Here is a 118995-nt window from a genome sequence, read left to right as displayed (position 1 = left end):
ATGACCAGAACAAGGTTGCCAAAACGCGAATGCAATACAATCAAACTCCATCTGGGCCTTTCTGGCTTCAAACTGAAGAGCTAGATGAGGGTTCTTGTTTTCCACATAGCCTCCATTAATCTGGAGTAAAAAGACCATCCACGAATGAATAACTAAGTGACAAAAAGCCTTGAACCTCTTCTCAAAAGTTAAATCAAGGCTGCAATTAAATTTTCATCTTAACATGTAGGCCTCTATGTTGGCAGTATTGAACTGCAGTATTGAACTGACCATGTTACCTTTTTGGGAAGACGAGTTTAAACAACTTCTCACACTCACAGCTGACCATGCTAGCTATATTTCATTTAAATTGTCAGCTTTTTCTTTGATTTTATATGATTCAATATGGGCACTATCGAGTATCTTGGGGGGACGGGGACGTTCCATTTGATATTCAAACAATAAAAGTAGTTTGAATCGCTACCTTTATTTAGAAAAAAAAATTTAAGCAATCAACCGGAAATGAGATTCCTTATTCAGGCTCGGTTCATCCAGCTCGCTTGCCGTCTCATGAAAAAGGAAAATGAAAGCGGAGATGGAATTCACCGATTACAAACATTGAAAATAAGTTAACATACACACCGACACCACAAATGTAACAGCATCGCAGCTATTTCCTGACGACTCGCCATGAATTAGAAGCTGTAGACTACGTTATGATCTCATTCTCCATGCTTTCAATTGCATGCCATGTTGAACGAGCCACCTCCCTGTCGCAAGCAACGCCGGGGTCTGTTAAGCTAGGCTTCATCTCATCACCGTACTGCAGTACGTTGCAGTGACCGAGAGGAGAACCACGTTTCGGCTGCAGAATTTGAGTGCCATCGCGGAGCGGATAGCATCTGTTCACACAATAAATCGCTTTCTATTTACTATGGAATGTATACTATAATTGCCATGGTGATGGTTACTGACATTGATAGGCTAGCTAAACTATCTGACTCAGTATCAGTGCTTGTCTAGTGTATCGCAACTTCATTCCAAAGGTAAGGAGAAAAGTTTTGAACTCTAGTTAAGCACACTTGGTTAGATTTAGTTCAAAGTATATAATCTATTTTGTATATTGTGGTTATTGGTTTGTAGTTTATAATACGGTTCTGATAAGTTTGTTCTACCTTTAAGGAAAGGTTACAAATTCTGTTTTATCTAGCCTATGACTAGAGTTGTGGGTGAACATTTTAATCTTGGATGAGAAACTAAAGGATCACTTAGACTACTTAGAATAACCTCACAGTTATATCTAGTAGACAATCCCCTTCTTTTAAGGGACAAGTGAACCCAAAACATGGCTGGAAATATCCTTCCACAACCTAACAGAACCCCTCAGGGTCAAGCATCTAGGCCCAGGTGAGGAATGCCTCATCTGACTTTATCATGTTTTTTCCCCCCATAGGCTATCCCTGTAACATTGCCTATGGGTTTTAGACCAATCTCTATATGAGAGAGGAAGAGTTGCTCTTCTGTTTTTCCTTACCATACTAAGCATTACGGTCATAAACCGATTTCACTGATGTCACTCTAGTCACTGTTCCTATTGAAACGCTAGCCAGTTGAGCAGTGAGAATTGTCTGCCCTCCATTTGTGCTCCTTTCCCCCCCCCCCCCTTTAATTTGAAACCAGTCTGTCACCCATCTGATAAACGACAACATACCCTAGTCTTAAAAAAGAAAAAGATTTGTCACTTATGTCCAAGCTAAACTTCTCCAAAAGTTTGGAAATTATTTTGGTCGATTATTCCTCCCTTTCAATAATACCAATTGGTATTGTATTTTATATCGTTGGAAAGCCTGATTAGTCACCTTTACAACAAGGTACAACTTGTAAGGATCGTGCATTTGTTAAATGAGCAACACAGCTAACCGTGTGGGGAGCGGCCTAAAAAAAAAGTGCCAAAATCCCCTGCAATATTCTTCTGTTGGTATTCACTCTCGTTTTGAGCTTCAAGTGGGATCAACTTGGGCGTGCTGTATGTGCCAGAGTGACCAACGCAAACATGTTGGCTGACTTGCAACAAATCCTGGTTGAGGAATGGGATGTCATCCCACAGCAGTGTGTGACCAGGCTGGTGACCAGCATGAGGAGGTGCCAAGCTGTTGTGGCTGTGTATGGATCTTCCACACGCTTCTGAGGTCCCTGACAGTGTAAAATGAATAAAGTGTAAAAATGGCCAATATTTGTTGTTTTTTCCTTATTACTGTGGGAGAGTGCAATCATCCAATCAAGCAACTCAAAACGAGAGTGAATACCAACGGAAGAATACTGCAGGGGATTTTGACAAAAACCTTTGGGCTACCCACTCGGTTAGCTGTGTTGCTCAATGCACAATCCTTACAAGTTGTACCTCGTTGTAAAGGTGACTAATCATGCTTTCCAATTAAATAAAAATACAATACCAATTGGTATTATTGAATGGGAGGAATAATCGACCAAAATAACGTTTCCAAACTTTTTTGGAACTATATTGCAAACGGTCACAAGACCCCAGATCACTCCAAAACAACCAATTACATCTGCCTTTTTGTTCCCTCACTCAGTTTCCAGTTAGACGTAAAGTATTATTTAAGTATAATGTTTGTAGTACAACATTTATTTTCCCCTTCTTTCTCCTATCTTTCAGGAACCAAGAGAATGGATCGAGCAGGCAGTATTCAACTGGACATCCCTGATTTCAGCAATTCGGTTTTATCCCATCTCAACCAGTTGCGTATGCAGGGACGCCTATGTGATATTGTGGTTAACGTGCAAGGCCAGAACTTCCGAGCTCACAAAGTTGTTCTGGCTGCCAGTTCACCTTACTTCAGAGACCACATGTCACTCAGTCAGATGAGCACTGTCTCCCTGTCAGTCATCCGCAACCCTAGTGTGTTCGAACAGTTACTCTCCTTCTGCTACACTGGGAGGCTGTGCCTACAGCTTGCAGACATTATCAGCTACCTGACAGCTGCCAGCTTTCTCCAGATGCAGCACATCATTGACCACTGTACACAGATCCTGGAAGGCATACACCTGAAGATCAGCCTCTCAGATGTAGAAGAAGAGCTTGGTGTTGAAGCGGTGGCACAGTGCCACAAGGGTTCAAATAAGACCCTGTTGTCTGTGAAAGGAGGAGGAGGACTCGATGGGGGTATGTCAGGGGACTCCATCTCCTTGAGACCAAACCACACCAACCCTAGGGTCCTTGGCCAGCGCAGTGGTAGCTCTGAAGTCGGAATCGATATATGTGAGATTGGGAGCCCAGCAGGAGAGTCGATGAGCCCCCAGATGGTAGAGCATAGTGGGCTGGGTCCTGAGGGGCTGGCAGTAACCAGCAGGCTGGGAAAGGAGCCTATACTACGCATTAACCGGGCAGGACAGTGGTACGTGGAAACAGGGATAGAGTCAGAGAGGGTGGGCAGTGGAGAGGAGGGGGAGGGAATGCATGTCCGGGTGGGAGTGGTGGATGGGCGGAGGATAAAGACAGAAAGGATGGAGGAGTGGATTGGGTCTGAACCACAGGAAGAAGGCAGTGGGGCAGAGGAGGGACCAGCTCTAATTGATACTTCAAGATGCAGTTCTATGGTACAAGAGGGGTTTGTTTCCGGAGCCATAGCTGCCAAGAGCTCTCTGCCTTCAAGTAGCTTCAGTGAGACGGAAAGGTTGGTGACAATATTAAAGCAGCAGGCACTACATGCACAATCCAGACTGAGTCTGACTTACTTCTTTGTTTGAAAAAGTTAAAGTAACCCAGGTTTGGCATAATAAATTATTTGTACTGTCTTAGACCGTGTTCACACTAGATTTATTTTTTTATTTTTTTACGCTGCCTTCAGCGCCTTTTTGAGCACTCAAAAAGTCAGTGCGAGAATTCTGTAACCTGAATGGGAATCATACATTATAGCGATACATTACTATCCATTATTTTCCATAGGTTACTTATTGATAGCTAGCTACTATGGTGAATGAAATGCAATTACTTGTTTAGCTTTGGCGTTTGAGGAGCCATAGCTTAGTAACTAAAGTAGAAGGTTACTAGGGAAGGTACACGCATACCTACTCTCCTCGTCCTGATTGATCAGCTGTCAGAAAGGCACTTCACATCGCCCAGTGCTTTTCTGAAAAGTTGAGAAAATTGAACTCAAAAAGGTGTCGGGCGCTGCGCTTTTTTAGAAATTTTTAAGAGGCGGCCGCTTTTTAAAAAGACACCCGCTTTTTTATTTTTCCCATAGGTTTGCATGTAAAAAAGTGCTGAAGGCAGCGCTTAAAAAAAAATAAAGTAGTCAAGTGTGAACACGGCCTTAAATGATGATTGAACAGATATGCAGTATTTGTGTTTAAGATGGGTACAATTTAACTAAATGTAATCTGATCTACCCTTGTTGGACAAGAGGAATTTCTATGCCGTTTTTGTCAAACCAGTATAAAATGAGTGTAGATAAAACAATGACTATGTAAATTACATGCACAAAATATTCTGTTTCTTTTGCCCTTATTCCAAAAACAGATAATATTCCTCCTCATTTGTTAACATGGCTAATAAAAAATAATGTTCATGTTTACATGCAGCCTTGCATACTCCGATTAACACCTTGGTTTGTGTACAACGCACAGAGTTTGAAGTGTGTTGCAAACTACTGTAAACCCCACAGTTGAGAACACACTGTATACCGTATTTTTCGGAATAAAACCCCGGCTTGTACTTCAGTTTTCTTGTGGTTGTACAGCTTATATTTCGAAGCGGCGTATAGCCCAGTTTTAGAACAAAAAAAGTGGCTTCCCCAGATCTCTACAGACCATGCAGCTAATTGAATGCTCTACACTGGAACAGGGGCTTATTCAAACAGGAATCGAAAGAGGAATTATTTACTGTTACACTATCAGGGCTTGGAAATACAGGGATTTGCTAAAGTAGGCAAATGGCTAGTAGAGCATAACATTTCACAATAATTTCAGTAAATCAAACGGCTGCAAGACCCAGTGAAATTTTATATACAGCTAGCAAACCAACGTTAGCTAGCATTGCTAATGACATTAGTTTTTTAAAAATTCCTGATTTAGCAGGAGCTTTTCCCAAAAAGTTGCAATTAAAGTTGCAGTATTTTATAGGTGTTTTTTGCGATGAAATTGCGGGAGCAAGTGATAGTTGCGATAAAAAGTTGCGAATTTCCCTCATTGTAATTTTAATTGAGTTATTGGTTTAAAAAATAAGTATTTAACAAACACTCATTTAAGAATAAAACTAGGCTGACCAGACGTCCTCTTTTACCCGGACATGTCCTCTTTTCGAGACCTAAAAAATGCATCCGGCAGGGATTCCAAAATTGTCCTGGATTTTGCCTCGTCGGATATTTGTGTGTCTCTGGGTCTTTCACAAACTATTATGCCCATACAAGTTTTGTAAAGGGTATTTCCCTTACGGTCCACCTTCTTGCAGGAGCACTGACTGTAGAGAGAACTGTCATTTTAATCAGATAGTGCGGCATGCAATACACAACCAGCACTACCCCCCCCCCCCAAAGTGTCCTCTTTTTCACAAACTCAAATCTGGTCACCCTAATAAAACCATTGAGAAATGGTCCCCTAAGTAATCTTTGCAACATGCCAATTTTCATCATATCCAATTTGTAATCCTTATTCAACCAGGATTTACATTCTCATTGAATGGACAAATCTCCGAGCCTGGCTGCCAGCCCAATTTAGCCCTCCCACAAAAAAATTTGGTCGGGAAGTTGGGTCTGGGGTCTCGAGTTTTGGGAAAAAGCATGTCTGAACAGGAGCTGTTCGGACCAATCAAATTGTCAGGGCGGGCTTTATAGGATGATGGACCGATGATCAACAGTAACATAATCAACCACGTCACCAAAGAGCGCTTGGGTTGAATTTGTTTTCAACAATCTGACTGCAATACCGCTCTCGGCCTCTACGCAACTTCGGCGCTCTCACGCTTGCCAGGCATAGACAGTCGAAGAAAGCACACGCAGCGATTGACTGGTTGGGCAACCCTGGATACAGGACTGTTAATGGGATTTAACCCCTACTGGAGAGAGTTGTGGGAGACAACGATGATTGGTCAAAGTTGCGTGAAAATTGCGGTGACTGGTTAAAATTGCAACGTCGCGCTGATTTAGCAGGGAATCGAAGAATTTGTGTGAATTGGTGCGATCGCAACAAATTCTTGAAGGGTCTGTATAGCCTACTTGTGCATTGCTTGGTATCATTGTTCCCATATCAAGTGCGGCATATATTTCAGTGCGGGTTAAAATCCGATTTACTAATACATAGCTCCCATTCTGGTGGGGTGCGGGTTATAGAAAATAAGTCTTGTTTTCCGAAAAATACGGTACATGTCCAAATAATGCTCATAAAACCCAAATAATATTGGCATATCACACATCTTAGTCAGAAAATGCTACATTCGGAAAATTACTTAATTCTAATGTCCAAACTGAATATGTTGTGTATGACCGTATCAAATTCGAAATATTGTCACATACGGAATAATACTGGAATATTAGTGTGCATGTAAACATACTCAATGTAGTACTTTAAGGATATCGTTCCCTACCAGGTTTAGCCCTACTGGTAGTGTGGTGGTCATGGCAGACAGACAGAGAGCCAAGAGTGAGTCTCCCAGCCGAGTGGACGACCAACACCACTCCACCTTACAGGTAGCCACCATCCTCTTTTTGAAATACTTTCAGGTGTTTGGAATTTACTTTAATGTGAAGTTAATGATTTGGTACATTATTGATATATGTATCTACTGCCTGTGTGGCAGAGGCAGTAGGCCTATGTCACAGTGCCTACATAACCTTTTCATAATTTCATCACCTAAATTCCCAATGTCATGTAGCTATCATTTTCCAAAAGATTTTTGGCCACATTATGCGCTATGTTGTGCTGATGACTGGTTTGAAATATCATTATATAATGGCAAACCAGAGACCTCATTAGAAAACCATTTATTTTCTTTCTTCACGGAATATCAGCAATTAACTCTGGAACAATGTGTAATACTTTTTTGGCTGAATGACAGTAAGTCATCATGTATCTGAAGTAGCGAATCTGCATCATACACCTATGATTGGTGTTTGCTGTAGGTATGGATCACGTAAGTGCTTGTTTCTGCTGACATTTCCGATTGAACTCGAAGGAAATCAGCGATCCCTAGCAACCACAAATCTTGGTAGCAGTAAGGAGCTAAAGTATTAGTATTCCATAGCTAAGTTCTCCCCGTGTAATAAAAGAGTTCACTGAATTCTTAATTCACATAGTGTTTGTATCTTCTTGGAGGAGGAGCAGCTAATGAGATACCATGAGTTGGGTGCTGCTGATGGGCAGACATATGGAAGTAACGCTTTTAATACATGTTTGGCCAAGGTAGGGATGTCAATGATTAATCGGTTAATTGCCGTCAAGATTTTAACAGATAAAAACTATATTAACCAACAATGTTTGCTGTCTGCTTTGTTGGTCTAGAAATGGCAGTAAATGCAGTGTTTCCCACATAATTAGATTCTATTTGTGGTGGTAAGCAGGGGCGGAGCAAAACGTTGTAAACATTAGAGGCTTAGCCAAAACTAGGTCCCAGTATCATTTTGATGTGACTGTAGATAGGGACTGTAATGTGAGCCTGCAGAGAAAAGCTTTTAGCATTAATTTGAGTGCAAAATATACATGTTTTGCTTTATGTATTACCTTGGACTCCTGTTGTTATATTTGCTGAATGTATTTAACCATACATTGTATTATATTTAACTTAAATGTATCAGTTTTGGACAAATTTGTGCAGAGAAGTATAATACTAAGGCCCAATCCCAATGTCCCCCTTAAACCCTAAGCCCTGAACCCTCTCAGACTTACTTGACGTCAACAGTGAGTGATTGAATGCAAGAGACTGCAAGGGCTCAAAATGCAATCAATTGGAATGAGACAGCACTTTGCTGCATTATCGGCAAAATAGTGATGTTGTTGGATCAAATCTGATGAAAGCATATTTGGAACTGATTATCAAAGGACAACCTACAGACAATCCAGTGAGCTTTGTGTTAAAACTTACATGTTAACTTTTATTTTTAACTATGTTTACATCATGGTTGGTTGCTCCTTCCATGCATGCTTGTTTGCTTACCCTTCTTCTTGTTTAATGAGGCAGGTTTTTCCTGGATTTTTTTCTTGCTTCCGGGCTTTCCCTGATAATCCTTGTTTCATTTCACAACTCTGTGATTTGTGTATGCATAAATGCATTCTAACAAAAAGGGCGCATAAACGGCTCAAAATGGCCCTTGTGCACTTGACAATTTGACTGTGGGACAGCCCTAACTCCTCACAGACTTGGTGAGAACACGCCTCAAAATCTGTGAGTCTATGAGGGTGGACGCTGGGATTGGGCCTAACCATTCATACACTCCGGATTGATACTCCGGCTGAGGGAAAAAGCTGTTCGTCCTGCACATTGATTCAGAGCGTGCACGGAGAGAGGGGGCTATTCACAGAGGGGTCTGAAAGAAAGAGGGAGAACGTGAGCGGGGCAAGAAGGGGCTGAGAAAATCAATGCGCTGCGCACAACTCAGTGAAATATTTTGTTTTGCCATATGTTAAACAGTAAAAACAAACAACAACAAAAACACTATTTGTGGTGGCCAATATCTTACTGTGGCGGAGCACCACATTTTTGCAGGGGTTCAGCCCACTAGCCGCTAAGTTTTTATGAAAGTCAATGCACATTCAGAATCAGAAAGGGTTTTAACCACCATAAAATGTATAAAATATATATAAAATAAATATGAAGTATAAAATAGCTATAATGTACAATATAAAAAAATAATAAAAATCAGATACGGTGCTTACTGCAAAATGACATGGGTGCAATAATGGCTATTGTTTAAAGTCTGTGGTTTTAAGTCTGTGTGAACCCATGTCCGTGTTGAAGAGGCCAGTGGCAGATGGAAAGAAACTGTTCTTGTGGTGTGAGGTTTTGGTCCTGATGGACCACAGCCTTTTTCCGGAGGGGAGTGGCTGAAACAGAGAGTGTTCAGGGTGGGAGGAGTCGGCACAATCTTCCTCGTTCGCTTCAGGGTCCTCGAGGTGTGCAGGTCCACAAGGGTAGGCAGATTGCAGCCAATCACCTTGTCAGCAGTGAGGATGATATGCTGCAGTCTGCTCTTGTCCTTGGCAGTGGCATCAGCATACTAGATGGTGATGGAGGAGTGATGGCTGTTTAGAAGTGCACCATCATTGTCTTGACTGGGGAGTCGCACAGGGTGATGGGGGTGAGTGGGGCTGTATTCTTTCTGAAGTCCACAACCATCTCCACTGTCTTAAGAGCATTGAGCTGTAGGTTGTTCTGGCTACACCGGGTTGTCAGCTTCCCACCTGTAGTCCGACTCATCTCTACCAGAGATGAGCCCAATGAGGGTGGTGTCGTCCGCAAACTTCAGGAGTTTGACAGACGGATGACTGGAGGTGCAGCTGTTGGTGTACAGGGAGAAAAAGCAGAGGAGAAAGGACACAGCCCTCAGGAGATCTGGTGCTGATGGACCGGGAGTCAGAGACTTGTGTTCCCAGCTTAATGCACTGCTTCCTGTCAGACAGGAAGTCTGTGATCCACCTGCTGGTGGACACAGGCATGTTCAGCTGGGAGAGCCTGTCCTGAAGCAGGGCAGGGATGATGGTGTTGAAGGCAGAGCTGAAGTCCACAAACAGGATCCTGGCATAGGATGCTTGGGAGTCCAGGTGCTGTAGGGTGAAGTGGAGGGCCATGTTAACTGCGTCGTCCACAGACCTATTGGCTCTGTAGGCAAACTGCAGGGGGTCCAGTAGAGGGTCTGTGATGGATTTGACGTGTGCCAGCTCCAGGCGCTTGAAAGACTTAATAACTACAGAGGTCAGGGTCTGTAGTCATTATGTCCTATTGGCCCTGGATTTTTGGGCACAGGGATGATGGTGGAAGACGTGAGACAGGCTGGCACATGGTGTGTTTTCAGGGAGGTGTTGAAGATGGTGGTGAACACCGGACAGCTGGTCAGTGCAGTGCTTGAGGGTGGCAGAGGAGACAGAATCCTGGCCCAGCTGCTTTGCGAGTGTTCTGCCTCTTGAAAAGTTTGTTAACTTCACCCTCCTGAATGGAGAGTCTTATCGTGTTGATAGGGCAGGGGGGAGGGAAGGGATAGTTCAGGACAGTCCAATTGTCTCTCAAATCTACAGTAGAACTTTAGGCCAGGTGAGAGTGGGGGGCTCTGGGCTTGAAGTTGGTAATCTGCTTGAGCCCTCTCCAGACAGAAGCAGAGTTGTTAGCAGAGAATTTGTGTTTTAGGCCGAATCCCAATACTCCCCCTTCCCCTTAGTTTTGCGCGTTCTCGTGAGTGCTAGTGGTGTCCCAATACTCTTTTGGAGCTTGGGTAGGGCTAAGACGAAGGGGTATACACCCCTTAAAACCAAGTAAGATCAGGAGCTTACTTGAAACCTAGGGCTATGTGAATACTGCGCGAGCGGCGGCCAGATCACCCATGAACCGTGAACATATCCCAGTCAGTACAGTCCAAGCACGCCCGCAGATCCTCCATAGCATCGCTAGTCCACTGTTTCGATGTCCTCACAGCACTTACAGCGCTTTAGCTTCTGCCTGTATGCAGGAATCAGGTCCCAGTGCTGCTCGGGGACCACATGGTAGGCTTCACTGATTGTAGAGTAGCAGTGATCCAAAGTGTTCCCTTCTCTGATTGGGCATTTAATGAATTGTCTATATTTGGGGAGTTCTGGGTGAGATTGCCTTTGTTAAAGTCGCCTAGTACAATAACCAAGGAAACCGGATTAGCATGCTCCACACTCAATATCTGGCTGGCGAGCACACGTTTTGCCTCATTGACGCTAGCCTGCGGAGGCATGTAGACCTGAATGAATGACGCAAACTCATGTGGCGAGTAAAAAGGTTGACAGTTAATAACAAAGGATTCCAAATCAGGAGAACAGTGCTGCAGAATCACTGTCACATCTTCCACATCGTCACACCAGCCACTGTTAGTGTAAAAACAAATACCACCGCCTTTCGATTTGCCGGAAGAGTCTCGATCCGCTCTCAGCAACCTGCCAGATGTAGCGGGATCAGATCACCCAGCCATGTCTCTGTAAAGCACAAAACAGAAGATCAATTAAAGTTTTTCCACACCATTTCGTCAAGTTTGTTGCTCAGCGAATGCACACTGGAAAGAAATATCCCCGGTAACGCTGTGCGAGCCCCGTGCCGACAAAGTCGCACAAGTGCACCGGCTCGTTTACCTCTCCTGCGTCGCTTCGCTGCTAAGACAAAGCCGAGGGCGGCTTTGACTATAATGCCCACTAAGTCTGGGGCTTGAAGCAGAAAAATAGGAAATAAATCCATAGGAGTTGTTGTCCTGATGTTTAGAAGAAAGTCTCTTGTTAGAGAACTCTTGGCAGAACAATGAATTAACAGACAAAACAAAAAGGAGCGCACCGAACGGCCGAGGCTGCCATCATTGGTGCCATCTTGGAATCGACGAATCAGTTCAATATTGTGTATTTAAATATTAAATTGTGTATTTTATCATGTAATTTTACGGTGATATTAATATAAACTCCTCCAAAAAAGTTTGGAAAAGTTATTTCGGTCGATTATTCCTCCCCTTAATAATACCAATTGGTATTGTATTTTATATTTTTGGAAAGCCTGATTAGTCACCTTTACAATGAGGTACAACTTTTAAGGATTGTGCATTTGTGGAATGAGCAACACAGCTAACCGTGTGGGTAGCGGCCCCAAAAAATGTGCCAAAATCCCCATGCAATATTCTTCTGTTGGTATTCACTCTCGTTTTGAGCTTCAAGTGGGATCAGCTTGGGTGTGCTGTATGTGCCAGAGTGACCAACGCAAACATGTTGGCTGACTTGCGACAAATCCTGGTTGAGGAATGGGATGCCATCCCACAGCAGTGTGTGACCAGGCTGGTGACCAGCATGAGGAGGTGCCAAGCTGTTGTGGCTGTGTATGGATCTTCCACACGCTTCTGAGGTCCCTGACAGTGTAAAATGAAAAAAGTGTACAAATGGCCAATATGTGTTGTTTTTTCCTAATTACTGTGGGAGAGTAGCCTGACGTTGTCATACTCATATTTCTATTCAGAATATGAGTCTGAGAACTCTCCGTTGGGCTGTGAGTATGGGGCCTGTTTCAACCGAACTCGTAAAACAAATGCCTCTTCGCTCAATTGGATAGACCTACAACCAATCAGAGCAACGTAATATGTTTTTTGTTGAAAACAAATTAAACTTAAGCACTCTTGAGTGACGTGGTTGATTACGCTACTGTTGATCATCTGTCCATCATCGTATAAAGCCCGGCCTGACAATTTCATTGGTCCGAACAGCTCCTGTTCAGACATAGTTTTCCCCCAACCGAGGTTCCCCAGACCCAACTTCCCGACCCCAAAACGTTTTTTGTGGGTGGGGCTAAGTTGGGCTGGCAGCCAGGCTAGTGGGAGAGTGCAATTATCCAGTCCACCAAGCAACTCAAAACGAGAGTGAATACCAACAGACGAATATTGCAGGGGATTTTGGCACATTTCTTTGGCCGCTACCCACACGGATAGCTGTGTTGCTCATTCCCCAAATGCGCAATTGTTAGCTACACTGGGTTGTAAAGGTGACTAATCAGGCTTTCCAACGATATAAAATACAGTACAAATTGGTATTATTGAAGGGGAGGAATAATCGACCAAAATAACGTTTCCAAACTTTGAGGAGTTTATATTTTTACCGGTGTACTGTCTACTTATCTGAACTACAGCTAACAACATTATCTGGGACAAGTGGATTATTTTGTAGGGCAAATGGAAGAGAAAAGTACTTGCCCCACTGGACACGCTTAAACTCAAACAAAATAAAATGCCATATTACTTGCACTGGCCAGCTTGCAAATACTAAGGATAGCCTACCGAAGTTGAGTTAGCCAATGTCATTAGCAATGCTAGTTAATGTTTGCCAGCTGTGTATAACATTTTTCACTGGGTCTTGCAGCTGTTTGATTGACTAAAATTATTATGAAATGTTATGTTCTACTAGCCATTTGTCTACTTTAGCATGTCACAGTATTTCTAAGCCCCAATAGTGTAACTGAGAAGACGCAGTAAATAATTCTTCTTTCAAGTGATAAGCCCCCGTTCAAGTGTTGAGCATTAAGTTAGCTGCACGGTCTGTAGAGATATTGGGACGAAGCTGCAATACAGTAGATAACAGAAAGTGTTTCATTCTGCAGAAATTCTGTAAAAATGTAATGTAACAAATAACATTTTTTAGAACACCTCAATTGTTGTAATTTGTATAATATTACAGCTCATCTTCGTTGGTCAAAGGCACAATCTTTACCAGGACATAATTTTTGTGCATGGAAAAGTGAAACGTAAATGTAGGCTACTTGTCCAAAGTGCCTCAAAAAGTTAATGTCAGGCCCTGAATGATCACTGTCACTAGATATAAACAAAACGTTGACTTTTACTCTGTGCTATTCACTGACAGTAAAAAAAATATGTGTAGGCAACTGCTGTTCTTAAACAAGCTCAAAGGTCGTTGCTGCGTTGCTAAATGATAGCAACTCACGAGGACATTTCACCAACTCTCCACTTATTCTCCTCGGACCATCCATTTAATTGGCCATGACGGCCATCAGGTCTCGGCAATTACTCATTTGCACTCTCGTCTACTTGGTTCAAAATTATACGGCTGCGGGCCATCATACACATGCGTGTTTTTGCCACCTCTTCTTCATCCCAGTCAGTCGCCATAGTTCTAGTACTAGGCTGAGGCTACTCTCCTCCATGACTCCCCAACGTGACGTCATCGCCGAATTGCGCTAATATACTAATGCTAACACCAAAAACTATTGGTTTTTAACACCATTTGGAGATGCCATTTGGAGATATTTTAAACGATAAACATATCTTGAGTGCTTCATGTACCCATTAATCAACAGTAGTCTTTAACCTGCCATATGGCCTTTAAACAAATGGATTAAATGGAAAAAAGAAAATCCTCATAATTATACACACAATTACCCATTATGATAACATGAAAACGTTTTTTTTTTTATGTTTGCAAATCTTTAAAAAAAGAAAAAAACGATCATGTACCAAAGTATTTACAACCTTTGCCACAACACTCAAAATTTAGCTCAGGTGCATCCTGTGACATCCTTGACATGTTTCTACAACTTGATTGGAGTCCACCTGTGGTCAATTCAGTTGATTGGACATGATTTGGAAAGGCACACACCTGTAGGGCTGCAACAAACAATTATTTTGATAATTGATTAATCGAACAATTATTAGATCGATTAGTCGACTAATCATCAATTTTTTTCATTGATTAATCAGAAAACTTTGAACGATTATTCAGCTTTCGCAATTTGTTAAAACATTGATTCTAACTAATAAATAAAACCAAGAAATCACTTCAGCTTTTGAAAAAAAAATTGTATTGCACTTTGAGCCAACTGAACAGGCTATTACATCTCTTTTTGTCCAATTGTGTCCAACCTGAATCAAAAATGCTCTCTAAGCATTTTTTCAGTTGTATTACAGACAAAAAAAGTAGGAATGTAAACAAATCTCTTGTAAGACAACAGGGTTCTGTTCAATGAAATACAGTGACTAACAGTATAATTTCTGGACTGGCTTTTTGTTTGTCTCATTACAATGGTCGTATACACTGACCCGTCTAATTGCTGTCTGTGGACATGTTGCTATGGTGTTAGTATCCGTGAAATACTGCGTAATTCGTTATCAACTGGTGTAGCTAACTAGGCATCCAGCTTGAGCACACTCACCTCCTGCCGTTTCCATCTCCTCTCGTGCGGGGATGCTTTCGTTTTAAATGTTCATGCATGAACGTTGTGCTACCATGGAAAACAAGTTACGCCTTGCACACATTAAATATTACAGTATTTTTAGTTGGATCTTTGGTGAAACTTTCCCACACAAGACTTTTTCAGGCCCGTTTAAGCCATAGAGTTAATATAACTAGAGTAAGGTACTTTTGTCTTCTAAGATGGCGTCCCCATTCATTTCTATGAAAAGTGGCGCAGTGAGGCTAGCGAGAGCGCGAGACTGAACGCGGCCATCTTTCCACTTCCGTGTCTTCCGGTCTAGCTTTAAACAGTGGCTCTTTTTTTCCCTAGCCCAAGACCTCGTGCACGCTTGTAACTAGCTGTACACGTCATACTTCGCGACAACCAGTCGCGAGCATAGATTTATATGGTTACGAGCGTGTGAGCTAAGGCATAGCAGTGGCAGAATCTATGGGCAGAAAGTCCGATAAGAATCAGAGACATGATGCAAACTTAACGGAAATGTATACTGTCACTGTATAGTATTCCTTCCACTTCCTTCCGCATTTTCTTTCCCTCTCCTCCCCCTGACCTTCCCTGCTTGCTTCCCTGCTTGGCTTCACGGAGAAATGCTCTGAAGTTTCAGTAATTTGGATAGTTTTCGATGATATTATTCAAAATTAAGTGAATTGACTACAACCACAAAAAGGAACAACCTTAGGGACTGAGTCATGGCCTGCTCTCGGCGCTTAACCAAAGAGGCCTAGCGCTGCCTCTACCTTCATCGGAGATGGGACTGGCGCCAAGGATAAAAAGCCAAAAAAGCGAGGCAGAAACTCTTCCCGCATCACCTTTCCTCCTGTCCCACTCAGAAACAGATTTGAACCACTGGGAACTTTCTCTCCCTTGTGTGTGGAATCCAAGGCGAAGAGGCACAGGAGTGCTAGCCACGCAGCTAACCAACATGAAGGGGCCCGGATTGCCGACACACCATGATGGTAGCTACTACACACATGCAAATCCAACATATCATCGTCTGCTACGACCGGGAGTCCCCCATTTTACTCCAAGCCCCTCTTGGGGCGCTGTTCGACCCCCTATCAAGTCTAATCAGACAACAATATCACAGGATTATAAAGATCCAAGGTATGCTAAGACTATCCACAGCCCATCAGCTGTTAGAGGAGCTAACGCTGCTAGCACTATAGAATCTATTGCTAGCACTGACACAGTGGCTAACCTTGGTCTAGCACAAGGACCTATCATTGCTAACCCAAATAAGATAAGAACTGGCTCCACAGCTACAAATAAGGCAAACGTTAGAAATGCAAACACAACACCACATATGGCCACTATCTTGATTGGAGATGCCATGACAGCACATGTTAAACTGGCAAAGACAGAAAATATTTGTCTTAGCAACACATCTGTCGAGGAACTGTCGTCAGAGGTACGAACAATCCTCAACAATAAACCAAACAACCCTAAGATTATCATCCATACTGGCTCATTTGATATCCTACACAAGAAAACTGGCACTGAGATACTTAAAAAACATTTCACCCAGCTACTGAACACAATCAACAGATATCAAGATGTATTCATCAGTGGACCAATTGCATGCTTTCGAAGAAGAAAAGAAGCCTTCAGTCGACAATCTTTCAACACATGGTTGGCATCTGTCTGTCTGGCACACAAACTGAGATTTATCAATAATTTCAATGTGTTCTGGAACTGTGCAGACCGTTTTCAAGCTGACGGACTCCACCCAAACCGTAGAGGATCTCAACTACTAACAGCAAACATCAGTCACGTGCTCCTGACCACAAATCAAGTTGCTCCCCCTATCCCTGTTGTGTCTAAGCTAGCTGACACATTCCAAACAACCTCCCATGGAACAGAACAGAACATTCAAACAGCCTCCTGCAAGGACATGGGCCTACCACAGATCTGCACCCCCCGGATGAATTCCCTTGTGATGGAACAGCTCAGTGACATAGACTTTCCCAATGAAAAGCTACGCTAGGACAGCCACCATGCTATTTCATTAGACATACCGGTCATCATCACAAACAGAAAATGGCATGGTAAAATGCATGGTTACAAACCTTAAACTAGTGTTAGAAGTCACAGAACTATCCATATTCTTCAAACAGATTTATCAACCCCTGTTTTATCTGTTAATACCCCACAGATGAAACTGGCCCTTCTAAATGTTAGATCACTAAATAACAAAACATTTCTAGTTAATGATCTGGTCAAAGAAAACAAATTAGACTGCATCTGTTTAACAAAAACCTGGCTAAACAACGACACGGCAACAGCAACTTTGATAGAAGCGTGTCCGCCAGATTACAGCTTCCACCAAGTTTCTAGGAAATCCAAAAAAGGTTGAGGAGTCGCAGCTATCTTCTCCTCTGAACTATTGTTCAAAATCACTGAGCTTATAGCATATGAATATCTTGCTATAGAGCTCAAAACCGAATCAATACTTTTTGTCATTATATATCGGCCACCCAAGCACTCGCCAATATTGATACAAGAATTCTCTGAACTATTATCACTATGTGTCACTAGATATGACAAAGTAGTTTTTGAGACTTAAATATCCAAGTAAATAAAAAAGCCGACCCAAGAACTATTGAGCTCTTAAATATCCTAGACAGTCTCAATCTAACTCAACACATAACAGACCCAACACACCGGCACGGAAACACACTAGATCTAGTGATAACAACTGGACTAAATATCAATAATATCTCAATAACTGATCTACCCCTCTCAGACCATCATTGTATACTTTTTAATGTGGAAATTATCCCAACAAAAACCACAAAATAATTCTTAGTCCAAAGAAGATATTTAGACGATACAGCTATGATGAAATTTTCTGAACAATTTGCTCTACATGAACCAACTAATCATGATTGCTCTCTGAATGAAATGGTAGAGAACCTCAATGATGCACAAAAAATAATTAAACTGCTTTCAAAACAAAAAATAGATAGTTAATAATAATTATAGTTAATAAACAATCAAATATACAATTATAATAGTAAAAACGAAATAGATAAACAATATTTGACTTATTTCTCCTCTTTCCATAAAATGTGCTTGCGGCAATGGCGGCCATTTTGGATGGAAAGAAAAAGGAAGTTACCAAAGTCCCACCCCATTAAATGACATATGGAAAGCCCAGGATGTCCTCTTTCGAGTACAACAGGGATTGATAGAGTAGCTCTAAAGAATAAAGTTAGATGCATGTGAACAAAATGTCCAGTATAGAGCACAAAAGTTAATGGGCGGGGTCTCAGGAGGATATGTTTGGAAACTGCACGAGGCAGCTCGGATCCAAGACGGATTCGAGAGACCGCAGATAGAGTGTGGCTAGTCTGGTTTGTTATATGTTTTAGATCTATTACTTTTATCACTTGTATTATTGTTTTTGTTGATTTTATGTAAAGCACCTTGAGCTGCAATTCCTGTATGAAATGTGCCATATAAATAAAGTCTTACTTACTTACTTGTTTTTTAGAAATAGGCTATAGGGCTAAATATAGGGCTATTCTAGATGGAACTCATCACATATGTTGCTTTTTTTCTTTGTGATATGAGTATGATTTCCAGCGCATTGTATCGGATGAAATAAACTGGTAACATGAACAGCTCCGTCATTGTTCTCGCCAGGCAAAGAAAGCTTAGTTATTTTGGTAACCGAAATCTTCCATAATGTAGACTTACTGTTACAAACCCCCCCAGATGTAAACTGCCTAGGGCGGGGAGAGGATGCAACTCTGTAACCCCAATAAGTATCTGGGAAGTTAGACCGGGTAACAGGGAACACTGGACACAGGGATAACAGATATTTAGAAGTTTATTGGCTGGTACATAACCCCAAAAAGGGTACAAAGGGACGGAGAGAAGCAAAACCACCCTGTCTGCCTATCCACAAGCTAACTAAACAAAAGTACAAGGGGTGGCACCCGCTCCTTACCTAATGTTTCTCCAACAGGTAACTACCTACGTGAGGGGAGATTTAAACCCATGGGTAGCTTGCCTGTCCCCTTGTTCCCTGCCAGGGGAGCCAAAGAAAAAAAAAGCTACACCGAGTGTAGACTGAAACAAAACTAATACTGTTGTACAAACAAAACAAGGGAGAACAAACATGAACCAAAGTCAAAAACAGCACACCGTCAAGACACCAAACAGAACACTGACACAGGGTCTAGTAGCTCTCCCCTCCTCTCCCAGTCAAACCGCGCAGCTTCTTAAGCAGTCTCCCGATTGGCTGCGTGGAGGCCGACAGGTCAGGAGCGGGGCACGGGACTGGCCAATCAGAACGCGCCTATGAGGAGGAGGTAGCGGGGAGGGGACAAAAAGAAACAACGAACAGAACCACAGAACACATAACAGTACACAATAACGGGTCGTAACACTTACCATACCTCACTGTCAACTTTATATTCAAACGAAATGCCACAAAATTCACACTGCCTTCAATTTATCATCAGTGTAGAAATGTGGCCAGTGTTTTATATGTTCTTCCTACAAAACCAAACGCCTATTAATGGATAACGTGATCTAACAAGACTTGGTAATAATGTAATAAATAAAAGCTTGACAACTGTGTCTAAAATATACTTTATTGAACATTTGCCTTTGAAAGGGGCTTATTCACAGAACCATATAGGCTACAAGACGTTTCCATCAGATGTAAGTGGGGGTGATACATAGTCACTGAGGACCTTCATTGTCCCACAAAAGCAGTCTGGCTTGATGACACGATCAAAAAAAGAATAATGGGTGTGTTTAACAAAAGCTTCTGTAGGCAAGACTAATATTATTTAAATATATATATAATTTCCGATTGTGGTTAACAGTAAAAGTATGAATCTTCGTCTTTGCTCCAGATAGACATGTCAACAATATGCTCGCGCTTAACAAAATATATTTGCCATCATGTCATGAAAATTTTTACAAAATATCAAATCTGTTTTAAAATAATGGGAATAAACTATATTAACATCATTTCATGTATGTGTGACAACCATTTGCTACAACAAGGCAGGCAACTCAAGCCATTTCTCCCTGTGCTCATTCAATATAAGTCTATGGCTCATTCAGCTCAATGTAAATCGGCTATCGGCCAATGTGAACTTTTGTGCTTGAGACCCGTTAGTATCCGCGAGCACATTTGCAGGCAACTTTTACTGACATAGGCAAATAAATGGGGTGCTAGTTTAGACATTAAGGATTGGTTTCAAACTTCAAAAAAATCTGGAAAAATTATTCTATGAAAAGGCTAGTAGTATGAGCCAGGTTTGAGAATCGAACAAAAATTATTGGGGGAGATAGTTTTGTAAATGTTGACTGGAGTTAATAGAATAAAAACGACCGGAAGAGTCGGAAACCTAACCGTAAATGCAATACCACCTATCCACCGGGGCCGTTGCTTCAAAAACCCTAAAATGTATACCGCTGTTTTCTTCTATTGGATAGCATACGGGAGGGCTGCATTAGTCTAGCGCTACGGTGCCACACTGGTCAAATCACGTTATTGCTGGCACATAAAAGAGGTCGTAGGAGATCAAATGATTTGTCGACAACATAAATATTTGTCGTCAATTTTTTATTGTCAACGTTGTCGATAACGTCGACTAATCGTTGCAGCCCTACACACCTGTCTATATAAGGTCCCACAGTTGACAGTGCATGAGCACACACCAAGCCATGAAGTCCAAGAATTGTCTGTACACCTCCAAGATAGGCACAGATCGAGGCACAGATCTGGGGAAGGGTACAGAAAATGTATTCAGCATTGAAGGTCCCAATGAGCACAGTTGCCTCCATCTGCTAATGGAAAAGGTTTGGAACCACCAGGACTCTTCCTAAAGTTGGCCAACCTGGCCAAACTGAGCAATCGGGGGAGAAGGGCCTTAGTCAGAGAGGTGACCAAGAACTCGATGGTCTCTCTGACAGAGCTCCAGCCTTGCTCTATGAAGAGAGAAGAAACTTTCAGAAAGACAACCATCTCTGCAGCAATCCACCAATCAGGCCTGTATGATAGTGACCAGACGGAAGCCACTCCTCAGTAAAATGCAGATGACAGCCCACCTGGAGTTTGCCAAAAGGCACCCAAAGGACTCTCAGACCATGAGAAACAAAATGATCTGGTCTGACGAAACAAAGATTTAACTCTTCTGTGCTGTATTGATTTGTATTGATTGGCCTGAATGCCAAGCGTCGTGTCCGGAGGAAACTAGGCACCGCTCATCACCTGGCCAATACCATCCTACAGTGATGCATGGTGGTAGCAGTATCATGCTGTGGGGATGTTTTTCAGCGGCAGGAACTGGGAGACGAGTCAGGATTGAGGGAAAGATGAATGCAGCAATGTACAGAGACATCCTTCATGAAAACCTGCTCCAGAGTGCATTGCGAAGGTTTATCTTCCAACAGGACAATGACCCTAAGCACACAACCAAGATAACAATGGAGGGGCTTCAGGAAAAAACTGTGAATGTCCTTGAGTGGCCCAGCTAGAGCCTGGACTTGAACACTATCTCTGGAGAGATCAGAAAATGGCTGTGCACCAACGCCCCCCATCCAACCTGATGGAGCGTGAGAGGTCCTGCAAAAAAGAATTAAGGCTCAGAAAGACTTGAGGCTGTAATTGCTGCCAAGGGTACTTCAACAAATAATTCAGCAAAGGCTGTGAATAGTTATGTATGTTATATTTTATTTCTTAATTTTTGATTATCTATAAAAAATATTAATTAATTCTTTTTTCACTTTGTTGTATAATTAGTGTTTAGAATTGAATATATACATAATCTTTTGATGATATTATGTACTTTAAATTATTAAATATTCAAAGTCTCATGTTATTTAATTGTAACTCGTTTAACTGCATGCTCTTATGGTTCTTCCCTTTGGCACTTATTTGGTTTTCACAATGTATGCCTCATGTTTTGGCTGCTTGCAATGTTTGGGGCTACCTCGTTGTTATGATAAGTGACCTATGCTCTTTTGTAAAGCTCTCTCTTGGAAGTCACTTTGGATAAAAGCGTCTGGTAAATGCATAAATGTAAAGTCTTGGCAATTTTACGTTGGAGTACATTATTCTGAAATTGTTCCACAATTTGTAGATGCAGTTTTTTGGAGATAGGTGAACCTCTGCCCATCTTTAAACATCTGAGAGACTCACCCTCTCTAAGATACTTTTTTTATTCATGTTAACAGTGTTGTTCCTGGGTCAAAATGGGTCTTCATGGGTGCTCCAAAAAAAACGTGTCACCTTATTAGCAGACATTTATGTTTGTTTTTTTTGACCATTTCATAAATAATGGAGGCTATGCTTGAGGAAATCATTTTGCTTCCACTTTAGATTACAATAGATAGGCTAATAGATTGACAATAGTCCAAGCCCCATGGTGCTATCATGTATGGTTTAGTGCTGTCACGTTATTAACGGCGTTAACGCAAACCCATTTTAATGGCGTCAATTTTCTTTATTGCGAGATTAACGTTCTTTTTGGCCTAGCAAACTTTGTAGTTTTTTTCACATGCTGTTGCAACAACTACTGACGTTAGAAAAACTACAACACCACACCGGATCTCTAGATATCATTTGAAATGATAATTTGACATTAATGCGATGAATTGCGATTAAATATTTGAATCGTTTAACAGCACTAGTATGGTTAAAAAATTATCAAGGTTTACCTCTTTACATATATATATGCAAACTAATTAAATGTATATCAATAGAATCTAGAACTAACCAGTGGTCAGAAATGGAACACACAAATTATGAAATTCACGTTTTTCGAAGCAAGCTATTGTTCGCGCACATCACAGTTGCATCTTGATCAGACAAGAAGACACTATCTTTCTATCAACGTGATTATTATTGATCAAAACAGAACGAGGGTTCTGTTCTATTAAACATATTCGCGGACATGCACTGCACGAGTGATTAATTGCGATGACGGCTCTAATAGAAGTTATAGTGAGCACATAGAACTTTATATATATTTTCTAATCAATGTATTTATTCCCAGGTGTTTTGCAATTCCTTTTTATTTTCTTTGTGCCTATACTATATATTATAATTCCAGGTTAAGAATACCAATGGAGGCTGCGTTGGAAATCGTTAATCAAACTTTAGTCAGCATTTTGAGTGGAAATATAATTTGCATTTGTACAGGTGTATTCGTGCAGGTCTGGCTGGCCCTTGCAGCGGAACGACAGTTTACTGGCCGCTCTGTCCATTCGCGTGCCTCACAGTTGCGTATTGATCAGACAAGAAGACACGCTTATCAAATCGATTACCATTGATCAAAACAGAACGAGGGTTCGGCTGTAGCCTACTTGAAACATACTATTGAGAACATATTCGCTGACATGCATTGCACGCGTGATGAACACAGCTTTTTCTTTTTAATTGCAGACTTTTTTTTGTGGCCTTAGGCGCTCGGGATTTGTCATAGGCGCTCAGGAAAACGGCTTAGGCGCGCACCAAAATATTCTCTATGCAGTAAAAACCCTGGTTAATTACCTGTTTGCAATAAACCTAGTTAGCTGCAAAATGTTCCTCCAGCCTTTTTCCCCGTAACACTTACTTTTTACAGACTATTATTGCCCCTGTCCCAAAATTTTGAGAGGTGTTTGAAAATCATAAATTTGTTTTATTGTACACAGTGTCCAAACCTTTTTGGATTTGGGGTTTTACATCTGGACCGTTACATCTGAATCGTACATTTTTTGACCATTTCAAGCATTGTAGGGCTTTCATTCTCAAAACAATGATTGACAAGTTTCAAGAGACGGTTGTTTCTTTTTGTTAGCAATTTTTTTTCGAAAATTGACCTTAAGACCAAACGTCAATTGCATACTTTGGTAACTCAGACACAGACAATGTTAAGTTTAATTTAACACTTGAAAAGTCAAGAGTGTTTTACCTATTAGTAGGGATGTTGTTATTGACATATAATGGTCACTAGATGGTACTTCTTGCACAGAGCAAAAACATGGTCGGAAAATGAATGTGCTTTTGGCAAAACATGTAATGTTCCTCATTTATTGTCAGGACATTTGAAGTATTGCTAAAATGAGAGCCGTGTGTAATTTGGATTTCTCCGGTAGGAGGAAACCTATTGTTTTTGATGGTATTCTTCTTATTATTTATCTTCTCTTTTTGCCCCAACATCTTAAAAGGTTTCTGGTCAGAAATGTTCTAATTTGGCACATTGATAATACAGGCCAGTTTGTACCCCCACACCAAATATGGGCCACATTTTACTTTAGGGGGTGCCACAGGCCACGCCCACAAGTAACATTTTCAAAGGGATGGCATTGACACCCCATTGCTCCAATTATTCTGAAACTTGGTGTAAATGCCTTATTTCTCATTAGGAACAAAAAAGCCTCAAGGACCCATAAGGTCTGCCATGATAGCTTTAGCTAAACAGTGAAATCTTGGGAAAACCTACAAAAATCTTCTCATAAACCATAGGTCCAATTGACTTAAGTCAGGGTTTTTCATGTGTATGATACATGTTTTCCTATAGGGTGATCAGGAATAAAGTATGAAATACAAAATGACTGCATAAAGTTTATTTATGTAAATGTACACCACATTACCTCAATATATATGTGTCATTAATGCAAATGGTTTTGACTGATGATTTTACAAACCTAACAGACTTCAAGAGGACATTAATCTGAAGTACCGTGCACATTTTCACTTTGATCTGTCAAAAGATGACTGAATTACAGCTGCTTACAGCTTGTCCCAACGCTAATATTCTGCCCTTTCAATTCATGAATCTCAACAGTTGATGTGTAGCAGAGAGAATAGAGAGCCTGACTTGCAACCACATGCTCTTGAGATCCAATCTCCATTCAGCCAGTTGTTGCCAAGCATTAATTAATTTTGCTCTCTTGTTTTCCAACTCTTGACCTTCTACAATGTACATTTTATAATATTTTGCCATTTTGAGGGGGAACCCGCATCGCTCCTTTGCAGCTATATTTCAGAAATGCTATTTTCAGCTATTTTATTGAGTTGGCATAATGTTAGGCAGGAATTGGAATAGGGGGACTTTGATTGTGAAGGAGGTAGTAATGTGTGTAGAGAGTGGAAACAAAGTGGCCGGCCGGCTCAGGGAGTCACGGAGCCCTGGAGTTTGTCCGTGTCTCTTATTATTTTAAATTACACTATTGTGAATCCAATGATCCTAACCTGACAGCCCATGCTGGCATGTCCTTTTATTAGGCCTACCTTATCATATTCATGAATGGTTTAGACTACCATTTGCAAAATAGTTGCAAATTATCAAAGGCATATAATATGATTCAATTCGCTCATGTGTAAATGTGCAAAATACATTTATTTGTTATGTTTATCCGCTTTGCAAAACATATTAGCATTTTATGATTACAATTGTTGTTCCCGCTGTGTCATGACATAAGAATTGCTTAGGCGCGCACCCAAATTTTCTCTATGCAGGAAAAACCCTGGTTAATTACCTGTTTGCAATTAACCTAGTTAGCTGCAAAATGTGCCTCCAGCTTTTTTTTCCCCATAACACTTACTTTTTCCAGACTATTATTGCCCCTGTCCCAACATTATGGGGATTGATATAATGCTTAGTGATTTTCAAGGACCAAATTTGCAATTTAGCGTGGTTTCTCAAGGATGAGATGTTGGAGTGATGGCTGCTGGATAAGGGCCTGTCTTGATTTGATAAAAAAAAATACTGTTCATCAGTTTATGTTCTGACAATACTTTGCGATGACTCAAAGCTGGGTTAGGCAAGTTTTGCAAAGCTAGCTGTTTTAGCTTCTGTTTGACATGATTCAAACCAAAATATCCCACCTCCTCCCTTCAAAGCAACTCCCACAAAACTACAGTAACGCGCACTCTGTGCATTGGGCTGAGTGCACGCTGGTAGGTAGGTAGACATATAGGAAGCCCGTCCTGCTCCAATGGATTGTCTAGTACCAAATTAGCTATTTAGCATGAGTATTCAAGGATAAGGTGTTGGAGTGATGGCTGCTGGAAATGGGCTTGTCTTTCCTTAAGAGAAATATCTGTATATGATTCATGATGACTGTAAAAATAGACAGAATAACAGCTCTGAAAAGTTAAGCCAAGAGTCAGATGGCTGAGCAGTTAGGGAATCGGGCTATGAATCAGAAGGTTGCCGGTTTGATTCCTGGCAGTGCCAAATGTAGTTGTGTCCTTGGGCAAGGCACTTAACCCTACTTGCCTCGGGGGAATGTCCCTGCACTTACTGTAGGTCGCTCTGGATAAGAGCGTCTGATAAATGCCTAAATGTAATGTAAAACATCTTGATCGCTCCCTGGTGGCTGGCTGCAGTATAGGTCATAAGTCTCGCCCCCTCCATGTTTTCTGATGGGACATGAGCCAAACAAAAAAAGTGCACATCTTTTTTTCTTTTTTTTTTCAAAGATGGTTTCTGTCATTTTAGGTAGTTCTTATCACGCTGATCTCTGATCAAGGGCACATTTTTCTGATCAGTTTGTTTTTAATTTGTTATTTGACTATATAAAAAGGGGCTGGTAGGTGCGCAGACTCTGGCTCCAAAGGACATCACCAGCGCAAGATTGCAACACCCATGTCCAGGATATTTTGGCTTCATTTTTTTACAGTGGAAGGAAGCGGAGATGTGTTGTTTATTCTTTTTACAGTATGTTCCAAACCTTTGCCCCCCAATGTACAGAAAACAGTGCACAAATAGGTTGCACATTAAAACATTTTGGGACTATAAACTCTTATAATTAACTATTTTCTCACAATTATCTAACAGAAATCTGGGTGGCATGTTTATTACAACATTGCCTGTGTCGGTGCTGCAGTCAGTGATTTAAGATTTTGTTTCATTGATTTGGTGTTAAACCTTTCAATTATAGATATTACTACACATCCGCATGGATTATCAGTAAACGCATTCATTCATGAACATAAAATTCACTGATCTATACATCAGATAAAGTGTTCTTTATTATTCTCTGAATTACCAATTGACATTCTGTCCATTAAGTAAGTCTTCATTTGATTGCCTTGCAAAGCAATAGCAACCAAATCCCTATAGTACAGGGCTAAACCTCAGGCTGTTAAACAAATGGATGGAGCATGAGTTGTTTGTGAACCTCCCCCCTTATAATACAATTATAATAGTTGGTTATAATAAGTGATTTGCTGAATAAAAAACTGATTGACAACTGGTTCATTTGCCGTATTGATGAGAAGGGGGAACATTCAACCACAAAGTTTTTGCATAAAGTGCCTGTGTTATTTTTTGGGTCGAATCATTTTTCACGAACAGCTCATACAAACATTGTCGCACATGGCACTGCACTCCTTAGGTTCTGAGGAATACACATGCCTTCATACAGTGCCCAGTTGTTGAGATAATCAAACCAAGACACACAGAGATTCCTGGAATTATATTTATTGTTTTACTTTGTCAAACACAAAAACTAACTTTTGTGTTGCAAAATAGAACTGGTGCGAATGCAGATTGATATAGCAAAATTCCAGTAAAACATAGTTTTATTTAGTTAAGACAAACTTAATATAACTAGTAGGGGTGCAACAATTCAACAAGCCCACGATATGGTTTGTATTGCAGTTTATGGGTCATGGTTTCAGTTTCGATTCGGTTTGTTTAGCACAGTGGTTCTCAACCCTGTCCTCAGGGACCCCCTGTCCTGCATGTTTTAGATGTTTCCCTGCTCCAACACACCTGATTCCAATAAAAGGGTCGTTATCCAGCTCTGCAGAAGCCTGGTAACGAATATGCATTTGAATCAGGTGTGTTGGAACAGGAAAACTAGGAAATCTAAAACAAGCAGGACAGGGGGTCCCTGAGGACAGGGGGTCCCTGAGGAAAGGGTTGAGAACCACTAGCACGTTGGGGGGAGAAAAAAAACATTACCTTTTCAGTGTTTTTTTCGCTGCATGAATAACATGTCTTACATCCAGAGATTTGATAACATATGAAATCAACATTATTTCTCAAGCAAATGTTACTCAGGATATTTAACCCTTGTGTTATCTTCAGGTCATTGTGACCCATATTGCAACGCATACAAAAACAAAGTGAAGCATTTTCTTTTACCAGTTGGGCTGTCTCAGACCCCCCACATTGCGACGGTTAAAAGAAAATAATTTTTATTTGTTTTTGTATTGGGTAAAATTGAGTAAACACAACGATGGTTCATTATGAACCTTTGGGTCATGTGACCCGAAGGCAGCACAAGGGTTAAAGCTAACATGTCATCTCCATTCTCCACACATTCTTATCTTGCCTACCTTCGTATGATTTGCCTCTCTCCAGTTCCTTCCAGATCCAAAAAATCGTGGCTTACATGTAAAAACCGGGCCGTGGTTTGTGTGTTTAACAATTAGCTTTTTTTGCGGTTCGGGTTTTGCACCCCTAATAACTAGGGCTATATAAAACATTGTGTCAAAAGTTTAAGCTGAAGCCTAGCAGCCTTTGTGGGTTCACTGTATTTTTGTTTGTTTAGATACTTAGTTTTCTGCTTCCCCTAATGTAGTTGACATGTAATTGCTTCCTTCGAGATTTCACAGCAAAAGTCTTCACCTTAACATATATCTGTTTTTTCTTTGCCTCTTTGCCAGGGGGAGGACCAGGCAGTATTTGACATGGGCGGATATGAGGAATACTTGCGAGAGCAGGTCGGGGACCGCTGGTTCCGCTACAACCCACGGCTCACCTGCATTTACTGTTGTAAGTCGTTCAACCAAAAGGGCAGTCTGGACCGTCACATGCGCCTACACATGGGCATTACTCCATTTGTCTGTCGCATTTGTGGGAAGAAGTACACACGCAAGGATCAACTTGAGTACCATATCCGCAAGCACACAGGCAACAAGCCTTTTCATTGCCACGTCTGTGGCAAGAGCTTCCCCTTTCAGGCCATCCTCAACCAGCACTTCCGTAAGAACCATCCTGGCTGTGCCCCTCAGGAGGTAGCCCACAGTGCCTCCCCAGAGACCACCACAGTGTCTGTCACCTCCAGAGGGGTTCACAATGAGGAGGGTTCACCCTGCCAAGGGCAGCCTGAGGAAGGCAGCAATGAAGGTAACTCCTTTGGAGAAGGAATGCAAGTATCGGTTTCCACTACAGGGCCTGATTGACAGAGAGAAAAAATAGACAACAGGGTTAGAGGGATACAGAGGGTAAGATTTTGAATTATTCAAACCGAAGACAACTGTAAAGTTTTTATTAAAGAAGCTTGGACAGAAAAGGTTGAAAATGTAAGTGATAGGTTACAAATCTGTATGGAATTACATTTTTTGAATCCTTTCAATGATACAACATACAGACGTTTCGAGCAATGCAGCAGTAGTTTGCATTGTTATAATAATATAGAAAACTTTGCATTACATAGTGCATAAATTATATTTACGCTTTAAACCGCATCTACCTTCACAAAACAGATAAAGCTAACATAAGAAGAAATGCCACATACTCCAACAACCTCATATACCACTGAACACAGTGATATTTATTGTCTATTTTGCCTTGTCTATTTTTCTGTGTTACAGTTTTATACTTTTTACTATGAATATTCATAAGATAATGGGGTTTAGTTGCCGGAATTTTGACAAATTCAATTAACTTTGCCAAAATACTTGAACTGTTTCTAAAAATAAATTATTTTTGCCTTGAGACAATCTTGAGTGATTTAGGAATGTGATCGATTATCTGACTGTCTTTCACATACTTGCCAATACTTATTGTGCAACAAACGCTTAAAAGCAACAGAAAAAAGCATTCACTTTGAAAAAAGACAACAAAAAACTTCAAATTCTTCTTAACCTCTTTCGCCCTGACATATTTAAAATAAACATATCTCCACAGCAATGTATCTGTTAAAGATTGTGACATTAGGATGACAATGTGGGCATTACTATGCTTGAGTTACAGATGGAATGGTTGATAATCCTTTGTTTTTTTGTTTTTTACCCCAAAGAAGGTATTTCTAAATGTGCTAGATGATAAAAGTCATAGAAAGTTCTGAATTTCTTTAAATGTTGTCCATCAAGACATTTCTTGGGAGATACATGGTTGTTTATTCAGGCTTTGAAAAATATTTTTACATAACTTTCAGGTAAAAGAGGTTAAGTAAAGACTATAGCAATGAAAAGTTAATATATTGGAAAGAAATATAATGACTTGTCCCTGTGGAAATGTGTAAAATTCAAATGAAGCCATATGCCTTTCAATGCATATTGAAATTCCAGAACGCATGGAAACTTGATTATCTTCAACCTCAGATAAGCTACAATACATCTGTTACCTCGTCACTACGCAATACAGCTCTCCTCCAAACAGATTGGATGATGCACTCAAATTGTTTCTCCCACTTGTATGTGCTGGTTAACTGTTAACTAGTTTTATGAAATTTTTGCTAGTTGGGTCTTCAAAATATTTCTAACTTGTGTATATATAAGGGGGGGAAACTAGACAAACCTGAGGAGAAGGGACAAATAAGGCCTTGTGGGTTTAACATTGCCCCAAGACAGCAGGAGCCCAACAGAGCAATGGATTTCTTATCACCACCAAGAAAGACTGAAGCCTGCTGTATGGTCTCTTCTGGAAAATTAATCCACAAACCAAGGAAGCTTCCTTGAAACCAAAGGAATTGAGTGGAGAAGATTAACTAGCTATGTCTATCACTTGCAAAGGGGAGGACTAAAACATATTTTTACGAAGTATGTAAAGCGATACAGACATTTAAGTTAAAGAAAACCTAATTTACTTTTTTGGAGATTTTTTTTCAAGGGCAGTAGCACATTAGTTGCTATTCTCATTTTTAGACAGAGCTGTGAATCATTTGTGGGTGACTGAGTGAAACAGGTTTTTTGTAACCAAATGGTGAAAAAAAGCTATTGATATGTTCACTGTATGATTTTGTTTATTTATTATCATTTTTATACTGTTACTCGACAGATTTTTACAGTATCCCTCAGTCTGTTCTATTCAGGCAAAACAGGTGCACATGACACCTGTTTATATCAGGTATATTTTGTTTACTCTTTTAAGTTAACACTCCTTTGTATTAAGACAACAAAAGTACTGAGTTTTACCTAGAATCTTGTACTCAAAATACCACATCATCAAGCTTGATTAACCATCAACATCTTGTAAACAGGCCTGTATTAACATTTCTTTATGATGTACCGTATTTTTCGGAAAACAAGCCGCATTTTCTATAACCCGCACCTCACCAGAATGGGAGCTTTATGTTTGTAAATCGGATTTGAACCCGTACTGAAATATATACCGCACTTGATACGGGAACAATGATAGAAAGCAATGCACGAGTAGGCTATAGGTGATCTTACAGCATGCCATAACACGCTTCAGTTGTGGAAAGTATGTCCATGTGTGGCATATAAGTTTAGCTAGCTTGCAAATCCTGAGGATAGCCTACCGAAGTTGAATTAGCCAATTTCGTTAGCGATGCTAGCTAAGGCCATGTTCACAATTGACTTGCTTTTTTTTTTTTTAAGCGCAACCTTCAGCGCCTTTTGAGCGCTTTCAGTGCGAGAATTCTGTAACCTGAACGGGACTCATACATTCTAGCAATACATTATTATCCGTTATTTTCGGCTGGTTACTTATTGATAGCTAGCTACTATGGCAAATGAAATGCAATTACTTGCTTTAGCTTTGGCTTTTGAGGAGCCATAGCCTGGTAACTAAGGTAGAAGGTTACTACGGAAGGTAAACGCGTACCTACTCTCCTCGTCCTGATTGGTCAGCTGTCAGAAAGGTGCTTAATGTCACCCAGGGCTTTTCTGAAAAGTTGAGACAATTGAAATCAAAAAGGAGTCCGGCCTTTAAAATGCGTCCGCCTTTTTCCTTTTCCCATAGGGTTGCACGTAAAAAAGGCGCTGAAGGCAGCACTTTTTTCTGAAAAAAATAAGTCAAGTGTGAACACGGCCTAACGTTGGTTTCCTAGCCGTAAATAACATTTCACTTGGTCTTGCAGCTGTTTGATTTACTGAAATTATTATGAAAAGTTAGGTTCGACTAGCCATTTGCCTACTTTAAGTCAAGCAAGTCACTGTATTTTCAAGCCCTGATACTGTAACTGAGACAACACAGTAAATAATTCCTCTTTCAATAACCCTACGTTCCAGTGTTGAGCATTCAATTAGCTGCACGGTCTGTAGAGATCTTGGGACAAAGGCACTTTTTTGTTCTAAAATCGGGCTATAAGTCGTACAACCACAAAACTGTAAAATTGGGGGACAAACCGCGATTTTATTTCCGAAAAATACGGTAAATAGAAATGCCATAGCTTTTCTCATCTTAAAATAATTTGTGGCAAGCTTGATAAACGTATCAGCATGGTGACATTCTTTACAATCTTAGTCTTAGCATTTAAGGCAATATTGAGACGTGCACATACCCAAAGTTTAGTCGGAAGGGTTACAACCCATTCAAAGTATGGTTCATTCTTATTTTTCATTGTCTTTACAAAAAACACTACTTGGAGGGCCTGTAAGCAATCCTGTCTACAGAAGAAAAATTCAGTCCAGTAGTAAGGGACAGAGACATCATTCAATTTAGGGTAGGGCTGCTAACCCCAGCAAGTTTTTGTTGTTAAAGTAGGTCAAAGCTATGTATACAGAACAATGTATCCAAACATCCCAACTCTGCACGAGAAAGTACATGATCTGATTAATGTGAAGTGTACAGATAATGAGTTTCCAAGCAATTACAGCTTAAAAAGTCTCACCATACATTCCACATTCGCTGCATTCCTCCTTGCTATTTAGCTAGGTTCAGCCATGTGCATCAAATAAATAATAAATATTTTGGTCAATATTTGTTTTTCAGGGCCTTTTTTTATTTTCTCAGAACACTGCAATTACTTACAAGTATAGATTTACTGAGCCCCCCACATGGCAATGCATTTTTATTTGGCGTTGACAATGCCAAATATGACTTATACTAGAATGTACATGCAAATCATGCCAAAAATCACTTTGATGATGATTTAAAATGAGGAACATTTCACTTTTCTTGGGCTTTTATATATTTGTCTGTTGTGTCATCAGATATTCATAACTTATTTTCCATGTCACGTCTGAAATAATTGTTAATATGCAATTACTCTAATGCATATTTAATAATATTGTTGTAAGCCACAAAATAAACAACCTAGATACAGCACTTTGAAAAGGTATTGAGCCCTCACTGTTTTATACAAATAATTCCCACTACCTTGAACTTTATGAATGCCACACTTTAGTATACTCGCAATTATTATTATTTTTAAACATAAAAAATCCTCTTGATCAGTCCAACCACATCTCGCAGCTATTGCAGTTAATACATCTGTTTCACAATGTGAATGCATATTTTTCACAATTTGATGGATCAATATTTGTCCATTCCTGCCAGGTTCCCATGCCAGATTAGGGAATGGTGGTGGAGTCAGTTTTAATGTCTTGCAACAGATGTTCAAAAGGGTTAAGGTATGGACTGTGACTGGGCTGCCTGTGGACATATATTTTCTTCATTTTCATCTTATCTTTCATCTTTCATCTTAAGCAACTCCAGTGTTGCTCTGGCTGTGTGAGACAAACTTCTTCTCCACTTTCTTACCATTAATCCAAGATTGCCAAATCCAGATTTCAGATTGCTTTTGAAAATAATCCAGAGAGCATGATTCCATGAATACCATACTTTAGTATGAATTGTATTACCTGGCTGATGGGCAGTGTTAGATTTATGCTACAACATTTCAATCCAAAAAGTCCTACTTTAGTCTCATCAGACCTCAATACTTTTTACCACATCTTTGAAATATCTTCCAGAAGACATTTTATGGACAATCTTTTTTAGCCAAGCCTTGCTTGCCATAAAGGCACTTTTGGTGCAGATACTTGTAGATTGTTGAGCCATGAACGTCATTTTGAATCACAGCAAGGTTGTAGTTATGTTTTTCCACATACTGAATGATAGACTACACTGAGCTCTAATATATGTTCGGTGTCTATAAGATGGTGTTGTTGATCTATGTTTCTGTATAACTTATCATTCTTTTGTAGATGTTTTGTTTAGTGGAAAATGTCTGTCGTACCTCACAAAAAGTATGTATCCTCTTTATTAATGAAACAATACGTGGTCAAATATTGCACTTAATGAGCGAAGCCGAGTTCAGGCATGGCACTAGGGCAGTGCGCCTCATTACGCTCATTAACTACACCTATGTTAGCCTGCTTCAAGCCCATTGGCCCACGTCCAATAAGGCGGTATTATTAAGCAGCACGGATATTCCTACACTCACCCCCGGTTGTTGTATTACTATGCTGCTACAACCCTCCAGCATCTCTCCCATGTTGGCCAGGTTTCCCAGATTCGTTAAGAAGCTCTTAACGCTATAAGCTTCTTAAGAGCGTTCTAAGAACGCTCTAGAACGCTCCCAAGAAGCTCTTAGCGTTAAGAGCTTCTTAACGAATCTGGGAAAACCGGCTGTTGTCTGTATGTTACTATCAAGGGGGACTATTTCTCTATTTGCTTCCTGCCTCATATTCTATGTATGTTGCTCGCTAATGCTAGAAGCAGGCAGTGCTTCCCCTGGATACATCCAATCCACTAAAGTCAAACCTATGTCCAGGTCTATGTTTAACAATAAATGGTCAAATGAATGTCTTGACTGAACTACTTAACAGTCTGGAAAAAACTTTTATATACTTAAAATGTACAGACAATAACATTTGACAATAGTTTTGGGGGCTGAATACCTTTTCAAGCAATAAAGCCAAAAATATTATCTGTGACTATATTTTCATTAACAGGGATATGTGAAACACTGTTATAGACCTTGGCCGGGTTTCCCAGATTTGTTAAGAAGCTCTTTACGTTGTTAGACTGCTCCCAAGAAGCTCTTAGCGTTAAGAGCTTCTTAACGAATCTGGGAAATGCGTCCCTTAACATTTCTTATACATATTATACATATTCTTAAACTATTATTCCTTTTCCAGAAGAAACCTCCATAGACCTCTTGAGATGTGGGGTAAATGTGTAACCTTAGACATTAGGACATTAGATGCAGCTGCATGCTGTGTTTGCGAGCATGATCCACAACAATAACTTGCATAAGAAAATTTAGGCAGGGGCATCGTTACACCCGTTTTACTGGGGCACATGTCCCAGTATAAATCTGCTGTGCCCCAGTAAAATCAAAAGTTTGAGTTTTAACGATTTACTTTATTAGTCAGTGCATTAATTAAGATTGATAATCCCGGAAAAAATAAACGCAGTATCCCAATCAACGTTTGTAAAAGTGAAACCGAAAACACAAACCGAGGCACACAGAATTCCTTGTCAGCGCGCTCTTCTGAACTTGCCAAATAGCCACTAGCCTGACGTTGTCATACTCATAATTCTAGTCAGAATATGAGTCTGAGAACTCTCCGTTGCGCTTTGGCTACAGTGCTTACAAGCCTGGAAAACAAATGCCTCTTCACTCAATTGGAAAGACCTACAACCAATCAGGCAACGTAATATGTTGTTTGTTCAAAACGAATTCAACTTAAACGCTCTTTTGTGACGTGGGTGATTACGTTACTGTTGATCATCTGTCCATCATCATATAAAGCCCGCCCTGGCAATTTCATTGGTACGCCTCGATTCTGGTTTTCTGTAGTTGTTCCCCAATACGAGACCCTCCAGACCCAACTTCCCGACCAAATTTTTTTGTGGGCGGGGAGAAGTTGGGCTGGCAGCCAGGCTAAATAGCCACTGCAGCACGCACACAGAAGTCCAGGTGTCGGACTCGGCACACAAGTCAGAATTAAGGTAGGCTAAGAAAACATTAAAAAACTGAAGATAGTTTTAAATTATACGTCTACTGATTATAGAGTAGAGTTTTATGTCTAATAACGCCTGATGTGGGTTGTGTTTCTTGAGAGGTATTGCTTAACACCGAGCAGAGGTCATTTGCATTTACTGATAATCCATATGGATGTGAAGTAATATATCCAATTGAAAGGTTTTAATAATCTATTAAGTTAACACCGAATCTTTTAACTGACATCTTAATCACGACTGCATCACGGGAACAGGCACTGTTGTAATATAAATGCCAACCAGATTTCTATTAGATACAGAAAAGTTCATAGTCACAATTCTTTTTATGTGCAACCTATTGTTAAATCAAATAGAAATCACTTTTTTCGCATCTTGATAGCAACCAAACCTAAAGTTTTGTCCGAAATATGAAATCAATCTGACATCTGTGGACGTCACAAGACTGTAATGAACAAAACATATCATTAAGACCATTCCGAGACTAATGATTGGACGGGCTACTTATATGTCTACCTACCTGCGGGCACTCTCTGCCCCTGGAATCAATGCGCGTTACTGTAGTTTTGTGGGAATGGCTTTGAAGGGATGGGGTAGGATATTTTAGTTTGAATCATGTCAAACAGAAGCTAAAATAGCTAGCTTTGCAAAACTTGCATAACCCAGCTTTAAGTCATCACAAAGTATTGTCAGAACTTAACTGATGCATAGTAAAGTGAATAGTATCATCACTGTTCGAAAGAAGTAATTTTTAATCAAATCAAGACCGGCCCTTATCCAGCAGCCATCACTCCAGCATCTCATCCTTGAGTAACCATGCTAATTTGGTACCAGAAAATCACTTACCATTATATCAAACCACAGTGAAAGCTGTTTGGTTTCAGATATTTTTTTCCGCACTCTATGGAATTCCAGGATCTTGACTTTTTCTTGATATGTGTTTAATCACCCTGTATTTTACAATTTTCTAAATCACACCAGGGAAAGCTAATTTAAGGCTATTTCGCTTGTGTTTTGGTTTAATTGCGCATTCAGCAATTATTTTCCCTGCCTGTCAAGGCAGCAAATTGCCTGCAATATCAGCAGATGTGCAAACCCTTGCACAAGTCTGTCATTCAGACAAAGGTTAGCCTATATAGCCCAAATAAGATATGTCTGGCAAACTATGTATAATTTATATACAGTGCTGTAAATATGAATGAATGAAGTATTTGCCCCCTTCCAGTTTTTTGTTGTTGCATATTTGTCACACAATGTCTCGGATCATCAAACACATTTTTATATTACACAAAAATAACCAGAGTAAATACAAAATGCAGCTTTTAAATGATGATTTCATTTATTAAGGGAAAAAAGCTATCCAAACCAACCGGGCCCTCTGTAAAACAGTACTTACCCCTCCTGGTTAAATGTATTTTTCACCTACCTTTATTTAACTAGCATTTGCAACTGCGACCTGGCCAAGATAAAGCAAAGCAGTTTGACACATACAACAACACAGTTACACATGGAATAAACAAACACACAATCAATAGTACAGTAGAAAAGTCAATATACACCATGTGCAAATGAGGTAGGATGAGAAGTAAGGCAATAAATAGGCCATGGTGGCGAAGTAATTACAATATAGCGATTAAACACTGGAATGGTTGAATGTGCAGAAGATGAATGTGCAAGTAGAGGTACTGGGGTGCAAAGGTGCAAGATACATTTATAAATACAGTATGGGGATGGAGCAGATTGGGTGGGCTATTTACAGGTGAGCTACGTACAGGTGCAGTGATCTGTGAGCTGCTCTGATATCATGGAAGAACTGTGATTAACCACATTTTTGGGAAAGATTGGTTCAATTTCACCAGCCACACCTAGGCCTGATTACTCTCAGACCCGGCTTATAATTTATAATAATTAGAGACACAGACAGACTACAGGGCTCCATGAGTCCTCTATTTGGCCAGCCACACTTTATTGTCTCCACTCTCTTCGCACCTGACTCCCTCCTTCACAATCATAGTCCCCTCTTTCCTGCCTAACATAATAACAGCCCACTCAATAAAATATCTTACAAAAGCATTTCTGAAATATCGAGAGGTATAAATGAGCATTTTACAACCTCTTACATCTGGCTGCAATGAATGGCCATATTTTGTACAAAGAGTGTGTGAACGTAACAATAAGGTAGGATACATGAAATGTATTCAAGTAGGTCTATCAGAATGGAATGCTTGGAATGTTGGGTAACTGAATTTGAGTAAGCAAGACAAAGTTGAAAGGAACTGTTGAGACCAATCCGTTGATTCACTAGGCAATCGATCATTAGAAAGGGGGATGGGACATCGCTTTCAAAGAGCCTGAAAGATGCCTTCCTGGTTTACCAGCTCAATAAAAAGAAGAAAGCCTGTGCTCAATGCAATACCCGAGATTAGCCTTATGCTATTTGGTTCCTAGATGTAAAGGTAACAAAACAGGCTATTCTAAACTATCTGTCAGGCTAATCGTAGTAGATAGGCCGCCTACTTGATTTATCAAATGCAACTTTCGTTTTATATGTGCTACTGCCCTTGCATAACCTGCTATCCACACTTGTGTCCTGACAAGAATTGAAGAACATCAACTTACATGTTTTGCCAGTATAACTGGATCAAATTACACCATTAAATGTTTATGATGTCCCTGTGTGTTTATACTTTTGACTGGGGACAACAACGCAATCTTGTCAGCCGACTATAACATGTTGATTCAGTTAGCACGTAGCACGTCTAACCCGCAACGTTTGACATCCTTTAGCCAATAACTTACGTTTTGCTGAATGATTGAAGGGTTAGACAACAAAAGCTCTAATGAAAAATCACTAACAACATGGAAATAAACGACGGATTGACAAAGGCATGTTCATTTTAGACTGTGCCTTTGCTCCATGCAACAAGCGCCATCTAGCGATCATAAGATGTCAGTAACAACGCCCCTGTTTGTAGACTCGGGTCATTCAACCCTTCAGCTTAACAGCGCTATAAGTAGGGGAAAATGGCCCGGGGCTTCTAGTGTTAAGGAGTTCCCCTCTTTGGTTGCCCAGACCCAACTTTCCTCTAAATGACATCCCCCAGCAGTAATCCCAGTTACTTAAACATGATTTTATGGATGTATTAAAGTTTTTAAAGATCAGTGGGAGGATAATTTTATGTCTGGTCCCATCCCCATACTAGGTTGAATGTTTGGATAGGAGTCTGTATGCCGTGCCAAAGATTGTCATTTAGACAATCAAATTGCTGTACCATTGGGAAAAAAATCATGTTTTAAATGTTGGACCCTGGCAAAGCACTTTTTAAATATATCGCACACATTTTATTCAGCACATTACTGGACCAACCCACAACAAAGGCCATACCTTAGATTTGGTAATCTCAAAAGGTTTAAATCTCATTTATGTCATCGATTCTAGATCTAACTGTGTCAGATCACTGTTGTATCTCTGTCAATGTATTAAATGTAAAGGCTTTCTGTAGAACTTAAAGAAATAAATAACTGATTGTCACTTAAACTGATTCTGATGCCTAAATCTTTTGAGTAGTATGTGGAAAGGATGAAATGCAGTTGATTTAAGACCTGTTTTAAGGCCGATTTATACTACTCTGACTCCGTTACGGACGGACAGACGGACTCTGACGGATTGGTAAAATTTATAGTACTCCAAAGGCTGTGGATGCTGAAAACAATTTACTGCCAGAAGAGTAGGTGGCGCTGCATTGCGATGCTAGCTAGGTTATCAAAAAGTAGGGGCAAATTTACAAATGAGCCGTTTCATCAATAAAATAAGCACATTTTCAGCAACTACACTGCCCATTTCTCGTCACATTTTAATTCAGATGCTAATTTACATGTACTGTTTAGCTGAAATATGAAACCCCGCCCCTGACGCAAGCGGTTCTTAATACGGACCAATGAAAGCCAAGGGGTATCTGTAAAATGACGGATGGACGGATAGACAGGAAAATCCGGAGGTGCAGGTAGAGCTCTCCGAGGGGCTCAGAGAGACCTCGAAGAGGACTCGGAGAGGGCGTTTCACGTCGGAGATAGCGTTCCCTGTGTCCGTGAAAACGGAGTAGTATAAATCGGCCTTTAGGAAGATGGCCTTGCATGTGTTGTTCGGAGTGAAATAAAAAGTTTTGCAAACGGCATGGTAGTCATCAATTTGTCAAAAAAGTTATAGACTTTCATGCAGGATTCCAACTCATAGTAGAGATAATTTGTCTCTCTGAAAAAACAGTAAGTATTTGTTTTAGTTAATAATTGTGAATGTATCATTATGTTATGAATTTACCTGGGGAGGCACATGAACATGGACTAGCCACACACCATCCACACTACGTTTGTTCTGTGGAACAGTTGCACAGTCCGGTTGTCGATGTCTGGCAGAAATCCATGGATGCCGCTATTGTGGTAATTAACACATGAATTAGCGATATTACCATTAGTTTACCCTGTTAATTCAGGGTTTTAGTTCACACAGTTAACTAACAGTATTAGTTCGCATGTTTAAAGTAGTTAACTCACCTGTCAGTTCATGTGTTAATATCGATAGGAATTGATCCATGATGCCGGATTTAATTAATAGTAAATCGTATGTGATTTACTGATTAACACATTGTGTTAAAGATCAATGCATAATTAAGTACCTTCTGAGTTACTAACTTATTCATGCATTAGTTAAAATTCATGCATTATCATTAATGGCCTCTAAAAAATTGAAGTAAAGTGTAACCAATTAAATGCTTGGAAAATTGATATACAAGAAGACATTGATGAGGCAGATTGGAAAAAGGCTTGCCAAAAAGCACAAACAGAGACAATAAATACAAGGTTTAAATTACTTTAGTATATATGGTTAATGAGGATGTACATAACTCCTGTCAAACTTCATTATATATCTGCTGATATTCCAGCTGTATGTGCTAAATGTTTAGATGAGAAGGGTACTCTGTATCACTGTCTTTGGGAATGTCCAAAAATCCAAAGGTTTTGGAAGGAAGTTGTGGGATGTTTGTCAGAGATATTTAACAACAAAGTCCCTTTAAATGTTAACCTCTGTGTTCTTGGAATACATCCGGCTGACCTTATACAAACATCGAAAGACTAAACTGCTGGACTTTGGACTTCTTCAAGCCATGTTGGAAGAGTATGGACACTCCATCATTGAAAATGTGGATAAGGGAATTTACGGAATGTATTGGTCCAAAAACACTAACTTACATTGCTAAGGGCAAGCGGAAAGTCTTTGTTCAGCTCTGGAAACCATACATGAGCATCATAAACACTGGAAGTATAGATTTTACCTGAAAGAGCATTGTAAGCTATCTGGTTTTATTTTTTTATCCATTTGGTTTTATTTGTAATCTATCAATACAAGTGTGTGTGGGTGTATTTGTGTAGATACGTGTATTTGTGCTATGTATATGTTGCTGGCTCCAAACTGTTGTATGTTTCTTTGCAATGACATTATGTAAAATAAGAAAATGACAAGAAATATAACCCCCAACTTTACATTATACGACGCCTTATCTCTCTGGAGAAGCTTCAAAGGCTTGATACCAGTACCTCTGGCTCCCGCTCCCCAGGGGGGAGCCATCCTTCCTCAACCTCTGCTAACCCAGAGGAACGCAGGGCTAAGGGATTTACCAAAACCAAAACTGACCTTTATGGATGTACAAACATTTATCAAGGACTACACTGTTCATGGACACTACAACGATGATAGGAATTGATGTGTGCTATTCTTCTTTATTTTCTGTGTTGATTTAATTGATGTTATTGATGTCCCTGTACTTACTGTAAGTCGCTCTGGATAAGAGCGTCTGCTAAATGACTAAATGTTTTAATGTAAACTTAGAGACAAGTTTTTGAATCTTGGTATCAAACTAATTGCAATCTACTAACAAAACAATTTATCATGTGGTGTAGATAGATTTTGAAGTATAACCAATACATTAACCTTCTAAGGCTATGATCCCAAAATTTACATTCCATTGACACCTATCTGTGAATCAGATTGGACAACACTCAATCTCAGGAATTGACCAATGAACTGGTTTACAAAGACACTCCCTCGTTTTCGGATTATTAAAACTAACAAAGAACAATCACTTGTTGAGTCAATTTTTATTGCGAGTCCAGTGATACCGGCATTCAAAAGGATCTTGCCAAGCTTCTCCTTTGAATTAATTTGGCTAGTGATTGCAACGCTACCAGACACAAATTGTATGTGTAGCTATATTTTTTGTGACATTGGCATGAAGTTGGTGTGACGGGTATGTAATAGCCGTAGCCACGCTCCATCAATACAAGGCTCGTTCGCCACTCACTGGGCTCGAACGCACGACCTCCGACTTGCCAAGCATGACCACAACCAGCTACGCCAAAGAAAAGCTAGCTATTCGTTGACGTGGGTGGCCTGTTACATACCTGAGGAGTGAGTTTCACAGGTTCACACCCGTTACATTGGCATGAAGACTATTCTCATGAGGGGCCTTTGTTTACTCTACTCTACAAAGTGAGACTGGTAACATTGACTGGTATTGCCGATCTAGACTGAGACACCTTTGTGTGTTGTATTCATTGTTTGATTGCATCATTTCTTATCAATAAACTACAAAGAACTTGGTCTGGCATTTAACCTTGTATTCTTCTCCACCCAAATTAGAGCATAACATTACCGCTAGACTCTTCCAGTTACCAGACAGGCCTGATTCTTTTCCCCTCTTCCCGCTTTTTTTTCCCTTTCCATTGTTCCAATTGTTCATATTGTTGTCCAACTCTAATACTAACTACACAATGTTGGTAACGAACGGCCTTTCCATGTTATTACCCTGATGCAGACATGAAAATCCCTCACCTTTCAGCGAAATTCGCCGTTTTGAAACCAAAATAGGTGACCTACGTGAATCGTGTAGAACAATTTTACGTAAGGATAACGTAGAGAAGGATCAATGCTGGGATATAGCCAATGCCATGTTTATGTACCATGTCAGTAAAAAAGGAAAGCTCAGAGTAGCTGAAAGGCATGGTGACCGGCGTGGAGAAATGCGAGTCTGGTGTGAACAGCTTTTGCTCAGTCGTAGCCGATCGTAGCCGATCGCAGTGCTTCCCGGCGCATCCAGGCGCTTCACAGCCAGTGTGTCCCAGCCCTTATCCAGAAGTAGATGTCACACAACAGTCTCCCTTGGCAGGTTCTCCATGTCCCTCTCCGCTCCTCATACAACTATATACTCATATAACATCTAGTCAATGGTGCAGTTCACACCAGACACGCCGGAGGTTGTGTCAAGCCGTAAGGTAAAATATAAAATAAAAGTCCCAAAATCGGGAGCCTGTTCCATAAAGCCCCCGTTCACTTCAAAATAAAAACACATTAAAACACTGTACATTTAAACACTGTGCGGACTCACGATTGTATTTCACCTCACTACTTCGGTGGCAAAAAGCCAAAAGTCTAAGGATTATACATCATGGATGATGTGAGATTCATCCTAGAAGTTGAGCAACACTAGTTGTATGACACCACTAAAGCGATGTCAGAGAGAGGGCCGGTTGGAGATTGGCCGCTATTTTTGACTATCCCAACCAATGGCCAGTCCACCCCTGGGACAGGAGGTCCCTGAGGACAGGGTTGAGAACCTAGCCAGTTATCTTGGCAAAACATGTAGCCTAATGTTCTTTATTTATTGTCACGACACAGCCCAAGTAGGCATACGTAAAAATGAAGCTAATTCGTTTCGAAATTCTTGGCCAGTGTTTTCCAACTTTTTTTCAGTCAACCTTTTTTTCACCCATAGAAAAGTTTCAAAATGTTGTGGCATGGCCATCGAACGGCCGTAGGTAATAACAAGCTCTGATGTTCGCTCCCATTTCCTCGCATAAAATCGAAAATAGACAACTTCAGTGGGCGTGCCTTGATGAAATTAACTAATCTACTGCTCTGTCCAATCGGCCTATATCAGAGTTCCTCCGGGAGTGTCTTTGCTACTAGTGCCTCCCTATGTAAAAACACATTCTGTGTATGATGTAATGCAAGTCAGGGAGTTTCACTGTTCATGCGAGCGCGCACTGTGTTTTTCAATTGGTAAAACGTTGTAGAGTGAAGATGATGTATTTTTGTCTTATTTTTCAGCCCCCTGGTTTTCGATCGTCTCTACTAGCTAGCTTTCGATCTTAGTGTCACTGTTGTGTGTAAGCGAGACAAAGGGGGCGGGAAAAGGGCTGCACTGACGTTCATTTGGAATAGACCAACCGGCCTTGGGGAAAGGGGGGCCGGCCAACCGTGTCACTCAATCTTCTGCCAACATTTTATGAGTAGTGTCTCAAAGTATCTCGGCTCATCGGGAATTTTCCCGGTGCTCCGGATGGCCAGTCAGCTACTGGTTGAAGTTCAGCCTATTCAATTTAACAACTTTCAGAAGGACAAGACAGGCAGTGGATAATATCTTAATATCTTTTTGGGAGGTATTTTTTTGTCATTTTCATTCATTCCTTTGTGTAGCCAAAACACTGTTTGTTAAAGACTGAAAATAAATTAATATGTAGTTTACATGTTATTAACTTTGATATTTTCCTATTTTTGATACTGCCTTACATTTTGTTTGAGAGGCATAGCCTCTGACCCTAAATCAAATCAAATCAAATGTATTTGTATAGGCCTTTTTACACGCAAGCATGTCACAGAGGGCTTCACATACCCCCATAGAACTGCCCCTCAACCAACCTAAACCCTCAAGGAAGACAAGGAAAAACTCCCAACGGGAATTTTTTTTGGAAGAAACCTTGGGAGGAGCAATTCTGAGAGAGATCCCCTCCTCCAGAGACGGTAAGGTAAGAGAGAGGAGCAGAACACAAGCTAAACATAGTCATACAATGTCAATGGGTTTTGAAACACCAAAATCCATTGTTCGGCTTTATAGACGTTGGATGGGACCGGTGTTGGCTGTCATGGAGACTGGGTTCCGGTAGACGACCTGGTCCAGCGTTGGTAGACCGACGACCAGGCAGGTCCTGACAGCTCAAACCCCCCACACCACAGGGGATGTGTGGGGGGGGGAAGAGAGAGGAGAGCAGGGATTAGAGAATGCCAGGAGCAGCTAACAGTTACAGTCATAATAGAATGAGATCCCCGCCGATCAAGTGTGGACTAGTGCAGCAATTTAACAGAGCTAAAAGGGTATTTGATGCAGCCCCACACACCAAGACATTGACAGCCCCCCTCAGTTGGAACATGAAATCTGTTCCTGGGGAAATAACTCTAAAATAAGTTATGCTTATACAAATAAGGATGAAAACAACCAGTCAGCTACTGGTTGAAGTTCAGCCTATTCAATTTAACAACTTTCAGAAGGACAAGACAGGCAGTGGATAATATCTTAATATCTTTTTGGGAGGTATTTTTTTGTCATTTTCATTCATTCCTTTGTGTAGCCAAAACACTGTTTGTTAAAGACTGAAAATAAACTAATATGTAGTTTACATGTTATTAACTTTGATATTTTCCTATTTTTGATACTGCCTTACATTTTGTTTGAGAGGCATAGCCTCTGACCCTAAATCAAATCAAATGTATTTGTATAGGCCTTTTTACACGCAAGCATGTCACAGAGGGCTTCACATACCCCCATAGAACTGCCCCTCAACCAACCTAAACCCTCAAGGAAGACAAGGAAAAACTCCCAACGGGAATTTTTTTTGGAAGAAACCTTGGGAGGAGCAATTCTGAGAGAGATCCCCTCCTCCAGAGACGGTAAGGTAAGAGAGAGGAGCAGAACACAAGCTAAACATAGTCATACAATGTCAATGGGTTTTGAAACACCAAAATCCATTGTTCGGCTTTATAGACGTTGGATGGGACCGGTGTTGGCTGTCATGGAGACTGGGTTCCGGTAGACGACCTGGTCCAGCGTTGGTAGACCGACGACCAGGCAGGTCCTGACAGCTCAAACCCCCCACACCACAGGGGATGTGTGGGGGGGGGAAGAGAGAGGAGAGCAGGGATTAGAGAATGCCAGGAGCAGCTAACAGTTACAGTCATAATAGAATGAGATCCCCGCCGATCAAGTGTGGACTAGTGCAGCAATTTAACAGAGCTAAAAGGGTATTTGATGCAGCCCCACACACCAAGACATTGACAGCCCCCCTCAGTTGGAACATGAAATCTGTTCCTGGGGAAATAACTCTAAAATAAGTTATGCTTATACAAATAAGGATGAAAACAACCAGTCCCCCGTTGTCTCCAACTAGTAACAAAAACTATAACAATAATAATATACAGCAACAGAACTATAACAGTAACAATATACAATTAACAGGTTTACTTTATTTGTAACATCTACACCCCTAGTCAACTGTGTATTGAAGAGGTCTGTCCTTACCCACTGATCAGTTAATAATTAAAGATAATGATTGCTTTATTACTTTTATACAGTTTGGAATACTCTGAATATAATAAACAATGTTTGATCTATACCCTGCTATATTAAGCTCATGAGAACATAACCCTTAGTCATGTCCAAGAGAGAAATATTCCCATCTATGAATTATGTTGCTTGTATCATTGATAAACTGACATTTTGCTGTTTTCTTATGCCTGTATAGCCATAAGTTAGTTCTTTGTAAGTGTGACTAGGAAATGCCTGTGACACTAGTGTAGGTCAGAGGTTTCAATATTACCAAAGTGTACAATACAAAGCAACTTTGAACAAGGAAAATAGAAGGAGAGTTTCATTTCTGGGAGCCCTATCTAAAGGCCTAAACAAAAGCTATCTAGACGAGCATGCAGCGTCCTCTTTCTGTGCTTGCAGAAGCTATGTTGATTATCACCCTCTGACGTTTCTTGTGAGTAAAACTCCCCATATTGGGATCATATTTAACTGCCCTGATTCCTGTACTCTTTGTCCAGTCTTCTGAGAAGCTCAACTTGAGTGTATCAGACACCTGCACTTTATAGATCTGTAATAAATACGTTGATTTTGTCTTTAACTTGTACTTGGTGATTCACTTCATTGACTTGGTACTTTCACAACAATAGGGTACTATCTAATACGTCTTCAGTATTAACCCTGTAAGTTTGTCTGCAGTTGTGAGTTTAATGGTATAGAATCATGTGTTCAAGCTTAACATGAGCAATATCAATAGGTTAGTGACAAATACACTTTTGTATCACGTTATAACAGTCTGCAGGTTTCTGTTAGTGTACCGTCCACACAAAAAATAGAAACCTTCTCTAATGGTCTGAAAATGTTTAATTTGCTGTCTTGCACTTCCACACCAGTGCTAAACAGAAAAGTGTTTTTGGAAGGCAAAATTATAAATTAAAACTCCATTAGCAATAGGCTACATTCATTAGTAACTCATTAGCACCACAAAGTTAGCAAACACATCAAATAAACTCAATACAATTAAACTGCGCTGTTGCCACATGTTGGGAAATAACCAAATACAAGCAATACAACACATTTCATGAATGCAAACTTTACAAGCATGAAAAAAACGGTATTGTGGTCACCTAGACTATTCTAGGTTGTGGTTCAGTGACAGCACGGCTTCTTCGGTAGGCTATAATTGTTAAATCTTACTTGAGAAAGGATACTGTTCACAGCTGTCAATAGGAAATTACCATTACCTGAATGACTTGTAGTGATTAGGAAGTTATGCCTGTTCTGATGATGGCTTAAACCATGTTAGATTGTTTACATTTACATTACATTTATTCATTTAGCAGACGCTTTTATCCTAAGCGACTTCCAAGAGAGAACTTTAAAAAGTGCATAGGTCACTGATAACAACAAGATAAACCCAAAAACATTGCGAGTAGCCAAAACATGAAGCACATATTGAGAACAACCAAAATAAGTGCCAAAAGGGAAGAACCATAAGAGCATGTAGTTGTTAAGCAAATTACAATTAAACAACATGAACTGCTATAAGTGCAAGTGTACCTGTAAAAAGCAAGCAACAATAAAAACAAAATATTTCACAGTGAGTACAACAATTTAAATCAGTTACCACTAACCACAAGAGCAACAAGTCTCTAAGCAAGAGTCATTGTGATCCTTGAGGAAACTAACATCGGGTCAAGCAAACTAAGCGATTTTAGGTTTTAAAACTGGGTGCAAAAACATGCTCAAAATTAATACCAGATTTTAAAATGTATGTATCATCAGAGTACAACAAACCATGATAGAACATACAACTCTGACATCCCTTTAACGTGTTTTTCAAAACATTTCTTCTTATTTTTTCATTAATTTGAAAATGTCATGTTTTCATCCCAACAGTAGTGGGTGCAAAAGCACTCCCTGCACCAGCGGTAAAAATCCTCTATGCTACAGGCTGTGCACAGTTGGCTACTATAGTTCTCAATAAAGACATTTTAACATATGAAACATGTAGCCTTATGCACAACTTGATTTCACTCAATAAGGTTTGACAAAACAAGTCAGTGACGGCGGCGACGTAGCTACTTAGTAGGTGTGTTACTAAGTCTTGGATAGACTGTTGCTCTTGTTTGTTAGTGGTAGCTGATTTAAACTGTTTTCTATTTTAGTTAATCCTATTTTTATTGCTTTCCTACAGGTACACTTGCACTTAGAGTTTCATGTTGTTTAATTGTAGCTTGTTTAACTACATGCTCTTATGGTTTCCTTCCTTTAGCACTTATTTTTTGGTTGTTCACAATGTGTACTTCTTGTTTTGGCTACCCGCAATGCTTTGGGGTTATCTTGTTGTTATTATCAGTGACCTATGCACTTTGTAAAGCTCTCTCTTGGAAGTCGCTTTGGATAAAAGCGTCTGCTAAATGAATAAATGTAAATGTAATATGTTGTTTGGCGACGACAAAGGTTTTTTTATACTTTCGAACATGCGTCGTCGCAACGTCGCCGCCGGTAGACGTTCCTTACATGGCGTCGCCGTCCGGTGCCAGTCCTTATCCTTCTCCTGGTAAGCCTAGAAATGTCCCTTTCTGCTCCCCATAGAGTTGCCGCAATCATCCGCGAACACCTCGGACACCTGCTTCGCAGCCTCAACGCGCTGCAGACGAGTCCGTGATGAATAAAGGCCAATTTATACTTCTGCGTTTTTACGGACACGCACACAGGGAACGCCCTCTCTGTCAAAGAATGCTGATTTACATGTACCGTTTAGCTGAAATAGGAATTGTAAAAACTTACAGCAATGGCAGTCAAACTATTCTGTTCGTCCTTTTTATCACGGTGCCCCTGACGCAAGCGGTTCTTAATACTGACCAATCACAGCCAAGGGGTTCTCCGTAGCTCTCCGAAATGACGACGAATAGTTAGAAAATTCAGGAGGTGCACGTCAAGCTCTCCGAGGCTCTCTGAGGGCTGACGGAGAGCTCGTAGGGGGCGTTCCACGGAGACGAGGGCGTTCCCATGTGTCAGTTTTTCGAAAAACGCAGAAGCATATATCGGCCTTCAGTCCATCATTTTACGGATACCCCTTGGCTGTGATTGGTCCATATTAAGAACCGCTTGCGTCAGGGGCGGGGTTGCCGTGACCAACAAGAGAACAGAATCCTTTGCCCACCATTGTTGTACGTTTTTACAATTCATATTTCAGCTAAACAGTACATGTAAATCAGCATCTGAATTAAAATGTGACGAGAAATGGGCAGTGTAGTTGCTAAGAATGTGCTTATTTCATTGATGAATTTTTGATAACCTAGCTAGCATTGCAGTGCAGCGCCATCTACTGTTCTGTCGGTGAATTGCTTTCAGCACGCAGAGCCGTTGGAGTAGTATAAATTCAACCAATCTGTCCGACTCCGTGCGTGCATCTGTCCGTAACGGAGTCAGAGAAGTATAAATCGGCCTTAAGGGGTTTGATTGGCCTGACTCCTAGTCCAGATATTCCTGACATTTTGCTATTTTATAGTCCAGGGTCACTTGTAGTAATAAAGCAACCTCAGTGTCAATCCGGACAATCTTTATTGTTTCATTGTTTGTATTCACCGCTCTGTGGGAGAATGCTTATGTGTCCAAGCGCGTACGTAGTCTTTCTTTACAGAGCGACATCGCCAAGGCCTGGCATGCATGCATAATACAGGTTTTTTGTTGTTTACGTGGATTTGTGTAGTGAATCATTTGGACAATGTTGTCCTCTGTACACAAAACATTTAAAAAATGCAAAGGAAAATCATTTCTGTTTTTAGTACGTCATTGACGTGTGAAGGTATCCTAAGAACACATGGCACAGTATTAAGTATTGTGTCTCCTTTGACAGTTTAGGATTTCTTGTTTTGATCTCATCACAATGCTTACAGCTCTGCAATGTCTCCTTTGTAAACATTGGAAACACATTTTTATGCCCCCAAATGTTCTTTGTATTTTATCTTGCAGGGGCTTTGCTGGTCCCTTTTTACTGGGGCACGTGCCCCAGTATAAATCTGCTGAGCGGCAGTAAAATCTCAAATTTGAGTTTTAACAATTCACTTTATTAGTCAGTGCATTCATTTAGATTTATTATCCCGGAAAAAGAAACGCAGTATCCCAATCAACATCTGTTAAATCAACGCAGTTTAACAGAAAACACAAACTGATGCGATGATTCCCGCAGAATTCCATGTACGCGCACACTTCTGTGCTTGCTACGATAGCCACTGCAGCATGCACACATAAGTCCAGGGGCCAGTTGCATAAAATAGACCTATTCTTAGACTTAAATGTAACTTTAATTCTGACTTAACATATAAACTTCAACTGACCTGTTGCATAAAGTTTCCCTATGAGTGACTAACATTAGAGTGACTTGGATAGCCTGTCGCGCTATGCATTATGGGTCAAATAAGTCACCGCGAAATAAGAAAAGATGGATGATACACAGAGGCGTTGTTAGACATAAAACTAAACTGGGGCACAGGCCCCTTTTCATATCCCTTTTTTCTTTCAAGCTTGATGCACACAATGCACTACTCAGCTATAGAAACTCCCCTTGCTTAACCAACTATAGGCTACAACAGTTCAGGGACGCTAGTTTGATATCAGCTTCGGCTGGGATTTTTTTCAAAATTCCTTTGAGTGCCAATACTGTTTTTTTTGCTTCATGTAATATTGTTTTTTTGTTTTAGTCAAAATAAGATGATTGGTAGGGCTATCATTTAGAAACTATCTTTAGTTTTGTAATGTTTTCTTACCTCAATTCTGACTTGTGTGCCAAGTCCGACACCTGGACTTATGTGTGCGTGCTGCAATGGCTATTTGGCAAGCTCAGAAGAGCGCTGACATGGAATTCTGTATGCATGAGTTTGTGTTTTCGGCTAAACACTTTTACAAGCGTTGATTGGGATAGTTTATTTTTTCTCGGATTATCAATCCAAATTAATGCACTGACTAATAAAGTCAATTGTTAAAACTCAAACTTTAGATTTTCCTGGGGCACAGCAGATTTATACTGGGGCACATGCCCCAGTAAAAAGGGTCTAACGACGCCCCTGCTGATACAACACAAGATCAACACATTTAAACCTGCTGAAAACCTTCATCTGTTGGAGGAATATAGGCCTAATACAAAAAAGTTCTGTCATTAATTAATTTAACCTCAACGCCAGGCTACTTCCATTTATATCCAAGAACTCCGACGTAGATCGCTAGCGTCAATGCAATGGCTTTGTCATTGAGGAGAGACTGGGTATGGTTGTAACACTTTTTTTTCTTCAGCGCCTAAAACGACCTTTCTTTTTTAGCTCAAAGTCTGAAACTTTTAGGCAAAGTACCCATATTTGTTTACTACAAATGGCAACGATTTAAATTTCTTCAACTATATCACAGACTTGTGAGAGGATGACAAATACAAGGTGGTCCTTTGTTACAACCAACCCCACAACTGGGGTAGGTTGTAACACATACTGGAGTAAGTTGTAACAGGTACACAAAATGCACAAAAACCAATTGATATGCCACAACAAAATGAATGGCTGCAACAATAAAATATGTGTGAATATGGGGAGCGTATGTGCATATTGTGTGTGTTTGTGCATGCACACCTGTGCGTTGGTGTGTGCATGTCCATACGTGCACATTCATATGTATATATCTGATGTTTTTACCTTTTTGACCCTCCTCCTCTTCCAATGCCAGCTTCACTGGTGTATCAGTGAGGATTTCCGAGCGCCTCTTCTTCCTACTCCTACCTGTCTCTTTGGTTGTAACACAAGGTGTGTTCGACTTCATGCAGCGCCGGCGTCGCCTGCAGCCCAGCTGACTTGAAGCAGCCAATGGCATTCTCAGCTTCAAGGCAGCCGGCTGCAGCTGTTGGCGCCGCCGGTGCTGCATGAAGTCGAACACACCTACTTTCAAAACACGTGTTACAACCATCCCCGCCACTGTCAACAATTGTTTAACTAGCTGTATTGGCATGATGCTTTGAAATTGCCAGGAGGTTGATACACCATTTTTTACTATAGAAACTACAGTTTTACCTGATATACCTCATACAACATTATCTACAATGGTGGAAGTACTAAACAAAACATTTTCAGGTTTTTAAACTTTCTTACCTCAGAATTACATTTTCTGCTGTAGCCTCAACTCTCCCCGTGTTACAACCATACCCAGTCTCCCCTACAGTTCAGTAAATACAATTTTACAGTATGTTTGACAAGAAGCTTATCAGGCTGGCCAGCTATGTCAGTCTAGTAGTAGCCTACTAGTCTAGGCCATAGACATGTATACATGTCTATGGTCTAGGGGGCTACGGCCGCAACCTGTGTAGCGAGTTGAATAGCAATGGATGTCAGATGATTGCATCAAAGTTGACATATTCTCCAAACAGTAATTATAATTTGACAATATGTTTAACAACAAGACTCGTCTGCTATCCAGCCATGTCATTGTCCCCAAATCAAATAGATTTTTACGAATAAAATAATCGGCCATGTGTAGAGTAGCGGCTTGCCCACAGCCTATCTGAAGTAGATTGACCAGCGAGGTGAATAGGCTAGCGAATGGGATGTGAGATGAGCGGTTACGTGACACTGACACAGTAAATTCAGAAAGTAACATTTTGCAAATAGTTTAAAAGAAATATTGAAGTCACTCATTGTTCTAATGTCATGTTAGCTTGTCTTTCAAAATTGTAAATGGAAGCTTTGACTGCGTCCCTGTTGTTATGGTTACTTATTTCAGACACTTTGTACAGGCTCATATACTATGTAGCCAGTGCAATAATTTAAAACGGTGAACAGACAGTTTTGCTGCAACTACGTAGTAGGTGTCCATATATCACCTGATAATGGACACCCCTGCAGCCAATCAGAATCAATAATTCACCCAGACCATTGTATAAAGTGGGTTAAGCAAGGGAATTTTGTATAGTGCATTGTGTTGCACACTTCTTAAGGACAGTAAACTTGAAAGAAAAAAATGTGATATGAGAAAGGGCCTGTGCCCTGTAGAGCTTTATGTCTAACAACGCTCCTGATAACTCGCGACATTGACTTCTTATGGAATTAGTCACCATTAACCCTCTAAGTTGAATATTTTAGTGTGACTCCCTCACTTTTTCATTTAACAATTCTCCCATTCAAAAATATAACTTTTAAAGCTAGTATGTGTAAGTAATCCAGAGAGGCTAGTAGTGAGAAAGAAAGCTTTGAAAGCATAGAGCCCACCCTCGCTTCAGAGGTGTCTCCATGCCTCCTCTATTACACAAACACACACACTGAGCAGAGTCTAAAAACGTAATTACACTAACATAATATATAAAAACAAATCAAATCATGTTTGGACCATATTACCTGTCCAAAAGAAAAACGGCAACTATGGTGTCGGTTTTCAGATCCTTCAATTCCTGCAGTTGCTTCCAGCGAGGAAATGCAAGCTATGTTGATTCTGTTTTGAGACCACTGGTGGTCCAGACGTTTTAAATTTGCTGTTTCTAATACGGTCTTTCTTTTAGTCTTTGCTTTTACTTGTGGTTCTGGAGGAACACTAGGTTGTTACGGTTCGCCCTCCACTGTCACATTTGCTCTGCACAGCAACAAGGAACCCCAGTTAATGACGTGTGATTGCCTGCACGAACAAGTTGTGCGGCATTGTGCAAAGATAGGATGTTGTTCCTGTCTGTCAATCTATCATTACACTCGGGCCGAATGCAAATATTTATATTTATATTTAAACGTAAACGTTGTTTACAATAGGAAAACGGGGCGCCCACACTGGATATTTGTCCATCCATCCATCCACAGAGTCGGGTTGCAGGGGCAGCAGCTCCAACAGGGGGCCACAAACTTCCCTATCTTGAGCCATATTAACCAGCTCTGACTGGGGGACCCTGAGCCATTCCCAGGCCAGTGAGGAGATATAATCTCTCCAACTAGTCCTGGGTGTTTTACGAGGCCTCCTCTCAGATGGACGTGCCTGGTACATCCTTACCAGATGCCCAAACCACCTGGGGCCTGTACTACGAATCAAGATTTGGCGTTAGCGAGGTAACTTCAAGTTCAACCCAGGGTTTTCTGTACTATGACGGTGGATCACTTGTTACCGGGGTAGATCACCATGGTAACATATGCTGAATGGCTAACCTGGTCGGGAGCAGGTTAAGTTGTAGATCAGAGATCAACCGGTATAAAAACCCCGCCCACAAACTCATTCTTGACGATAATGTCGTCACCGTTCATAGAAGACCCTGTGGAGCTTGGTACGCGGATAGTCAGAGGTGCGCTCAGAAGAAATATAACATTTGGAGACTGACAAAACCCTTTCGCATTCCCTTATGAGTATCCTCCTGAAAGATATAGGTTCTTAGCAGAGGGAATTACGTATATTGCCAGCTTCTTGAGCCGTATGTTGCCAATGCGACACATTGAAGCTGTGCACTCAGTCCCACAGACTGTATGCATAGCGTTTCGTTATTTCGCTATGGGTAGCTAGTTTTATGGTGTGGGTGATGCAGAGACAGGTCCGTAACGGAAACACATGAGGCCCCCCCCCCCGCAGAATAAGCCTGAGAGGCCCCCCCCACCACATATGTAACGGATAATGTAATACAAATACCGACGGGACGAACAGGACCCCGACGCGATCAACTGAACTTTTTGGAACATTCTGAAGAGCCGTGTAATAAATGCAAGATATGAAAACTCAAGCTTGTCTTGTGAGAAACATTTATTCAATAAGAAAAAAACGCTGCAGGTGAATTATGGAGGACCAAACCTGCCATATTTAAAAATGAATGAATGAATAAATAAATGTCCACATCCATGCATTTAGACATAAATAAATGAATACATGTACTAATTAATGCACAATTGTCAATCAATATTACCTTATAATTTACATTATTATTTATTTGTGTATTCATTTATTTATTCATTTATTTATTCATTCATTCATGTATTCATTCATTTATTAATTCATTTATTCATTCATTTATTCATTTATTCATTCCTGTATTTCTTCTTCTCAATATGTTAATGAGATGTGTCAATCAAAATAGGTAGGCGGTATTTGACACACCATTGGCTAATCGTTTTCCACGCTTTGTATTCGATTATGTAGCCTTACATCCATCCTTGCTGTCATGGACAACATAGCCTATTTGGACAGGCTGGCCGACCTTGTTGAAAACAAAGATTTAATTGGCTTGGTTTGGTGACCGAAGTGGAGAAATGCGCGTCTAGTGTGAACAGCATCGCGCCATTAGTAGTATATTGTGGCGCTCCAGGGCGCTTCGCAGCCAGTGTGTCCCAGGCGTTAGCTAGATTGAATCTATGGCTCTGGATTGATTGCAATGTCTGAACATCAGTTTCCACGCCTACTGGCCTCCTCTCATTATCATATTGGGAACAATGAATGAATGAATGAATGAATGAATAAATAAATGAATAAATGAATATATAAATGAATGAATGAATGAATAAATAAATCAATAAATCAATACATAAATGAATACAAAATAAATCAATACATAAATGTAAAATATATGTAACTATTGATTGACAATTGTGCATTAATTAATATATATATTCGTTTATTTCTGTCTAAATGCATGGATGTGGACATTTATTTATTAATTCATTCATTTGTAAATATGGCAGGTTTGGTCCTCCATAGTGAATAGCCTACACATGTGCGCGTCTTTTAGCAAATCTGTGTGCAAAGTCTTTTAACACACTATTTACATCTAAACTGCGCGCACATTCATTTTCTATGCTAAGGATGGCTAAACCTGACAGACTCTCTTGTGACATGGAGCTTCTGAGATATGTTTTGATCAGTTTCAGCTTGGAAAATGACCTTTTAGCGCTTGCGACAGTCACGGGTATTGTCAGAAATAATTTGATGGCCGTGGCTACACCAGGCACACTTGATAGTATGGAGTTGTGTTTTACTATTAGCGTGTTCTAAATCATAAATGGAGCCATTTGTTGTCGTGTGAATCTTGTAGAAAGCAATGACTGTACGTTTTACACGATCATAACATGTATATAACTGAAATACAATGACTTATTGTAACTTTGATTATGTTTTTTGTATGTTTAAATAGTCAAACGCAATCGCTGCAACTGCACAATACTACTGTCACATACGTTATCATGTTTGCTAATAATGTCAGTTATGTAATATATTTTATAATTGAGCACTTTTTCTACTTTCTCTTTTTTGTAGTTTCACTCCATTTCAATGTTGTCAGCTTGATAGGAAGTCAATAAAGGAGCAAGGCTAATTTTCCTGGCTCTTGGAAAGGCTCTGTTAACGCTAGGAAGCACAACACAGAGTAGGCTACAGCTGTCAAAGTATGGGCGTTAGCTACGTGGTACAGTAATGTTAGCTATAGCAAACAGTACAATACCTGTCTCTTCTGGCAGACGAGAGCATCCTTCACCGGCTGGTCGAAAAGAAATGTGTAATTTTGGGAAGTTTGGCATTTAATTCAGAAATGTTCTGTTTTGAATGCCGCTTTTGGGCACCGCTTTTAAATGTGCGTTTCATTTCTCCTACGCTACGCTACAGTTAGCTACCTATTTGCAGCGGGCTCGCCGGTCTGTGTGACCATCTGACTTACTTCGTGATGTCACTTGCCTAGCTAACAAAGAAAGCACAATTAAATATACTTTCCTTTATTTTTATATCAACTCTGGAAACACAGACAAGACAATAAGACATCCCATGTAATTCAAGTTGGATAAAAAAAATAAAAAACGGGGGGCCATCCCTGCGAGGCCCCCCCCCCCCCCCCCCCCCCCCCCCGCGGTGCGGGGGCTGCGGGGGTAAGCTTTACGGGCCTGTGCAGAGAACCAGAGCAAGAACTCGGTCTGCCGCGCAATTTGCAACGGATTTTCTTTAATGGCTGTTGCCACCATATTCTGATTAATGTAGTGATGAAAAAGAGATTTCCAAAGTGCCCTTTGTAAAAACTTTGGACTCTAATATGTTGACAAAATGTACAAGGTTTTTCACTCAATGGTCTGATTTCCGTTCTGGAAATGTATGCAAATGATATCATATTTTACTAATCATTTGCTCATTTAAACATAGGCTACATTTACAGGAAACTAGTAATGAAAACAATATTTGACCATTTTTCAAAAATAATTAATAGGACATTGAAAGAGATAAGTGATGAAAACCCCCAGAAAAGATTCAAAAGGCACAACAAGAAAGCCACAAAAAGGTATTAAAAAGACCAAAACCTAGAACAAAGTTTAACAAATACATCCTCGTGTTCTCCCTTCCCTAGGAACACAGAAAAATATGTCAGTGTAACCAAGTTTAGTGTAATTCATTCAGTCAATTACTATCTCTTCTCATATTCCAGTTTTTCTGTCTCCAGCCTTGTTTTTTTATTAAAAGCCTCTTATAATCGAGCTCCAGGTTTTGTTTTATACAGGGCCCCTCACATTGTCTGCTCCAACCTGAAACAAAAGAACATTGTCCCTTTCCAAGGCACACTTGGTCAAAGTTGAAGGTGTCCATTTGACTATTACAAGGTTCATTGCTTATAGCTTGTGTCTTTGTCTTGGCTTTGAAGTGGAGGCCCTAGGCTCAGGGGGAGGAAGACATTCCTATTCCTGCTGAGTTTAACACCATAGCAATTTAATCAATTGAGTCATATTTGAAATGAGCACTTTAAGGACTTGTGTCTTGTGTTGAGACCACCACCATTAGTCACCACAGACACTACAATTACAGCCACACATTCACACACTCTCGCCATCTGTGTTGCAAGTGGTAAACACAACTCAAAAGTGTACCCCCAAAATGAGCAGGCAGACAGAGATAATCTTGGACCTCCACTTGAGAAAGTAAATGGTATATTGGATCAATATTCAGCAACCACATATGGCATACATACTGGCGTATGACTATGACTATTCGTTTCACTGTTACGTCTGTATGGCACAGTGGGACGACAGTCACTGCAGAGAACAGTAATACATTTCACTCCTACAATATTCATAAATAATTGTTGAATGAACATGGTCACATTACATGATTACTTGAAACATACATATGCCTGGGCTTCCAACCTGCTGCCACCAGGGTCTGAAGAAATGCCCCCTTCCACTCCTTCCATCATGGGTTGACCCTGATAGATTTGTATTAATTTTTTTTCAAAAAAAGAAAGAAAAATAAGTATTTATCAATTCTAAAAACGTTTCTAAAAGACACATCAATACACGACAGTCAATACATACAGGTTACCCAAAGGGCGTACAAAACAAGGACCCAAAAGGGCGCACATTTCAATTGCCCCACTAGGGGGTTACAAGTGGGAGTCCGAGGCTCGACAAAAGTCCACTCAAGACCGCCCTTGGTGACTCTGTCTCCCTCTCCTCCCGATCTTCCTCGCCAGTGGAGTCAAGCGACTAGCCCGCTGCCTTCTGTCGCGACGGCCCCTGGGAAGGCCTATCCCTATGCCACTGCTCCCAGGCTGCCCTTCGGCGAGGATTCCGTTCCTCGGGTCCGGCCATCAGTCCGTCCGTCAGTCGATTCGCCCTCAGGTGGCCTGGCCCACCTCTGGGTTACCAGCAGTGTTGGGCGCCAAAACGCCCAACACTCTGAATTTGGGGACAAGTCCCCGCCTGGCGTCGGGGCCGGAGCCCCCAGGCAGGCGATCGCGGCCGACCCTCCTCCGTCACCGGATCCCAGTACCGGCGATCCGGTATCGACGGGGGAGGGTCAATTGATCACTCACTTGATCTTAGCCAAAAGGCCGAGAAGCGATCAGGTGACCCTGATAGATAACCTAAAAAAGGGACTAGTTCAGGCAATTCAGCCTTGTACTTGTTGGCCTTAAAATATGTACAAGTATTGGCTTACCGTTTTGAATTATGGTTTTATTTTTTATTTGCTCCCACAATCGTTTGCCACTGCAGGGTTGCAACTAAAATAACACAGCAACAAAAGTTTAACGTTGTGGAATGCACACGTGTAATTATGATCACATCTTCAATAAGTCATGTAGCTTACGCATTTACAGCGTCTGCTATTTTCTGCCAGATTGGCAGCAGCGACTTTGTTGAATTTAGCCTATATCATATGTCTGAATTCCTGATATGCTTGTATTCCAATATTTCACGCAGGAGGAGTAGACAAAGTTTGTACGATTATTGTCTGCTCCTCCTGCGTGAAATATGTGGCTCTTGTTTCGTCCATGTTTGCGATTGGACATTCCGTGCAAACACCGCCCATTTATGTGAACGCGCACGTCTCTAGATTGGAAAGATCTGGGTTGAGTTAGAGAATTGATAACCGCCGTCGTAGTACTGCTTATTGTGATTGCGATTGTTACAGTGCGTGTCCACTGCAGCGACGCGATGCGAGCGACAACATGTTTTCCATTCATTTTCTATGGAGTCAGGCGAATCGCTTGCGTGGTGCATTGTGGGTAGCGACACGACGCGATTCAAGCGATTCGAGTTGAGATTTTCTCAACTTTATGCTAATGAGGAGCGATTTTCGCTAGCGATGGCCAATCGGAGTGTTTTCTTGTTTCTCGTAACGTAGAAACCATGGTAAACATTTCTAGCTTTCTAGGTTTCAAACTGGAGGAGAAACTAATCGTTTGTGTGGCTGCTTACCCAGTCCTGTACGATACATATCTGTATTCGTACAGAGATGTTAATACAAAAAAACGATGCATGGCGCAAGGTTTGCCGAAGTTGTGGGTGCTTGTACTTTCAAATTCAGTTTAGTCACATTACGTAACTTCGTTCTGTCCTGACTAGTTAGCTAGCCGGGCTGAAACTCCCTATCGTATCGGCAGATTAGCAGAGATTGAGGAATATAGTAAAACGTTTTTTTACATATGTCAACGTGTATGTCTACAGTATTAAACAGTTTTATATTTTGTAAACAAGTTGTATTTTGATCGATGTTGCAACTACGTAAACCCAAGTCTGCACACTTGGCCATGACAACTACAACAGTGACTTTAGAGAACTACATTCTACCAGAGAATGTCTAATATAGAGAGAACTGCCACTCTCGGGAAACTTCCGGGTTCTGAACTGGTTGAAATTCCATGTGAGGACGCTAACGAGCGAGTGCAGAATTAATGGGGGTCTATGGAGCGGTACCCCTCAAAATCCACTTTTCTCAGGATATAATTTTTTGTCCAGTAATTTGAATTCTGAATTCGAAAGGGGAGGCCAAAAAAATACACACTGCCGGGTTTTAGATTTTTTGAAAGTCGCCTTTCTGTTCTAAAAAGCTTTTGAAAATGTCATTGACTTCATACACATCGTACGACCAGAGCTACTGCTTGACGGCAAGCTCTGGTCACTTACTTTTTTCTCTCAGGGCATCGACAACGCAGCTGACAGGTTAGGCTCTCCCTGTCAATACACATGCTAGAAAGAGTTTTGGCTTGCTAATGTTGTTGCTAATGTTGCTTATGCTCTGACATTCTGATTCCGCTTCGGATGCCATCAAGCGGGAGCTCTGGTCGTATCAGTCCTTCACTAACCAATCAGCATTCATTAGCAGAATGCTAGCGTATGCTAGAGTACTCGTTCATTCAACTTTCGACCTATAATCCATGTTGAACATGCACAAACTACAATCAAATCGGAGATTTTTCAACGACAATCAGGCGAAAGAGACAAATTTAGCCGTTTAGCTCCATAGACTCCCATTCAACATGCACTCGCTCGCGATCACCCCCAGTGGAACTCTGGTGGAACTGCAGCCAAATTCGGTACAATGGGGCTTAATAGGGAGTGGCAAGGCTCTCCTTAAACAGGCTCTGATTCTACATTAATCTGTTTGAAACGCCCCCGAGCGTGGTGAACTGTGGGAAGGCAAGCGATGGCAAGCGATTCGCGTCGCTGCAGTGGACACGCACTGTTAGGCTTTGCGTAGCCGGGTAACTGAAAGTAATCCAGAGCATGTTGATCTTGCATCGTAGTACAGGCCCCTGAACTGGCTCCTTTTGATGCAAGGGAGAAGCGGCTCAACTCCAAGCTCCTCACGGATGACTGAGCTCCTCACCCTATCTATCCAATTTGTAATAAAGGAAAACAGTGCATGTTTCAGAATGAACACCCATGCAGTCAGTGCCACAGATAACACATTTTGTCTTGCAATAATTGTATAAAATGTCCATCCCAGTCAATTTATTTCTGATGAAATGAACATAAACAATTGGCAGTTTGGCCAACAAAATATGTGGATCTATATTGAGGAGAACATTTGAAATATGTGTATGGATGTGAGAGAGAGTCATATCACTGGCGGTTATCACATGGATCAGCCACTCGGCCAGTGAACACCATGGTGTTGATGGTGGACTCTCGGATGAACAGCATGAATGGTCGGTTTGCTACAAACACCTCCCGGTTAAAGTTGATAGAACGACCAATGGCCACCACAGCTGTTGCAGCTGCTGCTTCACTGCCTTCTTCATTAACCTGGAACAATAAATTGGTTCTTAATTGTTACACTATGTTAAATAGACTAGGTATTGTATATGTATCCATTCTCATGATGATTAAGAAATTAATAATTCATTGCTTTGCCACTTTGTTTGCAGTTTCTTTTATATTAACAACAATGTCCTGTATACTGTAACACAATTGACAAATTAGTACAATAGTGCTGTTATGCCAATTTATGAAAATAGTTCTGATTGACAACAGATGACAATATACAGTAAACCACCATTCTGGATCCAGGGTTTGGGTTAAACCAGGATTCATATTTAAGATTGTGAGCTAGTTTTTATCTACATACTGTATGTTAGGCCATCTTTGGAAAATTGATGTTCAGTTGCTTAGATATTTTGTTATATTTTTGTACACACCTCCAGGAATGCCTTATGGAAAGCATCAGAAATGTACAGGGGACTTTTTTCATCCTCCAGGATTCCTGAAATAAAATATAAGGTTTAAGTTACTTCATAAATTATTAACCAAATACAAAACTTAATTTAGAGATTTTTCAGATACTACGTTAAAAATCAAGAAGTGTCAATATTTCTACCTGGCAAACTTGATTTTTGGGAATTGAATAGATCATGAAGACCCATGGCCTGTAATTTTTCTTTCAAACTGAAGCTGTCCTCAATTTTAAAGCGTGGGACCTGTACAGATACTGTTGTTTCCTTCATTGCTTGCAACCAGCCCATGAGTTTCTTCAAATTCAAATTTTCTTCCACCTGAGAGAATGTGTTAAAATAATACACTATGGCATTGTATATGTTTGTAAATGCCTTTAACAACATTGTAAAAGTTTCTTAAAAAATAACATCTGCAATGACACCCTAATTTTACATCATGCTGTATGCATTAAGAACCACATAATGTGATGAATACACATATAGATATACAGAAAGCAGGCAGGCAGGCAGGCAGTTTAAATGGTAAATCGATTGTCAGTTAAGTGGGAATGCCTGTCACAAGGAAGCAAACATCACCCCGGACCAACCTCAGACAGTGGTTTCTCTTTTAAGGGCAGGATCAGCACCATGGTAATGTCCCCTCCATAGTAAGGCAGTTCAAGGAGCTGGACTTCGTCTTCAATGAACCTGCCGTAACGGAACTTAGTTTCCTGGTACATCATGGATACATGACAGGTCTTTGACTTACTGACATAGAAGTCAGACTTGAAGACATTCTCTTTGTCAAATTTGTTTTTCCACTGACCCTAAGAATCAAGAATAACACATTAAAGAAACACTTCTGTATACATTATTTACAGCATGATAACAGTTCAACTTTGACAGGACTTGTAACATTCACAGGACATCTGCTTTGTAATCATTTTCAAAAATGAAATACTCATAGATAATGATTGAATAATACTCTTCAGAGTACCTTGAAATAGATAGTGTTAACCAGGACCAACACTGTATTAGAATCAAGCACCCCCTCTGGTATTGTGTCTTTAATTTTATTCTCTGTCTGGTTTGAGATCCATTCGTTGATTATCTTTCGCGATAGCTCTGGCTTTTCCTGGAAGACAAGCCCGTGTTAACAGATCTTTATTGTTAATGTGAGAAAACATTATTTTGATCTTTATGTACTAATGAGAACACATTTATTACCAAACAAAAATGTACAGATACTCATATAATTTGCATAAATCTAATATCACAAAATGTAGATTTGCTTGCAATATTTGCAACTAAATGTTTCCATCTGGAAGCATTTAGAAACTTTTGAATGCAGTGAGCGAAGGACATTTTACAGTGAGTGTCCTATGAGCAAACCCTAAGGCTGTACAGCATGTCAAAAAACTACAAAGATCTATTATAGTTTACTTTGCACTATAGAATTACAATAGTATTTTTTGTTCAACCCATCAAATTAGATCGAGAGCAGCACCCCTTACAGACAATAGACAATTGAGAAGCAGTGCCGCTGCACCCCTTGTCAGCCTCCCTGACTACAAAAGTGCCAAGGTTGCACTACAGCAAAAACAGGCAAAATACTTTTAAAGTACATTACAAGTAAAATATTTTAGATCCATCTTGTATATTCTAATTAATAATGTCTAGGTAAATCTATTATGCATTGCCAGGGGCGGTCTTTCCTACAGTCGGTATAGGCAGTCACCTAGGGCGCCACTAAGAGGGTGTTGCAAAAAAATGCGCCCAGCAAAAAAAAAAAAAAAAAAAAAGATTTTTAATTATTTTGCTGGACAGTTTTTTTTTTTGCGCCCCCTACTATATCTCCAACCAGGACCGGGGTGGGGAATCGGGAGAGTTCCCAGGGGGCCGCTTCACTTTTGGGCCAGTTGAGGATTATATATTTTTTTACATTTGACATGTTAGGCTATCTTCTCTTAAAGTAGGCTACACACGTTCCGCCTTCTGAAACCTCAGCCTCTGCATGGATTGTACCATGTGAGGGAGTTCTCCCCTCCCAAATAGAGTTGGTTGGGTCCATAGCCAGTATTTTCCAAAAAGTTTTCCCAGATCGGCTACCGATATCTGGGACGGGCGGTTCTACCGTAACAATACGCGTCAGGGAGGATGGATGGGAGCAGGGCCGGAGAAATGGCATCGCTAAACAAGGTTTTACCAATTGAAAAACGTCATTAAAAAAACTAAAAACTATTTAGTGGTCAAATAATGGCCAAAAATGTTCGCTCGCCCGCTATGCACGCTCGCATTAACTCAAGAAGTTCCTATTTTGCATCACATCAAACCCATACGTCCTACATTGGGGCAAAGCTCCTAATGTTTACAACTGGCTCTGTGCCTGATTAACACTCGGATCGTTAAGCAGACTCAAAAATGGTATCAATATAAAAAATCTGTTATCATGATACCCCCCAGAAAAGTTCACTGCACCCCCAGTGCAGGGGAGTGCACGGACGCCACGAGTGAAGCTCGCCAAGAGCGCCTAATGTGCTCAGGCTGGCCCTGTGCATTGCTCATCAAATCTTTTTTGTTACTGAAGCTGTAACCTTAATTACTGCCAAAACATTTTGAAGCCCTATACTCTTACACTATACAAATAATTATCAATTGGAGTATTAATGGCAAAAAACGAAAGAAAAAAAATTACGAAAAAGCTACTTGAGAAAGAAGGGTTGCATTATGCATTTGAAGGTTATACTGTCAAACTGACTGAAGAACAAAATAACTACGTAAAAAAAGCTTAGCTTTGCTCATCGGCTGGTCAATTCCTACGATGCAAGGCGGTAAATAGTGTTAACATTTGCTGATAAATTTGCAGTTTGTTGAAATACTAATGTAACTTCATGAATTTTGTACCATTGTAACCATGAGAACCCTTGTGTTATCTTTGGGTCATTCTGACCCATCAGTCATTGTGACCCACCGTCGTATTGCGACAACTTTACCGCATACAAAAACAAAGTGAAGCATTTTCTTTTAACTGTCGGGCTGTCTCAGACACCTGTCCAAAAACTATTGAGCTCTTAAATCTCCAGGACAGTCTCGATCTAACTCAACACATAACAGACCCAACACACCGGCACGGAAACACACTAGATCTAGTAATAACAACTGGACTAAACATCAATAATATTTCAATAACTGATCTACCCGTCTCAGACAATCATTGTATACTTTTTAATGTGGAAATTATCTTAACAAAAACCACAAAAGAATTCTTAGTCCAAAGAAGACATCTAGACAATAGAGCTTTGATGAAATTTTCTGAAGAATTTGCTCTATATGAGCCAACTAATCATGAATGCTACCTGAATGAAATCGTAGAGAACCTCGATGTTGCACCATTATCTGTGTTAGACTCAATTGCACCACTGAAAACCAAAAAGAAGTCCACAAGCAGAAACTCCCCATGGCTGAGAATTTATTTTCTAGTGAAACGAAAATGAATGCCGTGCAGTAGAGAGAAAATGGAGGAAAAAAAAGATTACTATTTACTACAAATATCTACAAGGATACACTAACCACCTATCACAAAACCATCCGTCTAGCAAGGAAAGAATATTTCTCTAACATTATTACAGAAAATGCTAGAAATTCCAGAGTTCTTTTCTCCTTTCTTCTTTTACAACTTAAAGTAGTTATATTATTGTTTTTGTTAGATTTGCTTTGGATTACCGCAAAGATTGCGGCTTGTCTTTTGATTTGCACTATTGCTTGTGTTACATTTTATTTATTTTGGGAAACCACAAAAACTGTGGCTCAAGATACCCCAAAGACTACGGCTCGAGATACCGCAAAGACGGCGGCCTGTGTGTTTTGGATTCCCGCAAAGACTGCGGATTATATTTTGTTGAGTTACATTCTTCTTTTATTTGTATTATTATTATGATATCTTGTTTATTTTGTATTTATTATTATTATTTAACTTTATTTTAGTTTTTTTGGGGGGTGAAACCACAAAGACTGTGTATCGACATACCTCAAAGACTGTGATTTGTGGTTTGTGGAGATTGTGTTTTGTTGTGTTATGTTTTGGAAACTGCACTAGGCTGCTCAGATCTAAGACGGATTCGAGAGACCGCAGATAGAGTGCGGCTTGTCTGGGTTGTTATGTGTGGAAACTGCAAGTACAGCTCGGATCTAAGACGGATTCGAGAGACCGCAAATAAGAGTGCACCTTGTCTGGGTTGTTATATGTGTGGAAACTGCAAGTGGCAGCTCGGATCTAAGACGGATTCGAGAGACCGCAGATAAAGTGCGGCTAGTCTGGTTTGTTATATGTTTTAGATCTATTACTTTTACCAGTTGTATTATTGTTTTTGTTGATTTTATGTAAAGCAAGTTGAGCTGCAATTCTTGTATGAAATGTGCTATATAAATAAAGTTACTTATTAAAGAGTAAAAAGTGGGCCAATTCAGTTAGTTAGTACAAAACTAGTATATAAACTAGAGAGGGTACAATTTCTGGGGAAATATTAGGGTGTGCTTGCTTGCTTCAGTTGCAGGGTGGGTCCGTTTTCCCTTCTAGTGATATGTTCAAGCATTTAGCCTACTCATATTGCATAATTCATTAAGAACACCCTTTGAAACAAGGAACCCCCTTTGAAACAAGCTACTGTAACAACGTTGTCACTGGCAGTATTTCAGATGGAATTGCCATTCAAATAGTACCGTCTGCTAACTGAAAATAACCCCCCCAAAACGTAAATAAGTTTGATATTAATTTAGGGGGACATGGCTAATTCAAAAGCAGTTTGCTAGAGGCAAGCTAGCTGCCGTTGCTATCCACACTCCACTGATTGTTTGAAAGCGCAGGAAATTAGAATGTTTATTTTGTAAGGGATAATGTATATTATAAAACAATTGGGTTTTTTCGACTTAAATAGCTGTTTCTGATTGGACGGGAGACGTTCCATGAGTTGAATTATCTAAAAACAACCCACTCTGACTTTTCACTCCAATAAAAAATCACTCATTTGCGTTGATACAAAGAAGTAACCATAACAACGGGGACGAGTCAAAGCCTCCATTTACAATTTTGAAAGACTTTAACAAGCTAACTTGCATTTACAACAATGAGAGACTTAAATATTTATTTTAACCTATTTGAAAAATGTTTCTTTTCAGAATGTACTGTGTCAGTGTCACGTAACCGCTCATCTCACATCCCATTCGCTATTCACCTCGCTAATCAATCTAGCTACTTCAGACGGGCTGCGGTCAACACGACAGTAGCAGTAGCTAACTCTACACATGGCCGATTATTTTCTTCTTAAAAATCTTGATTTTATTTGGGTACAATGACATGGGTCGATAGCTGGCTAGTCTTGTTGTTAAACATACTGTCAAATTATAATTACTGTTTTGAGCAAATGTCAACTTTGATGCGGTCATCTCACATCCATTTGCAATTCAACTCGCCCCAGGCTGCGGCCGTACTGAAGCCTAGTACTAGTATGGCCGATACTTTGTTCGTGAAAATCTTGATATTGACTTTGAGACAGTGACATGGCTTGCAAATCTTCTTGTCAAACATACTGTAAAATTATATTTACTGTCTGTCAACCGTACTAACTACTTACTAACCGAGAGTGAGGTCATGCCGGGAAATATCAAACTGAGGCTGGAACGTATACGGCAAAGCCGAGGTTTGATATTTCCCGGCATGACCGAACGGTCGAGGTTAGTAAGTAGTTTATTATATGGCATTTTTAGCTTCTTTTCATTTTGTAAACGAAAATAAATGGTACCTCTAGGCTAATTGTAGCTAGCTCTCAAGTCTTCTCACGCTGTGTTTCATGTGTTGCCTAGCAACTCATTACTTTTGATAGAAAGCGGACAACATGGTTCTGCTAAAATGGCTTTAATTTCAACACAAAATAACGACACAAGTGATTAAAAGAGTCTAGTCTTCATCCTCACTTTCGATGACAAATCTTTTCAGCATCATCTGGATAGTAAAACTCAGCAGCTGACTCGTCGCTCATATTGAAGATGAGGGCTGTATTGACCGCTGAGGAGGGCAATACGCGTCTGGCATGACTCCCCATTAGCCAATCAGAAAGCTCGTACCGTCATTGCCATATAATAAACAATGTTATTGCCTTTGAATTTTGCTAGCATAACGTTAGCTTTCGGGCTAATAGCTCAGCTGATGTTGACACCGGAACTATTTTTTCGTTGCGGAGGAACAATGGCAAAATACAGTTTTTATCAATATCATTTTATCAATAGCTGTGTTTAAATGTTAATTGGTTGACTATAAAATTGTTTTACAAAAGAAATATAGTACTCGTGCTTGTGGGGTTGTTGAGGGATATACCACGGGTGTTGTTGCCTACGCCACTTGGAGTCCGGCCTCGTGGCTACGGCCAAACAACCCCACTCGCACTCATACTATATTGTTTTAGAAGACCCGACAGGGCGAACAGCCCTTTGTTTCGCCCTGAAGGGGCTTATTTCCCCGATAATGACTGGCGTTCTATACATTATCCCTTATTACACGGCTACTTGCCAACAAAAATAACTTAACACAGTGTGTATTTTTACAATGTATTTGTTACCATTCGTATTGTTGATCAGCAGAGAAATAGTTCGCCAAAGACGTTGAACTTCATAGACTTTGAGCATTATTTAGGCTTCAAATCAGCTGACGTCGCTAAGTAACAGAGTACGCTGGGGTTGAAAAGTTACCATACTACTTGCGGAGTGCTACAAAAGACCTGAATCCGAGGCAAAAAGGCAACTTCCCTTGACAGCGGTCAAATATGCATAGCAACGGTCAAATATGAGAAAATTGTTCATGGCAGAACGTTGGGAAGCCCTATTCAAATGAATGGAGCATTCTACAGCATTAAGAACAGCCGTGTAATAACACATAAAAGTTTAGCTATAGCTGTGGCATTGAAGACAGTACTGGGGCCTACTAGACTGCCAGTGGGCAAGCCAAGTCTGTGACTCTGTGGCTAACGTCAAAACAAGACGCAGTCTCACTCAAATTCCCAGTTTTACACAAATAACAAACTATGCTGACCCGCTGGCTGTCTTCGCAATCGCCATATCTTTAAAACACTGCTGTCCATTAAGATGTAGAATTGACCCTGGTACGAAATGAAGAAAATACTCACCAGACGCAGATCGACAGTTGACTGAGTGTCAACACTGTTGACAACACTGTTGTTATTACCGCATTCGTCAATGGAGGCTGACAGGCTCTCACATAGCAAACAAATCAACGTTTTTACAGCAATCTATATTAAAATCTCACCACCTGGCTGTTTTCACAATAGTCATATCGTCATAACATTTCCCTCTTTCAGTTTTTTGTGTAAAATTGAACTATAAAATTAGCTAAAAAAAATACTACTATGACGCTTTCTAGCATGGCTGCCGCCTAAAAGACGAGGCGGTCTCACGGGCGACCTGCACTCGCTCAAATTTCAAAGACTGTCACGACCTAAATCAAAAATTCGAGATTGCAGTTCTACTCAAAATTGCTTTCTCTACAAAGCCAAATGGTTGTGATATTTTGGGGGTGGTATTTTTCACTCGTAATCCAAACTCCAATTTACGAGCTAGAAAGTCTATCACGTTGTATCAATGCGTCGTTGCTAACGTGTGTTGACGTGGTGACATAGCTAGCACAGGTTACCCTTCTTCGACAAAAGGCACTTTGTCCCCACTAAAACGTTGTAACCTCCTAAATTGTGCAACGGAATGTAAATCCAAATACAAGCAACTCAATCGAGACCAAGACGAGCATTTTGACACAGGCGTTGTCTATGTAGTCCAAATATTGACTGAGCCTTAGGGGGGCTAAAATAAATAATAATAAATATAGCTGGAAGCAGCGATGTGGGTTCCTACGCAAAGTGGCAAAATATTATAAAAATGTACATTGTAAAAGGTCAAGTTGGACAACAAGAGACCAAACTACTTCATGTTGGGCCAACTATAATAGGCTAAATGGGGATTTGAACTCATGAGCATAAGGTTACAAGGCAGCCTTTCTATCCTCTCTGCTACACACCAACTGTAGAAATGTATGAGTAGAAAGGGAGAACTATTAGCTTTGGTCAGCTTTGGGACAAAGGTAAAGAAGCGGTTGACATTTCAAAGTGGAATTGCATGAAATCATGCATGGTATTTCATAATGATGTCATCCTGTTTAACTAAACAGATATTCAAATTTAAGACAGGCTAAAAGACTGCGGCTGGACTCAAACCTGCAACCTTATACTTTGCAGGTCACTGTACCAGTCCTTTGAGCTATTCTCAGTGTTGAATATTGTCATGTTCAGTTACTGTATAAAAAAGTACAGTAGTGACGCATTAAGGTCTTGGCGTCTCCTGAAATGTAACGCGTCTTTCTGCCTTGAAGCTGCGTGCGTATCATCATAAAGACCCCATGTATATGTCAAGATAACATCCAAGCTAACAATTTCGCCAAATCTGACTGCAGCTTTGTATACCATATGTACTGTGTTATGGTTGTTTGAGTTAAACAACTTGCTTAATGAATTCAATGGCTGTTAAATGTCAAATCCAACTATTAATGTATAAAAGAGAGAGTTCCAATCAAATCTAAATTATTTTTAAACCTAGAGGTTTAAAAGACAACCTTTGCCGAAACTGACATGCACCAACTCAGAAAACACATTTAGTCTCTATTTTCAGGGTATTCAGGGTATTTTTTAGTTTGACAGTAATTGGGGGCGTTGTGTCTGCGCATTAGCATATTTAAGGCGGTTAGCACTACAGAGGCAGCCTCGTCTTTAGGGCTCTGAAACTGCCAGTCTGCTGTGAACAAGGCAGACTTCATCCCGGCGTTTGCATCCCAGGCGTCTCTTCATGCCGTTGCGCTGACAGAGACGTGGATCCGCCCAGAGAACACTGCAACTCCAGCTGCTCTCTCCGTCAACCACTCCTTCTCTCACTCTCCCCGCTCAACCGGGCGGGGTGGTGGGACAGGGTTGCTTCTTTCCCCACATATTAAATACACATCCACACCACTCTCTGTTACTGCCAAATCATTTGAACATCATTATGTTATGCTAACTGATCCTATCTAAGCATGCTTAATTGTTCTTTATCGCCCACCAGGACCGCTAGCTGACTTTGTGGAGGAGCTGGACATGCTCCTCAGCGTCTTCCCGGATGATGGAACTCCCCTGATAGTCCTTGGGGACTTCAACATCCACCTCCAAGGAACGCAGGCTGTCGACTTCTTGTCTCTCCTGACCTCCTTCGACCTGACGCTGCTGAGCACACCGGCGACCCACAAGGCAGGCAAACAGCTAGACCTCATCCTGACACGTAACTGTATCACTGACTTGACCTCTGTAACCCCACTGCACATTTCTGATCACTACTTTATCCAATTCTCTGTCTCTCTCCCTCCAACACCTCCCCTCCCCTCGTAACTTTCCGGCGCAACCTCCGCTCCCTATCCCCCTCCCATTTCTCCTCTATTGTAACATCTTCCCTCCCTTCCATTGACGAGTTCTCGTCCCACCCCACTAACACTGCCAATGACACCTTGTTAACCACTTTAACTGCATCACTTGACTCTCTCTGTCCCCTGTCAACCAGGCCTGCACGATCTTCTCCCTCCTGCCCGTGGCTTACGGATGTTATTCGTGAAGAACAGTCCACCCTTCGAGCAGCTGAGAGGAGATGGCGCAAGTCCAATGACGGTCTGGACCTTGATAAGTATCACTCCCTCCTTAAATCCTTCTCTTCTCACATAACTAGTGCTAAAACCCTCTACTTTCTTAACAAAATAAATTCTGCTTCTAACCCCCACAAACTTTTCTCTACCTTCTCCACCCTTCTTAACCCACCTCCCCCACCCCCTCCCTCCACCCTGACAGCAGACGACTTCTCCTCCTTCTTTGAGAAAAAAGTCGCCGACATTAGCAGTCGGTTCCCTAAACCCACCTTTCCTACCCTCTCACCCTCCATGACTGACCCAACTAAATGTCTAAACTCTTTCTCTCCCCTGTCCGAGGCAGAGCTCTCTGACCTCATTCTCTCATCGCCCCACCTCCTGTCCCCTTGATCCTGTCCCCTCCCCTCTCTTTCAAACCATCTCCCCCTCTATCATAACTTTTCTGCTCCATGTTCTAAACTCCTTTCTTACCTCTGGCACCTTCCCCTCTGCCTTCAAACAGGCCAGAGTTACCCCTCTACTCAAAACCCTCCCTTAACCCTGCCATCCTCCAGAACTACAGACCGGTATCACTGTTACCCTTCTTCTCTAAAACAATTGAACGTGCTGTATCTAACCAACTGTCTAACTTTCTTTCACAGAACAACCTGCTTGACCCCAACCAATTGGGCTTCAAGACTGGCCACTCCACAGAGACTGCCCTCCTTTCAGTCACCACTGCCCTCCAGTCTGCCAGAGCGGCTTCGAGGTCATCCGTCATCATTCTGCTGGACCTTTCTGCAGCGTTTGATACGGTTAACCACCAGATCCTGCTCTCCAGACTTTCTGAGATGGGCATCACTAGCACTGCACTCCAGTGGATCTCATCCTACCTGTCGGGAAGATCCTACCAGGTCTCCTGGAGAGGCAAACTGTCAGACCCTCACCAGCTCTCCACTGGTGTTCCACAGGGCTCCGTCCTTGGACCCCTCCTCTTCTCTCTGTACACCACCTCACTTGGACCAATCATCACCTCCCATGGCTTCTCCTACCACTGCTACGCTGACGACACGCAGCTGTACCTGTCGTTCCCCCGACCGATCCGGGGATCTCAGCTAGGATTGAGGCCTGCCTCGCAGACATCTCCGCCTGGATGACCGAGCACCACCTCCAGCTGAACCTCGCCAAAACAGAACTTCTCATCATCCCGGCCAAACCCTCCATCTCCCACGACCTCTCAATCACCCTGGGATCTGCGACGGTGACCCCCTCATCCTCTGCCAGGAACCTTGGGGTTACCATGGATGACGAGCTCTCCCTCACGGCCCACATTGCTGCGGTCTCCCGGTCGTGTAGATTCACCGTCTACAACATCCGGAAGATCAGGAGATACCTGTCTGAGCACTCCGCCCAGCTGCTTGTCCAAGCACTTGTCTTCTCCAAGTTGGACTACTGCAACTCGCTGCTCGCCGGTCTCCCAGCATGCGCAACCCGCCCTCTTCAGAGGATTCAGAACGCGGCGGCCCGCCTGGTCTACAATCTACCCAGATGCTCCCACGTTACCCCGCTCCTCATCTCCCTCCACTGGCTACCCATAACGGCCCGCATCAGATTCAAGACCCTGGTACTGACCTTCCGAGCAGTGAACGGGACTGCACCCGACTACATCAAGTCTCTCCTGCAGCCTTACACCCCCACCCGCCACCTACGGTCTTCTTCAGACAACCGCCTGGTGGTCCCACCGCTCAAGACCGCCCGATCCCAACACAAGCTCTTCTCCTGCCTGGCCCCCCAGTGGTGGAATCAACTTCCCACCTCCATCAGAGACACAGACTGTCTCTCCACCTTCAAGAAAAGGCTCAAGACGCACTTGTTCCGGGAGTACAACGGTACTTAGGAATGGTTTGCTGAACCCAACGCTGGTTTCCTCAAGGATCACAATGACTCTTGCTTTGACTGTTGCTCTTGTTTGTTAGTGGTAGCTGATTTAAACTGTTTTCCATTTTAGTTAATCCTATTTTTATTGCTTTCCTACAGGTACACTTGCACTTAGAGTTTCATGTTGTTTAATTGTAACTTGTTTAACTACATGCTCTTATGGTTTCCTCCCTTTAGCACTTATTTTTTGGTTGTTCACAATGTGTACTTCTTGTTTTGGCTACCCGCAATGCTTTGGGGTTATCTTGTTGTTATTATCAGTGACCTATGCACTTTGTAAAGCTCTCTCTTGGAAGTCGCTTTGGATAAAAGCGTCTGCTAAATGAATAAATGTAAATGAGTGGGCTGGTCTGGATGTTAATTTTGGGGCGTGACAAAGATACAAACCAGAGCCAAAAAAGGCAGTCCCCGGACTGATGTCAGTCCAGTGGCTTTGTTGAAAAGCTAGCGTTTTACAGCCAAATTTTTTCACTTTGAGATTTGCATAGGAAAAAGGTGTCAATGGACTTTGAGGTTCACTGTATGTACATTTTACCCACCGAACTGTCGTTATTCAACTATGACAAGGTAAAATCGGTTTGGCAATCAATCGCCCCTTTAAGTATACTTAGAAATTAAACTTGAATTATATATTTTTTTCGTAAGTGGAGAACAAGGATGAGCGACAAAGACTAAGGTGGATGGTAATTATACACAATGAATTATTAATGGTCACTGCTATTAACAAATGTATTGCTGCTGGTAAGACAATTGACAATGGAAATCTAACAGACTTGTTTATCTAATGGAAATTCAATGACTCAATCGAGGATGAACTTAGACAAAGAAAGTACCTACCAAACGAAAGCATCAAAAAACTATGTATATCCATGAACAGCCATGAAATGTTTTGTTTTGTACTTGCATAAGTTTCCATGGATCGGATTCCATGGATCCCACCCATTACCTGCCCTGGGGATGTGTGATACGTATTTCTCTGCTAGTTAATCAAATGTCAATGTATTAAATTGATTCACAAGACGTCACTTTAGCTTTGAGCCGCCATCTTACCGACCGACTCGGCCTCAGTCATGCCTGCACAAGATAAATGTTATGCCCAAGTTATGCACAAGATAAATGTATATAGCTCTGTCATGGAAAGCCAATTGGGACAAGCCTGGGGCAGATAATAAGGGACCAAAGAAAACCGGGGGTAACAAATAAGGATCGGAGGAGCATAAAATGGAAATTGAATTTTTAGACATATCTCTGTCTAGGGAGTCAGATGGCTGAGCGGTGAAGGAGTCGGGCTAGTTCACCCTACTTGCCACGGGGAGAATGTCCCTGTACTTACTGTAAGTCGCTCTGGATAAGAGCGTCTGCTAAATGACTAAATGTAAATGTCTCTTTCTCATTGAAATCGGCAGTGTGGGCGGCCATACTGGGCGAGATTGGTTGTGCATATGGCGGCAGAAAAATTGGAGGAATGGGGTGGAAAGTTTGGAAGTTACGAAGTTACGTAGGTGGCATCTATGAATTATCATAGACCTAGACCAAGCTACAGAGCTCTTAAAGATGGCATCTCCGTTTTTTCTATGGAAACAAACATCTTTCAAGTTACGGCTCTTCCAGTTTTGCGCAGAATAGAGGCTTTTTATCAATCCTAAGAACGTACAGCTCCAGGTAAATCAGGGATCTGCTAATTTTCCTTTTTGTGCTCGTGCCCTGAGCACAGTTCCAGGCAACTTTTCTTGACGTAAGCAATTAAATGGGGTTACATTTTACCCATTTCGGATTGTTTTCAAATAGAGCAAATATCAGCAAAAATATTGTACGAAAAAGGTAGTTGTATGAGCCAGGTTTGAGAAGAAAAATGTTTTTTGGGAGGGCGGAGAAAGTTTTGCATATGTTAACTTGAGTAAATAGAATAAAATTGACCGGACGATCCAGGTACCAAAGCGGAAATGTGTGCACACGGCCCTGCCATCTCATCCCCTTTTATGATAATTAACGGTGCGTTTACCTATGCTAAATAGGAGCAACAAGCTTTCAACTTATGACATATTGGGATTCATCATTCTGGAATGCTCCTCTGTCTCTATGGTGCAGCCAAATGCCAAAAATAAATATAATTGGTTAGTCATATGTGTTTTTAATTTATTTCCATTGCCATCATTATTTATTTCTGAAAGAGAACATGTGTTAAGTTAAAGGGCCTGGGCCAGCTTTGAACCCTTACCCTTCCTGGTGTATGCATTAGTCAAGTGAACCACCAGGATGTATGTTAATGTCTATTCATTGATTTACCACCAGTTGGTCACACCCACATACAATACAGTGGTAGAGAATTGAAGAGTAAATTAGAAAAAAGATCATTGGACCAACGTAATGTCAATATTGTATTGTGGTTGTTAGGGAGGACATCCTTCCTTGGAACGTTATTTTACATGTTTTGGTTTTGGCTGTTTATTAGGATTCCTCTGTCAGGAGGGAACCTAATGGAATTGCTGGTATTATTAGGGTTCCTCCAGTAGGAAGAACAGGCCACGCCCAGAAGTCCAATTTTCAAAGTGATGGCATTTCCACCCCATTCCTCCAATTTTTCTGAAACTGCAACTGTGTTCATGCATTTTTCATGCGGAACAAAAAGCCTCGAGGACCCATAAAGTCCGCCATGATAGATTTAGCTGTACAGTGAAAACTCTGGAAAACCTTTAAAATTATTCTTCTCTTGAATGAAAGGTCCAATTGATTTGAAATTGTGTACAGATGTGTAGAATTTATGTCTTTCAAAAAGTTACTAGGGAAAAATGAATCAAATACAACATGGCTGAAAGGGGTGTATTTAGGTAAGTGTACAAATTGCCTCAATATGTTTGTGTCATTAAATCAAATGTCATTTTGAATGATGGTTTTTCAAACCTTTACGGTGACACCCCGCTGAAGTACCGTGCAAAGTTTCACCTTGATATGTGAAAATATGACTGAATTACAGCTGTTTGAGGAAAAAAATTAAGTACATTTAATTGATAGAAGAGATCCTGCCCTGAGGAGGACAGCAGGAGCCCCATCACCACTTCACACAACCTTTCCCCTCTTGCCTACCCTGCAGGTGTCACTGTGGAACTGATTTTTTTCATTGGAGAGTTACATAAGTTTGAAAATGATACCGAGATTTGGTTATGGTTTTTCTCAACCATTACTCTTTATGTTTTTATCTCCTCGCCTCTCAGAAATAGAGGAGGACCAACCTTCTCTCCCTCCATGGACCAAATTTGCATGGTTGTGATACAGCAGTTGTATTTTGCGATTTTCAATGGAAGTATAACCCCTGCATCAATAATTTGTAGCTGGGACTTGCAGCTCTATAGCTCGCTCTGCATGCGTGTTTGTGGTCACAGGTAGTGTAACCTAATGCTTATTGTCATTCTTGTCCACTAGGAATAAGTGTCCAAACTAGTCTAATGTTGGAGACATACACTTACATATCAATTCTACCCAAGAAATACTGTGTCCCAATAGACTGTGTTACAATATTTATACATTTGATATGGTGAATGAATTGTTTTTCTAAATGTATGTTTTTGCTAAAGCTTGACCTGACCTAATCTGATTCACCAGATGGTTTATTACACGTAAATATCTGGAAAGTCGTCCTTGGAAACGGGAAAAGGACAGGTGCTTGCTGTGCCCCAGTAATTGGTAGTTACCAATTGACTTTGTTTCTCAGTGTAAAAGAGAGTGGATGAGAGGCAATGCTCTGGCCATCCATGGGACGTGATTTTGCATCCCCTGTACACGTGAGAGACATGCATGGGGTTAGCCAATAGCGCCACAGAAGAAAAGAATGAGAGACAATGACATGGGAGCGATAGACGCTAGTTGTGTTTGTATAGTGGGGAAAACACCATATAAAAGTTTACTATAGTTCCAGTAGTTATTTTTTCTTATAGTAAAATAAATTAAAGAATGCCTGTACTTCATCGTCTAGTGTTCTTACCGACACTCCATGGTAACAACTAAATGAAACATTGAGCCAACACACGACCTCCCTGACACTCATTGCATTCATTTAGATTGATCTTCTGGATAATAAAAGAAACACAGCATCCCAATCAATGCAGTTTAACCAAAAGCACAAACTGAACTGAAACGTGTCTGCAGAATTCATAAGCGTGCGTTCTTTGCTTGCTATAATAGCCACTGCATCACACACACATAAGTCCAGGTGTCGGCATGTCAGAATTGAGGTATGCTAAACATTACAAAACTAAAGAAAGTTTCAAAATAATAGGCCTACCGATCATCTGATATTGAATCAAACATAATGACAACTGTACTTGCGCTCGTTATTGTGAAAATAAATTGGCTCTCGCATAAACTATTAATGTCCCTACCAAAGCTGATATCATACTGTACGTATTATGATTAGAGGCCTGTGCCCCAAGAGAGCTTTATGTCTAGCTACGCCCCTGGCACGCACTTTCAAAAAACACTTGGCAGGTTATTGGAGAAACCATCTCTCAATCACCATCTATCACAGGCAGGCAAACTTCAACCATATCAGTAGTTGCCAGGAGTTCCTCATGGGACGCTGATTAGTCTGAACCATCGTGATAAAGAATAACTTGGAGCTTGGAGAGATGGTTGGGATCTCGCAAGGTTAGACTTTACTACACAAATTGGACCCTCAGACACTCCGTTCCAAGCCGTCTGACTGAACTCAACTGACTCACAACCAAAGAAACCAGACGGGTAATTGACTGTTTGTAATAATTTGGTCGATAGGCCAGGCTTGAAATACATTCATGCTCCAAGAAGCACGTTATGACACAGGTTATGATGTGCATTTTAAAGCATACATTCTTAAGATGCAATTCAGTTTGATTTGTAATATGTCATTACTATGTTAATACTTGCTATTAGTTATACTTAATGGAGATGCAGCTCAGATAAAGTGTGATTCCATCCTGAAGCAGATTAAGTACTAAACAATCAATGGATGGCCAAAGCATGTTACAGACCGAACTTGAAATCTTATTGGAAGAAAGTGATAGTAACACATGGAGATTTAGAGTACATAAATGTACTGGTACTGCTAAAAGAGAGCTGCGTAAGAATTCTGGGTGTACGCGTTCTATTTCTCCCTTGCTTTCCTGCGTTTGGAGGAAGCTGGTCACTGTTACTATGCAACTATATTTGTTAATATCATAATAATTATTACTATTATTAGTACTACATTTGTAATATACTATAAGTGCCTGTTATGGCTCGTTGCTTAACAGTACAGTCTAATATAAAATGCAGGGGAATTACCTTAAAATTGAGTGGCATGAGTTTGGCTCCATACACCAGTTCACTAATGTTCTGGTATGTTTCATTGAACACAAGGAACTTGTCTCCGAATAGACGGTTGGCTGAGATCAGTTCTGTTGTCTTGTCTTTCTTACGGTACAGGCGACAGTTGAGTTTTGCAAAGAAGAAATGTACTTGGTCGGATGTCTTCTCTTTAATTGTATCAAACTTAAAAACCTGATTTGGAAACAGAAAAGGGGTGGTTGGTAGACTGTATTTTTACTTATAGATATTCATCCAGTCTGTTAAAAATAAGTTGAAGGAAAAGAAATAAAAGCAAGCATATCAAATGACAAATAATTCAGCAGTTTGTTTTGTAAATGTACTTTGTGCATAACCATTATCACAAAACAGTATATTATTCCAGTTCAGATATTTTAATTTTGGTTTAGAGATGCTCTTACATTCATGATCTGCTTCAGCGTGTCATTGCAAGCACCCAACTTTGTCATGGCAAAGGCAGTGGAGATACTAATGGGTGACAGAAAGATATTAGCATCTTGGGGTTTGCTTTGGGCCAGCTGCTTGAACAAGGACAATGCAAAAAGGCTGTTAGCCTTGGATAACTCCCACACCCTGGGATTTGTTGCCTCAGGGACCTTCTCTGAATCTGTATCCCCAGTGAGTGCCTCATCTGGGCTGCGGTAGATGCACTTAGGCTCCAGGGGCAGGTCTCTGGGCTTGGCACTGCATATATCATGGGCACCACAAGAAGATGATAGAATGGAAAGCAGCAGCCATGTGCATGTGGTCAGCTTCATCCTGTGTGAAATCATACATTTTGAAGTCAATATTTCATAATATTATATCCTAGAGGGGAGGAGACTATCTAAACAATAATCACCTTTATATTAGCAAGTAAGAAATCCCAGCCCCCTTCAAGATACATTTATAAAATGTGAATCAATAATAATAATAATAATACTTTATTTATATAGCACATTTCATACAAGAATTGCAGTTCAAGGTGCTTTACATAAAATCAATAAAAACAATAATACATGTAATAAACCATTTCTGAAATATAAAAATAGATAAATAAATAAATAGTAAAATGCTTTGGTAAAAAGATAGGTTTTAAGTTGTCTTTTGAAAATGTGTAGCGTGTTTGCTTCCCTAATATTTATGGGTAATGTGTTCCATAGTTTTGGGGCGTAGTTGACAAAGGCTGCATCACCAATCTTCTTATGACTGCTTCGGGTGACCTAATAGGCCTGCATCTGATGATCTCGGTCTTCTAGCTGGTGTGTAGTTAGTAGCGCGTTAGCAATTTAGCTACGTCCTTGTCCATTTAGAGCTTTGTATGTGAGAAGGACCTTAAGTCAATTCTGAAGGTAACAGGAAGCCAGTGTAAAGTAGCTAGGACAGGACTAATGTGTTCTCTCCTTTTAGTTTTGGTTAATAATCTAGCTGCATAGCTTTGAATGAGCTGTAGTCTTTCAGTGGTTTTCTTGGGAAGACCAGCGAAAAGTGCGTTACAGTAGTCCAGCCGGCTGGATATAAAAGCATGAACTAGCTTCTCTGCATCATTTTGGTTTATGAATGGTCGTATCTTCGCTAGCAACGTTGTGAGAAGAGAACGATCGACATTGACATGGGAGCGAGAGATGCTCGTTGTGTTTGTACAGTGATGAAGTTTATAGCAGAGCCTGTTTAAGGAAAGCCTTGCCACTCCCTATTAAGCCCCATTGTACCGAATTTGGTTGCAGTTCCACCAGAGTTCCACTGGGAGTGATCGCGAGCGAGTGCATGTTGAATGGGAGTCTATGGAGCTAAACGGCTAAATTTGTCTCTTTTGCCTGATTGTCGTTGAGAAATCTCCGATTTGATTGTAGTTTTTGCATGTTCAACGTGGATTATAGGTCGAAAGTTGAATGAACGAGTAGTTATGTACTTTTGATTTCTTACAGGGTGAGTCGTTGTTGCCTATAACATGCTAGCATTCTGCTAAAAAATGCTGATTGGTTAGTGAAGGACTGATACGACCAGAGCTCTTGCTTGCTCTTGCATCCGAAGCGGAATCAGAATGTTAGAGCATTAGCAACATTAGCAACAACATTAGCAAGCCAAAACTCTTTCTAGCATGTGTATTGACAGGAAGAGCCTAACCTGTCAGCTGTGTTGTCGATGCCCTGAGAGAAAAAAGTAAGTGACCAGAGCTTGCCGTAAAGCAGTAGCTCTGGTCGTACGATGTGTATGACGTCAATTACATTTTCAAAAGCTTTTTAAAACAGAAAGGCGACTTAAAAAAAATCTAACAGCCAGCAGTGTGTATTTTTTTTGCCTCCCCTTTTGAATTCAGAATTCAAATTACCAGACAAAAAATTATATCCTGAGAAAAGTGGATTTTGAGGGGTATAGCTCCATAGACCTTTCATTCACTCTGCACTCGCTCGTTAGCGCCCTCACATGGAACTTCAACCAGTTCAGAACCCGGAAGTTTCCCGAGAGTGGCAGTTCTCTCTATATTAGACATTCTCTGTTTATAGTTTCATTTGTTCTTCGTGTGCGTCAATAAATACGAAGTGTGTCATTGCTTTGTTGTTCCGTATTGGTTTATGTACGGTGGCCCACGGATGCACACCACAGCAACATTAGCGAAGCAAACAAAAGTTGAAAACATAACAACATTAACACCCAACACAACGACATTAACAAAAACTTAATATTTGTAAAAACGCTACATTTCAAAAACAATCTACTACTTACAACACAACAGCATTGGTTCACACCACCAGCATTAGCCGAGAACATCGCAACATTAGCCGTTCTTAAAATGAAAATGCATTTCTGGAAATGCATTTGAATTTGAATTGTGGTCACGATTTTGCGGCCACGTTCTTGAAAATGAAAAAGCATTTCCGGAAATGCATTTGAATTTGAATTGTGGTCACGATTTTGCAGCCACGTTCTCAAATTTTACATTTCAAATTGAATTTCGGTATCTATTTGCTGGGGCATATTTTGAAAATTAAATTTCAAATGTCTTTTTTGTTTTCATTTTAATTAAGGGAAAGAATGAGCAGTCTTAAAGAAGAAAATTAAAATGCAAATAGGATGATTAATTACTAATTTCATTTACGAGTTAAATAATGTAGCCACATTCTTAAAATGAAAATGCATTTCTGGAAATGCATTTTCATTTGAATTTTGGTCACGATTTGCTTCCATACATCTCTACTACGTTATGTTGATTCTATTGTTTTCCTCTTACCTCAGTATAACGTTAGCCTAGGTAGCTAGGTCAGTAGGAAATATTTTACGAAAAACTAAGGCACTTGTTCAATGTTAGTGTTGTACATAATTGATAAAAGCATGTTAATTCATTAGATAATTAATTGTGGAGCTGGAAAAGTGCCGAGAACTGTCTAAATAGGAGTGTTTTGTTGAGTTATGTTGAGTGGGGAATTCTACATCCATGTGTGGGCTAACTTAAAGGTGAAATGACATGAAAACTTCATTTTATGAGGTTATTTAACATTAATATGAGTTCCCCTAGCCTGCCTTTGGTCCCCCAGTGGCTAGAATTTTCGATAGGTCTAAACAAAGCCCTGGGTGTTCTTCTCCGCCTTTGACAAAATTAAGTCTCAAACGCTCTGTTTGAAAATCTCCTCCAAGTGACGTAGATACAAGAAAGGTTGACTCCCCTCTCTCTGCTTTGCCCGCCCAGATCATCTGGCCCGCTCATGAGAAACTGAGCTACCACCGTGCAATGGCAAGTGCGATATCAGTTTTTCCCGGAGAGACATTATGGCGAGCAAACAAACGAAGCACAACAGTTGCTCAGTACTTGGATGTAGAAATGCAAGCACAAGTCTTTATTTAATTCCTTCATCCGAGCCTCTGCACAACCAATATCTCAATTTTATTTTCTCTGGAAAAGCGCTGACACAACTTCCCAAAGTTTTGCATGTCTGCGCCAAACATTTCAGCAACTACTGTTTCCTGAACTTGAGCCAACACAAAGCTGGCCTTGCTGAAATTAAATTCTGGATTATTACTAAATCTCCTTGGTCAAGCTACAAACCTTGGACAAGTAAGTTAACTAAAGCTATATCATTTTGTTGCTTTACTGTATATGGTTACCTAGCTTGCTACCCTTACAATGTGGCTGTAACATTAGCTGTGCAGCCAACAGCTGAGTTAACCTACTGTTGCTAAAGTAAAGATCAATTCAAATGGAATCAAGTGTGTGTGTGAACTCAAACGCTGTAACGCCAGTGTTGTACACTTCTTTGTTTTGGATAACCGTTATGCTGTTGGTGTTATGGGCTTGCGCGATATCCGCCTTTCTCCACATTGAAATTACTGAGCTAACGGTGGCTAACTTGCTAGCCACAGTCACTGACGCCACTAACGTCACGAAAACTGGCGTGACTATCTCTAGCAGAACATTAGTTTTGCAGCTCGTTAACTTCTGGGAGATAACTGCTTTACTGCAATGCGGCTGCAGAAACGCCACACAATTGTAATGTGTAATGTACAATATAAGCTAATATTATTAAGGAAGTACATCTACTTTCGTTAACAGTAGTCTACTATTTCACTGAAGCAATAGCATCATGACATTAGCCTCTGTTGCCCGGGCAACACATACTACAGCGGTCTATGATGCATCTGTTTTCAATCGTTAAAATTAACATTCCTCACAAATATATTTTCGTTGTAGGATTTATTATGACATTAGATTACAAGTAAACGATTTGTGGGTGAAATTATCATTACCTGTGGTTTCAAGTGTAGCTCACTGCAACGCTGTAGCCTAGTCTAGTAGCTAACAAAAACATCTCCACAGCTGTTTACAGTACTAGTGACTACTAACCTGAACTCCATTGCCACAGCCTAAACTTTGTCAATCTGTTCATTTCAGCCTAGACCGTATAACGGAAGTAACGTTAAATCGAATTCAAACAACGCAATTGCTACCGAGACAGTCTAGTAGTACAGTACAGTAGTAGCCTACAATTTACAGGGGCACCCTCTCCACACAGCAGGGCTATATCGCATTTTGCCTTGTTACTGACAATGATTGCTATCACTGACATGTTTATGAATGAGTGGTTTTCCCCTAAACAACTGTCAAGCTTAATTACGTTTTTTGGGGGCATTTTTTTTCAGTTAGCCTAGTTCTATTTGAATCGCGATTCCATCTGAGATAGCTACTGCTGGTAACGTGGTTGTTAAAATAAGCTTCAAAAGGTTTTTTTTTATTCATGAATGAATGCAATATGAGTAGGCTAAATGCCTGAATATATCACGAGAAGTGAAAAACTTACAATGACGTTTAAGTCATAGAGATTTTCTCACCGGTCTGCCAAATATTAGTTTTGATTCAACTATGAGGTTGCTGATCACCATTCCCTCTTGAAGGGGAAATGAAAAGACAACTATTTCATTCTACTCCACTCTTAGTATTTTGAGTTGTAAATGAGTAGAAAAGAATATGCTTTTAAATATATGTAATCTTTATAAATAAGTAGGCTATGCATTTTTATATTAAATATACAGAAATATCAGTTGTAAACCCCCCGTTCACACTGCAGCGGCGCGAATCGCTTGCCATCGCTCGCCTTCCCACAGTTCATCACGCTGGGGGGACGTTTCAAACTGATTATGTAGAATGTAGTTCTCTAAAATCACTGTTGTAGTTGTCATGGCCAATTATGCAGACTTGGGTTTACGTACTCGCAACATTGATCAAAGTACAACTTATATTCAAAATACAAAACTGTTTCATAAACATACACGTTGACATGTGTAAAAACGTTTTATTATATTACTCAAAGTCTCTGCTAATCTGTCAATACGACCAGGGAGTTCCAGCTGAGCTACTACTGTACAGTAACTAGCTAGAACAAAGTTACGTACTGTGACGAGAGACTGAATTTGAAAGTACAGAAAACCCACCAGGAGCACCAACAACGTCGGCAAACCTGTGCCAGGCCTCATTCTTTTTATTAATGTCTTTGTACAAAGACAGGGACATATCGCACAGGACTGGATATGCAGCCACACAGGCGATTAGCTTATCCATCTTAAAAACTGAAAGCTAGAACTGTTTACCATGGTTGCTACGTTACGAGAAACAAGAAAACACTGCGATTGGCCATCGCTAGCGAAAATCGCTCCTCATTTGCATAACGCTGAGAAAATCTCAACACACTGTAATTTAAATACGGACCCCTGCAACCAACGCAAGCAAGCACACCCTACAATTTCCCTAGAAATTGTACCCTCTCTAGTTGAAATTATTATGAGTGTGCACCTCTGCAAACCAGGGTGATCAGATGAGAATGGGCAAATTCGAAGCATCTTACAGCAACGGGGCTACGAGCCAGCTGAGTTACTGTCGCTAATGTAAAGGTAGATGGCATTAAGTGTGTGTGTGTGAATTCAAACGCTGTAACGCGAGTGTTGTACACTTCTTTGTTATTTGGATAACCGTTCTGCTGTTGGTGTTATGGCGTGCGCGATATCCGCCTTTCTCCACATTGAAATGACTGAGTGTGCACCTCTGCAAACCAGGGTGATCAGATGAGAATGGCTAAATTCAAGGCATCTAAGCAACGGGGGCTACGAGCCATTGCGATACATCCGTTGTAAACATTAGCGAATGATCCCGCCCTCTCCTGCTCATTAGCATTTAAAGCTACAGACACAGAAACAGCGCATTCTGAGGAAAGCTGATTGTGGGACTACTTGTAGTGGCTATAATTCTGCACCATGGCTGAATTTCGGGAAAAAGAGACTTCAGATACAGTATTAGGGGACCACTAAGGCCTATATAAAAGCATCCTAAAACAGCATGTCATGTCACCTTTAAGTTTGGTTAAGTAAAGCTCTCGTGTGTTTTTCTGTTGCTGCTAGTGATGTGTCATTCGTGAACGATTCGTTCATTTTGAACGAATCCTTATAAGGACTCGGGAGTAACGAGTCCTCTCAACGAGTGATTCGTTCATTTCCCGACTCGGTCCTTCTACGAGTCTTTGGATCATTTTTCACGTGACCTGCATAGGCTCTGTAGCTAGAGGAAACGAACGATTCGTTCATTTCCCGACTCGGTCTTTCTATGAGTCTTTGGATCATTTTTCACATGACCTGCATAGGCTCTGTAGTTAGAGGAAATGAACGATTCGTTCATTTCCCGACTGGGTCTTTCTACGAGTTTTTGGATCATTTTTCACGTGACCTGCATAGGCTCTGTAGTTAGAGGAAACGAAGGATTCGTTCATTTCCCAACTCAGTCTTTCTACGAGTCTTTGGATCATTTTTTCACGTGACCCGCATTGAATTTTTTTAGTAGAGGAAACTGTTTCCTTATTCCCTTTCGCGTGGCCGCTGTTTTAGTAAGACGTGAATGATATTCGCTAACTAAGTCATCATACTGACTAGTTTTGTTATTCTCACTTTACACTTACAGTTTAGTGCAGTGTAATTGTTTGACGTGATAATTAAATGCTAGTGTAATAATACATGACCAAATCATACAAACTCATGATACTGTGATAAATGGGGTCTATTGGCCCAGCAAAGACAATTCAGCACTGATTGGCGCACCTGGGGGTGATTTGAGGAGCGTGTATATAAAGAGCTTGAGGAAGGGAGAGAAGGGCAGAACTGTGAGTGGGCCAGAGAAAGAGCAGGCAGTGTGTGGCCGAGCGGGGTGACCAGAGTCAGAACCAGAAACTGATGCGAGCGGGAGCCAGGGGTGCGCGGAGTCGGGGTGACCAGAACCTGACACTGATGCGAGCGGGAGCCAGGGGTGCGTGGAGTCGGAGAACACGGATCCAGGGAATGGCGGCCAACAACGGCACCAGTTCCACGTTACCTCAACGGACGGGGTGGAATACTGAGTACGGCGTACCCTAGGGCGACGCTACTCGTGCACGCCACTGTTTCGGACCTTCCTGTCGCTCACCGCAAGTTAAGTGGTCACCAGTATGCACTACTACTCCACGTTTGGAGCCAGCAACTGTGGGGACTGGGTTCATTGGGCTGTGGACATTATTTTAATACGGGGCTGGGCGCGTAGGGCTCTGGGTTTTTAGAGGGACAGCGGTAGGCTGCCGGGTTGGTTGTTTCCTACAAGTCTATTTACAGCAATAAAGATATATATTTTCTACGAGCCAGTGTGTGCATTGTTCGATTCACCTCTCCCCCATCCTGTACAAAAGTACGGCCCGCTACAATACATTATTTTAATGCAGGAATTTCTTTTGAAATAGTATCTGCTGGTGCATATGTCATGCACTAACCTACATGAGAATATGATACGTGTTTGCAGTGGACGTATACACGTATACGTTCCCTCCCCCGGTTGAAATGAACGAATGACTCGAAAAAAGATTTGTTCATTTTACTGAACGAGATTCAAAGAACCGAATCAGTAAAATGAACCGAACTTCCCATCACTAGTTGCTGCAGATTTACATTTTCTCACACTCTACATTGTCACCTGGAGTCAGCTCTATAACGGTGGGCCCAAGTTTTTGTGGTGATAATTACTTTTTTGTTGTGCATTATTGTTGTATGGACTGTTTACGTCAAGACCACTGGCTACCCATAACGGCCCGCATCAGATTCAAGACGCTGGTACTTCCGAGCAGTGAACGGGACTGCACCCGACTACATCAAGTCTCTCCTGCAGCCATACATCCCCACCCGCCACCTACGGTCTTCTTCAGACAACCGCCTGGTGGTCCCACCGCTCAAGACCGCCCAGTCCCAACACAAACTCTTCTCCTGCCTGGCCCCCCAATGGTGGAACCAGCTCCCCACCTCCATCAGGTACACTGACTGTCTCCCCACCTTCAAGAGAAGGCTCAAGACGCACTTGTTCCGTGAGTACAACGGTACTTAGGAATGGGTTTGCTGAACCCAATGCTAGTTTCCTCAAGGATCACAATGACTCTTGCTTAGACTGTTGCTCTTGTTGGTTAGTGGCAGCTGATTTAAACTGTTGTATTCTATTTTAGTTAATCCTATTTTTATTTTTTATTTTACTGTTGCTTGCTTTCCTACAGGTACACTTGCACTTAGAGATTCATGTTGTTTAATTGTAACTTGCTTAACTACATGTTCTTATGGTTTCTTCCCTTAAGCACTTATTTTTTGGTGGTTCACAATGTGTGCTTCTTGTTTTTGGCTACCCGCAATGCTTTGGGGCTATCTTGTTGTTATTATCAGTGACCTATGCACTTTGTAAAGCTCTCTCTTGGAAGTCGCTTTGGATAAAATAAAAATAAATGTAATGTAAATGTAATGTAAGACCGTTGATGGATGTTCTTTCAGTCAGACATTCACTTGCAAGTATTTCAAAAAACAAAATTTACGGCGATGAAAAACAATCTGATCTTGGTAATCATGAGTTTTGGCAAAGTTGTAACATGGAAGTGAACTAGTGTTGCACAGTACACCTCTTACATAGCTTCAGTGTTCCTGTGCATACATATGAGACTCTGACAGAACGCCATCTCTGTAGCACTCCATCCAGTCCAGAACCTGGGGTCCTGAAGTCTCGACTTTTCCGATACTCAAACGATGCAATGTTAATATACCTCTCTGATCTAACGAGTCTGACGAGCTGTCGTGACCTGCGGGTCACATGACATTGTGAAGGTTAAAAGAAAATGCTTTTTGTTTTTCTATTGTGTAAAGTTATTGCAACAAAACGATGGTTCGAATGACCCGAAGATAACACAAGGGTTAAATTGACTGATTAATACTGTAAATGTGCAGACATTCCTTTTTCATTAAAAGTACATATTTAGTATTTATACATTGTTGTAGTTGTTTGTTTTTTTTACTTGGAACAACCACAATTCTACAGGAAATCACTGTAGGTACACGGGGCATTTTCATAAATTAACTACTAGATAGCCTACATTTACATTGCCGTAAATGTAGCTATCTTTATGTACTATGCTTGTTTTTCCACTGTCCAATGAACATTTTTGTATCTACTAATTCTTTAAATTCATTGTCGTTTTTATTTAACAATTCTTAGTCATTATTCTTAAAAAAAAACAATAATTTAATAAGAAATTACTGTAAATAGACTGGAATGTTCCATGTAGTAACAAACAAATGCCCTAAAATTACGGAGATTAACCTTTTAAGGTAGTTAGTTTTAAATGTATTTTAACATAGTATTTCTTTTTTTTTTTGCGATTTAATCAACATTTAAGAACAATAATAAACTGTAATTTGATAAATTTTGACTAGACCGTGATTACATGTAATTTTGTGGTATGGTTATTTACTGTAATTTTACAGAATCGGTCTGGAAACTTTGCTGCCAGTGCTTTCTGTTTTTTTACGTGATTTTTTTTTTACAGGGTTTTTTACAGTTCGGGACGGGAATCAACTAGATTAACAACATTTCATGTATGTGTGACAACCATTTGCTAAACTTCAGGGATGCAAACAGCGCGCTTTTTGGCACCTCTCGCTTTTTTCACGTTTAGTTTGGGTGACTTGCGTGAATTTTACTGTCTGCGGTGGGTAGCCTACTCAATAAACGGACTCCAGTCCGGATCTGGACCGCAATACCTAGACGCAATTAGTTGGTGCGTGATTTTGTGCTATAGCCTATATTTTTTTCCAACTAGATGTGTTTTATATCTTCCATGTCCAATCGAAAGCTCCAATCAGGAGCTATAATAACTGTAATCACCATGACAACTCACTCACTCAACGTTGGTTGAGTCCGTTCCAGACCCTGGACTGAATGGAAATTTGGTGAGTGGACTTTTTGAGTTTCTAATTGAGTACCCCTGTTTTAAGGGAAACCGAGCTCCCCTTGCAGTCTTAAAGAAATCTCCTGTCATGGATTTTATTAGGAAGGTGACCAAGGCATACACAGCTTGTGGCAAGTAGAACAAACTACCTCTCAAAAGTAAGATTCTACAGGCCTTGTAATCCATTGATCTTGTGGTGAGGGGCCATTCCCAGGCTGTTACTCAGCTGAAGGTGTTGGCTAGGATCATCAACATTTAGTGCCCTTAAAGGTGGCCAAGAAGAAGAGGAAGAAGGAGTAAAACCAGAAGAAGTGCTAGATAAATTAGTAAGAGTTTATGTCTCGGAATAAAAAATTCAATATTATATTACAAAATTAGCGTCGGTGTATTTTGATCTTCAGAATGTAATTTTACTCATTTTGTGCATATAGGGGTGGGCAAGAGATGTCAGGGGGTTAGTGGCAATGTAAGTATGGATATTTGCCACGGGGCTTCAATTACTTCTTTCTTTTTTGACCATACATGTGTTTGCATCCAGAAATGGCTTGAGGCAACTCAAGCACATTTGCAGGCAACTTTTATTGACGTAGGCAAATGAATGGGGTGCTAGTTTACCCATTTCGGATTGGTTTCAGTCTGGAAAAATTCTTCTGTGAAAAAGCTAGTAGTATGAGCCAGGTTTGAGAATCGAACATAAATTATTGGGGGAGATAGTTTTGTAAATGTTGACTGGAGTTAATAGAATAAAAACGACCGGAAGAGTCGGAAACCTAACCGTAAATGCAATACCACCTACATCCACCAGGGCCGTTGCTTCAAGCCGCGGGGCGAGGGGTGGGGGCTTGGTTCACCTACAGAGCAAACCACTGGAGCTCTATGGAATCAAATTAGAGTCAATAATAATATGCAGGAGCAGAAAACGATTTGCAGGAGCAGAAATAGTTTAGCATTTGTAAAAAAGTGTTGTATTGTACGAATTATCTTTGACAAACACTTTTTTTCTGCTCCTGCAAATCTTGTTCTGCTCCTGCTAATCGTTTTCTGCTCCTGCTAATCTTGTTCTGCAGCGAAACACTGGTGGTGGTAATGCATACAGAGAGCTTTTAAGAGTTTATCATTTGCAGACGATGTAAGCTAGGCTATTATACAGAAATTGTTCATGGTATAATTAAATTAATGTATTTTCTTTAAAACTTGTCAGGTGGGAAGTCATCTTCTCAACCGACTGCAGTTGAGATTGGAGCAGGCCTCTCAACGACAGCCCATGGATCTGGACTATTTGGAGTTCATTTGTTCAAGCAAAATTACTCTGATAACTTCACTTGAGGTAGATTTCATGGTGTTTGTTCCATGTGGCTTGGTAATACCATAGCATTGCAGATATATACAGCACTTTAAACTAACCTACTTTCAGCCAATCAAGGATTAGCATGTTTACCAAACCATGTCTTTCCTTTTAAGTAAATATAGCTGTAATTAATGTCTTCTTTTTTTTGCTGAATTGTGCCACCCCCAACACTGACTTATAACAAGGGCCATCAGGCTTTTGAATGAACATTGATATGGACATTGATACACTGTCAACACATTGCACTAGTCACTTTACACACTGTCACTTTCAGACACTTGTTGCTCTTTCAGCTACTCGTTGCATCAGCAATATTGCACTAATTGTAGGTAACACTTGTCTTAGGTTAGCTTAAGTTGTATATTAGCATAGCTGCGGGAACATATTTTATCAGGGGGGTGCTGGGGTAGCCTGGTCCTAACCAGACCCTCGTACATTTCATTTGTACAGAGGGTCTGGGATCGCCCCATTGACAAGCGTTAACTTCCTTGAAGGCGGGTCCTCTGTTGAAGTTTAAAACTATTGGATCCGCCCAAAGCCACTCTGATCTGCCATAACCAATCGCAAGCGTTCGTCTAAGCCAACTCCTTCACCACTACTGTAACGGAGCTAGCTGCCGTAGCTGGAAAATCTAACTTTTGCGAACCCCGTGGGGAGGAGGGTTACAACATCATGGCCACCTACAAAACTCAGCAAGGAATGTTCTTGCTCCGGCTTTAACTTATGGATATTCGGCAGCATTGCCACAACCGCAGAATAACTTCGCTCACATCTTTCTCCGCCGCCATTACTGAACTACTCAAACTAGTGCAAGACATTAACGTCATCGTTCTCAGCCACTCCCTTTGTTCGCTGATTGGACCTACAAAAAAATTGTTTCTGAAAACCGACTTCAAAGTCAAACTCCCAGACCTAGTACAGAAGCAAAATCCAAATTGAGCAGAAGTACGTAGGAGGGCAGAGCCAGGCTAGTGCTGGGGGGGTGGGGCTTAATGTTGCGGGGCGGCAGGGACGGACTGGGAGTAAAAATAGACCCTGGACTTTGATCCAGACTGGCCCACCAGAACCGGCCCCTGTATACGTCACCACAACTGCCCTGCTAATGCATGCACCTTCTGGGTTTTGACGTGATGCTAGTTCGGGAACTTTGGGGGCCTTTATTTGAGCGCAAAATAGTTGAGCTTTATGTAAAATAAACAGCCGTTTTTCAATTGGTAAAACCTTGTCTTGTGAAGGTGATGTCTTTTTTTCTCTTAATTGTTCAGCCCCACCCTTACGTTTCTTAAGAGTTTTGGCTTGCTAATGTTGTTGCTAATGTTGCTAATGCTCCGACATTCTGATTCTGCTTCGGATGCCATCAAGCGGGAGCTCTGGTCGTATCAGTCCTTCATTAACCAATCAGCATTCATTAGCAGAATGCTAGCGTGTTATGGGCAACAACGACTCACCATGTAAGAAATCAAAAGGACATAAGTACTCGTTCATTCAACTTTTGACCTATAATCCATGTTGAACATGCACAAACTACAATCAAATCTGAGATTTTTCAACGACAATCAGGCGAAAGAGACAAATTTAGCCGTTTAGCTCCATAGACTCCCATTCAACATGCACTCGCTCGCGATCACCCCAAGTGGAACTGTGGTGGAACTGCAGCCAAATTCGGTACAATGGGGCTTAATAGGGAGTGGCAAGGCTCTCCTTAAACAGGCTCTGGTACAGTGGATCTAACCTGGCTCTGCTATGTACTTCCATTTAATTTTCATTTCCCTATATATATTCGCCGGTTTTCTCCGGACAATTTTTACCTGTCCAATCAGCGAACAGAGAGCGTGGGTGAGAACAATGACGTTGAGGTTGTGCGCTAGTTTGAGTTGTAGTTCAGTAATGACGGCGGAGAAAGATGCGAGCAAAGCCATTCGGTCCGGTGTGGCAACGCTGCCGAATATTCAGAAGTTAACGCCGGAGCAAGAACAATATTTGCTGAGTTTTGTTTGTGGCCATGATGTTGTGGCCCTCCTCCCAATGATTTGTCCAGCTCGCTCCGTTGAAGGAGTTGGCTAACACAAACTCTAGCGATTGGTAATGGTAGATCCAGAGTGGCTCTGGGGATGCATCATAGACCGCTGTAGTATGTGTTGCCCGGGCAACAGAGGCTAATGTGATGCTTCAGTGAAATAATAGACTACTGTTTCCGAAAGTAGATGTAACTACTTCCTTATATCAGCTTATATTGTACATTACACTTCACAATTGTGTTTCATATCACAAAGTAAAATGAGTAAATGGTTATCACCCTGGCCTATTTGCTTGTGGCGTTTCTGCAGCTCCCTTGCAGTAAAGCAGTTAGCCTAGCTATCTCCCAGAGTTAACGAGCTGCTAAACTAATGTTCTGCTAGAGGTAGTCATGCGATATTTCGTGACGTTAGTTCATATAGATGAAACGTGATCGTTGCAGTGCATCAAAGGCAAATCTAACCCATATGTGCTGTTCATGCTCTAAACAGAGACAATTTTGGTTGTCAGTTTTTGAAATTTTAAAGTCAGCTTTTAAATTAAGAATCAACCGTAACCCCATAATGGCCCTGTTTGGTGTCAGTGACAAAGTTCCTATAACTAAAAATTAAGAAAATGCCTTGGATTTCGTAACTTAAATAGCTAGAAGGAGAACTCAGGGGATCAACCAAAACATTTGACAACACATGGGACCCTTTCATAATCTATGTTAAGAAGAATGTACTTCATCTTTAAAGTAACTTGACAAATACACCTCTTTTTATTTATTTTTATATATGTGACTCTGTCCAGTGAAAAGGGTCTGTTTGCATCACGGTGCAGTTGTGGCTACGTATAGCGTGGGGGTACTAGCTGTAATGTTTCATATGTAGGCTGTGTTTGTACAAAGTACGACCTCCGAATCAAGTAGTGAATTGGCAGATTTGATCTCTAAATATAATGTTTCACAAGTAGTTGTGTAAACTTTCAAGCATATCTTTAGTGTTCAATGTAGTCAGTACAAAAATACTGGGTGATAAAACACACATATCTAGGATAAGTCAAGAAAACAGGATACTGGAACATGATTGAGTGCGAATATTGTTTTCTTTTTCTTTTCTTTACTGCAGTGAAATAACCACTCGACACTTCTGATGATTAACACAAAACAATCACACCTCTCTTGAGGCCTGAAAAGGTCAAAAATCTTTCAAGCCGAATATCAGGGCTCGAGCTTTCCAGGTTTACCAACATTCAGATACACTGAATCTTCTCTAACTATTTTCCAGATTTCAATGAAAAATACACATCATTTGAAAGCTTTTTTTTTAACACATAAGCTGACAGTTTTTTTTATTTTTTTTTATCAACTTTGTGTTGATTGATTAGGCAATTCTACCTTTAAATATTTATGATTACAAGCTAAGTGAAAAGGCAATTAAAGGCAATTAACTAAATAGAATTGTGTGATAATCCGTTACAAAAAGAAGTTGCTTACTGCAGCATCAATTTAGCAGACGCTTTAATCCAAAATTCAAATAACAGCATCTTTTCAATCTAAATTAAGATTGTTTTAAGGGCATGAGGATTTTTGGACCATGTTCTCTATTGCCTACATTCACGATCATATTTATTTTATAACTTTTTCTTAATAAAAAAAAAAGAAAAAGTAAAACTTGTACATTTATGTAAAAGATGTAAAACATTTTTTTCAATATGTAATATGTAAATTACATGTATGTAATTACTCTTTAATTGCAGATTAAGAACAGGTTTCTGTTTTGACATGCCTATTACACAGTATTCACCTCCTTATGTTGTAACAAGGACAGTAATGAAAAATATAAATGATTAGGTAAACAGGCTAAATTGCTGAGTATCATAAGCTTATGCTCGGTATCATGGGAGGGGTTAGTAATGGAGGAATTATAAATTACTGGTACATTGACTAAAATAAGTTACAGTTTGTTACTATAAATGCTGATGAATCAGCAATTGGATAGTGAATGAAAAACATTCTCGAAACTAGAGTAGGTGTCATTAACTGTCATATACATAATGATATTCCTGAACATTACAAGTTAATTAAGACATTTTAGGCATGAAATAATTCTTACCTTGGATTTATATTTTGTAAAATTATTTCGAGACCTGGTTGTGAGCAAAGAGCTGAGCATAAGTCTGTCTCATAGGGACAGGGTCAGTGTACTGCAGTGCATGATGGGGGTGGAGAAATTCATTTGCACAACACAACCTTTGTAGTATTGATTGCTTCAGTTCAAATGGAACATTCCCCATGTCAAGTCATCCTGTAAAAATGTTTTTTAAATGTTTTGTTCCCTGACCATTTATAGCTTTGGCTGTGTAATTTGCATAATTGGCTGAAGTTTCACCTCAATTTGAAATCTGTAGCATGACTTCTGTTATTCGAGACTCCAAGCCAACACTAACAGTTTTCAAATATTGAAAGGGATTTTTTAAATGTTGGTGCTAGTAGAGGCTTGTAAGCAGAAATGTCTCTCATCTGTACTTTATTGGGACAAATCCAATAAAGATATTCTAGTTTTAGTTTTTATTAACTTTTTATTGTAGAGTAAAAACATTCAAACACACCTATACTTGTGAAATAAAAGTGTTAACTAGAACCATATAGGGTTTTTCGGCTTGTCCCAAAAGGAGAACCCTTTATGATACCATCTGGTTTCTGTCTTTCCCTGTCCTAGGTCTTTCTGTCTGTCTCCCTGGGTTCCAGTCCTGGTTTTGTCACTCTTCCTGTCTCCCTGCACCCCTTATCTCTCACTCCAATCACTCAGCTTTTGTCAATTGTGTGATAACCCTGCGCTGTATATATGTTGGCTCCCTTTGTCAGTCGTTGTTGCGTTGTATGAGTATTCCCGGTGCGACTTTGTTCCTGCCTCATTCTACTTGCATTTGAGTCCACCGCCGGCACTCACCTCCTAACACTTGGAGCCCTTTTAGAAGATTATTTCTAGAACCTGACATAAAGGGTTATATCTAGAACCGCCTGGGAAAGGTTCCACCCAGATCCGCGTTTGAGAGGCTGTTCATACTAGGGGGGTATTCGTCGTAGCTCGCTAAGCAGTTTAGCGAGCTAACTTTCAGGCTAAGATAAAACACGCCCCTCTTTTTGGTTCGTGGAAGCAAGTTTAGATAAATCACCATAGTAACATATCAAGTAGCACTAACCTGCTCGAGAGCAGGCTAACGTAAGTGTATCTGGATAAGCTTGCCACACCCCCGGAAAATAATTGGCAGCTCCCTTTTTGAGAGACCCAGCTGACCAAGGAGATATATAGTTCGATTAGCTTTCCATACCGATAGTTTTTCGCGATCGCCAAGATCCTTTATTTCACACGGATGAGTTCTTGTTTGAGCGATATCGATTCAGCCGACAAGGACTCATTTATTTGCAAGACCTTCTCGGGCCGTACATTGCAAATATCACAAGCCGCAGCAAGCTATGCTTTATGAGCTTATGCTGCTGTGTGAATATGTAACGCTATGTTTTAAGAAATGCCTAATCTGTTGTGCCTGTGCTTTATTTGTTTCACTGTGGGAGAGTGGGAAACGTCATATCGATTCCTTTTTATGTCTTGACGTGAAGAAGTTGACAATAAAGCTACTTGAAACTTTTACTGTGCTTTAGACTCTCTTCATAGCCTTGAGGTTTTTCGCGTCAGGTAGGCTACATTTTTATACAGTATAGGCGATGCAGAAAACATTGGCAAAGCCGCAGCATGCGTTGCTGGAAGAAAAGTGTAGGCCTACTTGGCGCTTAACCAGCTGGCATGTCCCAGTCAATGAAATCAAAGACGGATTTACACATAGGCCTACATGCATATACATATATATAGGGTGATATCAGCTAAAATGGGCCATCATCTGTGTCCCTCACAAACACACCTACACATGTGTTGGAGTGTGTGTGTGAGTGTGTGTGTAAGGGTGTGTGTGTCATACCATGACCCCCCCCAACAGTAATAATGGTAGTAGATATTTTATGTACAGTTAGTATGGCGAACGAGAAGGAAGCGAGAGGAGAGGAGAGAGGATGGACCAGAGAGGAAAAGATACAAAGATAAAAAAGGGATGGAAAGGAAGGCCAAACAATTACAATCTGTGGAAAGAGGAGAGGATGAAGGGGGCCTTAGATGAATACATGGAGGGAGAGAAGAAAGGAATTACAGTGAGTGTACACCTCTTATCAAGAGCATGGGGTGTGCCGCGATCCACACTGCAAAGACGTATCAGTGGAAAGGTGACTGGCAGTGAACATGTGTCAGGGCGGAAGCCCTACCTTCCACAGGAGGCGGAAAGGGAGCTTGCTGCCACCCTCAACACATTGGCGCAGAGGGGGTTTCCCTTCACAAAACGTGATGTCCAGCAAGTGGCCTTTGATTTTGCAGCCAAGAACACCATATCTGGTTTCTTCAAGACAGCAGGGAGGGCCGGATATTACTGGTTTAAGAACTTTCTAAAGCACAACCCAGAGCTTGGGATGCACAAGCCAGAGGTCCTGTCTGCAGCACGGGCTACTCGACTCAACAAAGAGGTGGTTTAACCAGTATGAAAGCCTTTTGGTCGAGCTGGGTATTGAGGGCCCACCGTCACATATATATGGAACTGTGACGAGTCTGGGCTTCAGGATCTTTTTATTTATTTATTATGGCACATATGAATATGTTTGTTTAATGCAGTTCAAATGTTATGTGGCTGTATAAGCAACTGTGTTTTAAAATTAAAATTGATGATAAATTACAATATCCCTTTGCAGTTTCACTGGCCCATTTTATCTGAACAGCTGGTCCATTTTACCTGAAACTGCTCGTGCAAAAAAAGTTGGCACAGCTGATGTTTCAAGAACTGTAGGGCCTAAATAATTATATTTTATTACATCATTTCAACAAAAAAATCAAAAACAGTCATAAGTAATCATAAAAACACATGGAAAAGGTATAGCCTATGGTATTGTATTGTTGTCCCAAAGATTTACCAAAAAGTGTCCCATTTTACCTGATATCACCCTACATATATCCTCATAAGTGTCTATGAATTCGTATCAATTAGATACTCTTTGGCCTTGTTTTTATACTTATTCTGAAAGAGTTGATATCATTATTTTCGCTAGCAAGATCTCAATCGATGATTAATTTCCATTAAGCCTACTGCCAGCAGGCACACAGAAATGTGATCTGATTGATTGGGGTAATAAGGCACTAAAGATGAGCCTATACATTTTACCAAAATACACATTTAGTTTATCGGCAATTTTTTTTGCCAAGATGCCTGTCTTGCTCGGGCAGCGGTGTCGGTGTTTGACTTAGCCATGATAATATGCTTATTGTCTTCGTAGAGACTCATTATAATAGTTTGCTCAGATGGCGAGAATATCACCGCTCTAACTTTCGTCTTTTCCGCCATCATACCGTTAGAAAATCACGGTTTTGGTGATCGACCTTTCCTGCCTTTTGAAGTAGGACGTGCTCGTGCACTTCCCCTGATAAGTTTAGCCTGATTAAAATTAACCACATGATTTGGATGCGGATCAGCCGTCGACGAACCGATATTTGCGGTTCTCAGTTAGCTCGCTAATGTTAACGGGCTAAAGGGACAAATGATTAACTTAGCTTCAACCCTTACGACGAACAGGCCCTAGATGCGCATTTCTCCTCGCAGGTCACCAAGCCTTTCACATCCTCTGAGCTTTCCTTTTTCACATGTAAACCTGACATGGTATATAAACATGGCATAGGCTATATTTCAACAACTTGTTGCTCCAACAGCCGTCGCAACAGCATCCCAACATAACATGGCAACATTTGGCTTTTTGTTGCCGTAGTCTGTAAAATAAGTGCTGTGGATCATAAAACTCCATTCGTTTTATAGACTACCTAAAGAAGGAAACAGACGTCTGAAATGGTTAGCAGCAATTACGAGGACAGAGTGGACACCGAACGAAAGCAGTCGTCCATGCAAAGCACATTTTGTCTCCGGTGAGTACCAACGGAATTTAGCGAGTGAGCTAACGTTAGCTTACACAGACTGTGTTAGCCTGCTAAATCAATAAAGATGCAAACTGAATTATCTAAAACAGTGTTTTTCAACCTCTTTTGAGCTACAGCACATTTTACATTGGAAAATCTTGCGGCACACCACTGACCAAAAATTTTACGAAATGACACTGTAGCCTAATACAGTATATAAAATTGTATGTGCTCAAACCTTTGGTGAGTACAACCATTGTTCTCTCCCAAATATATTTATCATTATTTATTTATCATTATTTATTTATCATTATTTATTTTTCCATAATTAAGTGAAATTGGATAACACTAATGTGCCCCGGTAGCCTGGCTCTTTCCTCCTACGTACTTCCGCTCAATTTGGATTTTGCTTCTGTACTAGGTCTGGAAGCTCGGCTCTGAAGTCGGTTTCTAGAAAGAAAAAAAATTGTAGTTCCAATCAGCGAACAGAGGGAGTGGCTGAGAACGATGACGTTAATGTTGTGCACTACGTTGAGTAGTTCAGTAATGGCAGCGGAGAAAGATGCGAGCAAAACTATTCTCGGGTTGTGGCAGCAACGCTGCGGAATATCCATAGGGTTAAAGCCAGAGCAAGAACATTCCTTGCTGAGTTTTGTTGGTGGCCATGATGTTGTGGCCCTCCTCCCCACGGGGTTCGGGAAAAGTTTGATTTTCCAGCTACGGCAGCTAGCTCCGTTACAGTAGTGGTGAAGGAGTTGGCGAAGGCGAACGCTTGCGATTGGTTATGGCAAATCAGAGTGGCTCTGGGCGGATCCAATAGTTTTAAACTTCAACAGAGGACCTGCCTTCAAGGAAGTTAACGTTTGTCAATGGAGAGATCCCAGACCCTCTGTACAAATGCAATGTACGAGGGTATGGTTAGGACCAGGCTAGTGCCGCGGCACAATGGTTGGGAATCGCTGATCTAAAAATCGTTATTTGGAAGCTGGTACATTTCACAGCTATAAAATAAAAGACAGCGTTAATTTGTTGATTAAATGTTCTTCAAAATGTTTGATAAAAATCTAACATTTACAGAAAGATACAGTCATGGCCGAAATTGTTGGCACCCCAGAAATGTTTCCAGAAAATCAAGTATTTCTCACAGAAAAGTATTGCAGTAACACATGTTTTGCTATCCACATGTTTATTCCCTTTGTGTGTATTGGAACAAAACAAAAAAAACTGAGAAAAAAAGCCAATTGGACATAATGTCACACAAAACTCCAAAAATTGGCTGGTCAAAATTCTTGGCACCCTTTCAAAATTGTGGATGAATAAGATTGTTTCAAGCATGTGATGCTCCTTTAAACTTACCTGGGGCAAGTAACAGGTATATAAAAATAACACCTGGGAGCAGATAAAAAGGAGAGAAGTTCACTTAGCTTTGATTGTGTGTGCCACACTAAGCATGGACAACAGAAAGAGTAGAAGAGAACTGTCTGAGGACTTGAGAACCAAAATTGTGGCAAAATATCAACAATCTCAAGGTTACAAGTCCATCTCCAGAGATCTAGATGTGCCTTTGTCCACAGTGCGCAACATTATCAAGAAGTTTGCAATCCACGGCACTGTAGCTAATCTCCCTGGGCGTGGACGGAAGAGAAAAATTGATGAAAGGTTGCAACGCAGGATAGTCCGGATGGTGGATAAGCAGCCCCAAACAAGTTCCAAAGAAATTCAAGCTGTCCTGCAGGCTCAGGGAGCATCAGTGTCAGCGCCAACTATCCGTCGACATTTAAATGAAATGAAACGCTATGGCAGGAGACCCAGGAGGACCCCACTGCTGACACAGAGACATAAAAAAAGCAAGACTACAGTTTGCCAAAATGTACTTGAGTAAGCCAAAATCCTTCTGGGAAAACGTCTTGTGGACAGATGAGACCAAGATAGAGCTTTTTGGTAAAGCACATCATTCTACTGTTTACCGAAAAAAGAATGAGCCCTACAAAGAAAAGAACACAGTACCTACAGTGAAATATGGTGGAGGTTCAATTATGTTTTGGGGGTTGTTTTGCTGCCTCTGGCACTGGGTGCCTTGAATGTGTGCAAGGCATCATGAAATCTGAGGATTACCAAAGGATTTTGGGTCGCACTGTACAACCCAGTGTCAGAAAGCTGGGTTTGCGTCTGAGATCTTGGGTCTTCCAGCAGGACAATGACCCCAAACATACATCAAAAAGCACCCAAAAATGGATAGCAACAAAGCGCTGGAGAGTTCTAAAGTGGCCAGCAATGAGTCCAGATCTAAATCCCATTGAACACCTGTGGAGAGATCTTAAAATTGCTGTTGGGAAAAGGCACCCTTCCAATAAGAGAGACCTGGAGCAGTTTGCAAAGGAAGAGTGGTCCAAAATTCCGGATGAGAGGTGTAAGAAGCTTATTGATGGTTATAGGAAGCGACTGATTTCAGTTATTTTTTCCAAAGGGTGTGCAACTAAATATTAAGTTAAGGGTGCCAAGAATTTTGACCAGCCCATTTTGGGAGTTTTGTGTGACATTATGTCCAATTTGCTTTTTTTCCTCCCTTTTTTTTGTTGTTGTTCCAATACACACAAAGGGAATAAACATGTGTATAGCAAAACGTGTTACTGCAATACTTTTCTGTGAGAAATACTTGATTTTCCGGAAACATTTCTGGGGTGCCAACAATTTCGGCCATGACTGTAGCAGGTGTTATCTCATTGTGTTCAAGCTTCAAAGCCAGAACCCTCCATGTCCAGACTTTGTGCCAACTATATTTTCACATCTTAGTTCACCTGTCAAGAGGAAGCGGATTGACCAAATCTCAAGATTTGAACAGATCAAGGCACTGAAAAGAAAAACAGCGCAGAAAAAGATTTGCATCCACAGAAATTGGTTTGCATCCGTAAAAAAAGTGTTGGTCAAAAATATTTTGAATCGAATAATACAACACAATACAATGGACACACGAAGGTTGACAACACGCTTTGAGATCTTCCTCTCACTAACGTTTGTAAGATTGTCGAAAATCATTCTCAATCATATGTTACCCACAGCCATGTAGCCTACATGTAGCCTTTCTTTCAATGTACTGAGTTTATACTTTAAATTGTACACACAAACCTTCAAAACTGTGCATTTGATGTTGGAAAATTAATTTGTATTGAAATTAAAGTTTTAAACTGAACTTGACATGCAAAATGTGTAAACATTTATTTATTGCATTATTATTGTTTTAATGAGTGCTTTAAAAACTGATTAAATACAAATATCTACAAATAGTGACTGCACTGTTTCAATATTCACTATTAAAAGATTCAATGTTAAAATATTTATAAAATGTTTACAACAATGCATATTTTTAATATAGGCCTACCATATTAAACTATACTACTAACACCCATTCCTTACAAAGGAGATGTAACAGACCAAAAAAGTAATTTTTTTCAAGTTTCAAGTCTTATTGTCAGATGCACAGAACAACACAAGGTCAGACCGGGCACTGAAATTTCTTGGGGGAAGTCAAGGCAAAGCAACCTGGCATGACATAACATATAAGTACTCACAACAAAGATTACAAATATGATAAGCTAAAATATAATAAACGTCCTAAATATACAAAATAATTTATGGGTTTCATGTGACGTCACACAGTGGTTGCGGCGCCAACTTTAGGACTGAATTGCAAGATGCCGTCTATCTGCTGTGGGTTGTGATAACAGCAAATCTCAAATACATAAATTTACCTTTTACAATGTCTCAAAAACCCTGAGCGTTGTGAGAAATGGATAGCTGCTATCTTGGGGGATCACTGGACTACAGAACAGAATTCAAAATTTTAGCATGTATAACGTTATTCTGGACAGCTAGCGTTAGATGCTAACATTAGCTATATCTAATGCTTGCTGTCCAGAATAAATTTGATAAATGTACATTACTAACATTAGTTATGAAAGATATTTTATTATGAGCTTTCATTGTGACAAGGGGAGTCATTGTTCTGACAGTCTGGCGGAGTGAGTTAAATAAAGTGAGACGTGCAGTGCCGCCTTGGTTCCAGGGCATTGGAAGCCGTGTACTTCTTTTAAAGCCCAAACCTAAGTTTAGCACATTGATATGATATTACAACGGAATCTGATGGCAATTCAGTTCAGTGATATAAACGCTATTCGTGTACTGTTAATATTGCTTGATGAACAAACTGCCACTGACCCTTCCTATGATCAAGAACATTTTCTTAATCTCCAGAATGATACATTTTTGGATCATTAACGGATACTGATGAGAAGTAGCGGTACGTTTCGGTGCTTTTAAATGCTTTAAGGGCTTCCCCGGGATTGTGGACGAGGTAAATATAGATGTCAGCAAACGCCGGCAAATTTGGCAGGTTTTTACTATACTTTAGTGGAGTTGTCATACTCATAATTCTAGTCAGAATATGAGTCTGATAACTCTCCGTTGGGCTGTGACTATGGGGCGTGTTTCAACCAAACTCGTAAAACAAATGCCTCTTCGCTCAATTGGATAGACCTACAACCAATCAGAGCAACGTAATATGTTGTTTGTTGAAACAAATTCAACCCAAGCGCTCTTTCGTGACGTTGTTGATTACGTTACTGTTGATCATCTGTCCATCATCATATAAAGCCCGCCCTGGCAATTTCATTGGTCCGCCCAGCTCCTGGTTTTATATAGTTTGTCCCCAATACGAGCCCCTTCAGGCCCAACTTCCCAACCAAATTTTTTTGTGGGCGGGGCTAAGTTGGGCTGGCAGCCAGGCTAGGAGTAAGCAGTTCACTTGTCAGTAAATAAGGATCAAAACCTAAATGATCTTATTCAAATATTGTTGCTTTTCATCTGTGTTAAGGTGTGCCATTTTCGTGTGCGACATCATCTGTTCTCACTGAGGAGACCCGAGGAGAGGCTGCGAATTGGTCCTAAAGATGGCTGCCGCAACAAAAGTCACGTGACTGAAATCCATGAATATATAATATACAATACAGTATGCTACATTTACATTTGGCAGATGCCCTTATCCAGAGCAACTGACAGTAAGTACAGGGACATTCCCCCCGAGGCAACTAGGGTGAAGTGCCTTGCCCAAGGACACAACGTAATTTTTTGCACGGCCGGGAATCGAACCGGCAACCTTATGATTAATTCCCTGACTCCCTAACCGCTCAGCCATCTGACCCCTATTAATTAACTGGGTAAGATTTACAGAAACAGGCAACTCCGGCACCTTTCTTTGCCCTCACCACGATAAACATTGTAACCATCCATGTTAATGTCATAATTGTTAACCGATTTTGTCAGCCAAGTTTCGGATATGACAACTGTCCCAAGGAGCTTTGATGTTGTGGTTAATACGTCTATAGCCTCCAAACAACCCCAAATACGTGATTAGTAGCCTACACTCGGGTAGTGTCTATGGGAAACAGTTGATTCAGAAGAAACCAAATCAAAATGTTACCTGAAGGCCAACATAGTTAACAAATACGTAACCATTTGGCTAACCTTTCAGAGCTGGTTTAGCCCGCAGTGTAAATCAACGGACTTTCACGTTCATGTCTTTTTAATCTAGTGTGATCAAATCCCACTTCATGAGAGCCTGCAAATGTTTTATTTTTCTCCATTTGTTTTGTCGCGAATGGTAGTCCAATGTAGTGGGCACGTAGGCCTATAGGCCTACTTTCATATTTTCTGCAGCAAATAGGAGATCCGACTTGAAAATTGCCTGTAATATGTTTGTGAATTTGTGTCAAATCTGGTGATAGGTGCACGCACAGCTGGGGAACCAGTTAAATTGGGAACCAGTTAGGACATAACACCGGCGAAGTTCGACACTCAATTATTAATTTGCTCTGAACATTTCACCCAAGACAACCTTGGACAATTTCAAGCAGGATTTGGTAAGAAACTGAACCTGAAAAGAGGTACTTTTCCAACCGTATGCTCATTGCAACCGCAAACTGTAAGTACAGTATGATTTTGTTTCTAACAGTTATTAGCAATGCTAACATCTCCTGTATCTAGCATAGGTAGAATGCTAAATAAGTTTCTAAACACATCAAAATACTTTACTTGGCAAATTACTCTAGCTAGACTAACTGTAGTCGGCATTAGAAGGGAAGCTTCCGAAAAAATGGCCAGAAAACGAATAGCAGTCTGGCCTATTGCTAACGCCTGTCTAGATTATCTATTTGAAAGAACTGAAGAAAGTTAGGTGTTAGATACAGGATACATTAGCATTGCTAATAACTGTTATTGACAAAATCATATGACAGCTTGCGGTTGTGATGAACGTAAGGTCGGAACGTACCTCTTTTCAGTAACAGCTTCATATTGTCCCAGGTTTTCACAACCGTCCATGGTTCGCGTTAATGTGTCGAGAGTTGAACTGCACAGGGATCTTCTTCGCTACGGTATAGACAAACATCAGCCATGCCCATCTAGTCAATGTTAGCTAGACACAAGCTCATCTGCTTTTTATGAACGTTGATTTGCAAGGAATGCAAGAACAGCTAGGTAGCTAAAACACCTAGACTGTAGGTATGTAATCTATTTTAGCTTACTAACGCAAATGCACAGGTAGAATGTGTTATGATTTAGCCTAGTTTATTGCAGGCATGAAAACGGGTCAAAGGTGAAAAAGGTGAGAATAATATTACCCCTCTAGGGGGGTCCAGGGGAATGCTCCCCCGTAAGAAAATTTTAAATATTTAATATTTTAAAGCATCGATCTGATGCATTTTGAGATGTTTTATTTGCCAACCCGGGGAGAGCTGGAGAAACTTAACTTCAGCCATGAGTTGAAAATTATAATGGCCTCCTTACTAAGTATTACAAGCCATTTCATGACAGCCTGTCACTGGGTCTAACATTTACAGTATATGAGGCACAATGTGGTAAGGGCACCACAAATGGCTTAAGGCATTAACCCCCACAAGAGATGGTGGACATGCTGAAACTTAACTTGTCTACTGTTCCATCATGATTGACAGCCAATACAATGTTATGTAATTCAGATTTTAATACATTTTATTGGAGAAGATAACAACTTGCATTACAGTTCGTAATACTCTCAGGACCAGATAATTTTGAACCACCAGTGTCTCCATGGCCCGCTTTTGCTGTTTTGCCACATGTCTCAGCCTCGCCCTTTTCTCTTCTTCACCCTTCTGTTGCTTGGCCTGTTGAGCACTGCCAGATGCTTGGGAGCCATACTTGCTCTGCTGCCGCTGCTTTTATTTCTGATTCTTCTTCTGCTGGCGTTTGTATGTGGCTGCTGCAGAGTTGATGTTCTTGCATAGTGTTCTGTCCACCTCCCCAAACTTCACATCGTCCCTTCTGAAGAGCTGCATGGCTGTCTTCCCCCTGGACTGCATTAAATGTTGGTACATTCATGTTGCCACTCCTTTGGTCAATTACATCATTCATCAAACTAAAAGAAGGCTCAACTCTTGGTCCGTGAAAGATGGAGAGGCAACATTTAACCATTGCACTCAGGGAGGAGTACTTATCTGGCTGGTCAAAGACATGACCCCACCACTCCACAATGCTCTCTCCCTCCTTGAAACTGGGGCTGGCCAGGTAAACATTGAACCGCACAAGTTCTCTCTGGATGTCCTGGTCTGCTGGCAAGAGGTGCCTCAGCATACCACTCAGCGTGCCAAGAAATGGATGAGAATTTGAAATCAGTGTAAGGACACATAGAACAAAAAGCCCAAAGTACCTTGTAATATGGCAAACAGAAAACAACTTAAAATGTTATTCTTACCTCTTCAACTGGATGGTTGCCTGTGAGTGGCCTCTCAGAAGAGGGTCCAGAGCAGACAGGGCTGTCAGAGTTGGACTGGCCAACGGGAGCTTCTTCTGGAGGGTACACTGCAGTGGTGATGTAGGCTTTCCTGGCGTCTGCTAGGAATGGCACCAACAACTGACACGAAACACCAAAAACTGACAATTATTTTAAGTCTCAAAAACAATTGAGAAAAAGGGTCATGCAGATGATGCAGGGTACTTACAGCATGATTGGGATTATGGCTCCTGAACGTGTCAGCCTCCTGTCCCACATAGACCTCCTTGGAGGGCAGCAGCATATGATCCTCCAGGACCATCTCCCTCAGAGCCATGGGAGACAGCTGTGTAAGGTAAGTAATTAATAGGAGTAATAACTTAAGTGCATTTCAAAAGACCCCAGGTTGCTCGACAACTAATTAAACACTGAAAAACATATCACAGACAACAGAAAAGTCAAAATAGAGATAAAATCAATATACTAATGTAGGCAGAGTGGGTGTAAGGAGGAGTTAATGACCTGAGTAATATGTTCGGCATTCATGAAGCAAGCCAGGAAGAACAGGAACAGCTCAAGCTGCCGATCATGGAGTTTGTGAACCAATGTCTGGCTACCCTGTGTATGTAAAACAAATGATTTTGAAACAAATGTATTGCCAACATTGGATGTGCATGCATGTGCAGTCAAGTTGCAGTAATTCCAAGCACAACTAACACCCACCTGGAAAACTATGACATACTGCTTGAGAGAAGCCAGCACACCCATGTAGATGCTTAGCCGTAGTAGGACTGTTGTCGTCTCCTCATGCCACAGCTTCTGACGTACCCTCTTTTTTCTCTCACGGCCTTGTGGCGTCATGCCTGTGAAAGACTAATTAATGTAAGTGTAAAACACTACATATTCCTCCTAATTAGTAACTTCATAACAAGTATAAGTGCTAATTATTATAATGGATTAGAACATCAAGTCCTTTCCTGTTGAGTTCCTCCTGAAGCACCTTGATACTGGCTCTTGCCGCCTGGTTGACGTGGTACTTTGTGTACATTAGTTCGAAAGGCTCCCTATACAGCTCCTTATCTGCAGTGGAGAGGTAGCCATAATAGAGGACTTTGTACACAGGCATCATGGCATGGGTTGCCATGCTGGCATCGTATGCAGACAGCCAGAGATGAGGAACAAAGCCCCTCTGTGGGCTGGAGGCGGGGAGATTTAGAATCAAAGCTATCTCCTTAAGGTACATCACCTGACAAAAGACAGAACAAAACAGACATTCTACACATTCCATAATTTTACCACAGTACAGTACAGTAGGGTCAGCAGTCTTGGTCTAGACTAGAGCTGACAAATTCAGGTTATACCAAATTCACATAGGTGGAGTGTGCTACTGTGAGTGCTCAACAAAGAGGGGTAAAGTGCTGTAGTGTGAAATGTGCTTGGCATTTTGTTTACCTGGTCTGGACTCCACTGATGGTCAACCTGGAGATCACTAAACAGCTTCTCCAAGTAGCTGTCAAAGGGCTCTGAGAACTTCTTTGCTGCTTGGTGCATATGATGACAGGAGTCCCCATCAACATCGAGCAAGTTGGGACAGTATTGGTGCATCCTTATCTCGAGGCCAGTTTTGCTGCCCCTCATCACAGCACACGAGTCCATCAGCATACTCACAAGGTTATTCCACGGGATGTTGTTTTTCTCAAAGAACTCACAGAGCACCTTCTCTAAAGAAGCAGCATTAACCTTCACAATCTCCAAAGACCCCAAATGCTCCATTATCACCTTCCTCAAGTCTGCATGATAGTAGCAAACAAGCATGGTGAGGACCTTCAACATAAAAAGGTTTATCAGCCATGCAACATTTTGCAGGGCATACACAGAAGCAAAAACAGAAGGACTTTGATGGCTATAGTTTAATATGAGACCAACCTTTTTGTTGTTGATGGAGGTACTCTCGTCTAAATTTAACGAAAAGGGAAATCTCTTCATGTTGGAAGGACCTACTCCTCTCAGCGTAGGTCCGCCGTACACAAAGTTGGACATATTTGTTACATCACATGCATAATCTAATTGGTACAATATAAATTATACACCAGGAAATTCTGGCAACATAGCAGTATATAAAGCAACATGGTAGTTTAAGGAACATTTTTTATGTGTGCAGTTCACTAAAATGTAAATTAAAACACTGAAATAGTAGGTACGAAAGAAAATGTAAATACCTAGACCATGTATTATCTTGTATGAAGCTGCTGTCCGTGACAGCTTCATTCCCTGCAAAGCTGGTTTATCCAAGGAAAGGATTTGGGCAAGCTCAACAATTACAGGAGCCTTAGAAAACGGGATGGAATGTTCCGCCAAGGTTCCAAGGACCATTGCCTAGAACACAAATAATGTAATTATCTCGTCTCGTCTCTCGTCTCGTCATCTTCCGCTTGTCCGGGGATCGGGTCGCGGGGGCAACGACCTAAGCAGGGAGGCCCAGGCTTCCCTCTCCCCGGCCACTTCCACCACCTCTTCCTGGGGGACCCCGAGGCGTTCCCAGGCCAGCCGAGTGACATAGTCCCTCCAGCGTGTCCTGGGTCTTCCCCGGGGCCTCTTCCCAGTGGGACGTGCCCGGAACACCTCACCAGGGAGGCGTCCAGGAGGCATCCTAATCAGATGCCCGAGCCACCTCAGCTGGCTCCTCTCGACGCGGAGGAGCAGCGGTTCTACTCTGAGCCCCTCCCGGATGACCGAGCTTCTCACCCTATCTCTAAGGGAGAGCCCGGACACCCTGCGGAGAAAGCTCATTTCGGCCGCTTGTATTCGCGATCTCGTTCTTTCGGTCACTACCCATAGTTCGTGACCATAGGTGAGGGTAGGAACGTAGATCGACTGGTAAATAGAGAGCTTTGCCTTTCGACTCAGCTCCTTCTTCACCACGACGGACCGATGCAGAGCCCGCATCACTGCGGACGCCGCACCGATCCGCCTGTCAACCTCGCGCTCCATTCTTCCCTCACTCGTGAACAAGACCCCGAGATACTTGAACTCCTCCACTTGGTTCAGGATCTCCTCCCCGACCCGGAGATGGCACTCCACCCTTTTCCGGTCGATAACCATGGCCTCAGATTTGGAGGTGCTGATTCGCATCCCAGCCGCTTCACATTCGGTTGCGAACCGCTCCAGTGAGAGCTGAAGGTCACGGCCCGATGAAGCCAACAGGACCACATCATCTGCAAAAAGCAGCGACCCGATCCTGAGGTCACCAAACCGGACCCCCTCAACACCCTGGCTGCGCCTAGAAATCCTGTCCATATAGGTAATGAACAGGATCGGTGACATAGGGCAGCCCTGGCGGAGTCCAACCCTCACCGGAAACAAGTTCGACTTACTACCGGCAATGCGGACCAAACTCTGGCACCGGTCGTACAGGGACCGGACAGCCCCGATCAGGGAATCCGGTACCCCGTACTCTCGGAGCACCCCCCACATGAGCCCCCGAGGGACACGGTCGAACGCCTTTTCCAAATCCACAAAACATGTGTAGACTGGTTGGGCGAACTCCCATGTACCCTCCAGGACTCCGCGGAGGGTATAGAGCTGGTCCACTGTTCCACGGCCAGGACGAAAACCACATTGCTCCTCCTGAATCCGAGGTTCGACAATCCGGCGGACCCTCCTCTCCAGGACCCCCGAATAGACTTTCCCAGGGAGGCTGAGGAGTGGGGCACAAGGTTATTCCACGGGATGTTGTTTTTCTCAAAGAACTCACAGAGCACCTTCTCTAAAGAAGCAGCATTAACCTTCACACTCTCCAAAGACCCCAAATGCTCCATTATCACCTTCCTCAAGTCTGCATGATAGTAGCAAACAAGCATGGTGAGGACCTTCAACATAAAAAGGTTTATCAGCCATGCAACATTTTGCAGGGCATACACAGAAGCAAAAACAGAAGGACTTTGATGGCTATAGTTTAATATGAGACCAACCTTTTTGTTGTTGATGGAGGTACTCTCGTCTAAATTTAACGAAAAGGGAAATCTCTTCATGTTGGAAGGACCTACTCCTCTCAGCGTAGGTCCGCCGTACACAAAGTTGGACATATTTGTTACATCACATGCATAATCTAATTGGTACAATATAAATTATACACCAGGAAATTCTGGCAACATAGCAGTATATAAAGCAACATGGTAGTTTAAGGAACATTTTTTATGTGTGCAGTTCACTAAAATGTAAATTAAAACACTGAAATAGTAGGTACGAAAGAAAATGTAAATACCTAGACCATGTATTATCTTGTATGAAGCTGCTGTCCGTGACAGCTTCATTCCCTGCAAAGCTGGTTTATCCAAGGAAAGGATTTGGGCAAGCTCAACAATTACAGGAGCCTTAGAAAACGGGATGGAATGTTCCGCCAAGGTTCCAAGGACCATTGCCTAGAACACAAATAATGTAATTATCTCGTCTCGTCTCTCGTCTCGTCATCTTCCGCTTGTCCGGGGATCGGGTCGCGGGGGCAACGACCTAAGCAGGGAGGCCCAGGCTTCCCTCTCCCCGGCCACTTCCACCACCTCTTCCTGGGGGACCCCGAGGCGTTCCCAGGCCAGCCGAGTGACATAGTCCCTCCAGCGTGTCCTGGGTCTTCCCCGGGGCCTCTTCCCAGTGGGACGTGCCCGGAACACCTCACCAGGGAGGCGTCCAGGAGGCATCCTAATCAGATGCCCGAGCCACCTCAGCTGGCTCCTCTCGACGCGGAGGAGCAGCGGTTCTACTCTGAGCCCCTCCCGGATGACCGAGCTTCTCACCCTATCTCTAAGGGAGAGCCCGGACACCCTGCGGAGAAAGCTCATTTCGGCCGCTTGTATTCGCGATCTCGTTCTTTCGGTCACTACCCATAGTTCGTGACCATAGGTGAGGGTAGGAACGTAGATCGACTGGTAAATAGAGAGCTTTGCCTTTCGACTCAGCTCCTTCTTCACCACGACGGACCGATGCAGAGCCCGCATCACTGCGGACGCCGCACCGATCCGCCTGTCGACCTCGCGCTCCATTCTTCCCTCACTCGTGAACAAGACCCCGAGATACTTGAACTCCTCCACTTGGTTCAGGATCTCCTCCCCGACCCGGAGATGGCACTCCACCCTTTTCCGGTCGATAACCATGGCCTCAGATTTGGAGGTGCTGATTCGCATCCCAGCCGCTTCACATTCGGTTGCGAACCGCTCCAGTGAGAGCTGAAGGTCACGGCCCGATGAAGCCAACAGGACCACATCATCTGCAAAAAGCAGCGACCCGATCCTGAGGTCACCAAACCGGACCCCCTCAACACCCTGGCTGCGCCTAGAAATCCTGTCCATATAGGTAATGAACAGGATCGGTGACATAGGGCAGCCCTGGCGGAGTCCAACCCTCACCGGAAACAAGTTCGACTTACTACCGGCAATGCGGACCAAACTCTGGCACCGGTCGTACAGGGACCGGACAGCCCCGATCAGGGAATCCGGTACCCCGTACTCTCGGAGCACCCCCCACATGAGCCCCCGAGGGACACGGTCGAACGCCTTTTCCAAATCCACAAAACATGTGTAGACTGGTTGGGCGAACTCCCATGTACCCTCCAGGACTCCGCGGAGGGTATAGAGCTGGTCCACTGTTCCACGGCCAGGACGAAAACCACATTGCTCCTCCTGAATCCGAGGTTCGACAATCCGGCGGACCCTCCTCTCCAGGACCCCCGAATAGACTTTCCCAGGGAGGCTGAGGAGTGGGGCACAAGGTTATTCCACGGGATGTTGTTTTTCTCAAAGAACTCACAGAGCACCTTCTCTAAAGAAGCAGCATTAACCTTCACACTCTCCAAAGACCCCAAATGCTCCATTATCACCTTCCTCAAGTCTGCATGATAGTAGCAAACAAGCATGGTGAGGACCTTCAACATAAAAAGGTTTATCAGCCATGCAACATTTTGCAGGGCATACACAGAAGCAAAAACAGAAGGACTTTGATGGCTATAGTTTAATATGAGACCAACCTTTTTGTTGTTGATGGAGGTACTCTCGTCTAAATTTAACGAAAAGGGAAATCTCTTCATGTTGGAAGGACCTACTCCTCTCAGCGTAGGTCCGCCGTACACAAAGTTGGACATATTTGTTACATCACATGCATAATCTAATTGGTACAATATAAATTATACACCAGGAAATTCTGGCAACATAGCAGTATATAAAGCAACATGGTAGTTTAAGGAACATTTTTTATGTGTGCAGTTCACTAAAATGTAAATTAAAACACTGAAATAGTAGGTACGAAAGAAAATGTAAATACCTAGACCATGTATTATCTTGTATGAAGCTGCTGTCCGTGACAGCTTCATTCCCTGCAAAGCTGGTTTATCCAAGGAAAGGATTTGGGCAAGCTCAACAATTACAGGAGCCTTAGAAAACGGGATGGAATGTTCCGCCAAGGTTCCAAGGACCATTGCCTAGAACACAAATAATGTAATTATTGTAATTATAATTAATCTAATTATAATAATGCATTTTATTTGTAGTACACTTTACATTAAATAAACAATCTCAAAGTGCTAGTGTACTCTGGCTATGCTGCCTGTGCTGACTAATCAGCCTACACCACCTACCTCTGCATTTGCTATGCGGTTTATAACTGGTACATGGATCTTTCCCTGGCACTGCTGCCTAATTGTTTCTGGCCCCTGGCTTGCTTGACTCTGGCTTGCTGGACTCTGGCTAGCTGATGCTGGAAGGAAGGTGCTGGCAATACTATGAGTGGACACTGTCATCTGCACCTTCTTCTTGTGAACTTCCGTCTGGCAGTGAGCCTGCAGAGCATGGCTGCCTTTGTTAGCATAATTTATATCTTTTATGCAGAGAAGGCATCTGGCGAATCCCTGCCTGTTGACTTTGGTGAATACATCTCCAAGATGAAAGGACACCTCTTGCCCTTTTATTGAGACCTTGCCTTCCAGTTTTAGCCACGACCAGTTCCAGCTGCATTTGAATCCAGCATCCATCTGTTTAACAATGGCTGCATCCTTCTCCCCTAACACAATAATTCTGCAAAATAATGTTTGTATTAGTGTTACCTTCTAGTTTAGCCTTATAAATAGAACGATGGACCACTTTACCTTCTGTCTTGTCAGTCCCCTAACCTCAAAATCTACCTCCTCAAAAACGGTAGCGTTTGCTAGCTACTGTAATAATTTTCCACCAGAGCTTTAGCTACCTGGCTAACGTTGAGTTCTCTCCTGCTGTGTTCAATGACTTAATTTATCAAGCTGTAGCTAACGTTAGCTAAGTGTATGTCAACAGAGCTCCATGGTAACTTAACTTAGATATACCAGAAAATGTAAAAATTATTGAAACTATCACTCACCCAATTCAGTCAAAAGGTAAATCGCGGAGGCCACGCGTCCTTTCAGCTACTGATGGTGGTCTGCACTGGTGACGCAAGTCCCTTCGCGCTAATATTTCCATGCACTCGCGCTCCCTTCTGGCACGAGCACCTGTTCGCAGTTCACTGAATACTACCCCCCCCCCTCCCCGAAACACCTTCTCATCGAATCCACACGATTCACGTAGGTCCTCTATTTTGGTTTAAAAACGGCGAATTTCGCCGAAAGGTGAGGGATTTTCATGTCTGTTATTGGCAATGGGGCTAACGTTGTTTCATGTCCAGACTGTGTTTCATTCAAATAAATAACCTGTGTTGTTATGTAAATCTACAATTCACGATGCATGTTGGCTCACCGGTCCCTGGCTCAGTGTTATCAGCAGCGACTTGAAGGTCCACCACAACATGGAGAGGGAGTGCGCGTTTCCGGTTGCTAGACACAAAAAAACAAATAGAGACCTGGGACACATCAGTGGGCCGCAGCCTTTGCTGCAACATCAGCTCTTGCATTTCCTCTTGAAACATTTTTTACATTATTGTTAGTATGAGCCTCACACTTAACAGTAGCTAGCTTTCTCGGTAGTAGTGTTAAATTATCAAATCATCTTTCCATTCTTAATTGTACCACCTGAGGAGTTAATGAAACCTCTTTCTGGCCATATGGCACCAAAATTGTGAGTAACTCCAAATCCCTACCTCGAGTCAGTGTGAGACTGTGGATATTTACGACCTCTGGCAAACAACATGCCCTTGTCAAAGCAAAACTCTGCCTGCTGTGCAGTGCATTGTGGAGATAGTTTACCAGATTCAAATGTCTTACTGTCCGTGCAGTCCACTTATCCGGAGTTTAGAAAGCCATCCCATGCTCGGGACAAAGATCCATCTACGTACAACACAAGTTCAGCATTATTCATAGGTTTGTCAACAAATCAGGTCTGGGTGTTTGGACTTTATCAACAACCATCTTACAGTCATGTGGTTCACCATCATCAGGGGTGGGCAACAATGAAGCTGGATTCAATGGGGAGCTATAGATTGTAATGTTACTTTGAGTCAACACTTACAGTTCATACTTTGTAGCTCTAGTTGCTGACAGGTGTTGAGTTTTGGTGCGTAACAGAAGAACACTTACTGCGAGAGGAACCATCACTGCCAAGGGCGACCCCAGCACTATATCTGAAGTTGCTTCCACACATGTTGCCGCAGCACAGACTGCTCGTAAGCACGGGGGGAAAACCTGCTGCCACAGTATCTAAAGAAGAAACTCACGGAGGCGATAGGCCTCTTAAGATGACCATGCTGCTGGGTCAGTACACCCTGGTGTAGTCTGGCAGACCGAGAGCTGGTGCCTGGGCAAAGACCTGCTTGAAAGATACAAATGATTTATCAGCTTCAATTTTCCACAGCAAATGAGTATCAGTCTCCTTCCTTAAATCAAGGAGAGGACTAGCCAACACAGCATAATCAAGGATTGACTAACAACAATGCCCGGCTGAACCTAGCAAAGACTTGAGTTGTTTTGGTGTTCTAGGCTTCGGTATCGGTATTGGATGGCCTCCACTCTATCAGGCGTCAATAGACGCTCTGTACCTTTGAGTGTATGGCCCAAATACTTGACCTCCTAAGACCATAACTGCAGTTTTTGCCTCTGAGGCCTTGTGGCCCTTCTCAACTAGTGCCTGTAGCACAGCAATAGTGTCCAGTTGGCAGGAGGCAAGATTCTTAGAACATCTCAAAAAGGTCATCAATATACTGCACCAGAGTAGAGCTGGCTGCTAAGGTGACATCCTGGAGCTCCTCTCGTAATGCTTGACTAAACAACGTAGGTAATTCAGTGTACTCCTGCGGTACAACTGAAATGTATAGTAGACCTGGCAAAACGTGAATGCAAACAGTTACTGGCTCTCTTCTGCAATGGGAACAGAGAAGAAAAGCAACCAAGATTCATTCACAGAGCTAGAAAGTAACAGGGTTACTTGCTAAGTATCGTAACAGAGTTAGGCACAGGATAGCAGGATGTATAACACAGGCATTACCAGCTTATAAAACCGTAATAAACTTCCAAGTATTTTATTAGCCTTAAAGGATCAAATTGACCTTAAGTCTACCTATGACTCCTTGTTTCAACAAAGCATCAATAACTGGGACAATACCTTTCCCTACTTCTCTATTACTAGCATACTGAGGTACGGTTCTCGAGTCAAACTACACAATAGTAACAACTGGGGTAGCATTCTTAATGCGCCCAATATGATTAGCGTGTGTGAACCACAGGAGCTCAGGCCCAGCTTCTAGCAAGGCCACATATGTTGTCGCTAAAATCTTTGCATTCCACTGCTGGGGGATGTGTGTGGGATTGCTAGGCCAAGTGTTCTTTATCCTAAGGAATCGACAAGAATATCAGTAGTGCATATCATTTTGGTTCAGTTTGCACAATAAATTCCTTTCCAACAGATTTATTAGACACCCCATAGTTGAAAGAAATACATCATCATTCAAAGATCCATCTATCCACCCATAAGAGCTAACTGACAGTTGTGTCCACCGGGACCCCAGAAACTACTACTACCATCTTATTGATTTCGGGTACTGTCTACAGTTGAACTGGCTTACCCAGTAGCTCTGTATCTTACTTGAAAAAAAGAAGCTCTCTGCCTCCCCTTTTCTTGATTATTATTATTCTGATTGTGGTTGTTTACTGTCTGAGTGTCCTTGAGCAGGCCACAGCAAGCTCTTTGTTCTGAAAAAACGGAAGGGGTTGAATGCAGTACTATGGAGTACGTGACTGAAGGATACTGACTGTACTATACTGTGCCGGGACAATCACTTTCCCTGTGGCGTATCTGTTTTCAGAGTATGCACATATCCCTGTCAACCTCTTACTCCCCTTGCTGTCTGCCCCTGGCTCTCCTTTTCCTTTAAACGCAAGACATTCATTTGCAATGTTATTAATTTCTCAACTTTCTTTCCTGCATTCTCCTGCATCAATGTACAATTATGTTTAGCATAATCCATAATCATATCCACAGGTTTGTTGTCCCAATGTAGAACCTGTTTCTTACCTTCTATCTGGAGTTCAGGAAGCAATCCACATATGAACAACTCCCCACCTCCATTAGAGACACAGACTGTCTCTCCATCTTCAAGAGAAGGCTCAAGACGCACTTGTTCCGGGAGTACAACGGTACTTAGGAAAGGTTTGCTGAACCCAAAGCTAGTTTCTTCAAGGATCACAATGACTCTTGCTTAGAGACTTGTTGCTCTTGTTGGTTAGTGGCAACTGATTTAAGCTGCTGTATTTGCTGCAAAATATTCTATTTTTTATTACTTATTTTTATTTTTACTGCTGCTGTTTTTTCTACAGGTACACTTGCACTCAGAGATTCATGTTGTTTAAATAGTAACTTGCTTAACTACATGCTCTTATGGTTCTTCCCTTTGGCGCTTTTTGGTTGTTCACAACGTGTGCTTGTTGTTATTATCACTGACCTATACACTAAGTAAAGCTCTCTCTTGGAAGTTGCTTTGGATAAAAGCGTCTGCTAAATTAATAAATGTAAATAACACATGACAAAGTGGCATGGGGATGCAGCTGCTGTAAAATCAGAATGTTTGTTTTTTTTCTAAAACATTCTAGTAAGTCTTTCCAGATAATCTTTAGGATCCTCATGTTTTCTCTGTTTGCGATCATACTTTGCTCCAGTCAAGCACCACTCCTCCAGTATTACTACCATTAAACACCAACAGAAATGTATGCTTTATGCTACGTTTTTATGTCGAAAGGTGAAGTTAACGGTGACTAACTTGCTAGCCACAGTCACTGACGTTGCTAACATCACTAACGTCACGAAAACACGCGTTTACACGCTTGCAAACGAAACAAGCAAAGAGGCCAGGGTGATAACCATTTACTAATTTTTCCTTTGTGATATGAAACACAATTGTGAAGTGTAATGTACAATATAAGCTGACATTATTAAGGAAGTACATCTACTTTCGGAAACAGTAGGCTACTATTTTACTGAAGCATTAGCATCATGACATTAGCCTCTGTTGCCCGGGCAACACATACTACAGTGGTCTATGATGCATCTGTTTTCAATAAACATTCCTCACTAATACATTTACTAATACTAATACTAATACATACACAACGCTGTACTGTAGCCTACGTGAGACACACTAGTAGTAGGGATGGAGATTTGAACTGATTTCACTATTCGAATAGTATCCGAAATTATTTTAGAATATCCGGATAATCTATTTTATTAATGTGGTTCAGTTATGTAATTAGCCTGACGTGACGCAAAGCATACAGTAAACACATGAACCACCACACATTCTGGCAATAATTGGGACTGCTAAACTATTAGATTAAATAAGGGTTGAATAAAGAAAACAAATGAAAGATCAATTTATTAACATGACGAAAAGACAATGAACTTGAAAAAACGCTGCGTCTTCAGACAAAGGCTCTTAATTTGGCGGAAAAGCGATTAGCCTATCATTATGTGAAATAAAAAGTAGGCAACATTGGACTAAAGTAAACACATTGGGTAGGCTATCCTCCATAAAAACGAAAGACACACGGAGAAATATTGCATATTAACTTGTATATTAACTTGGAACCGGAATCCTATAGGATACGGTGCGCCACCACACATTGCGAACATAAACAGACGATT

General features: G+C 41.2%; 3 protein-coding genes and 1 pseudogene across 5 annotated transcripts; 2 read left to right on the top strand and 2 right to left on the bottom strand.

The window, feature by feature from the left end:
- Window positions 1-479: 479 nt before the first annotated feature.
- Window positions 480-41621, top strand: zbtb37 (zinc finger and BTB domain containing 37). Of its 3 annotated transcripts, none has more exons than XM_084692390.1 (4): window positions 480-1025; window positions 2657-3674; window positions 28527-28635; window positions 28809-41621. In XM_084692390.1, exons 2-4 carry the CDS (start codon window positions 2668-2670, stop codon window positions 29043-29045), a joined length of 1353 nt encoding a protein of 450 aa, XP_084548516.1. In that variant the 5' UTR covers window positions 480-1025; window positions 2657-2667; the 3' UTR covers window positions 29046-41621. The 3 variants fall into 3 exon arrangements, with proteins under 3 accessions (XP_084548516.1, XP_084548515.1, XP_084548514.1); XM_084692388.1 differs by adding an exon at window positions 6584-6683 and having other exon boundaries at window positions 481-1025; window positions 28527-41621; XM_084692389.1 differs by having other exon boundaries at window positions 28527-29018.
- LOC146220991 (uncharacterized) lies at window positions 19017-21738 on the top strand (annotated as a pseudogene).
- Window positions 41622-61342: 19721 nt separating the features above from the next.
- Window positions 61343-95318, bottom strand: serpinc1 (serpin peptidase inhibitor, clade C (antithrombin), member 1). The gene is made up of 8 exons (XM_084692665.1): window positions 95227-95318; window positions 79432-79789; window positions 78989-79204; window positions 63056-63193; window positions 62667-62885; window positions 62223-62397; window positions 62044-62108; window positions 61343-61651 (listed from the first exon to the last, which is right to left on the bottom strand). Exons 2-8 carry the CDS (start codon window positions 79786-79788, stop codon window positions 61469-61471), a joined length of 1353 nt encoding a protein of 450 aa, XP_084548791.1. The 5' UTR covers window position 79789; window positions 95227-95318; the 3' UTR covers window positions 61343-61468.
- A 10814-nt stretch (window positions 95319-106132) lies between these two features.
- LOC146220988 (uncharacterized) lies at window positions 106133-114482 on the bottom strand. Its single transcript, XM_084693213.1, has 14 exons — window positions 113538-114482; window positions 113225-113381; window positions 112932-113008; window positions 111180-111336; window positions 110887-110963; window positions 109135-109291; window positions 108842-108918; window positions 108368-108739; window positions 107916-108161; window positions 107639-107778; window positions 107438-107533; window positions 107145-107261; window positions 106898-107056; window positions 106133-106780 (listed from the first exon to the last, which is right to left on the bottom strand). Exons 1-10 carry the CDS (start codon window positions 113928-113930, stop codon window positions 107773-107775), a joined length of 1719 nt encoding a protein of 572 aa, XP_084549339.1. The 5' UTR covers window positions 113931-114482; the 3' UTR covers window positions 106133-106780; window positions 106898-107056; window positions 107145-107261; window positions 107438-107533; window positions 107639-107772.
- Between the last annotated feature and the right edge of the window lie 4513 nt (window positions 114483-118995).

This window comes from Hypomesus nipponensis, chromosome 26 (genome assembly GCF_054491055.1).
Source record: "Hypomesus nipponensis isolate SF chromosome 26, ASM5449105v1, whole genome shotgun sequence".
In the NCBI taxonomy this organism is placed as follows: domain Eukaryota; kingdom Metazoa; phylum Chordata; class Actinopteri; order Osmeriformes; family Osmeridae; genus Hypomesus; species Hypomesus nipponensis.
Note: the sequence above shows the minus strand (reverse complement) of the source record. Positions and strands in the feature narration are given on the sequence as shown.

What these genes read in the sequence shown, in the direction of transcription:
- serpinc1 (XM_084692665.1), bottom strand. Translation starts at nt 79,788, where the DNA reads ATGAAGCTGACCACATGCACATGGCTGCTGCTTTCCATTCTATCATCT. An exon ending in TCATGCCACTCAATTTTAAG is followed by an intron (nt 63,194 to 78,988) that starts GTAATTCCCCTG and finishes CTTGTCTTCCAG; the next exon opens with GAAAAGCCAGAGCTATCGCG. An exon ending in TCCATAAGGCATTCCTGGAG is followed by an intron (nt 61,652 to 62,043) that starts GTGTGTACAAAA and finishes TTATTGTTCCAG; the next exon opens with GTTAATGAAGAAGGCAGTGA.
- LOC146220988 (XM_084693213.1), bottom strand. Translation starts at nt 113,930, where the DNA reads ATGGATGCTGGATTCAAATGCAGCTGGAACTGGTCGTGGCTAAAACTG. An exon ending in CCTCCATCAACAACAAAAAG is followed by an intron (nt 109,292 to 110,886) that starts GTTGGTCTCATA and finishes TTTGTGTTCTAG; the next exon opens with GCAATGGTCCTTGGAACCTT. An exon ending in CCTCCATCAACAACAAAAAG is followed by an intron (nt 108,740 to 108,841) that starts GTTGGTCTCATA and finishes TTTATGTTGAAG; the next exon opens with GTCCTCACCATGCTTGTTTG.
- zbtb37 (XM_084692388.1), top strand. Translation starts at nt 2,668, where the DNA reads ATGGATCGAGCAGGCAGTATTCAACTGGACATCCCTGATTTCAGCAAT. An exon ending in AGCTTCAGTGAGACGGAAAG is followed by an intron (nt 3,675 to 6,583) that starts GTTGGTGACAAT and finishes GTTCCCTACCAG; the next exon opens with GTTTAGCCCTACTGGTAGTG. An exon ending in AACACCACTCCACCTTACAG is followed by an intron (nt 6,684 to 28,526) that starts GTAGCCACCATC and finishes CCTCTTTGCCAG; the next exon opens with GGGGAGGACCAGGCAGTATT.